Below are 144,179 nucleotides of genomic sequence, written 5' to 3'. Positions count from 1 at the left end.
AACAAAGCGATCATAATAAAAGGTGGGTCCCATATCTTATTAGGATTGCTCTTTTATAGATATCTCAGCCATTTCAAAAACAATTTTAATGATATAAACGTCGAATTCTTCTTGGAATTACATGCTCTTTCACATTTCGTAAGAGGTTTCTCATTATCTCAACAAAAATGTTAGAAACCTGAAATTTAGTCTCAACCAAAATTATACAACCCCTTTAAGGTATTACTACAGGGTATACTAAACAAAAGGATGCGACTTTCCGTAATCTCATAAATGATATAGGTACACCTTTGATGTGCATTTGGTTGCATGCAATGAACATGTTTACCCAGTCGTAGGTTACACCAAACTGTGACTTGAGGCATGCAGACCTGTTATTAGGCAATTCAGAATGATTATGTTGAAGCACAACTTATACATATTGTGAAATGGCAAACATTTTGGATTTGATGTTCATAACTTTCTTTGAAATAGTCCTTAGGGTGATATGAGTGAAATGGTCAGCGGATATAAAGAAAAGGGAAAGAGATGAGGTGATGAAACTGCTGAGCAGGATTAAAGTATTTCACATTGGGAAACTGACAAAAGGCAAGCAAACAAACAAACAAACGAACAAATGAGTCTTTAGATCATTAATACGTGAGTCTTATCATCATTTAAAATATTGTCAATTACAGAATATCACTCCTCCTTAGGATGTATGTATGGCAGATATTAAAACAGGAAGAAAGTTAAACTAAATCAAATCGGACAAAGATGATCAACAGCTTGCAGCGAAAACACTATCATTTCGATTGTAGGTCACTTGGTACGACTGGACACCTTTTCCCTTCTATTTCAGCTTAACTGACATGTAATCCTTGCTTGGAAATTATTCGTAAAAGGATTGACTATAGAAAGTACCATGGCATTGATGTGACACAGTCAACGGTTCGGGTAACCAGTACAAAGCAAAAACCGGGTGGCGCTTCAATTGATGACCTCTTGTTGATACGCAAATAGAAACTGCGTTCATGCAGGCCTCCATATAGATAACGACTCTGCCAGCAAAGGGCTTGGACAAATGACGGCTTGATAGCAGGCCATAGGGGATCATTACAGAGAAGACAAGGATGAATAGGAATATTGTAGGTCAATCAAGGACAGATAAATCTATATTACGTCATTATCACTTCCGTTCCTCGTAGCATTACACCTGCAGCTATTCATCCTTCCCTTTCGTTCTTACCGTGACGTCACAAGAAAGGAACTCTTTAAATCAATTGGGGGGGGGGGGGTGTCACACAACTTTCCGGTTGCTGCTCGCAAGGCAAAAATGTACACAAGTAAAGAAAGTAAGCTTAAAAAAAGAACACGCGGCGAGGAATCTCGACTCTCGGTTGAATTGATTAGCCCCGCAGTGTATGGTAATACGTTATCCATGCCGTGTAACGAGTCGTTACTCAGACCTACATAATGGGGTGTGCATTGATCTTAGCCTAAGGGAATTGGGGGGTTCGGAGATTTGAAGCCCTAGTTGCTTGACCCCTTGTTGCGGTAAGGCACGATGGTGTCAGCTTGACGACATCGAAATTATGATCTTTTTGACAGCGAGACAGCGACTGTGTGTGCTCTTTGCCAAGGAAGAAGATTATCGGAGAGAATCAGAGAGACAGCAATTTTCTTATTGCATGAAAGCCTACCCTAGGTACTTGTAAAAAATTTTGTTTATAATGTGCTTCTTCGCTTTACATTATTAAAATGTCTTTTGTTTGTTAGAGCGAGTACAGGGACCTACTTTTGTAGTAGGTCCATGGTGAACACAAGGGGAATCACCTGAAATTTTATTCCTCCTTCTCACCCCACCCCACTTTTTTTTTCATTTTGCACGATCGATTCATGAGGGGACTACATAGAGTAGACAAGAGTACGTATTGTGCATATTGTGTATGAACACTCTTCATTTTTGCTTGCCTTTGTTTCACATATTGTGTTAGTTGTGCACACGTCATACTCGTGTATCCACAGTTGTGGTTGGCCCTCCATCGCTATACAGTGGGTAAACAATGGCAACGATCGGTGTTAAGAAAGCTGAGCCATTTTATGGCTGTATAGGCCAGTAGAGTATTCATTGAATCAGCTGCCAGCTGAAAACTGTACCACTGTTCATACGGTTATCTGGTTACAATTCGTTATTCCGACTGTTCATTATTCTAAAAGTTCGTTATTCTGAAGGGTCTTTTTTTTCGGAAGGTTCTTTAATCCGCAAATGAAAAAACAAAAAACAAGTTTATGATTCTAAAGGTTCGTTAATTTGAAAACGAAATAAAGTTCGTAATTCCAAAGATTCGTTAGTACGTACACCTTTTCTTCTTGTTTTCTCATTTTCGGTTTAACGAACCTTATTCCATTTTGGATAAACGAATATCTAGGCAAACAAAATTTGTGTGTTTCCAAATAATGAATCTTCTGAATAGTAAACCTTACTAGTATTTTATTTTGAGATCAATGAAACCTCAAAATAAGGAACACCATCCATTCAAACTTCCCTCTTCTGTTCTCAAGACTTTCGCTTTGAAGGTTAATCAGAGTTCATTTTACACTTGGTCTTCGACGTCAAAGTCTCATAACTAATATTGTATTATCATTACAATTACATTACTAATATTACTACTACTACTACTGCTACTACTACTACTACTACTACTACTACTACTACTACTACTACCATCACTATTACTACTATAGTGGACTCCCGTTATAACGAAATCCTCGGGACCGGCAGTTTTCTTTCGTTATATCGAAATGTCGTTATAACCGAACAAGTAAACAATAAAAGATATAAAGCCGATAATTTGCGACCTGGATTTTCATTTCGTTGGAACTGGAATTTCGTTATAACCGTGTTCGTTATAACGGGAGTGCAGTGTATATTGTTACAAATGATAAGAATGGTCGTAATATTTTAGGTAATGAACACTGTGAAATGATAATATCAGCAGTGGTAATAGTACAAAGGATTTCAATAAATAAAAGGGGGCCTCCAATATAAACCTGATCATTCTACTCTCCCCCCTAAAAAGAGTTGTATAGAAAAACTGCTGAAAACTCATTTTTCCCCTTTGTGTTATGATCCCAAACTAAAGAAAAAAATGTAAAAGAAGGATAGCTCTTTCAGAAAATATGAAAAACTCCACCCATTTCACCTGTTTTGAGTCCTCCCGTAAAATCAAAGGGTGCGACTTTTTGTTTGTTTTGTGATGCATGGTCACATAGCTAATTAACACTGTGAAATGACGATATTAACAGTGGTAATTCGTACATATAGCGATTATGACAACGTTGTACGATAATGCAAATATTAACACCATACTCTTTTTTCGTTTAGGTAGGGCTGTCAGGGTAGCCTCCTAGCAATAACACTCCTCATCCAGGGAACCCTGCCTTCACCTAGCATTGACAAGTAGCCGTGCACACGTGTAAAACGAACTTGTTGGTAAAACATCTTGTCAAGGATTGGACCCTAAGCTTATTCTGCGTAAGAAGAGTCTGTAGAACCTCATCCCCACCAATGAGGTATGGCCTTCGGGTTCTTTTTACGCTGCTATAATTACATTTTCTGCTGTGTAACATGAAGAACAAAATAATGATTGTATTTGAATAACAGGACTTCAAATCTGTAGTCACAGGGATGAAGATACTGATATTTTCTGATCTGTTACGAAGTAGATATTTGTGTTCACTTTATTCAGTGGGACAAATTGACGAGAAAACTAAGTATTAAGTACATTCAGTAGGCGTTGTACAATGGTATGAATGTGGTTAGTATCAAGTTCAAACATGGGATGTTTATTGACTGTGCCCTATTGCTAGCGGGCATTTTAAATCCTGATTGATCATGAAGCAAAACAAACAAGGCGAACATTTAGAAATCAAAGCCATCTCATCCATACGAGACAGCCCTATAGATCATGGAAAGGGCGAAGGATGAGAAAGAGAATCCAAGAATTAAAGAAAGTTTGACAAGAATGTGATGTTTGTTGTGATGGAATGTGTCATTGGAGAACCTTCTTTCAACCCTGGATTTGTCTAATCTTGTCACATACACAACTCGCACATTGTCTCTGCTGCATGTTAGTGCATGTTATTACGCAAGTGCCGCTCAACTTGCAGCATTTTATTATTCCGTGGTGAGTGTCTTCTCCTCTTTGTTCCGGCGGAAGTTGAAATATGTGAAAGAATACGCGTTTTTTTATGACTGATGCAATATCGCCAGAGAAACACCTGCTTCGATTCCTGGAAAACCAGCGAGCTAAATACATTCCTTGGTATCACACGCATCGAATGAATTATCGAATACATGGATATAAATAGATTTCCTGGTTTGTAGAAAAAGGGCAGGGATCTGTGACGCATGACCATATCAAAGACTAGCCATACATTATTATACAATTGTATCTTCAGCCACTCCTTCAGCCCTGGACAGCCTCCCAGAGTGCTGACGAGGACTATCAAAAATAATGACCAAAGTGTATTGACAAATGATGACATCGCAGATGAGATTAACTTCGCCGATGTTTACAATGTGGCTGGTTATTCCTTTGATCAGTCTTGATGCTTTGGATATCCGACGTAGAAAACCAGGCTAGCGCTGAAACGGCAGATCAGAAATGTACAATGTTTCCCTCTCGGCTTTTATTTGGGAAGCAAGGGGAAAACAGCATCTCAAAACAAATCAAAATTGATCTTCATCAACCTACACCACGAAGCCTTTGGACATGCTGAACAATCGCGTCTCTGTGTCACAAATTTGGAGCACTGGGTGGAATTTGCAAGACGTTTAAGTCGAAATCTTCTGGAAATTCTGCGAATTAGTCATCCGAAGCCTTTAATTCTGCCCAACCTTTGTCCTTTTCAGCACCAGACACATCAACTTGATTGCGTGACAGCAAATTTCTTTGCGACGTAATCTAGACATGCCGGTTTATATCTTTCGAGTTAAGAAAAACTTCCAAGCTTTCCAGAAGAGAAAGTGCCTCGACGAGTTCTCACATAATTATGTCAATTATAACTTACCTAGGGCCTACTACGAAATAGGTAACTAAGAGATGATTTCAAACTTTTAAGTAACATTCACTTGTCTTCTTATTGGTAATTGCTGGTCATAATTTAGCATTGTTTATACCAGCTGCATTACAGACAGGGAACATGAGGTACGTGCTTGCATTGTCAAAACATATCCCTTACCAATCTTGGTAATTTTTGACACAAATGATAAATCCCACATTCTCCCTTGACATTTGTCTTGACCCTGCAACCTTCTTTTGCTAATCTCACCTACTCTTCGGATATGATCACTCAGGTATATTTTTCATAAGGGAGAGAGAGAGGGAGAGAGAGAGAGAGAGAGAGAGAGGGAGGGATCCAAGAACAGTCTCTTACAAGCGGGCACACGCTTATAAGAGACACTAAATTCGTAGCAAAACATAGTGAAGCAGTCTGAAGACACGTGAAAAAGCCGTTACCTTCACTGGAAGCTGCACACGATGTTCAAGTGACTTAGATGGTACCATCAAATGTCATACAGTGACAGTTTTATTACAATCCAGTTAAAAAAAAAGTATCAGCTATGATTGCAAATGCAACTCAAGTGATTATATTACTGCCTTTAATCTCTAAAGCCCTGGTTTGTTGAAAAGAAAAAGAATATGAAGACTTTTTTTTCTCATTCAAACCGTTCAGGTACAACTCCTCTAAATAAAGAGTCATCGTTGCTGAAGTAGCATTATAGTAGATATGATGTCAAGACATCATCCATTCCTTTTTTTATCTTGACTTCTATAATCCAAGCGGGGTTATGTGTCTAAAATGATCGGAGATTTTATGGGTTAATTAAGTCATCTCCTCGCTGAGATTCCACATCATGGTGTTAACCAATGAAATCTCAGGGTCCAAAAAATGTACATAATTTACGTCTATGTTTGATCTCGGATTACTTTAAATTTCACCGGTGTTCATATATGTATAAAAATGAACACAAACATTGAGATGATATCTCTTGAATTGGAGACAGTGGTAACTTTAAGATCAATTAGAAAGATGATTTCTGTTCGTTGATGGATCAAATTCGGAGCAAGAGAGAGGGTTCGAGTAAATGAGAACGCCGAGATTTTTTTTTTGTTCGAAAGTATGACTAAGTAATGCGTTGTACATTACAATTCATGGCACATAGGTCTGAAGGGAGAAAGGTGTATCATATTCGCAGGATGGGGCGAGTAGGCGTGCAACATACGCCCACTAGCATGTCTGCGGAGTTATGATTGTGATGAATGCGTCTCCTAGCTTCGTGAAATTCCCAGCAGAAAGTTTACACAGTATATGAAGTCATAGTTCTTTGAAATACCAACAACCAGACTGATTCAGATAACTGTTGCACGTAAAGGGGGAGAAATTCAAGCTCTGATAAAAAGAGACGCTGTTTCCTGGGAGATTACTGTATTCTTGTCTTCACATTGCGATCATAAAATACTAAATTTGATTGACCTTTTCGTTAATGTATCGCCCCTTGTGTCCAGACGTGACAAAATGGCCGACACTTGAAAGTACACTTTTGCCCAGTGTTAATGTCCAGCGTAACCCCTGGTCATAACCAACATGGCGTGTAATTCTCTAGCAAAGGGACAAAAAAGGGGATGGAACGTACCAACGTTGATGAGTCCGTGAAAAGACATTTCATGAGCGGTAATTTCGTTTACATTGTTTGTGAACTAACAAGTAACAACTAACAACAACGACTTTGCGATGAGTTTATCGCTGAAATGTAGAGTTTATTCTTTAGACGATATATCTTTTAGGAGAACTGGTAAAACGTTCTCAGGACCCTGCAACAAAGTAACTCTGATACCAGTGGTATGAAATGAGAGAGTTAAAGCGAAGCATACAACCTTACACTGTCATAAACCGGAACATAGACCGTTTACATGCAACGATCAAAGTGAGATCGTAACAAGAGTTAAAAAGGAAATCACTGAACGATGTATCAAATCAATGTTTACCATTGTCTCTCTCCGAGATGCTTGTCGTTGTTGTTTGATTTCATGGTGTGTGTGGGTTTTTTTTTTTAATTCTAAGTGAATATATACGCAAAAACTTGATTATTAAATCTCTTTACCCCTGGCTGATTTGGCAATGTTTCAAATGAATATTCACTATTTTTCTTTATTCATTTTTCCCTTTTTTTCGGATTTGAACCTATTCAGGAAGTTGATCTCTGTAGTCATCGTTCAGTGGGCACAAAGCATCTCGCTTTATGCATGCTAATCTCTGTTCCAGCCAAGAAAATGGAAAACTCGAAACTGGTTGCTCCGGCACTAATGGAAATTCATGTCACTCTCGGATAAAAACAAACTTACAAACACACACGAACACTTGAATTTAAGTTACAGCTGTATAAACTATACAGTCACGTCTCAGATAAAAAACAATCACGAAAGAAAAAATAATTAGATACATTTAGTTTAATACTCAGAATCTTGTCAGAGTTAAAAACTAAAAGTGTCTATGATTATCTTCATTTTTTCTATAGAATACAAAAAAAAAAATGCTTTTCAGTTTGATTGATATAGGGGGAACACACAAAGAAAAGCAGTCTTTCGCGATAACGTGATCAGCATAACGTGTATGCACTCGATTCGTGTGTCCAGAACGCCGTTAATGGAGACGTGTGAAATTTGGGAATTGAATGCACAATTTCACAAATTTAGAAGACCTGGTAAGGAGGGGAAAATTGATTGATAATGTAAAATCGAGAGTGACTAACTGCCAGCTTGTTATCAAACAATTACTTGAAAACGAGCTTGTACGTGTGTATCATATGAGTTGATATTGCCTCCGAAGATCGCGCATTGAAAGGTCATTTATTCATTTCATACACAGAAATACAAACATACACACTTTTATAAGAGGGCTTGTCTGTAAGCTTGAGATACCATGGTTGTCAATAGCAGAGGTTCATGAACGCCCATTTCAGATGGTCCGCGTTTATAATGGAGGAGATTATACATTATTTTTGTCCCAGTGTCATTAATGAAAGCAGTTGTTTAAAGGCCATGCAGACAAAAATGCTCGAGCGTTTGTATACTGGACGAGGGAATGTTTGAAGTCAATAATCTAAGCTGTCTCATAGCCCTCTTCCAAATCTAACACCATCCAGTTCATTTTTCATGTCGGTGGCATGGTAAGACGACATTTGCTCCTACGGCAATTGCTACGATCTTTGATATTTTCTTCAAAGACTTAGTGTTAGGGTTAGAGTTGTGATAGGGTTTTTAGGTCTAGTTTAATGTGAAGATTCGGACTAGGGTTGAGGTTATGTTTGTGAGTGGAATCTATGTTTGGATTAGGGTGCAGATATTTCAAGAGAATTGTCGCAGAAGCAAAATGTCGTGGAACCCAGTGGCACACAATGACCCTGATTATAGCTGTGATAAGTTTGTATAATGAGCTGTGGCGAGGGCTCACACACGCTTGGCCCAAATCGGAACCCAGAGGCCATTATGGCTTGCAGAACATATCTATTCCCACACCTCTTAAGATTTCCTTAAAATTCGAGTTGTTTTTTTTTTTTGAACAGGATAAACGTGGTTCCTCCGAAGCACAAATTGCCACCATTTTTTGAATGAAGAAGATTGTCTCGCTTGTTGTTTCATGTTTTATGTATTCACAGTTTAAAATGAAAATTGAGAACAATGTCTACCATAACGGATGAATGATATCTTAAGATGATAACCACTTACAAAAGATGAATAGGATCACATCATTGCTGGTGATTTCATCATGTTCATACAGGGACCTCTACTAACTTCAACCTTAAAGGAATGCCAGTCATGGGTATTTTCATCACACGTCATTGTCTGTATGTCTGTATAGTGTGGGTGCGTGCGGGCCTATATATGTATGTGTGTGTGCTCGTATGTCTGTTCGCGTGCGTGTGTCTGTAGGGCGCAGGTGTCCCCGGAGGACATGGCTATTAAGAAAAACAATTTACACGTCAGTGAGATACATTAGCGACTTCTTGACTTTTCGAATCCCTCTGCCCCTCTTTTTTTCTATTCTTTTTACCTTTTTATCTTGAAACCTCTTTTACACTTAATGCATGTTTCTTTAGGCAAATGCATCTCTGCAAGTGTGTGTGTGTGTGGGGGGGGGTGTGCGTGTGTGTGCGTGTGTGTGTGTGTGTGTGTGTGTACGTGTTTACCTGTCTTATCTAGATACGCGGCGAGACATCAAACTTCAATGGCTTTTCTAAGGTATGTCAGGACGTGTCAGACAATATTGAAGAGGGCACTGAAATTCCTGTGTGTTTATATTCAATTATTTCTCTAGTTTTTGTTAAACAAAACGACCTGTCCTGAGTTGGGAGTAGCGCACTTCACGGAGTTTCGATTTGTGATTACATAATTGTTATAGCAAAACACATTAGTGCGATAAGCTGAGTGAAAGAATGAAATATAAGACAAATACACACGGGATACCGTTGTGCGAAATGGAATAGACAGGTCACGATGGGATTCTTGGACCGGTGTTCAAACAGAATAAAACACACACAGAGAATGACAGTAATTATGAAATGAAACTCTAAATAAGAATAATATCGTTTCACAAAGTTTCACAAAACAGTGAATGTTTGGTACAAGTAGTAATTGATGTATAATCGTCATTATTATCTACTACTTGACAAAACAGATTCTTATTGGCCTGAACATGATTCACATCCAGTTACAGAGTTACAAAGTCCAGTTACAACGTCCCAACCTTAACTCCGTGGGGGAAAAGGTGTTGCAGTTTCTAAATTGACGACCCAAAAAAAAAAGCATGATTTTCATAATATCACAATCTGTTTTGAGAACAAACGAAAGAGGGAATAGTAAAGGGATAGCCGCATCTCATTTTCTCGTTAGCTTGTAAGGTTATACAGGCTGTGACTAACACTACCATGTGTAAACAGATGAAGCTTTCAATTCACTTTCTTATACGCTACAAACTTTTACCGATGTTAAAACTAAAGATGGATTGATGTTAAGGACCCATCAGAGATCGCTCACGTTTTCAATGAATATCTTATTGATATCGAGTTAGCTTCTAATTCTGATGTTGACGATTTTACTCATTACATTTCTGAACATTTTGAATCATCCATATCCCTCCCATCATGGAAAATTAAATTATCAAAATTGTGCCATCTTTTGAAACCAATAAATCTTGTGGCCATGATAGACTAAGTGTAAACCTGCTTTAAAGGGAACCAAAACCCCATATATTAATTTGAAATTAGTGTAAGTAGCAATATTAGTTGATCATATCAGCTGAAGTTTAAGGAAAATCGGACAGCTGAATAATCATCTCCCCATTGATTAATATGTTCAATCCTTCTTTTATTTTGGGAACATTTCCAGACGCCATGAAAACTGGCGAAGTAATTCCAGCATTCAAAAAGGTTGATCCTGCTTAAGTTGAATATTATCACCCAATCGTCAATTTAAATTGAAAGGATAGGTCTTGAGATTCTTTTTAGATGCATCAATAGAAGGTGCTTGTCGAAGAGATTTTGGAAGGCTATTCCAAAGTTTTGGGCCCATGTATGAGAAGTACGATCCCCCAACTATACTTGATTCGAGGTACCTGTAAGTTTTGTGAGTTCGATGAACGGAGATTTCGTGGGGTTTGGTGAAGATGAAGAGTATTTTGAAGGTAGGCAGGGGCAAATTTATGCAATGTACGGTAGACAAGAAGAAGAATCTTGACGTTAATACCTTTTTTTTCTACAGGAAGCCAGTGTAAGGACCGAAGTATTGGGGTAGTACGTGTATTTTTCTTATAATCGTCTTTACAAATTTCTGGTCGATAACAACCTCTCAACCCAAACCAATTTAGCTTCAAGAAGGACTTTATGTTATAAATCGAGTATGCCATAATGCAGTTAGGCGGATGAAATCATTAACAACTTGTCTGATGAAGATCAAACTATTTGATTTTTTTTTATTTAGACAAAGCTTTTGCTACAACTGATCATACAATCGTAATATATAACTTATCAAAACTAGGCATAAAAGGTATTGTCCTTTCTTGGTTTGAAAACTACCTTTCTAATCGTACACAGTTTTTTAATAAAAAAAATTCTTCCCACAATGATATCACATGTGGTGCGTCCCAGGGTTCTATTCTGAGACCCATCCTTGTTCTCAAATAATGGTGATATAATAAATTCATCACATTTTCTTAATTTCATATTATTTACTGACGACACAAATACATATTCCGTTCACACTAATCCACAAACACTCTCATTAACATTCAGAATACAGAACTGGCAAAAACGCAATAGATTGCCATTGAATGTATAGATACGATCTGTACTAGCATATGCACCAATTCTAAATCATTCACATATTACTTCTATTGAAAGTGTTTCTGTCTATAAAAATAAAGTCTATATATATTTTTTAAACCGTAATCCTTGACCTGACCTGCAAGGAACAAGTTCATGAATATGTACTTCTATTTCAAATAGGATTGGTATTCTTTGGAAGTTTAACCTATATACTAGCTAAGAAATAAGTCCTTTAAATGTGTATAACACTCTTGTTTTCACATGTTTACCATATGTAAATTACTGTGATACTATGTGTGGTATAAACTTTATAAATCTAGAATTGATTCGTGATTTCTATCGCAGGAAAAAGTTATTCGAATTTTTAACGAATTCTGCCGTCAATGTTAAGGTCATAATTATGTATGTCCCTAGCTGTCTTCGTCTGTCTTTATCCTTGTCTGTGTGTCTGTCTGTCCTTTTCCTTATCTCTGTTTTGTATCTCCATCTATCATAATTTCGTTTATCACTACATATCATATTCATTTATGTCAAGGGCCGCCACACTCCACACAAGTTCTTTATTTCTAGACACGCGCCCCCAGCATGTTCAAATTGATCGTATCGTTATTAACTTTCACTCATGTACATCGTTTGCTCGAAACAAATGTCATTGAACTGAACTAAACTGAACTGCCTATTTAGCTCATACCAATCCTTTATTCAAATAACTCACAATCATAGAAGAACACAATCTTTGCCCCGACAAATCTGCTTTTTTTTATTTCCATGTATGCATCAACAAATTACTACCTATTCTTTTTATTCATCTCAAGCTGCAATGTACACTCGTGTCCCACACGCCATCGCAATGACTTTTATTTAACTAACCCAAACTCCTCGCCCTTAGATGTATGCGACACCACGGACCAAATAATTCATTCCCTCCCCGAACAAATGAAATCATGCATATAGTTTTCCCTTTCAAATCCACTATCATAAAGCACAAATCATATCAAATTACGAAGATTAGTTGGTTTCTGACTCCTTTTAGCATAAGTTATTTTGGGTCACTCTCCATGAGTCTTTTCAACATAAAACCATTGAGTAAACACAACTCATGCATTAAAAAAGGCACGTCGTACCGCATGCTAGTTGAGCACCACAACTCACCGCACCTTTTATAGCTAAACTATCTACTGTTATCAGCGCAATAACGCCAGAACAGCGGATAACCTGGCTTCTCTTTCGCTTCATATATACGATATAAATAAGCTTATACTTTTTATCTTTTTCAGATTGACGTCTCTACAAGCTGTTTGCTTATTCAGAGACAGCGTTTTGCATCCCCATCCCACCAAAGCACTCTATTGTAATTCAGTCAGATCACCGTTTGTTCCTCTGTCATGTCTATCCTAAATAGCTCTGAATCAACACAATAGATCTTTTCATTCTGTTATCAGTCTATCGAACACGTAACTTGATCTATGTTTGAATGTACCAACAGTACGTCTCATTGTCTTGAAAATGACTCTGTCTCATTAGGGATATATATTATGTTCAATTCAGAAAACTATGACTAAATGTGAATATGCTCGATTCGAAAACGATAACGCAAACATATACCATGCTGTTACTCTCTCCATCATAGAGTCAATATGATCAATGACGAATTAAGCTTTAAAACATAAGATAAACTCTTTCTTCGTGAAAGTCTCTCTAACTCTATACCCATTATCTATCTATTTATTAATTCCCTGCCTATCATATATCTACTTATATATTCCCTGTCTATCTATTTCTATTCATCTATCCATCCATTCATCCATCTATCCATTACATCTATCTTTCCTTTGTATTGTACACATTTCCATCCGGAATTTTAGTGCTGAATCTAAGGTATTTTGGATCGAAACCAGAAAGTGTATAGTAAGTATTATCCTCCACTTCCTTAAAGATCTCTGATGATAAACACACAACTACTAAAAGCAATAGTCATCATGTAACGTCGTGGTACAAAATGTTTCAAGTGCAGCCAAATCATCCAGGTTGACCAGGTAGACTTGTAAGTTGTGTAATGATTATGAAGCACTGCTGTTTTGCACGATTTTGTTTGACGGATAGCTACCATTGTACATGTTGTATACGTTTGAATTGCATCAAAAGACTCAGATTGCATGGTTACATAAACTAGAGAGTCCGTTCAGTCTATTCATGGTGAAAGTCCATCTTGAAGAATTCCTGGGTATAGACAAAACTATTGTAATTTCATGTTTCTACATCAAAAATATCTCACTGATCAATAGCTATAGCAATTATTCCATGGGTTATAATTTTATATGCATAAAACGCATAATGTGTATATCTGAGCATCTGCTAGTGATGATGATCTCCTTCGTTTCATTTAAATTGTATCTTATCATTGAACCGCATTAACGTGAAATCTCAAATTTTCAATATGCATAAAATGATAATGCTCGATGATGAACAATGCCGCACGCTTATATCAATCATTTTACCTGTTCCCAAGACTATTCCCACTATTACATTCGTTAACTTTGTTCAACTGACTAAATGTTATACATGTATTCATGTATGTAAAGAGGGATAAATGAAATAAGATCAGGTCAAATCAAATATCATTCCACGCAAGAATAAGGAAATAACTCCCACAAAATGATACGAAAAACATCTTGCTAGTAGGAGTAATGCAAGAATGAATCCAATTAGTCATAAAACCAATCTAATTTATAATCTAGAATATAACTGTAGAAACAGAAGGTACACGAACACGCACACACACACACACACATACACACACACATATATTATGTATATATATATATATATATATATACATATATATCTGTATATATGTATATATCAATAGATAAATATATATGTATTTATATATATACTACGTAACTGCATCCATGCCTGCAATTACAGTTAAGACGATAGTAAAGGTTATTATAGACAAGGATTTCCTACACAATATAGGACTGACTTTACACATAAAGTTTCATGACCTCGTTTTACCCCGGTCAGTAGCAATCCTCAATAATTTGCTGCAACTATCAGCACCATGGGAAGACAGTGCTTCTGTTATTCCACCCGGCATCATCGAACACTTTCGCCCAGATCCACGACGACGTCATCATTACCAACATATCTTGCGCCCGCCGAGGATTTTCGACGCAGATCACGATCAGGGTATATTTATCCCGCGCCATGTTCCCTCGTCATTTTTCATTCCAAATCTTCGAAAGCTGAATGGGATAGTTTCCTTTGTTCGCTCCACCCACCACGCACCCGCTACAGCGTCTCGGGGCTCTAACTCTTGCGGGGTATGGAGATAACCATTTGCCAAATGGACAGAGAGAGAAAAAAAAGTCGTATTCATTAATTTCTTCCTCACAAATTCCCTCTAATCGATGCTAAAAGCTAACAGAGACGAGATTTACCTAATAAGAATGAGCTTAAAGGCACGATATTGAGGTCTGTTTCTCATTTTAATGTTTGGATGAATTTAATAGAGATTTATCTGTTATTACGTTATCAGTTGATTTATTCCACTGCCACAACAACAAGTTATAGGATTTTCTTAAATTACGTAGTGTCTACGTTCTAAACGTTTATTGTTGTTGTTGTTGTCGTGTGTGTGTTGGGGGGGGGGTGCGTGTGTGTGTGTTTGCGTGAGGGTGGGAGAGATGGGTAAATGGAAAGTGATGATTGGTATCATCGCAAAGACTAACGGTAAAGATGAATACATAGGTCTATATGTACATTTAGTATAGTAACAATAGCCCTAGGTTGCTTCTTTTCCCAATTAGGCTGATATTCCCTGCAGGGTGAGCATTTGTCATTAGAGGATGGATGAATGAATAGATGGATGAAAGAAATTTTAAATTGCACTGCCTGTCGATTTGACTAATGAGAAAAATTATTGTTCCTTGAACTTTTTGCGAACTGGCAAGAATGCTTACCACATACTACATAATATCATCACGATTGCACAAGGGAGATTATGCAAGGCTGGTGAATCTTATACAATTTCACCGCAGGCAAGTGATGTAATATCCATTGTAAGTGCATAGAAAGTAAATTCTAATTAAAAAAGAAGAATGACAGCTGTAAGAAGTTTGGAGAGTGATGACAATATCTAAATGTAGGTAGCCCCTCCCCCCCCCCCCCACACACACACACAAACAGATACCTTTGTGTGAGAACTATGAAACACTTAACTTACAACGAAGGCGAATATGTCCGTCAATGAACATGAGGAAGCAGACAGTATTGAAGTTACGCATCCTTGGACGTTCCAGGGAGGTGTTAAAGAGATGGTGTGGCAACTCTTCGTAATTCATGCATACACATGTTTGGGTTCAAGGCGTTACAATGGGATGTCTAGCATTCCACTACGCTTCTAAGTCATCCTCGGCACCGCTCTAGTTGCAAGACGAAGTTCGGAGACGAACAACGCATTTCACCTTTCGTTGAATAACAAGCTTTATTTCACCGTAAAACTTTAAATGAAATACTCTAATTGATTTAGAATAGTTTAGGAAAGAATTCAATATCATAAACATGTATTTCTAGTTTCTTCGTAATGCGCAAATCGAAATGAAATGAAAATTAGGCCCTCTTAAAAACCTATCAAGTTTCTATAATGCGCACATTTCCGCATGTTAGTTTTCTATCTTTTAATCTGGGATATTTTGATCTTTCAAATGAAGTACTCCGCTAAAGCGTGTTCCAGCGTGCTTTTAAACTATTTGCTGTTAAAATTGTCAGTTTTACACTGCATCTTGATTTGCTGCTCCAATTCAAGGTACACAAATTCACTGTTGCCATCACATTGAAAGAGAGAGCGAATTGCAGTAGGGGCAAGTATTTCTAGATGTGAAAAAGCTAGTCCCGATTATTGATGCTCTCTTTTGTCAAAGCACATGAGTAACACCTGTAGTTGAACGCATAACTTCTCGACGGTGCCGCGCATGACTGTAAAGGAGAGCGGTAGTTGTCTCTCCTCTAGCACCTCCCTGTCCAGCCTCTACACCATGTACCAGCTGGAGTATCTGTTAACTCGTTCCCTACGGAAACTGGGTGGCCTTTGTATTAAGTCTATGGGTAATTCAGAATTCAGGATGGAATGGGTTAATGACAACGAGAAAGCTTCAAACAGTCATCGTCATCTATAGGCCGCGAGGTGGGGTTGGGATGGGGCGCGAAGGGGAGACTAAGAAATTGTGCCAACGTTACTTTCTACATGCAATCAACGGGTCCTTTAAGAAACACACTTGCCAGTGTGGGGAAAGTGCGATCACACCTTTATTTCTTTACAGCACTTTCCGTTCGCTGAAGTAATTACATTTATAAATAATCGCAGGCATCAGTGATCATAGAGCAAAGAGGCTGTACTAAGACGATTGTGAGATGCAAAACGAAGAAGAGGTAAACATACTCTGCAAAAAATTGAATTCCTATTCGAACGAGCTACTCTCATGACTTGGATGTGATTGAACCTTGCCCACGTGCATCTCACACTCCTCGTAAGTTAAAGGATGATGCGTTGTAAAGTGCCTCATGGGATGGAAGGAGAATGTCACACACCCTCCATGACGACCGGCGTAAGAGTTAGGAGATGCCTCGATTAGTATAGCAACTGATCTCCCAGAGCCAGACTTTACGCCTTCTCGTCTGCATCTCTGTTGGTTTAAACGAGACCTGACCTACTTCGCGAGATTTCCTGGGCTTTTTCTCTTTCTTTTTAAACCATTTAGTACCATGTCCATGTGTCTACGCCTGAGTATGTGCCCATGTGCCCATGTGTGTGAGTGTGTGTGTGTGTGTGTGTGTGTGTGTGTGTCTGTCTGTCTGTCTGTCTGGCTGTCTGTCTGTACAGAAGATCCCCATGCTTGTCTATATAGGGTATAGGGTCCCGTCCTATTTTTCGTGGTAGACTGGTAGATGAAAATTACTTTAACCTGGGTAGGACCCCACAATGCTGTGGGAACCTGCACATTCCAGAACATCTTTACAGAGTGATTAATTTTTAACCTTTCTCCTAGCTGTTACCCCAAGACATCATTTGGATTACTTTCAACAACAACTGTCTTTAACTCGTCATGGGTTTATCAAGACAATGCTATCATTTAAAATTACCTATGAGATAGGATTCGAAGGTACTTTAGAATCGACGAAGCCACATCATAGCTGTTTTAGCGAAACATGGAGTAGGGGATTTCTCAGGCTCAAGTGAGTTCATTGTGCTCCAAGTTTACAGTTTAGCATGATTTCCTCTAATTAACCCATATCGGGCCATCTACGGGATATTCCGTAGTTCGTCCGAACGCCGCAGGGGCCACATACGGAATACCCCGTAGTGAAAAAAATGGCATATGAATGACGTCATTCACTTCCGCTGAGTACTATGACTATACTAGGCATTAAAGGCATCATGTTATATACCATTTTAAAGAGATTGTTTTCCTCTTTCAAATGATATATAACTTGTCTATGTTTTTTTTTTTCATTGCTTGCTAATGAAGAGCGATTGTTTGGAGAGTTGTCTGTCGGCGTGTGTGCGCGAACGGTGCTGGGCTACTTAGGTGTTTGTTTACATAGGCGCGTTGGCCCGATATGGGTTAATATTTTCCAAACGAATCAAATATCAATTATCAATGCATGATAATATCCTAATTCTGTTAGCCGACAATCCTAAAGTTAACGAAATGTCTCGCATAATAAACCTTTTTTCTTTCTTAAAATCACCTAGAATTCTTTGAGATTTTAACCAAACTTTCCGTAGACAGTATTATAGTATTAATTGAGCGTCTTTTTTTTTTCCTCAGACCATTAAGTATCATTCGAGAGTGAAGCTCTAACAGTATCATTCTTAGTAGGTTTCTAAACTGGAATTAATATTTTGAGTTAGATAAGTTCATTCATTGCGTATACTTTGATCCTCATAACTTCGGCAGAGTTCCTGCGTGCTCCTAGTTCTCCTTGAAATGGTGATGAAGACGATGAGGAGGAGAAGGAGATTAAAGGGATGGTACAGTATTGGTGGAGATGAGAATTGGGCTTTTAAATTTTTGCGAGATACCAAGAAAACACTTATGATATAGTACAGAGCATACCATTTTAACAGGAATACAAAGTTTATTTGATGAAAATCGGATTTGGAATGACTGAAACATTTAAAAAAAAGTAAAACAAAGCGATCATAATAAAGTGTGGGTCCCACACTCTATTAGAATCGTTGTTTTTTTTTTTTGGGATATCTAAGCCATTTCAAAACAAATTTTCGTCAAATAAACCTTGAAATCCTCAAAGAATTACATGCTCTTTCACATTTCATAAGAAGTTTCACATTATCTCACCAAAAAAATTTAGAAACTTGAAATTAGGTCTCAACCAAAACTATACAATCCCTTTAAAGCATAAAGAATTGACTTTATAATCTTTATGATACAGACTATAGTGATGATGATGATGATGATGATGATGATGATGATGATGAAAATTTTATAACATCACAAGCATAGTTGTTATCATCGTGAAATTAACGCATTTGCTTCAAGGAGAGATGTATATCATCAATTAAATAATTTGCCGTCCTCGGATTGATATCCGTTTTTTGTTTCGTGCATAGAACAGAACATAGTAGTAGCTGTAAACATAAATTATCCTGTGAAGACGACTAGTGACAATGTGCATGAAATCATCAACAAAGATGTTGAATTTCTTGAATCTGGAAGTAGTAGTGGATGAGTGATTAAGAGATTACCACCTGATGAAACATTCCCACAAAAGAAAAAAAAGTAACAGAGTTGATTTCTCCACCACTCTGCCGTAAGATATCTATTTGATTTAAATGATATCATTTGATGTCTTCCAAAAAACACTCCGGCAATGATAGGAACCATAACATAAACTACGTATTTCAAAAAGAGATCAAAGTAGAACTCATTAATTGCGACAGACTCATTCTTTTCTTTTTCCTGTTTTCCTATGTCAAACTACAAATACAAACCTTCTGGAACCGAATAAAACAACAATAACAAATGACATCACTCATGTTGAGTTCAAATTTTTATGTTGAGAAGTTATCATACTTTGCTGTTATGTTTCTAAATAATTTTTTTTTATATTGCTAAATTGATATGTGATTGTTTTTATATTACAGTCTACGTTTTTAGCATGACACTACTATAATTACTCGTAGTAATTACAATTGCACTTCTATTATATTCGTAAAGCGTTTTGACAATGACACCGAGATGAACAGTGCTATATAAATTCAACATTATCCCTTCGGGAACATTAGGTATGTGCCGTATCAAAATTTTAGATTAAGCTGTCTACGCGTAAGAAAAGATAATCAGGCCTACGTTGTTTGCTTATTACGGCTAAAGCCATAGCATGAGGCTGATAGACATCACTTACCAAGAGCCCGTTTCTGTGAAACCACAACGACTGCAGATTTATATCAGAGAATAATGAATAACGCATATAGATAAGATTCTGTGGTAGTAGATATATGCCTCAGGACACGGGTATAATTTTACAGAGGAATATGAAGAAGGGCTCTTAAAAAGTTCGAGGCCTCGGGGCAGGTTTGGTAGGCAGGAAACAGAATGTAAGAAGGTAACAACGGTTGGAAGCAAGGGCGAATAAAAGAAAGAAAATGACGGGCATGAAATATCCCATCAATATCTAACTTCGGTCGTCAAGACCTAAAGTTATCGTAGTGATGGTCGACGGTTCAGTAAGCATTAACCCTCTTGCTAACCCTTTCTGTTTCAATGGGTCAAATATGCACACATGTCACACACAAACCTATGGACAGGTAACTAATGTGGCATACAAGTGGTTAATTTGAAACATGACTATGAATGACACAAAAAATAAAATACCATGACTTACAACGAACCGTTTATAGCTTTCATTAGAAATTATCCTGAAAACCGTAAAGCATTCTCCTTAACTGATTTTATCAAGGTAAATGACTCGAGATACTCGACTCACATATTGATTGACACATGAACAAAGGAATCATACAGCGCACAATACACAAACTACTGTATCAGTTCAGTGTTTCTGCGAAAAAGGTTACGTACAAAAGAATATCTTTAGATATGACAATAAATACTATCTTACCATCCTGGATAACTTCGGTTGCAACGGTCCTTGTGCAGCAGTCAACGTGCATCCAGGCTCAACCTTCTCAAGTTCTATTCAAACCATCAAAAACGCAGACTCAGAAATGACGATATAACCCTGTAATCAGCGTAAACACAACGGAAAGCTTCGTGCTACGTAGTACCCCTTCAGCGATGCGAAAATCAAATCAGTCCCAGACCAGCTGAACAAGTGTGCAGAGAAACCTTCTTGTAGTGTTTCGGTCTTCTCAGTGTCGAAAATTAAAATAAGACGCAAAATTAGCAGAAATGAGAACTGGCAGTACACAGCGTGTCGTCAAAACATGTTGTCTAACTTTAATTTGTTTCTGAGGCAAGACTTGAGATTCCCGAAGTCAACGAAGCTAACGCCTTGTCCAACCGCAAAGCATCATAATGACAATTGTTTGGTTTCGCCGCTCCATTTAATCACAAATCTGAACGAGTGTAGTGCGCGTGCGTTGGTGGCTCGCAGCGCTCTAGTGAAGAAGACACAACCCCACCCCACCCCCTCCCCCCCCCCCCCAAAAAAAAAAAACACGAGTCACTTTTTCTTTTTTTTATTATTTGAGGGGGTGAGAGAATTGTTTGCTTTGTGTAGATGCATTTTCGCTGTATACGCTACAATCTTCATATCTTTTAATCCTCATTTCTCTTCCACGTCATTTCATATATCGAAGGGTTTATGATAAACGAGATTTGTTTTTCTGCCTATATATTCATCTCATGAAGGATATTCGCATTCTTTAATGCTTTTTTCCCATAAGAATTCGCTATGGTCATAAGAGATGAATTTAATAAGTTTCGAGTACATGAGATCACCAAATAGCAATTGAATTCAGTTTGTGATAGACAGATCACTCTGATCTTGATTGAAAGTGTAGTTGACAGAATATCAGAAGACTGAGTGAGAAAAAAGGACATGAGGAAACAAAACAACGTTAATAATGAACAATGAACGAAGCAACGTAATGTAATTCTCTGCGAAGCATGGCGTGGCAAACTATGAAGGATGAGATGGATTAGCAATACTTTGGTTCATCTGATGCAGAAAGCTCAGAGTCTTAAAGGCTTGAACTTGAGCATACAGTATTGTGTTTTCTTCGTCGCAAACAAATATTGTAATGTTGCACTATAGTCCTGTCAAATCTAGAAAAAGTAGATTAAAGATAATAATTATGTGACTTGCAACAACTATGTAGGGCGTAGAATTATGAATCTAAGGTATATCATGTTCATATGAGTAACTACCTTTTGTTTTGTTTGTTCTATCAGTCCTGCTTATTCAAAAGGTTTCCTGGCTCTTAACACAATTCATGTCATTGTTCTTTTCGCACTATGCACCACTGCGCATTTGTTTTTCCTGTTCGGTCAGTGGTAACTGGATTATCCATGTATTTCATCGTTTTATGTACATTTCTGAAGCCATTATCCTCGTCATGCATATTCTGTTTAAGATAGTGGCCTCCTGTATTTCTATTGCACTTAGATTTAATTGATTTGTCTCTTGAACAGCAGGCCAGACGTGAAATCTTAAAGTTTTGATATGCATTTAATGACACCTGCTTGTCTTCATATTTGCATTATCAAGAAAAACAATGCTCTACATTTAAATAAATCATTTAACTGTTTCCAAGTATTTCCACTGCTAAATACAACTATAACTCAGTAATTTTGTTTAACTAACTTTGTGTTATTCTTGTATGAAAAGGGAACGCAGAAATAAATGTAAATTGAATCAAATCAAATAAAAAAATAGATCTTGTATTCTATGAGTGAAACATTGGAACATGTTACAGCACACGCATACAAACACACACATTTCAGTGACCATCTTCCTCTATCATAAAGGTATCTGCCTTTAAAAAGGACACCGGTAACCTATAGAGAAATCGATTGTGTGTTACGAGAACGGGTCAACTGCGCATTAAGCATATACGAGATTTTATCTGGGAGACAACAGGCTAAATGAAGACGTTATTCCAAGCTCAATTAAGGCGATCAAACCTAGTAAATTAGTTCGGCGGATCTCTGTCAAAGATTGTTGAACTTTGACTCATATAAGGACCACTACTCAAAATATCAATGCACCGCATATTAACCGCGAATAAAAAAAAAGTGATTGCTGACAGTACTGACAACTTTAAGTTCTCAAATCAAGAGTCTCCTGTCTGTATGAGTTCTTAAAGAACGTTTCAAATGACTTTGGGAAATTTTCCTTTCTGAGTTCAACACCCTTAAAATCCCTAGTATATATACCACAATCTTTGTCTCGTGATGCGGTATTGTCAGGACGAGCGTGTTTTTCCCCATTTCATTTTCACTAACCATTGCTAATTCGCAAAGAGAACAAATCGCATGATGGAGCAGAAAAAATAGCAACTTCACTATTCCCGTTTTTAGGATTTCTTTGAAACTGTCAGGACTCTTTTGTATACTGTGTGATTTCTAGTTTTAACAGTTCTTCATCAATAATGAAATAACTAATTGAACAACGAAGTTCAAACCGTTAAATCGGTCGCTCATTCTAGCCGTGCCTTTGTAAGAAAGTAACTCCAAGAAATAACAATTCCCCGTAGATTATAATACGTTTGTTTACTTTAACTTTTGTCATTAGCATAGCCAAAGAGCACATAGGTGACTTGACAGAAAAAGAATGAGGTCATCCCATGATGCCGACACCCACGACTCATGTGGCCCACAATTGACACTGAAAAAAGGTCCATAAGTCATACAGCCCATTAGCACGACACTAGGCAAACGAGACCCATAGGTCCGACAGTAGGCAAATAAGGCCCACGAGTCAGACACTAGGCAAAAAAGGCACATAAACCCTAAACTTCTCAAATAAAGCCCACGAGTTTGACCATAGGAAAAAAAAGAAAGGTCCACGAGTTCGACATTACATCACTTGGCTATAGTGTGTCGGTCTCGTGGGCCTTATTTGCCTGGTGTCAGACTCGTGGGCCCTGTTTGCCTTACTTGCCTTGTGTCCAGCTATAGTGTGCTTTATGACTATATATAAGGCTGTATGACTCGTGGGTGTCGAACTCGTGACGTGAACCCAAAAGAATGTGTATACGACTAAAATGCATACGATTGTACCCTTCATAATCATTGAGTGGTATAAATCAAAGAACAAGTAAACAAACAAACTTTTATAAAAGACGTTTCCTGATACAAACAACTTCCCGTGAGCATAGCACATAACGTACGCAGCACAGCGACACATTGTTTCAGTCTCAACGAAAGAGTGCACTCAGAGGACCAGAAATAAATGAAAAATAATCAACACTGATAAGATACCTGTTGTTCTCTTGCTAAAACGTAGTTTACAACACTGCAGGTAAGGGCTGAAATAATCCCTCAGATACTATGAACTGAACCCAAGAACAGACACTTTCTATAATTATGTCATATGTTTGACTGTTTAGTAAATGATTTAGGGTTTTCGCACGCATGGCTACTCTTCATGTGCAAGTGATGATGACGGTTCCATGACATTTCCTCCTGCGACAATTGCTCCCATGAAAATTCTGTACGCTAAGCCAAACATGAATTCGATCCACAAGCATAACCCTAACCCTAATCCTCACGTCAAACTTAATCTAAAACCCTATCACAACCCTAACCCTATTCCATAAGTCCTTGGAGAAAGTATCAACGGAACAACTGTCGCACGAGCAAATCAGTTCTTCCAGTTTGTTTATTGTTGAAGTCATATATATTTATGAAATGGTATTGCGCATTTGTTTTGACATCTCTGTTAGATGTGAAGATACTAATATGTATTCTGCATACATGAACTAATAATTGAAAATAATTTTGTTTGACTTTTTCAACATAACTTTAAAGTTCACTTCTTAGGATTTTAAGACATGAATAATTTAGAACACATTTGCAGGCATGAAATGTCCAACCCAGCGAGATGAGGTAATATCTAATTGAAATAAAAATCAATGTTGCTTTATTTCCATCCCACAAAAAGTAATACAAATACATTATTAAAGTATACATCAATAACTCAAACAATCATATCAATTTGTAAAAAAATACAAATCACAGAGTTTGATACAAAATATATAAACGAAAGAATATATGACAGAAAAAATGCAATGTAATGATGACAAAAAAAACCCCATAGATGATAAAGACCTAGAAAAAAAAAACAATGCGTAAGAGAGACAGAAATTTTGCATCAAATCAACTAAAAGTTGGCACTAAGGCTTTGTCCTTCCGATGTTAAGCGCCATCACCGATTTACTTGCCTTGACGGTGTTAACGCATTGTCTCCTCTACACAGCGACACATAAACGGTGCGACGCTGCGCCTGCAACCGCTCAACGCCATCGCGTTGGTGAATAGTTTGCCTTGCCGTGAGGCACATGTAACGCGAGCAGTCCAAATGTTCGATTTCTCCCATCTCAGTGGCCCGGTTTGTCCCTCTGGGCTGCCTCCCATTCTGACAATGATTTATTTTCTTCAGGTAATCTATGCTTATTAGATAAGATAAGTCAAATGCGTGACCGTCGACACCGCGGGAATGACACATAAAACGAGGAGCAGCCATTTAGCTGCAGCTATGACGTTACGAAAGTCACAAAATCGTGAAAGTGTTACTGGAAATGCAATCCTAAAATGCATCAACAAATTTATGCTCACCAGAGCGATGCATTTGTGACCATTTTAGAGACTTGCGGCAGACAGATACATTGAAATAAAAGCAGCAATAAAGATGTGAAGAGAGCGCAGATTATGCAAGTTATGAAGATGTTTAGCTTTGTTGAAGACACATAGAAAACATACAACGGCCACGTTACAACACAACATAAATATGGGTCATAAAATATATAGAAGATTGATTAAGAAGTATGAAAAAAAAAGTCGCTTGAAAAGAACAAAACTGACTAGAAGCGGCACTCGTGTAAGGTTTTTTGTTGAAATTATTTTATCAGATAATAAGGTCTTTAATTCGCTTTCGATGCCATTATACGCAATCAAGTGTAACTGCAGTCGCGATGGTTATCCGCACAGAGATCCTACATTCAAATGATAGTCATTACAATCATGACAATGAAAATATTAACAATGATGATACAGTATAGTACTGATTTAGATGCCACGTACTCAGTGGAGGATGGGAGGGGGGCATCGGCCGCCCCCTTTACTTTTGTTAAAATGAAATAAATGACAAGAATAAAATGAAAGGGGGCACGTCCGCTCCACATTCTATTTTTTTTTTTTATTTTGCCCCCCACCCCACCGCCCTTTCCGGAATTCCTGGATCCGCCCCTACTAATACTCTTACTACTATTACTACTGCTACAACAACAACAACAACAACTACTACTACTACTACTACTACTACTACTACTTCTACTACTACTACTACTACTACTACTACTACTACTACTACTTCTACTACTACTACTACTAGTACTACTACTACTTCTTCTTCTTCTACTACTACTACTACCACTAAGCATTGATAATGAAAATGAAAACAACATACCTGTAGTTTATCTATGAAGGGAAGCCACTTTTAGTAAGAAACTTTTTTTTTCAGACAACCGTAACACTCAAAATCATTTCCTCAAGCATTATCCACACATACACCTTGGCCAAAAGGGGCATGTGAAATCTTGTCCAGTGATGTGCGCGCCGGGTAGGCCCTATACAGGACTTGAACTAGGGGTCTTTTACTTGAGCATCGAGAGTCTGATCCACTTTGTACTGACAATATGCACTTGACACACATTAAGCAAGAGTTATATACATCCCCCTGCACAAGCTAGTTGCGTCGAGTTTAAAGTTACGAGTTTTTAGTCAACAATCGAATTGGAATTAACTTGTGTAATATATAATGAATGAATTAATTAATGAATAAATGAACGGATGAATGAATGAATGAATGAATGAATGAAGCACAATCCTTTTAAGGATGATATATATTATGTGATATCGTATGAACTGATTTGCTTTTACTTAGAAATGTGCAGTGTTGTTGTTGTTGTTTTTGTTCATTTCAATATCAAATGACAAACTAGTTGCGCTCAAAAGAATGTGTTGTATGTAATTCATGGTACACTGTAGCACCTTATTCACTTTATCGTTCATCTCGTTCTGTTTCTTAAGATAAAGATCCGACCATGCAGTGGCATGGGATTAGGACTGCAAGATCGATTATACTTCCCCGTCAATCTTTTTGCTTAGTTTGAAGCTACATAATCAAACCAAACGTACACACACACACACACACACACGATCAAACCTGACAACACGATAACATAATTGTAGATACCGCCAAGGATTCAGAAGAGTAAACACTTTCTAATGAGGTCCCCTGTGGGTAACAATTGCTTATTAATAAACACCTTTCGTTATCTACGAACTAATTGGCCGTGTTGCACCAGCTGCAGTTTAATTGGTTGTGAGCAAATTCATTGGGAATACGGTTAGCCAGAAAGAGTCAGATTATCATATCAGCAGCGTGTGACGTCGGAATAATCACATGTCCTGTCGTCATTTTACTTGTGTGGTATCGTGATTGTAGATGTGACACGTTTGTAACATTCCAACAGTGGATTTGAACCCTTTGAGACGTACGTGTATTAGGCACTATATGAATATACAATACAATACAGTACAATACAATACAATACAATACAATATGATACAATCAATTCATGTTTAATATGCTCTTTCCATCGTGAGGCTTAGATCGCTTTCAAAATTTAAGAAATTGAACATCTGCAAACAGAATCCAGAATGATAAATGATAACTATTTTGCCAACTTTCGATTCATCATTTGTACGCTACACAATGGGTCGACAGAGACAATATTCTTTATGTACATACTGTACTTCATATAATCAAGTATACACATGAATTCGCATACACATAAACATATACGTACAGACAGAGCTAGAGATTTAAAAATCATTTAAAATGAACATGTTTATAAAAAGGAGTTCGTGGATAGACATTGCCTAATTATCATGGGGTTATTATTCCACAGCTTTGATTGATGCAGTAACTGCAGAGGACCTGTCGCCAGCTTTGACCAGTTACATTTGTATAACTGATATACAATTATACCAGTTTTATTCGTCCTTCCGACATTCGCTGATTACCATTCCAGCCTTTCAATCATTCATCAATGCACATTGATCTTCATATTTCATAATCTAACGCTGTTCTTGTGAACTAGTTTAGATTCATTCTAAAGAAAGCCGCAAAGTAGACGTAGCATAGACCTCCCAGACACCCGACATAATCTCAGGCGTGTGTAACGTCTCGGAGCCTTGGTATTGACAAAACGTTTATCTTGGCCTCGCGCGATACATTAAACTCGACCTCTTTTCAAAGCTTAATTCGTTCTGAAAAAAGAAAATCAATATGACATTCGGGGTTGAATACAAAGACATATATCATTCCATCATTCTCGACTGTGTATCCATTTAGTGACATTGTACACTGACAGTTGCCGTTGATAAGTTAAGTAAATTAGCAGATATGGTCAGTATATTACGTTATTGTAGATGCGTCCAATTTTGAGGTGGCTTGTCTGTATACATCGACTTGATTACAAAATTTCAAGAACTCTTTGTCATGCGTCTATGTGAGGTTTGAACCATAAAGATGATATTCTTTCTGTAAGTACTATTCTTTTTTGATCTTCTTTTTCTTCACATGCGAACACTTTGCCGAACTGTAATGAGTGAATGAATGAATAGCAGTTTTACGGGTAAACTTGAGACATATTACTATCCATCCGATTTTGATGTAACAGTCCAGTTGCATTCATATTACGTTAGTCGTAGACTACGTACTTGATGAGAAATGGTGAGATTTTCCCCTATTAATGACGTCATCTCCTTTGTCACCCATCGTTTATATTAACATTCATCAAACCAAGAAAGACGAGCAAACGCTCAAGTTTGATGTCATCTCTTACTCATTCTTGCTGACGTACGATATCCAGGGATGATTAACTTTATTTGCCGTGGGAATGAAAATAAAACGAAGATACGATAATGTAAAGTAAACCACATTCATTGCTATGGAGCATTGAACGTTGTTCTGATATAAAGCAAATTCTGTGACGTCATTTCATGCGTCTGAAACGTAACATTCTCCAGTACAAGGAATCCTAAGTAGCAAAGAAGCAACGAAATAAACTGGAGAGGGTTATTCCCCCTTGTGAGGGACAATATGAAATTTCTTGTTCTCTTTCACTCGGCAACATCAAATTTTTACTGCATATCCTATATTGGAGAAAAAGTAAATAGAGCTGAATTTATCAAATTAATCTGAACAAAATTTGAAAGAATGCCAATCTGAGACAAAAGCAATCACTTTCATCTGCTTAAATGTGTTGTCAATTTATGGAGTAGTTACAAATTTGGCAATATGGAGGCCTTTAAAACCTAATTAACGTTGGCTTATGACTATGTTATGAAACATTAACAATGAACTGTACAATTGTATCAAAAAGGTGTAGCTCAAAACCAAGACAATCCCATGAGAAACTTGATGAGGTGTCAAACTTTGTTGTTCCATCAAATACCTTTAAAGTGATTTGAAAGACAAAGAATGCTGTCCCATATGCATACGAATGTCGGATGTACTGACTACTCCAATGAAGGAGATTCTCACTGACGAACCAGTGCGATAATAGTGACCCCCCCCCAAAAAAAAACAAACAAAAACAAAAACAACAACAACAACAAACAAACAAACAAACAAACAAACAAATGAAATAAAAGAGAAGTTGTATATTACAGATATATCCTGCTTGATAGTGAACTCATCCAACCCTCACTCCATTTAAGTAATTATATATATATATATATATATATATATATATATATGAATTGATTGCCACTTCATGGGGTGGAACACCCTTATCAGCAGAGCTGGTTTCCATAGGGGTCCACATACATACATAGGTAATGATAAAAGGCGAAGAATACATACATCTTGAGTAAAAGCAAAAATCATATATACACAACAATACATACAGAACGATACTAAACACATAAAACAAGCACCATAGATTCAAAAGTTAGATACTTACATGTGACACAACTGTAACAACTAATTTGGCATTTATACCTTGAAATAAAAAAAAACCAGTTGGTTCCATTACAATCCCTAAAATAAGTTAAAACACATAATATACTGCACATCATTACAGAAATATGGATATAAAAAGTACATCAAACAACAATTTAAGTAAATGTCACGCAGAGAGTACACAACTGAAAACAAAGTTTAACTTCCAAAAAAAAATACTAAATTGAATTAATGTAAATAGAATAAAACCATATAAAACAAAATGATAGAAACACATTTTAGTTTAACAACGGAGCAGTCATAAAACACAGATACAATGAGTCAAACATGGTTATGAAGCAATAAAACATCTTCAGTCAGTGTATTTACATAACGCTTGAATGCCTCCAATGACATGGACGGAGTAACCGCGCTTTCAATCTTATTCCACAATTAAGTGCCTCTATATGCGAACCTAGGCTTAGAAGATATTGGTTGTGGGTCTAAGAAGCTTCAGCTGGGAATATCCAGAACGTGTATTGTATTACTAGCGTCACGAGGAATAAAGAGTTCTATAGTGCAGTGTAATGTGATCCGTTCAAGTGTACTATGAAAACTATATCATATATATATATATATATATATATATATATATATATATATATATATATATACATGGGATTGGCGGATAAAATGGTCAAATAACAACAATAACTCACAAGCTCACAAGCGTCTGGACCGGTGCAGAAGATCATAATGTTGTGTATGTGCTTGTGTATTGTGTGTGTGTGTGTGTGTGTGTGTGTGTGTGTGTGTGTGTGTGTGCGTGTGCGTGTGTGTGTGTGTGTGTGTGTGTGTTTGTACTGTCCCTCATTAAGCGTTCGTTGTGGAGTAACCAATAATAACTTTTCGGACATTTTTCGTTCAATTTTCGAATGTTGAGCAAATTTGCAAAGTAGCCTACCAGGAAGGTTCCTGATTCTTTTTGCAGATAGTCACAGCTAGGAGAAATGAAATAATCCCTTAAACTCCTTTTAATGTCTTTGGATAATAAAGTTGTTCCCTTTTGTCTGAAACAAATTAGCCGCAATGGTATCTCAGATTGAATATTGTTTCGACTGCATATACTGCATTTTCTTTTGTATTCGTTTCACTCCTAGTCTTACTTCAGTGGCTCCATTCTGTGTTGGCATACCAATTATTTGCAAATGAGGCGTTTACATGCAATATAAATTGATATCGAAACATTGTATTAATAACCTGACTGAAGTGTGCCTTCATTCACACGTTACCCTGATGTTCATTGACGCTTTGTTGATACACGAGGAAAGGGGATTATAGAACGATTTATATCTATATATATACCCAGTAGAAGAGGATCATCTATTACACTTAGTGCAAACGTTTTGGGGGGAAAACATATCCTCGAATGGTTCAATGCTCTTATGTATATTAAATGAAAATGCATGATTATTTACATGAATTGGGTATGATTGTATTCCTTTGAAAAGCGTTATGTCGTCTTGATGAAAAAAAAAACATTTTGCCTATTTGATATGATGCACCTGCGACAATTGTTCCGGTCTTATTTTCTCCAAGGACTTAGGGTTAGGGTTGTGATAGGATTTAAGTTTTAGCTTGATGTGGGGATAAGGATTAGGGTTAGGGTTATGTTTGTCAGTGTTTGTGGGTAGAAATAATCATGTTTAGCTTACCGTGCAGATATCCCTTAGGAGCAATTGTCGCCGGAGCAAATGTCGCGGAACTGCTCTATAATGCAGTGTAATGTGATCCGTTCAAGTGTACTATGAAAACTATATCAAGAAAGAGCGGAAAATTTTGATTTCACGAAAACTAATGTAGGTTCGTATTCAAATGCTCCAGTCCGTAGAAGACAGAGAAGCTATTCAAGCACTTTATCTAACCACTTGTTAGTCATGTATGCGGCCCCAATTCCCTTTTTGTACCATAGATGCCCGCGGCCCGTAACAAGATGGCCACGCGTTGATTCATATTCAACCACTAAGCCGTCACGGTTATATAAAGAAAAGAGCTAGGAGGAACAGTGTGCGCCTACCAAATGCGGTGATATTTCCATCCTGATGGGAGTCTGTGTATTACATACAAAGTTGACAGGAAACTTAAGGAAAATCCCTCGAATACCTGCATCTGAATCGCTGAGTGTGTTTTCCCCCCCAATTCTCACAATTCAAATGAATTCCGAAATATTGATTGTTCCCGCAAAAAAGATCTTGGAACAATCGATACTTCCCTAAGTGTCTGTACGTCTAACGTGAAAGCCTGTCTGTAGAAGAAATCTGCTACGAGCTCAGACATGCGTTTAAGCAATATTAAACTCGGTGACGTAGGTTTTATTTATTCTTTAGTGGGAATAAGAATGTTTTCTGCCTAAAACGCTGCTCCATTTTCGAATCAGATCAAGTAAAAATTACGAAATTGAATGGAAGTGGAAGTAAGCGCTCTCTTTCATTCAAAAATTCTCCTTGTTGTAAAACTAAACACTAAATACATTAGATATTAATGAGGTGTTGAAATTTAGTTGATAGTCCGTCATTCCGAAGGTTTGTTATTTAGAAGGTTCGTCGATCTGAAAATAGAATAATGCTCGTGATTCCGAAGGTTCGTGTTATCGTCAGAAAATGAAATAAGATTCATTATTCCGAAGGTTCGTTAATCCGAAAACGAAATAATGTTCGTAGTATCGAAGGTTCGTCAATATGCACCCTTTTTCGAATCAACGAATCTTATTTCATTTCAGAATTAAGGAATCTTTTGTATGACGAACCTTATTTCATTTTCGGAGTTACATGCCGTCGGGGTAACGAGTATTGCAAATAAAGCCAAAATGTTCGGATTAAGGCACATCTAGTTACAGGCCCTACGGAATATTGCGCAGCAAGCCTGTGTGGCTCTGTGATGGGGGCTACCCAGTTTTTCATGCATGTTAATGACAAGACTGACTACTGACAATGATCATAATGATGATGATGATGATGTCGATGATGATGATGATGATGATGATGATGGTGGTGATGATGATGACAGTGATAATGAAAACAATAGTAATAATGGTAATTGTAATAGCAATGACTTTGACAGCAAAAAGATAAAGGACAAGACATGATTAACTTTTTTGCAAAATTCATAGTGGTTGTCCTTTGTTTGGCGTTTTTTCAACAAATACCGATTGTTATCAACATCCTTTTAAAATCCCCCCTCCCTGGATGTACAGACACTTCACTGGTCTAACAGTGTCTATGATAACTAGTATAAAGTTTCCTGCTGACTGGTTCCAATTCAGACTGGTTCCAAATTCCAAATATAAACATGGCTCAAGCGAAATTATAATAGATCTTTTCTTTACAATGTATTTTGCTTAATTACAAGGCAGAATGTTAATGATGCTCGAATTCACTGAACTTCAAGAAAGCCCAGAGTAGCAGGAAAAATTTTGGAAGAGCTGCTTTTATAATTATCATTATTGTCAGGATAAAACACGAGAAGGAAGGATATGGCGAGGTAGATTTAAATGAACCTTTACAGAACGCATCAAGAGAAGTAAACGAAGCATGAACGGAGAGAAATGAGGAAACAGATGAAAAACTATCAGCGAAGTTACCAACAAAATAAATGAACGCCTCCACTAAGTTTAGTCTGATGAGTGCACGTACACCCGCAGAGGATGCATATTCAATCTTTTCTATGCCAATGAGCAAAACGTGCACTCATTTTACTCACAAAAACTAATGGACAGCTAATCAACATGGCATCAGAAGGTTAACGAGAGCGCAATTGATAATGCTAAACGACATCTTCTGTATGTGACCCTGCATCACAAAACCAAAAAAAAAAAAAAGAGTCGCCAGACATAGGTTTTTACTTCAGGACAGATTTTAAAAGAACAGACTCTAAGCTTTAAAATGATGTATAACTCAATTCAAATGGACTCTCCTAACCTATCTAAATATTGGCAAGAAAGCATACACTTCGGAAAAGTGTAAACTGAGAAAAGGGGCCCTGAAGTACAGGGTCTATTAAAGCCGTGCTAGCAGTGCAATGAATGGGACAAAAAACAGGATGTAAACCACTGGAGCAAAATCAATATAAAGGGATTATCAAATTAAGCTGAAATTGAGCATGCTTTATCAACACATTCTGTCCATGAGTAATGCCAACTTTCAAAGCTGTTGTGTCATCCTTCGTGTACAGGGTTTTTAAGAATTGAAAGGAGACTCTATAAGACACCCCTTATCACACTATTTTACAAAAAGTGTTGGAGAAAAACTGCCAAAAAATGCAATTTCCTGTTCGTTTTATGATCCCAAACTTTAGCATAATGTATAAGAAGACTTGCTCTTTCAGAATATATGAAAAACTCAAGATTGGCTAGGTTGACCCATTTCACCTATTTTTATTCCTCACATAACATCAGCGCATGCGACTTTTTGTTGGTTTTGTGATGCACGGTCACATATGATACAATGCAATTTCAAAATTAATCCGTTTACCTTTCTAACAGCCATGGCATACGGACTGAATGTGCTTACAATCAAAGTTCACCGTCCTGTACCATTCTGGCAAAGTATACGAAGGGGCTGTTCAAAACCATTTTGCCAGGCTGAATGGGTATCATGGGAGAGGTGGAATATTCAAACTTCAAGCTTGGGTGCCGAAAAGGCGTCATGCACTCTAGCACAGAAATGTTGACCTTTTGAATTGCTAGTTCGATTGTGTAGTTTATATTCCTACCTTGATGCCATCTTCCTACAAACAGACGAACACGCACACACACAAGCATACACGCGCACACACACACACACACACACACACGCACACACGCACACACGCTCTACTCGCCCTTACACATACATTTTAATTGCCACGAAAATGAAATAAACGTGCAACATCAATGTTATTAAAATGTTGCTTTATTCTGTCAAAATTATTTGTGCTCGTCATAACGCCTCGTCATCCATAAAGTCAAAAAAAAAAAATCCCAACTCATAGATTAGAATAGAAACAAGTGTCTCTAAAATACGATGTGCCCAATTTCATCTTCAGAGTTGACATTTTTCCTCAGATGACATTATTATCTGACAAAATGTGATTTTCCATGTCTGTCAGTTGTGTAACAAATGATTATGTCATTATGTTTTCTCAATGTGGCTGAATACTCGTCTTTACTCGAATGGAAGTGTTATCCTTCTGTGCTCCCCCAACCCCTCCCTGCCTCCCTTCTCGCCGGAGATCCCCGGCCACTCCGTTCGCTCTTGACCACTTCACTCTGATGGGCCGTTTAGAGGTTTTGGGAGATGGCGTATTTTTGTATCGATCGTTATCTTAACATTTCGAGGAGAAGAAACACGATATGCAAGGAAATTGTTTACGATAGGCACTACTGTTATTATCCCTCACAGTGCATATGGCGGAGAAGTGTAATTCCATGTTTGTGTACCTGCTTACGCACGTGTTATTGTTATTTGAAACCCGATTTCCTTTTTTTTTCGTTCATTTAATCAGCTTTATTATTATCTTCTTGCAAATCATTGTGGCACTTGTTATTACAAGGATGAGAATATCTGACAGATTTGGGGTTGAAAATGAAAACAGACACCATGCATGCGATGACGGCAGTTAGTGTTATATATACGTTTTCAAAACCACAAAAAGATTTAGCTATATTGCTTTCACATTGTCTAAGGTCAAATGTAACAAATTATTGCACTGCTGACCATAAATGTAGATTATAAGAATATTATGATCAAGATTGTATCATTATATATATATATATATATATATATATATATATATATATTGTTACGGTCCCAGAGTTAGGCAAATTGGGACTCCACTTGAAAGTTGGTAGGGCAAGTCTTATGGGCGGACACATTAACTGAGAACATTGTTTGTATCTGTGGTTCTTCCTTTCCCCTTACCACGGACGAGCCCCCTAGAGTTTATCACCCCCAAGTAGACTCCCTGTCCCCAGACCAGACCACAAATGGTCGTTGGTAACGGTCACTGTAGAAGACAGTCATTGTATACAAGAAGGTGATGAATGATGCTTTGATAATGTAAGAAATTAAGAGTGAGTGTTGAGGAGTATATCTTGGGACGCTGACTGGAGTAAAAGGCAGTCTTGGAATGAGCACTGGCGTGTGATAGTTATGTGATCTTGCGAGCTGGAATAAAACACTACTTTTGAGACATGAACCATCGAAATGACTAGTTGCCTGGTTTCTTCTTGTGTCCCTTAGAGTTTAACTCTAACTGTCTTGGGTACCAACTCGGCGGTCCCAACAATGGTGGCAGCGGTAAAGCAGTGATTATTTAATTTCGGACAAGACGCCATAATCGAAGCGACTAGGCAAGTCTGACGGTGATAATTATTTAATTCCAGCCAAGATGCCGAAATCAAAACGTCGTGCCCAGCTTTCTCCAGGCGACAACGATGACATGGACGTCGAAACCAAACCCGACCCCATCCTTTCTACCGCCCAAGTGCCCCTCCCTCGCCAAGCTACGTTTTCTGGTGACTCCTGGGAGTCGTTCATTCAAGTTTTCGTAAACTTAGCTCAGGCTTGCGCGTGGTCGGAGGAGGAGAAGAGGTTGCGACTGTTGTCGTCGCTGAAGGGGGAGGCAGCCGATTACCTCTTCCGCACCCAACCCCCGTCAGTTTTCTCATCCTTCGCCGCGCTCCGTGATGCCCTCGCGACACGGTTCGAGGAGCGGACGACGCCGAACTCATACTTGGCGAAATTAGAGGGGAGGAGGCTCCAGCCAAATGAATCGCTGGCGGAGTATGTCGCTGATCTACAACGATTCACTCTCCGTGGATTTCCTACAGCTGACGGGGCAACTCGTGAGCAGATCGCACTTCGTCAATTTCTTCGCGGCTTGTCGGATCAGAGTATCGCGATGTCGGTGGGAATGCAAGAACCCGCCTCCTTGGCTGAAGCACAGACGCTGGTGGAACGTTATCGAAGCATTCATGCTGAGCACCAACCCCCGACTCGTGTACGGCCCGTCGCGCCCGAGTATGACGTTGACAGCAAGCTTGCCGCGTTGGAGGAGAGGATGGCTGCGACGATCGATGCTAAGATTGACGGTCTTGCGGAGCGCTTGGCAAATGCGAGCATTGCCGGTGGCGGTCCCGGATTTCACTACGGTCAACGCCGTGGCAGAGGTCGTGGTCGCGGTCGCGGGCGCGGTCGCGGTCGAGGACGTGGATCTTGGACGTGCTACAACTGCGGTGAGCAGGGCCACATTCAATATGATTGCCCCTATCCTCCTCCTCCCCCTCCTGCTCCACAGGGAAACTAAATGGGACCGGGTCATCCGGCCAGACGCCGGTCCACATAAATATTCGGACTAGTGATGTTGGCAGTGGATTGTCTGCGTATGTTCCAGCCAAAATTGAAGGGGTTCATGCAAAATTGCTTGTCGACTCTGGTGCAGCGGTCACACTAATTTCACAAGCACTCTACGATAAGATTCCCCATAAGCACAGTCTCCCTCATTGTGATATGAACAATATTGTGTTGAAAGCAGCCGGTGACAGTGTATTGGATGTAAAAGCATGTGTAACTGTCGGGATTAAGATTGATGGGACTACTTATACATGGACAGCGTTTGTGGTACCCATTTCAGATGATGCACTTATCGGTTTTGACTTTCTATATCACTTTAACTGTGTGCTTGAGGCAAGGCGTGGACTAAAGATAGATGGGAGATTTGTGAACTGTGAGCTAGCTGGTAATATCCCCAATGTCATGCGTGTTCACCTTCAATCGGACACGGTTATCCCTGCTCGTTCAGAGGCTATTATTCGCACATATATCCCGGACCTGACGCCCGTGAATGAAGTCATCATCGAGCCCTTATCGGCAGGATTATGTAATGACTCACTGCTAGTGGGAGCCTCCCTTGTGACTTCATCGCCTGTGATGCCGGTTCGCATTATGAACACGTCTTCTGAGGACATAACTATGTACGCTGGAACGGCAGTGGGTCTTGCCCAGGAGGTTGGTGACGTAATCGTGCTCGATGCCGACGATGAAAATCACGGCCACGCTTCAATACGATCTTGTCATGTCGGTAACAGTAACTCGGATGATTCAAGTGTTAATTCACATGAATTACATCCGGTAGTAGATGAACTGTGTCAACGAAATTCTGTTAACTTGAACATTGACGAGAAAAATAAGTTACGCAACTTGCTTGCGCGACATAATGATGTGTTCGCGAAATCGCCCAGCGACCTCGGCCGCACTTCCATCCTTAAGCACGAAATCAAAACCGGCAACGCAAAGCCGATTCGACAGCCTGCTCGACGACCACCTCGGGCATTCGAAGGGGAGGAGGAGAAAATCATATCGGACCAATTACAAGCTGGCATTATCAGCCCATCCAAGTCTCCATGGGCATCTCCCCTCGTATACGTGCGGAAGAAAGACGGCACAACCCGTCCGTGTGTGGACTACCATAAGTTAAATTCAGTCACCGAATTCGACAGTTTCCCCTTCCCCGTATGGATGATTGCCTCGACTGCTTGAGTGGGAGCCAATATTTCTCAACCTTGGACTTACAGTCAGGATACTGGCAAGTTGAAGTAGAGGAGAAAGACAGACCAAAAACAGCATTCAGGACGCGATCCGGGTTGTACGAATATAATGTGATGCCGTTTGGTCTGTCAAATGCGCCGAGCACATTTGAAAGGTGCATGGAACTGGTGCTTAAGGGCCTACAATGGAAAACATTGCTGATATATCTGGACGACGTCATAATATTCAGCCCTGATTTTGACTCACACATCCAACGCTTAGATGAGGTCCTTAATCGCTTAAGTCTGGCCGGGCTTAAGCTCAAACCTACTAAGTGCTCACTTTTTCAGTCGGAAGTGTTGTTTCTCGGACATGTTGTTACACCAGAAGGAGTGAAGGCAAACCCCGACAAGGTGAAGAGCGTGGCTGAGTGGCCAACCCCCCGCAACACCAATGACATTCGTTCATTCTTGGGACTCTGCTCCTATTATAGGAGGTTCATTAAGGGTTTTGCCAGCATAGCACGTCCACTCAACCGCCTTCTCGAGAGTGGGGTAAAATTCACGTGGGACGACAACTGCGAGTCGGCATTTTGCTCACTGAAAAAGTATCTGATTAGCGATAAGGTAATGGCTTATCCCATGGATAATGCCACCTACATTTTGGACACTGACGCATCGAATTATGGGATAGGAGCGACATTGTCCCAACGTCAGTGGGACTCGTCCACGGGGCAGTACCTCGAGCGACCGATCGCCTTCGCAAGCAAAACGTTGACGAAGGCCCAGCGGAGGTATTGCGTGACACGAAGGGAGCTCCTCGCGATCGTCACATTCACCAACCAATTTCGACATCACTTACTTGGCCGTGAGTTTCTCATTAGGACAGATCACAGTGCGCTGCGATGGATAATGTCATTCAAAGAGCCAGCTAACCAAATGGCTAGATGGCTGGAGATCCTCGCGCAATTTAATTTTAAGATGCAACATCGTTCAGGGAGGGGCCATCTCAACGCTGATGCTTTGTCTCGCCTACCCTGCAGCCCTGAGGCATGCGACTGCTACGATGGAAGCGGTATCTTAGACGCGCTTCCATGCGGTGGGTGCACTCGCTGCCAGAAACAACACGCCGCCTGGTCCGAATTCATGGAAGTCGACGACGTAACGCCAGTAATGACGAGGAGAGTAAATAGCGCTAGGGAAGAAGATGAGAGTGAGCAAGGTAGCACAGCGCGTCAGCGGGATGACGGCGCGACACCTTCGGCCGCACTCCATGAAGGCGACGTCAACGACCACGAGAAGGACGCAGAGAGCGAAAGCGTGAAATATGTCTCAGATTTAGGCTTTGCAGTATGGTATGTAATGACATTTCTTCACTTTATTGTGCAGATAGTTTGTACAGGTCTTTCCATGATTGGTAACGGCATCTATTTCTTAAATGAACCACTATGTCTAATTACTTCTTATGTAAGACCAGTAACTACTCGACGCCAAGCACGAGCCACGAACAAATCGGAAAACATTAGTGGAAATAATACTAGTGAATCTAATAAGCCCTGTGTATCAGAAAAATACACCAATGCCGATGATAATATCGGGCAGCAATTGCTGGATTCATTGGGGTTTTCTACTAATAACATTTCGTCCTTACAAAGGCAAGATAAGGATATTTGTACTGTGCTTAACTGGATGAACGAATCTCATACTAGACCATGTCGAGAGAGGGTGCAGGACAAGAGTCCTGGGGTGAGAAATTTGTGGTTGCTTTGGGAACAGTTGGTTCTGATTAATGGGGTTTTATTCAAACGGTGGAATGAAACTCCCACTTGCTCCCATTTAACGCTCGTCACTCCCAAATCGCTTATCAGCACAATAATGGAAGCTAATCATGATGCTGTATTAGCAGGACACTTGGGTTTCAAAAAGTCGTTTAGCCGCATTTGCAAGAAGTACTATTGGTACAAAATGAAAGATGATGTGAGAAATTACATCAGAGCTTGTAATGTTTGCGGCGCCCGTAAAAGACCACAGACATCCCCCAAAGCACCACTTCAAAATTACCAGCAAGGAGCCCCACTCGACAGAGTGTGCATTGACATTTTAGGTCCCTTTCCCGTGTCTGAGGCTGGTAACAAATATATTCTGGTAGTTGGCGATACATTTAGCAAGTGGATAGAAGCCTACCCAATCCCTGATCAGTGTTCTTCCACGGTAGCTGAAAAAGTGGTAAAAGAATTTATATCCAGATTCGGTGCACCTTTTGAGATACACACAGACCAGGGTAGGACATTTGAGTCTTCGCTATTTCAAGAAATGTGTCGCACTTTCAAAATCTACAAAACCAGGACGTCAGGTTACCACCCTCAGTCAAACGGGTTTATCGAGCGATTTAACCAAACTTTGGTTAATATGATCTCTGCTTATGTAAGCAGTCACCAAAAAGACTGGGATGAAAATGTCAGTTTACTGACTGCCGCATATCGCAGCACCGTTCACGATTCAACTGGATATTCTCCCAATTATCTAATGTTAGGCAGAGAGGTAAACACCCCATTAGAGGTTATATTAGGGTTGAGACCCAACTCATTGCCAGTTGACGACTATGTGGTAAAGCTGCAAGAGCAGCTAAGTACGGCATTCGAACTCGCCCGTGATCAAATCGGCAAAACTGCACAAAGGCAGAAAAGGGATCACGATGTTCGAGTATCGTATAACACATTTGCAGTAGGCGACCTTGTCTATTGCCTGAATTCCGCTAGGAAGAAGGGCCTGAGTCCCAAACTAAATCCACAGAAATGGCAAGGACCTTTTGTCGTTGTCAGAAAGATTAATGACCTTCTATTTGTAATTAAACATAATAAGTCCCAGCCGAAAGTGGTCCACCACGATAGATTGAAGCCGTACCTTAGCAATGACTTTCCAGATTGGGTTCCCAAAGTACAAGAGCAAGCAATGTCAGGCAAGAACAAGTCAAGTAGGTCTCGAGGTGTTCAGACCACGATGTAAAGTTTCCAAACTGAAGACAGTTAAGTCCCAAATAATGAACTGCGTAAATGAAAAACATACTGTGAGTAACCGGAAATTGCTTGTATAAGTATGTGTTGCAGCTATCGATATTCCGTTTGTCTATTTTGTTTGTTTGTTTTTCGTTTTTGTTTTTGCGACACATATTATGTGGGACTCCTTGCTAAAGGTAGAGACACTACCCCTCGCACCTTCTCTCCCTTTTTTCCTCCCTCTCTCCCTCATTCTACGCTTGCATTGAGTGATCGCACATGCACCATGGTATACCAGACCTTGAGTGTCGCGTGCCGGCCACGCGTGCAATTCTTTTTCTTTCTATCGCCATCCCTCTGGATGGTCATTTCCCCCACTCTTCTTAGTCTTGGTTAGAGCATGGAGCTACTCTGGTTAGAGTTATGAGTGCATGATAAACATCGCCGGACTCAATAATGTTCACCTCGCGATTATCATATGTGTACAGAGTAATGGTTATTGTTTGTTGTATCTCGTAGTACGGAAAGAGATATACAATCACTGACAATGAAGTGTTGGAAGGTTTCATGTGTGTCATCACGCATGTATCTATCGTTTAAATTGATGTAGTAAGGAAACTTGTTCATGATTTCGCATTCACTTAATTCGTTATACATGTACTGTCTTCTTCTTCTTCTTCTTCCCAGCCATCACCTTCTTTCCTCCCTGATCTTCCTTCTCATTTATTTGTATCCCTTTCTTCTCTCTGTCTCATAATGACCTGTCAACACTCCCGTTACATTGTTTGCGAATCAAAATTACTTGATATGCTTTATCAATATGGCACGTAAAGGTTCGCATATTTCATTTGATTTAAGCTTATATTTGTATGTATACTTGTAAATAGAGTTAAGATTATCAGTCGGCTCTGATAAACAACATTTTAACCTTGTTTAGCTTAGATCATGCCAAAGTACTGCAGAAAGACTATGAGTGATGGAGAACTGTAAGAACTAACACGTTGGTTTTATTGGCTCTCCCTCCCTTCGCCCACTGCACACATTTTTTTTTCTCTCTCAGTCAATGGACTGCAAAGGGTTACAGGGGCCATGGCAAATGTTTTACGATGTTTGGAGGATTTCTTTTTTTTTCTTTCTGCCGCCTCTGTTTGTTGTGACTGGCCATTATCGTTGCGTTATGTGATTGTGGACGCTGTAAGAATGCATTTTCGTTTACTGCTTGATTAATTTCTTTTCGGTGACTAAGATACTGTAGTACATGTAGTATCGTAGTCATGATCGCTGTATGTGTCATGAGAACAGTAAGTCCTGTTCAAAATGTTTGTTGTGTATTTTTTTCATTACCTACAGCCAATAAGCGATGTATAATTCATGAGCCTACAGGAAAACGAACATGCATCCATTTCTTTTTTTTTTGCCTTTGTTGTTGTTGAGGCAGTCTTTTCCCCTCTCTTCCCCCTTCCTCTCCCTTTCTATTTCTACCTCTGTCTCCCCCATTCTCTATGTAAATAGGTATTTCTTCCACTCGCTCATTAGCTGTGCCATTTTTTTCGCATTGTGATTATATGAATGTAATTTGACGTTTTTACCAATGCTGTGTTGTATGTTAAAAGAAATCGTCTTGCCTTTGTTTGATTATCCATCTTGTAAAATGGATGGTACAGGCATTCTAGTTTACAAACCCTGATGGAGGTGCTCCGTATTGTGTATTAGTACAGTCTTTTCTTTTAATTGTTTTTATTGCAAAGACGCTGCTCCCTTCCTTTCCTCGGATTTTTCAATGTATTCTTCACCAATTCATCTCACTCTGTTTGTATTTCTATCTCTCGTTCAGTTCTTCCACTTCTTTGCTCTCTTTGCTGGGGGCCAAAGAAGGAGCGTTCACGTCGCGGTCCCTGTCAGGAATTTCTCCAGCGAATCCTTCTACCACACTACACAACTACTAGTTCATTACAATGGCTACCAACGACCGATCTGTTGATGAGCGCCAGCGTCATAAACATGGGTCCTTATCAGGACCGGCCCTGGGTATCATCTCATCCAACATTGAAGGTCTCACAGGTACCAAGCAGGATCTTCTGGCTAACCTGTGTATAAAGAACAATTGTGACATTCTTTGTCTGCAGGAGACACATCGTGGGTCTTCACGTATTCGTCCACGCATCGATGGCATGACCCTCATAGCGGAAATACCACATGACCAGTATGGCAGCGCAATTTTTGCACGCAATGGCCTGATTGTGGATAAGTTTTCTATGTCAGACACGGACAACATTGAAGTTCTAACCATTGGGCTTATGGGGATTTCTGTAAGCTCCATCTATAAACCTCCAACTCAGACTTTCTGCCTACCTCCAGGAGTCACCGATGGCCGAGTTAATGTGGCTATTGGTGATTTCAACAGTCACAACATCATTTGGGGATATAGAGAAACCAACGAAGACGGCGAACTTGTGGAGAACTGGTCCGATGCAAACCAGTTGTCACTTATTCATGATGCGAAACTTCTCTCCTCCTTCAACAGCTGTAGATGGAGACGTGGCTACAACCCTGATCTGGTGTTTGTATCAAACAACATCGCTCAACAGTGTGAGAAGGTTGTGCTTGATCCTATCCCACATACCCAACATCGACCAATCGGGCTGAAGGTGAATGCAGCTATCACTCCCCGCACAGTTCCCCTTCGCAGACGTTTCAACCTGAGGAAAGCAAACTGGGAACAGTTTGCCGTAGACTTGGATTCATATCTTCAGGACCTGCCTGCCCTTCCTACCCACTACGATACCTTTGTAGAGTTGATCAAGAAATCATCAAGGAAAAATATCCCACGAGGATGCCGTACAAGCTACACACCAGGCTTGACAGATGACTCCAAGGTGCTGTACAACGAATACGTCAGGCACTTTGAGAATGACCCCTTCAGTGCTGACACACTTGAATGTGGGGAAAACTTGACCACTGCCATTATGGATAGCAGACGGAGGAAGTGGCAGGAATTCATTGAATCAACAGATATGACCCACAGCAGCAGGAAAGCTTGGAAAACGATTCGGATCCTTGGGAACGACTTTACGAAATCCCAACCAAGGCCTCAAGTTACTGCTGACCAAGTCGCCCACCAACTCCTTGTGAACAGCCAGGGTAACCCTAACCACCACCCAAGAAGAGCCAAGCTCCCCCAAAATGCTGAGACAGCTTCCCAAGGGCCATCTGACTTTACAAGACCTTTCACCATGAATGATCTGTGTGGTGCTACCAAAGCAATGAAGAGTAATAAGGCAGCTGGATTAGATGATATCCTCTGTGAGCAGATCAAACATCTTGGACCTGTTGCACTCCAGTGGCTGCTTGACATGCTGAACAAATGTCTGAGTGACAACACCTTGCCAAAGCTATGGAGGAAATCCAGAGTAGTCGCCTTACTCAAACCAGGCAAAGACCCAGCCAGCTCAAAGAGTTACAGACCTATCTCCCTGCTCTGCCACACATACAAGCTCTTTGAAAGGCTCTTACTCAACCGTATCGCCCCCTTTATAGATGAGCTCCTCATTCCCGAGCAGGCAGGCTTCAGGCCAGGAAAGTCCTGTACTGGCCAACTGTTGAATCTCACACAGTACATCGAAGATGGGTTTGAGGAAGGGCTGATAACTGGAGCAGCTTTTGTTGACCTCTCTGCGGCCTACGATACAGTGAACCATAGGATTCTTACAAGGAAAGTCTTTGAGATGACCAAGGATGTCAAGCTGACACAATTGATCCAGAACCTGCTTTCAAACCGGCGGTTCTACGTGAATCTGAATGGTACCCGCAGCAGATGGCGGAGACAGAAAAACGGTCTCCCGTAAGGAAGCGTCCTTGCCCCGCTTCTTTTCAACATCTACACGAATGACCAACCAATCCATCCAAGTACAAGGAGCTACCTGTATGCTGATGATCTCTGCATTGCCTCACAGAAGCAATCCTTTGAAGAGGTGGAAAAAGCACTCAGTGATGCTCTGGCAGGTCTAACTCCTTACTATGCCGCAAATCACCTACGTGCAAATCCTGAGAAGACTCAACTTAGCGTCTTCCACCTTAAGAACAGAGATGCTAACCGACAACTGAGGGTCAGATGGTATGGAAAATGGCTTAAACACACCAATAAGCCGATCTACCTAGGTGTCACACTGGATCGTTCCCTTACTTACAAGGAGCACATTGCCAAGACAAAGGCGAAAGCTGGAGCAAGGAACAGCATATTGAAGAAGCTTGCTAATACAAGATGGGGAACAGATGCCAAAACTATCCGCACTACAGCTCTTGCTCTATGCTTCTCCACTGCCGAGTATGCAGCCCCTGTCTGGTGTAGGTCATCCCATGCTGCAAAGATCGACCCAGTCCTGAATGCAGCTTGCAGAGCTATCTCTGGATGTCTGCGACCAACAAGAGTAGATGACCTTTATTTACTGTGTGGTATTGCCCCACCACACATCAGGCGAGAGGTCTCAGCACAGATGGAGAAAACCAAGCAAGAAGTTAACCCTCGCCACCCACTCTACAATCGTGAACCTGCTAAAAAGAGACTCAAATCCAGACGCAGTTTTCTCCACTCAACCGAATCCCTTGATGGCACCGTCCATGGTCGAAGGATTACCCTATGGTCCAACCACCTCCAGTCTGTGACGCATCAGCTCTCCTATGAACCAAGTGAATCACTCCCTCCGGGTTCAAGTGAGGCATGGCCCACCTGGTCATGCCTGAATCGCCTACGGACAGGAACAGGACGATGCAAAGTCCTCATGCAGAAATGGGGCTACAATAGGGATGGAGAAACTGCTTGCGACTGCGGGCAGGATCAGACAATGCAACATCTTTTGGTCTGCCCCCTCCTACCACAGCCATGCACTGTCAATGATCTGGAGACTTTCAACACCAAAGCCAGATCCTGCGCTCTGCACTGGACAGGACTTGTGTAGTGACTCGAGAAGAAGAAGCTCTCTTTGCTGAAAACCATCCTTTTCTTTATTGTAGCAGCACTATTATAATTTGCTGATGTGTTTCATTTTGTTTTAGCTTGGGCACGAGCGTTGTTACAATGTAGAGTTACTCGTTTTGTTGATGTACATACAAACTGTTGTTACTGATGCGCATGACACATGTTGGATACTTGGAGTTTTTATTTCGGAGAAATGGGTTTCCTCTTTAATTTTACCGCTCAGTTCCCTCCGCTTCTCTCCCTTCCTTTCCCCTAGCTCCTCCTCTGTTTCTCTCTCTCCTGTCCCTTTCTCAATGTTTTTCCTCTATTGAGCATTTGATTCGTCCACAAAGGGTGCGTTCACTGACCAATCGGAGTAGCTAATTCCACTCCCCTTGGCATGAGCCTGCACAGGATAGGAGGTTACATGAGGTCAGACTTGAGGCATGTGCCTGCTCCATAAACTTGGGAAAGATAACTCTGAGATGTATTTTGATAATGTCCAGCTACATAATTCCGTCATCTGCATGGTTTGTGCCCGACTTCTGGTCTGAGTAATAGATAAGGAATTCTAGTAGGCGGGTGACCATAGACGGTCGGCACCTGTCTGCACTGTCTATCATGCATTTGGTGTGGTCATTATCATGTTGTTTTTAAAGTGATTTTGTTTCCTGTCTCCAATAGGGGAGATGCAATTCCGTGCCATTTTTTTTTCTTCAGCCGGTGTTAGTGCTCTTTGTTTCATTTTCCAGTTTGTTGTTAAATATCATGAAGTGTGAGTATGTGTAAGCTTATACATGTACGTAGAATAGTTAGTATAGATTTTCGTATCTGTTGTCAGAGTTAGCATAGATTTTTATGAAACATATGTCTCTCTTGTATTGGGGTCATTGTGTCTCGACTTCTTTTCTGTTCCCTTTTTTTCAAAACTTTTTGGAGTAGGTTCGTCAATGTTTAAAAAAAAAAAACATATTTCGTTATGATTTGACATTTATTTACAATTTCATTTAATTGGAAAGTTCTTTGGGGTCAAAAATTTGATGTATCGTTAACACATTTCTCTCTCGCATTCTGGTATTGCGGACAATACCTCTTTTTCAAAGGGGGGAAGAGTGTTACGGTCCCAGAGTTAGGCAAATTGGGACTCCACTTGAAAGTTGGTAGGGCAAGTCTTATGGGCGGACACATTAACTAAGAACATTGTTTGTATCTGTGGTTCTTCCTTTCCCCTTACCACGGACGAGCCCCCTAGAGTTTATCACCCCCAAGTAGACTCCCTGTCCCCAGACCAGACCACAAATGGTCGTTGGTAACGGTCACTGTAGAAGACAGTCATTGTATACAAGAAGGTGATGAATGATGCTTTGATAATGTAAGAAATTAAGAGTGAGTGTTGAGGAGTATATCTTGGGACGCTGACTGGAGTAAAAGGCAGTCTTGGAATGAGCACTGGCGTGTGATAGTTATGTGATCTTGCGAGCTGGAATAAAACACTACTTTTGAGACATGAACCATCGAAATGACTAGTTGCCTGGTTTCTTCTTGTGTCCCTTAGAGTTTAACTCTAACTGTCTTGGGTACCAACTCGGCGGTCCCAACAATATATATATATGTACATATATGTACATATATATATATATATATATATATATATATATATGTACATATATATATATATATATACATATATATATATATATATATATATATATTGTGTGTGTGTGGGTGTGGTCGTGGGTATGTGTGGGAGAGATTACATGTCCCTTTATGTGGATTTCGCGAAACATCGATGTGAACTGTAGCTAGTCGGTCTCTGCCCTCAATCGATGCTAATATATCCTTTCGTCACCCTTGGGCCGCCGTTTACTCGAATCACTTTCACTTAGTCTGAGCAACTGGAGGTTACATGGCAAGTGACATGAAAATTGGCAATTTGACCTTTTTTCTTGATCCTTGCAGTCATCACGACTATTCATGGCCTATAATTTCATCAGTACAAATGATTTTCTAGATGTAATGTGAAATATGCGGTAAATAAAATGATAAAGAAACATTACCGATTTGTAACTCACGATAACGTTTTATAGTATATTATGTTTTAAAAAATAAAGAGAACCGCGGTATACGAGTCTTTTTATGTTTGCATTACTCCTGAGTGGTTTATCGATATCCGACAGATCTGATATCCAAAAAAGAACAGTGATAAAGGAAAAAATTACCTAAGAAAACAACTTAAACTTTGTGTTATAACTAAACGTAAATGTGCGTTACAATTCAAAGTTATATCCTTTTATCAGGCCAGGTGAGCTGAGGTTTAAGCTAAGAAAATATAAGAAAAAAAGAAATATGTACATATCTCGATTTTGCACGTATTCACATTGAATGTTACAAAATCTTTATACACTGTATCAACAAAATATTACTGAAAATGTTTATTAAGTGTTACATTATCCATTGTAACTTTATTCAGTTTGGTTTCGATTTGACAGAAAACAATTGCACGACATTGATACGGTCGTTGGCAATTGGATCGAATAATGATAATAATAACAATAGATAATACATATAACTTATTTTGCGCCAAATCCATTCAGTAAAATTTTCAAGAAATACAGAGTAAATTTAAGACAGACGGAAAATAGCGAATTTTAATTTATTTTTTTAAAGGAGTCACATGTCTAAGAGCATTGATGTCATCAGGAAATCCAGAGCTTGAGTAAATGATCTTCCCCCGCAATTTCGTGACTTTAAAGACAATTTAGAGAACCAGAAGCAGATGACTGTAATAATCTGTGGGGATGTAACTTTGAATTAGAGAGGTATTGCAGCTTGTGCCAGAACCACAAACACAGAGAAAAGCGAGCAACAAAATTGATAAAAAAACAACAACAAACAAACAATATGATCATTACCATGGAGCCAGTGAAGCGACTTCAGAACAGATGCTATGTAGGTGCGTTTGGTGGACAGAGCAACAATGCGAGCTGTTGCATTTTGAAGTCTTTTTTTTTTTAACGTGGACAAAAGAACCTGGGGCAAATTTTACAAGAGAGCGTTTCCAAAGTCAAAACAGGAGATTAACGCGTGCAGTAATTTTTCAGTGTCAGACTTGGACAGCTGTTTCTGAATGAACCGATATTGCGTAATTGATACCTAACTGATATACAAATATTAGAAATTTGATTAGACATAGTCATTTGTGAATCGAAAATAACACCAAGGTTGCGACCAGTTCGAGATGGAGTCATCCCGCGAGACTAACATCCACGAGTCATACGGCCCATGAGACCGACATTGAAAATCGGTCCATGAATCATACAGCCCACGAGTTAAGAACAGCCCATTAGTTCAGTCTCGTGGGCCTTTTTTGCCTTGTGTAGGTCTCGTGGCCCTTTTATGCCTATCACTGCCTATTGTGAGCCTCTTTTTTTCGTAGTGTCTGTTCGTGGTCTTTGTCTAGGTGTTGGTCTCATGGGCCTTTTTTGTGTTTATAGAGTGTAGGTCTCGTGAGCCTTTTTTTTTTGCGAAGTGTCGAGCTCATGGACTTTATTTGCCTATAGGCGTACTCATGGGCTGCAATGTACAACTATAACTTATAGGCTGTATTAATCGTGGGGCTGCATGACTTGTGAGCTGTATAACTCGTGGGCAAAATGACTCGTTGGTCCGTGTCGGCCTCGTAACTTGCACCCGTTTGAGACAGCTGAACAGTGTGACCGGAAAATGAAATGCGATTGATATCAATCCTACTAAGCTGAGCCCTGGAACCAAAAATTAGACATTCGAATTTCTCAATGTTTGTCTGAGTTTAGCTTGAGTGAGTGAGCGCACATCCAATCCTGGACGTCAACCATGCACGAGACAAGGCGATGGACAGTCTTTTACCGCAGCGTGTTGATCCGAATTAAAACAAATCATTAGATGAATATCGTCAGCATAGATATGATAGTCAATGCCATGCTGCACCAAGACTTGTCGCAAACCAACGGAATAAATGGGAAAAGGGGTTGGCCTGCCTACAGCACCATGTAGTACTCCGCAAGAGAGCGAGGCACTGCAAATTATTTGCAACCATTAATACAGTCTGAGAATGATTAGAGACATACGACTGGAACCATTTAAATGCCTTGCCCTTTACACTAAATGAAAGAGTTGTTAACTTCTCTCTATGCATCCCCTGCTTGCAGAATAGTTAGAGACAAACAGGGATTCTACACTTTGATTTGGCTTATAAGTTGACTAGAATGGATTAAACAAATCACTGGCCAGACAACAATCAAAAAGACAAGAAAACACAGCCCCTTCCAATAGTTTGAACAAAAACAGTAAGTTTAAAACTGATCGATTGTTTTGGACAGAATTTTGGGCAAGAGATGGTTTCTTCAACAAGGGAGTACTGTTAAGCTATTTTCAATGAGGAAGGAACGTGTGCATAGTCTAAGCTCATATTAGCGAGGTAAGAAAGAATCGGGGAGAGTGTGGAAGAATAATCCTTTACTAATCGGGTTGGAAGAGGGCAAGCTGGCATGACTTATGGGGGAATTTCTGTAAGAGTGACAAGTCGTAATCTCGTTAGATGTTTGTACGTTGAGGAGTATGTCAGAAAGAAGGAGTGACGGGGTTAGGTGGTGTTCCGTCAGTATCAAAGATGACATTGGCCTTCCCTTGGAAAACATCTCTGTCGATCTAAATACTGCCATTGGACGGTCATTTTCTTCCGAGCTTTCTACGTATCCTCTTCTAAATACGGACCTTAACGTTGTACCAAGGACATTCAACATGATTCCGAACTTTCCTTGATTTAGGTGGAGCATAGATGTCAGGAAGTTTCTCAAGTTCAAAAGTGTTGTGATGAACAACCGCGTCGATACTTTCGACAATCTCAGTCACAGGAGCAGTGATGTTACATTCAGCAACATTTAGAAGGAAAGTCTTCCTGTCGATGTCCTTGATGTTACGACAGGTATACCCCGACTTGGTGTGACGAGGCCTGGCAGAGCTGAGCTGCCAGATGATGGCAGAGTGATCTGAGATGGCTGGAATGACCTGGGGTTTAGAGCATATAGATTCATCATCAGGGTTCTGCAACACGTTAGGAGTTAAGACATCGAGGATGAGGTCCTTGTCATGAATTGCAGATGTGACAAGCTGAGAAATGGCACCGCAGCTGAGAAGGTCGTTGAACTTCCCAGTGTTCAGTGCGATTGTGTTGTCCAGATGAATGTTCAACTCGCTAGTAAGTACAAAGGGTAGAGTTCTGTACATTCGACTATCTAGGATGTCTGAGAATTCCTCTGGAAAACGAGAGAAGCTCTGATCACCATGTGGTCTGTAGATAACTGCGATGTCTAAACAGCTGGATTCGTTAGGAGATAGTTGCTGACAAACATGATGAAGCAGAAAACAAAAAGCCATTACAACAAAGGAAAATATTTACGACCATGACAGTTCTCGTTTCAGTTTTCGATATCCGACTTAAAGAAAAGTTATATGAAGATGAGAAAATGCTGATTCAACCGTGGATGAATGACTAAAGGATTCTTTTTTTCATTATGGCTCTGTTTTGTATTCATAACCAAAGGATCAACTACTTGAAAAAAAATGTATGAAAAGGAATATGTAATGTTACCCACATATATTATGACACGTCGGTCAAGAATTCTACCGATGCAATGGGCGTTGTTTAGGAAGCCTATACGCTCATTCATTTTCTGTCATTGAATAAGAAGGTATACCTATTGATGATTTAAAAAAATATGCATAAGGATTCCAACACCGAGTGTTTACTTTCCGCTCTAACGTATCGGCCTAGAGTATTAAGTCAAAATAATCTCGAACCTGAACATTTTTGGATAACAAGCTAATTTTTTCAGGAGAGGTCCAGAAATGTATCTAGAATAGCATATTCAAAGTCCTCATAAAATCCTTCTTGGGCATTTTCCGCAGTCCATCATGGAGTGCACAATGACCTCAATTTCACTTCTTTGTTTTTACATAGCTTTGCAAGTAAGTATCACCAATACACACTTTTAATGTTTATATGACTGTGACGAGAAACCAAGTAAAAACACTTTTCAGTGATTTTAAAGCCCAAAAGCACCAATAAAAGCACTCGGACTCCACCTGAACTCTAGAATGGCCGTCATTTTTTTCTCATAACTTTGTTTTGTTTGTTTGTTTTGTTTGTTCATTTCCATCTGAGAAGATGGCTGGATAGCCCATATTCAGCTACGTTACGCTGGTCTTCCATGGGGTCCAGTCGGATATAAGGTGGGACCACTTCTCCGGGTTAAGCACCCTGCTCTTTGCGATGAATGAATGAAGCGGGATCTTTTACGTGCATGAGTTGTGACTCTCTCATACACGGAACCTCCATTTTATGTCCTATCCGAGGGACAGTGTGTTTTGCCTCTTGCTATGATTACACACAACATTGCTCAGTCCAGACTCGGGCTCGAACCCGGGTCCTTAGGATCGTGAGGCAGACGCGCTACCGACTGAGCCAACTCACCGCCCTAAACTTTGCAAGTAGGTAACCCCTATACAATTTCTGACTGTCTGACTATGGGTTTGAAACGTACGAAACTCAATAAGATATGTATTAACAAATTTCGAAACACACGAATCAATAAAACCGCATGAACTCTTCCATAAATCCAGAATAGCGGCCATAACGGCCAAAAAATTACCACCATTTTCGGTTTTTCATATCTTTTCAAGAAGGTAGCCCCAATGCACACTGTAAATATCTAAAGTATACGATTTGATACACATGGAACCCAACAAAACACTCTTCCTAATTCTTATATACCTACTCATATACTATTAGCAAAGCACGTAATATCTTCCCGAAATCTAAACTGCCTCCTAAAATGACTGCCATTTCCTGTTTTTCACATAACTTTACAAGTAGGTATCACCAATACGCACCTTCAATGTCTATATTTTTATGTTTTGAGAGACGAGGAACCCCAAAAATATTTTTCAGAGATTTTGAAAAAAGAAGTACACAAAAAGACACTTGGGTGCTTCTTGAAATCCAAAATGGGTTCCAAAGTTGCTGCTGTTTTCTGTTTCTCTCAAAACTATACAAGTAGGTCACCCCAATGCAATATCTAAAATGTTTGAACACAGATGAATATATGATTATTTGAACCTTAGAGAACTCCATAGAATACATATTGAGAAAATTGAAAAAATTCAAAAACTTATGAAACCGCTTAATCTCTTTACGAAATCGAAAATGGTGCCCAAAATGACTGCCATTTACGCTGTAAACAAAATCTCGTCGTACTCTGATAAATAATTCGTCCTGCTGACTAATTTACTTCGTCCTGCTATTTTTGACAGGCTGGACAAATAGAACCAAAGGCCTAGCCATGTTATACGAAAAAATATTGGTCAAGCAAGTACAAACAATTCGTCCTGCAGTCGATACCACGAAATATTGATAGCTGGACGAATAAAACTCGTCGAACGTCACCCTCCCGCTCGATCTGAGCGTGCGCGGTCGATCTGATATGCAAATGTCAGGCGCACGTATTTGCGAATTCTGACATTAATACCCTCATCTCACTACACGGCGATTCCGCTACGATCATCAAAAATCGACAAAGCGCGGCGGATAGTGGCTTGATCGCTTTAAATATTCTCCATCGTATCTTGAGCGGTTCAGAAGCGCGGAGGGTTGCCACCATCGCCATGGTCGGCGACCTACGGAAGTTTTGAACATGTCCAAAACTTCCGAGGTCGCCGTGGTTTTAGAGGGTATCATAATCGCCTCACGAGCGCATTAAAAGCGCCACATTCGTAACTATGACAGGGAAGCAACGCGTTAGGCGTAACTCAAGCGCATCGAAAGCGGCCCCCATCGCCCATGAAAATTACCACTTTTACAGTACTACGTAACAGGAACCAACCATGAACGAAAGAAAGGGTTGCATCGACCACGAAGGTGGACGTGGAGGAAAGCGTACAAAATTCATTTTTCCACGTACACTCAGTACGAATCTACTTCATTGCAAGTCAGTGAAAGTAAATTAAGTTGTAATCTTTTCAGATATATCTTCATAAAATTGTCTCATTGTAGGATACGATTTGTAGTTTGCTCGTAAGCCGGTTCTTTAATATTATATACACATTTTACCCTTTTAATTGAATGGATAACTTAACTGATAGTGAATAATAATAATTTCACATCAGGTTCTAACTGGTGTGTTCTAGAATGCTAAGATGTAAGGGTAAAACTATATTCCGCATATCCATGTTGGTTTGACACTGACATGTGCCTGAAGAAATTCAATCATGAAACCCATTTTATACTCTGATCGCTTGAGATCGTAGCATGAGCCCGTCGTAAACGTATCACTGTCGCTCCGATCGTATCACTGTTGTAGCGACGTCTTGATAAGCGTACGAATATTGCAATACGATCGCTTTGATTGCAGAAGCAGCGCGTCTCGTCGGCTTGGAAAAGCTGCAAAAACGTGGCAGCGTCGTAGCATCATCGTGGCACTATCGCCTACAGCGCAGGTTGAGCGTAGAGAAACCGTAGTGTAATCGCGTCGGAGGCCAAAAATGGAGACGGACGGCGATCACGCCATGATTTGTTAAATCGTCACAGATCTCCATGGTCGCCATGGTCACCTTCATGGGAGTGTTGAACAATCATAACAACAATTCAATTCGATTCAGTTCTATTCAATTCAATTAATTTTGTAGATGTGCAATCCATTTGGATTTCGAGAAGAACTCAAGCACTTGTCATTGCTTCTGGTTACGTTTCAAATTCTCTAAATAAGTATTTTATCGGATTCCGTGTCTTAAGATATATATTTAGACATTTAAAGCGTACATTGGGGTTACCTACTTGCAAAGTTATGAGAGAAACAGGAAATGACAGCCATTTTGGACGCCATCTTTAATGGCAGAAAACGCCCACAGAATATTAAAGACTTTTAGTATGTTAATCTACACATATTCCAGGACCATATTCCAGGACTAATTCTGAAAAAAAAAATCAGCTTGTTACCAGAATGTCCACCGTAAAGCTAATGCTCCTTTCATAGTAACAACAAGAATAGTTGTTCTTTTTATATAAAATGCATACTCACACACGCACACGCACACACACATACCAACAAATATACACACACACAATATTTCCCTGGGGGTCCTCTACGCACTCATGGGATTAACTTACTTTAATGTTTCGAAATGCAATGTTCCACCTTCAATACATGTTTAAGCAGCAGTTAATAAAACATTATGCGTATTCGTGAGACCAAGAGGCTATGGCTTAAACCGTATCGCAGCAGCAACAGCTTGATAGCCGCGAAACTGCTTCTGGCGATGGAAACGAACGAAGTAGCCAGGAGGAAACCCACTACCACCTTGGATGTACTCCCGCGTCGGTACCCCACGCACAATTCGTCCCCCTTCCTTTATTAAGTTGGAATTGAGAGTGAAAGTTTTTGATTGCTAGGAAAAATGACTTCCGCTAATGGATGTGGATTGTGGTCATTGCGAAATACGAGACGTTCGCATAGCCCGGAGTACTGGCATTTGGTTGTCTTCCCTCTAGCACAGACTAATCAATAGATGAAACAGGAAAATCATAATTTGCCGTATTATTTTTTTTCAGTGGAAGGAAGCAGGATCAAGAATGGGATGCATACATTCCGACGGAATTCAGAGGTCATTCGGAGGGCTTCGCGGATTCTTTGTTTCTTTTCCGAAACGTTAGAAATTTGTCGGCCGATGAGCTTTTGGTTTTGCAAAGAAGTATGAATGTTCTGTGGAAGAAGAATGATGTGTTTTGTTTGTGTATCTTGTTTCTGTCTCCGGATGCAAATCTTATGAAGTGCATTGTATGTCCATACTCTTTTCAAATTTCAGTTTCGACTAAATCTAGTCTGTGTCAAACTTCGTTTTTAATTCTTCCCGAATGGAAATGCATTTTCGCATTTAAAGGCTGATTAACGCTTGGAAATTCTTTAGATGTAAGTTCCACGTGATCGAAGGTGGCGGAGAAAGTTGAGTGATGAAATGAATGTCTACATCGAGTTTGAACTTAAACACACCCACACACACACCCACACCCACACACACACACACACACACACAAACAAACACGTACATACACTTATAAACGCTTTTTTCTGAAATATTGATAATACAGGCTTGCGTTCTTTTCTTCACGTTAACGCAGTTTCTCATCTGGAAGAATTCATTTGCGTCACTTCATCTCCTCCCCCTCCTCATCCTCCTCCTCCTCTACTTCTCTTGCTCCTGCTCTTGCTCCTTCCTCCGAAATTCCTGGATCCGCCCCTCTATTGTGTGTGTGTATCCATTCTAAATCAATATTTCATTAACTAAAACAGAAAGTGGCTACTGCAGGGAGTCCTTTGTTAAATTACAACTTTTACGTTGTATCACCTGTATAGTTTCAAAAATAAAGGAAGATAAGGAAAATCGACACTTACAAGCCCACAAATGTGCGGATTTATTTCCGCTTATATCTCAACCCGTTTAAAACGTACATAATTACTACAAGTGACCTTCCTTTTGTTTCGATTGCAAGCCTAAGTTCAACAGATTCGCTAGCCGCCATTCAGTTGTTCAGTCAGCACGGTGAATGACGAGGGAATTTCGAGGTAACCTTGCGCAAAATACGAGTGGCCGCAATGGGAGGTTAGCTGGTTAGGCGCGCAGGAACAGCCTCCGGGACTCCCACCCGCACCGGATCCCCCCTGCCTACCTTGAAGAGCGCCTGATAGGTCAAGGTACTTGTGGCCACTCGACCAGGACTCATCTTATGATCCGCCACGCAGCTCATCCAAAATGGCCGATGGGGGTTGGAAGGTGTCGCGCGGCGCGCTTGCAGTAGAGCACGTGCGTTCGTGTTCTGAGATGGGGAAGGAGGAGCATCTTCACCGGTTGACACAATGCATGATTATACCCACTACCTCATGGTAGGAATGTAGAAGGGTCCAATATTTACAATATTGTGTACTTACTGTTCCTATCAGACCAGAAGGCGGCATTACAGCAGTGTGTAGGGTGAATAACCTGCGTTCTTTCTCTAACTTTAATTCTCCTTTTTTATCTCACTCTAAGTGTGTCTGTCTCAAACGTAAATGTGTAGCTCCCAAAAACACAACAAGAACAACAACAACAATAACAAAAACAGCACAAACAAAGAAACACAGACAAACACAAAGACTTAATAATACCCCACTACAAACAGAGATAGTTGTGTATGCCTGCATGACCAGTATAGACTTATATGATTATAGCATAGAAACACGTGATTTATGACATTATTTAGTGTTCAAAAGTTGTGGGTTATTGCTTTTGATTGCATTTGAAATATGGGTAACATTGACTTCTTGTGCAGCCGGAGCGGAAGACAACTGCCTCTGTTTTACAGCATAGGGTATGATGCCAAATGTTACATCACTTTTTTTTTGTCTATTCTCCGACGAACTGGGGTTTTTTAAAGCAGCTAAGAAATCACATTTCAAGTAACTACGTGTGTTTTCATCTCTTTGTGTACACTGACTCTCATCATACGTTGCATTGAAAGCAATTAGAATTATAGTTTAAGCAAGGTTAAAATAATTTGCTTGAAACGTCAAGGCACATTCAACCGTCTGCTAATAAAAAACCAAACTCTTATGGACGAACAATAATGATGTAGTATCAAATGCTGGTTACTAATTCCAATCGTTTTTTTTTTGTTTTTTTTTAGTCAAGTCTTCCTGGGTATTACTAATGACGCTTAGAATAAAATTGAACGAATTTGAAGAATATCAAAATATCAACAACAAAATGCGTTGGTCGTGGGGAGAGAGAGAGAGAGAGAGAGGTAAGACCTCTGATTTAAGCTATGCGTTTTGTATTGACGGGAAGTTTCCTTTTGTTGAAATTAAATCGTTCTTAAATTGAAATGGCGTATTCTAGAAGCGTAATGGTTGAATGGGAAAAGGCACTGCGTAAAGACCTGTAGACTTGCTCAAAGTTCGGTTTACTCATTTCAACGACTATGTGTGCACATACTATTTATACAGCAATATTTATTCACTGCAGGTTCTTTCAACGATGAATGAGGGCAGAATCGTACGATGATAACAACTTTCCGACATCTTTGCTACATCTTATCTTGGTTTTTGTTGTTTGTTTGTTTGTTTAAAATTTCCTCCCCCCCCATCCTCTTTTTCTCTCGCTTCCTCTTTCTTTCTATATCTCTCTCCCTTTCAATCTGTTTTTCTCTCTCTCTTCCTTTCTCTCTCAATCTCTGTCTATTAGCTGGACTTCAAGAAGAGAAGGGTGTTTTAGCGACCACTTTGGTAGTCATCATGTAACACAGTGTAATAAACAGGTGGTACGATGGTGACACCACGGCACTACTTTGTAACACGTACTCTTTGTCTGTCTTTCTCTCTAAGCCACCTCTTCCTCCAAATCATGATATCGCCGTATTTGCTTTAGGTTTGTTATTCTAGCTCCGGTCGGATCAGCTGTCACTTGATGGACTCCCTGCATTCGCATATCATCCTCAAAATGCGTCTCACCAATTAACCGGAAGGAGAAATATGGCGGATGTAATCCTCATGTTTCCCATTGTCCTTCAAGTGTACTGTTCTCCTTTTCTTGTCCTCCGTTCGTGTGGAACTCCGACTTTTCGTTTCGTTCGTTTTTCAATAGGGCTTTTGAAGTTATGCTTCACTTCTATGTGTACCATAGTTTTTTTCATGTTTTTTTTTTTTGGAGGGGGGGGGGCATTTTCTCTATTTCCGTCGCATATTTACAACTTGCAGGTATTTCTTCTCGTGACAAGAATCTTTCTATACTCCCACGGCAGCCTAATGCACTTCGATTGAAATAAACACCGATTTACTTCAAATGTGATATTCGATACACAACCATAAATCAACTCCTGAAAAAGAGAAATCAATTTAGATGACCTGTCGCGGTAACCTCTATTGAATATTAATTCAGTTACACCAAGCTTCTGCTTGACAACATGTCCCTTTGGCTTTCATTTTCCCTCAAACAACAATACCCCTTTCCGTATTTACCTTTGTCGTTCAATTTGAAACACCCTGTAAACGTCTGATTGATTTGTTGTTGTTGTTGGGTTTTTTTTCTGATTTGTTTGTTGTTGTTGTTGTTGACGCTGATAATCGCTCTTGATCAACCACGAGCGATACTCCAAACATGTCACGTTTACCAAGAATGTATTCCTAACTAACATTTCAAACGCTTTGCCCTTTAAGTTTAAAAATGATAATGCGGCCGGTGCTCTTTATCTTTTCAACTCCCATTTTTCCCTGGCATCGTGCTCTACAGAGATATTCATGTATTTTTTTAATGGATTCGGAAGCCATCGTGCCTGAAAGTTATTCGTCTGTTTTTCTTCCTTCGCTGTTTACATTATGTGGCGGTAATTGATCGCAATTGGTACCTGCCATCACGCCTATGATCACGGCTCTATGATGAGGCAACTCTCAACCGAACGATGTCGTAATTTGTTTCAACAAATTCATGGGCTCCCCGCCGTTGCTGCAACCTTTGGACCCCACAATTTTGTTTTATTTTCCTTGAAAGGGGGGAAACGAGCAATTTATTTTCCGGGCAACTCGGATTTCATACGTTATTGATTTTCGTTCTACGTCAAATCCATTACAATTAATGGTATTTGTTTGACCAGCCGGTTGTTCACAAACCTGAAACACAATGATACATAATTTATTGATTCCAATTCGTCTCGTCACCACCCTGTCAAGGGTGTGTTAGATTATCTCAGCGGTAATCTTTTCTCGCCACTCTTCACTGGCTTTACTAGCTTTCAACGCCTAGTCAAACTCGAAACAATGTGATAAACATCACGGTTCAATACGCGATATAACCCTTAAAAGTTTATACATCGAAAATAAGGTGAATACTAAAGTTACTAAAAGAATAAGGGAGGGGGGGCCGAGTCTTCAACGATACTACTAGTTAAACCAAACCAGAGTCTTCATTATTGCTTACTTGGCTGTTGTCGTTAACTTAAAAGTCTTGTAGCTATGACAACTGTATGTGACTTTGTTTTAATCAATGAATGACTTTGTTATATTGTTGTCCACTGCACAATAGAACACCCCGAAATCTCATTGCCAAACAACTGCCAAAATGTATCCTCAAAATGTCATGCGTTTTCAATAGGTTCCGACTTTGGCCTCACCTACTTTCCTCGTCACCCTCATGCATGCCTTAAAGGGGAAATCCAGTCCAAATATAAGTTAATCTAATAAGAACGAATAGAGTATTACGAGTTCAATGGAATAATTTCGATTGAAATCGGGTGAAAAATGAGTTTCTATAGGTGTTATATGACATTTTGAAGTTTCGCTAATTTTTCAGGAAACAGTTCTTGAACGGTCAATATGAATTTGCAAATGGTAAAGTGAGCATGTCATACCGTAACAACTTGCCATACAGTTTGTACATAAAGTTATGAAATTTCCAGTTTTTCATTCAAACTTGCTTTAGACTTCAATGACAGAAACAATGAATTTTCGTCATTTTTTTTTGTACACGATCAATGGAAAATTGTGAGGTTATTACATGGTCAGCTCACTCATTGGCATATTCATATCCACTGTAAAAGAACTGTTTTGCAGAAATAAGCAAAACTTCAAAATTTCATAGCTTCCTAATTTTCCATCCGAGTTCAGTCATTTTTTACCATTGAATGCATAAGATTTTACTCTTTTTTTTAATTAGACTAACTTGTTTTTGGACCGGATTTCTCCTTTAAAGAATTAGTGTGGCGCCCATTTTCTTTGTATGTATACCTAAAGATAGATATGCATTTCTCTTCTCTTTTTTTTTTCTCCACCCACGAGCAACGAGTGATGGTTTGGGGATGTAATTGGTCAGCGTTTTAGAACATTGATGAATAGATGTGGAAATTGCAATCAAGTTTCCAATCGATTCGCACAAATTACACCCCGCTGGACAAACGCGATAAGGAAGGATCAACTAACACTTCAGTGTCAGGGTGCGTCATCCATCTTGGTGTTCACAGTGTGCCACTAAGTGTCTGTATCGCTCATGTGTCTGTGCACACTCTCACCCCGCATGTCAGGACGGTGCATGTTTTTGGTGCGTTTTTACGAATGAAAATAGTCGAATGTCTCTTTCTCAATTACGATCAAACTCACCATGTTTTGATGGCTTCGGATGAAATATTATATTTCCAAAGAGGATTGTATGATGCATCAGGTTGCTTTGGGTTTCATCAAAAGAATGCGAGAAGTCTTATGAGCCAAAAACCGAAGAAGTAAAGTAAGTCACCATCATCAGTCTTTCTCTTTTGGTAGCTACCGGAACATAACGAGACACGAATACATGCGACTCAAAATCAGTGATTTAAAGAAGAATCTACATAGTGTAACGTTGTATATCTATTACGAGTATCTTAACGATAGATGATGATGAACATCACAAAAAGCTGGTTTTTGGTCAATTCATATCAATATCTAATATGAAACGGAATACACAACATATATCAAACCAAATGGAACTACAAAGGGAAGTTAGCAATATTTGCATTATACTTATATACCGGGTGTCATATTGATGTCTCTCGATCCGCATAAGTTTTCTGTAACTTTTTTTAATGGAAAAGAGCTAGAATTTACAGTGAAGTGACTCTCTCTTTCCTCCTGTCCCTTTTATTTGTAAGTTTTACCACTTTTTACATACCCTATTATAGCTAGGATTATACGGGTTTATTTATGGGTTTCTTTTCCGGTTTATGGTTTTTCTTTTACGGTTTTCTTATCACGGCCACGCCATTTTTTTTTTTTTTTCGTGAAAGAAGTGGGACCATATTGTCGGCCCTGCTGCATTAAAAGAAAAGACATGTACATGTATGTAAGCATATTATACAAGATGATAAGGCAGAGAGAGAGAGGAAGAGAACATTATTTCATTTGAATTTCCATGGATACAGAGACGATTTCTGATAATTAAAACCTTATGACGTAAGAAAATGCTGGTCTATTAAAAGTGTTGTGTACCAACATATTTCTGACCCGGAAATCTTGCAATTACTTGGTGATGCGGGCTCTTTGCGATATATGCACTCTTCAACTCGTGCCCGAGTGACTCCTCGTGCCATTGATTCCGTCAGTCAATATCGTTGATTAAATTCCACAGTATTGACCGAATCATAATAGGGTTTGGATGGCTTGCGCCGCAGAGACGTGAAATAGAGCAGACTGTTGGAGGTACAATCTCCGTTTAGTGACACTTTCGCCATACCACGCAGCCGGCGCACACTCCTCCCCCTCACTCTCTCCCTCTCTTTCTTTCTCGTAGATCTTCACTTTCTCTTCCGCATTCTTTCATTATTTTCCCCGAGAGCCTACATTTGGTCTACCATTCATTTCACTCTCTTCATATCAAATATCTTTGTGTTTTGATGGACTCGTCCTTTCCGGAGGAAAAAAAAATCCTCTTTTTTTGTGCGTGTGTGTGTGTAAGAATGGACTAAGCTGATATATTGCAAGTCTAGCCCCTGATTAAATCATTGCGATCTTCAGTGGTTGCTATCTTTTATATAAAAATATCCGAGTGATACGCCATCTGTCGACATATTGCAGACATTAACGTGTTGTTTGTGGCGGAATCAATACTTCGTAAAACAAAACAAAACAAAACAAAAGAAACTGAAACGAAACAAAACAGAAGAAGAAAACACCACCTGTTGGCATTAATGATCTTTAAAAATGCAATGATTTAACAAGAAATATCGTACTTATTAAGCATCCACGATGAATTGTGCCCTGCAATATGACTCGAAGTGTATTGATATTGCAGGCCACATCTCCATTGGGCAAAGCCAACCAGAATTTCTTGTTGTTGTGGTGGTTGTTGTTGTTGATGACAAATTTTAAAACACTTATATATATATATACATATATACATAATGAAACGATGAGATTCTGAAAAAATATGTCATCAAGTCACTGTTTCCAAGCCTGTTAGGTGGTTGAACGAAGCTGTATTCAAATACAACCCTCGGGAAGCACACAATAACTTAAAGGAAGAAATACACCAAAAAAGTTTTATGCAAGTTGAGATAACTGTGTAGAGAAGGGGGAGGACGAGGGGAGAAGGTAGGGAGAAGAGGGGCTGAAGAGGAGGGGTGGATCGAGATTACCTGGGCAACACGCTGACAAGCAAGATTTAAAAAAAAATTCTGTCCAGATACAGCATATGTTGTCTTTTCAAAAAAGCAATTGCACGCGATATGTTCATTGAATAATTTGCTTCCATTTTAGAACTGGAGGAAAAACATCCATATAATTTGTTTGGATATTTATAGAGAAGCATGTCTTTTCATGAAATTGTGTCGTATCTTCATTTTTACTTGTATGAAAGGCTTTCACAATTAAAAGGAGCCAACAAATGATGAATTCCAGTAAATCATGTAATTAAAATTTCCTTTGTTGTTGTTGTTGTTGTTGTTGTTACTGTTTTATCGTGACTCGGGCAATTCCTATGAGCTGATATATCACTGTTACTCTGACTAATAGGTAAGAAAGAAAAACATAAAAATGAAATAATTCAATAAAGCATTACGATAATAATGAACAGTGAGAATTATGTGGCTTGGCCACACCCACAACCAATGACTAGCCAGACTTTAATTGCCATATCATACAGCATCATAGCATAAATGGCTATGTACATGAAAATTGGTAAGCTCTTGAGCTAGGCTGACCACCCCCCCCCCCCCCAACCCCACCTTCCGGACTGTGAGTAGACAGTACAGCGACTGAATGAGTTCAATATCTGCGGATGACCCGAAGTTGTGAAGGTTATACAGAGTTGATGTATAAAACAAATGATATGTTGGGAAACATTAACAACGCTGAATCGAAAACAACGTCACGTTTTGTACGAGTATCTGATGGAGAGATGGTAACGTCATCAACTCTTGATGATGGCGTACTAATTTTTCCCTTTGCTTTTGAATAATGCATACAATTTGATGCACTCATCACTGACGTTTAAAGGTACTGTTTACCATTGGGAGGCGTGATTTAGAAAATGTTCGAGTTATCACATTTGATGCAGATTGTGTAAGTCAGTTGTATCGCAAAACATCCTACCATATAAAAGTTTTGCAATAAAGCCTAAAATATAAGGAGATCTCATTATTCAATTCGATAGCGTATTCATTTCTTTAAAAAAAATACAAAGCGGTACATGTGTCGATTTGACATTCATCCAGCTGGGATGGACAGATCAATATAAAGTATAGGCACGAATGGTATTATAGCAAAGAACAAAAAACGAAACACGAACAATGCACACTTTGCTTTGGTAACAAAAAAGAAGAAGTGATCATAAAATTTGCTCAATAAACCATAACTGTCTATGGTTTATTCTAGAAACAATTTAATGTTAACTATTGTTCACATATTGTATATTTTACAATACTTAACACTCATTATACTGATTGACATTTTTACATTGTTTTTTTTACTCACATTTTAGAACTATTCGAAGCACTAAAGCTGGGTTTTTGTTTCATCTGCAAATGGTAAATATATAATGCCTGCAAAGAATTTGGGTTCATCAAATATTTGGCATGCCATCAATAACACACAGGTTTCTAACTTACGAATAGTCTTAAAACAAAGTGAATAGATTTGTACGTCTATGTGTCTGGTCGTTTGTTCGATTTTTTTTTTAATTTATTGCTGTTATGCTTCTTTAGTGTTCTGTAAAACTGTGTTTAAATAGATACATAGCTGAATCATACGTAAAAGATTCAAAACAGTTATGTTTTCAAGTTTACAAGTTGTTTTGTATATAGATAATCAGATGTTCTATAGCGAAGCTTGATCTTATTCATGGGATTGACATATCAATAATCATATTCACTTAAAATTAAAGCAAATTGTTTTCCCCCTTGTCACATTTTTTTTGGATACAATTTCTTAGTAAGGAAAACAATATAACAGTACAATATACATTTATGAAACTATTTATTTAAAATCATTGTATGGTTTGAAAACAAAGGCCGAATTAACGTAGAGATGTGGGCCACTCAATAAAGTAAATTTACGAGAGGAAAGAAAATAAGGAATGTAACAGTCCTTAGATATTAACTTGTTGCGCTGATTTGTAATCAATTCAGTTCAATTCAAATCAGTTCAATTTAGTTTAATCTATGTCGTATTTCTCCATGACAAATACATTAATTGAATCTTAGCCACACTGGTATGCCCTTCTGTAGTTTGACGTTAAAGAAGTATAGGCCTCTGTCACCATCCGTATATTATCTCTTGTGTATTAAACGACTCTTTACGTCAAAAGTGCCCCATGCTGTACCCTTAGTATTGCAATGGCATGTTCATGACGCATACGTCTAGTTTCCTCCACTCCCAAACCTCAGAAGACATTTGAAGAAAAAAAAAAGAAGGAAAGTTGCAAATACGTCAGCAGCCAGAAATCAAGAAAAGTAGGATACTAGTATGTTGACGTGTAATTAAATTCAAATCATTGTCTGTGAGATGACTGCGATAGTAGTATGTGAGTACATGAAGAAGGAAAAAAATCCAAAAGGGAACAAAATGAGAAAAGAATTTTATCTTATTCGGGCGCACTAATGGTTAACGTTTCCACAATGCACTGGGCTTCACGATCAAGGATTAAAATCGTTGCAAGGAATTCAATCTAAATTGTAACACCAAAAGTGCGCACTTCTGGGGTGAATGTCATCTTCATGCCAATATGACCCACTTTCCTCGGATAAAAATACAATGACTATTGGTAGATTAATCTTCTAACGACAAAGACACCAGAGAAGAAAGAGTCGATGCATTTAATTTCCCTACCTGCTCCCTTCGTCCTATCAAGTATCCATAAGATGCGGACACATTCACGAAACTGATCCCGATGGATGTCTGTTAATGAGAGCTCATGAGACGTAAAGAACCATCACAAAGAGATATATAAAACCCCGACTTTCACGTGTCTGACGTCACAGGTATATCCAAATTTGTTAATTGTACTGTGGCCGTGCTTCGTACACAAACATGTGGGGCCCCTTGTGCTCATTAACAGAAATTGATGACACCGAAGTCCGCAACTTGACGCAGAACAGCCTATTAGTCACCCTTGTTTATAGATTCCCGCCAAACTGTGAAAAACAGGAATCCAGTCCGGTGTCAAGATCCATTTTTGCTCAACCAACCAGAAATCCCAAATTGCTACAAAAGTCTATACGACAGCCATCAGCTCCTCTTCATTGATATAAGCGAGGATACCTGATGCTAGTGTGTATAACATTTGTCACGTGATTGAATTTTGTGTGTGAAATGATAGGCTAACTTAGCTGTTGATAAGTTTATTCCATGCATTTGTGAGTCTCGAACCGCATCAATCATTATGCAATAACAGAAATAGTTGAAAAGGAACTTTGGAAGTTCTTTGCCGCAACCAACAAAGCAGAAATTGGTAAAAATATATCGTACGTCATGAAAAATCAGCAAAATAGATGACATTTGCCATACGAGGAGGCATCATAGTGTGTAAGTGTATTACACTACCCCAGCTATCTATTTTGATCTAATTTCATCGGCTCTGTTTTTATGTACCTTATAAACGGTAGCTAAAGGAGTAAAAAACTATTTGTGATTAGCACGTCATATGTACGAAGTAGGTCAGGATTTACAACGATCGATTTGGTGAATAGGCCTTCCAGCGTTTTACACGTCAGCGTATTTTTTCAAATCATTTCCCCATTTTTGAAATAACAACTTGGAAAAACAAACAGGCATGGTTGCTCCTCGTAAAGAGAAATGACTTTTGAAACTTGTCACTTTAATTGCAATCGATTGGTTTCGGCCTGCTCACAGCAATTCGCAGAGGCGTTTTTTTTTTTTTTTTTTCATCACTGGTCAGGTAGCAGGTGCTACTATCAGCTTGGGTGGACAAAGTGAAAACGCTTTGCCTTCTCACTGACAAGCCGCTAGGCGGCGCATTACTTCATGTTGCACGCAGCAAGCTGATGATCTGATAAATCTCGAGTGTACAGTATACACATTGAACAGTTAAAGGTCATATATCCCTTTTGCAAATGTCACGAAATTGTGAATGGTGGAAGAATAATGTCTCATATCGTGAGTTGGTTTTGATTTTGTTTTTTAAAGAAATGATTAACTTTTCCCCATGTCACTCGACAAGGACTTTCCCCATTTTGTGCCGAGAATAGTGTGTGTGGATTTTGTGTGTGTGTGTGTGTGTGCGTGTGTGTGTGTGTGTGTTGTGTGTTGTTTTGCCGAGTCCAAATAGATTCACTGGAAATCTATAATCTTTATTCCCCTTCCCCGCTCATAAAGAAATTTCCAAGTTTTATTATTCTGAAGAAAGGTCTGAATTACCTACCTATACAATCTACCAGTTTATGAAATGAATCTAATTCTCAGGGTTACAAAAGAGACCCTTTTTAAAGGAACTAGCAAATGCATGCTGACTTGTGTTGAGTCATGATACCCTCAACATCACTTATGTGGCCAAATGAATAGCTGAAAGCGTACCATGTGTTTTATGATAAATTGTCTACTATTTTCCTTTAGATTACTTTAATAAGCAAAAAAAATTATTGCTGTCAATCATTACTAAATTACTAAATTTGATTAACAAAGGACATTTCAGGGAAAAACATGTACGTCCAAGTTTTGCTCGGTTCACGGGAAGGTGCATTCCGAAATCTCTTGTTCTTCATTATACTTTATATTTGGAAGGTGTTTTGTGGGCGTATAAAGCAATCTGAAGACACATAGTAAGATAGTAGAAATACAATTGCATCAATGACGAAATACAGGACACATATTTAGATATTCTTTTCGCTGCACATAAGTGGTGATCAGGGTATTATGAGTTGATACAAGTCAAAATGCATTTCTTTAAATAAAAAAGAAGAAGATAGAAATAGGGGTTTCGACAGCTGTTTCTGCTTTTGAGGCCACTGATTTTAATTTTGATGATCTATACAATGTTTGACTGTACTGCATGACCTTGGTTAGATTAGTTTTTCTTCTTGTTGTTCTCTCACTTACATTTCCTGAAATGCAACAACTTCAACATGTCATAACTATGTAATCTGTGTTCGTTTACAGCATGTTCAGATGATGGTAGAGACTCTCAAGACACACCTTGCAGTGGTTCGTTTAAAAAGATAACGATTATAGTAATAACGTGATTATAGTAATAATGATGAAGATTATAATGATAACAAACAGGATAAATCAGACGTCTGCTGATTTACGACATAGAAATACGTCTTACTCACCTAATTGTTGTAGAATGAGAGAGAGGGAGAGAGGGGGAGAGAGAGTTGTGTGTGTGTGTGTGTGTGTGTGTGTGTGTGTGTGTGTGTGTGAAAGAGAGAGAGCGTTGTAAGTGACTTCATCACTGCATGGGTTCCAAAACTGCAGTATTAAATGCACAAAATACGCAATTCAAATCAAAGGTTAGACATAATTTTTCAGTAAGCAACAGCAATATCCCGTAATATTACCGGTTTACACCATGCTTTGAAAATTATTATAGCATCTTTGTTCTTTGAAAGTCGTTCTCAGCACTAATTTCGGCTAAAATCTAATAATAAGCCTTCTTCACTATAAGAATGAAGACAAACATGCTAATTTTGTCATGCCGGAAATAACTAATGATTTTCTTTAGAAAAAATATTGTTAAAACCTTCATACAACATACATACATGCTCACACACTCCGAACTTACAGAATGAATTGTTTACAAAAGAAAAAAATAAATGTGTCCTCTAGTTAGGCTGCAAACGTTCATCGCCCAATCTCCAGTTCGCAAGAAAGCTGCCGTCACTAGCTCTCCACGATTCCCCACCCCCACGCACACGCATCCACACCCGTTTCTGTTCATGAGGCAAATTATGACGAAAACCGGAAATTTGCGATCGAATATCATGCGGCAATAATAACGCCAGAATATGATTTTTCCCCGCCCTTTCACTGTGTGAAAACAGCGAAGAGGCGGGGATGGCGTCGTATTTCAATCCACGATAATTGTCTAATCTGCGTTACAAAGGGGCAATTGAACATCAATCTGTCCACTTCAAAAGTATGAGTATGTTCGGCTGCGATGCTGAAATTAGATCAGTCTGTATTTCTCTCTAGCCGGTATCAAATGACGCGGGGCTCTGGCTTCCTCTGGAGCAATAGACTCTTGACGATACGTCGCTATATGACGAGTGGTCAGGTTCCCGAGGCAGGAAAGAGGAAGTAGTATCATGGTTCGAGACAGCCTTAGGAACAAGGTCATGCTTATTTCTCTATGGGTTTTTCCAGTTTTGCGCTCGTCTGAATCTCCCCAGATTTCCGTCCACGTCTTCTCGCTGGGACCAACGCCACTGAAGCACGCCTCCACACCGCCAAGTTCATCACCACTACATCCATCACAATCACTAGCACATCTTCTCTCTATACTATCCGTCTACCACCCGATCTGCTACTTCTACTTCTGTAATGAAATGCTAGATTTAAAGACGTGTCACACAAGTTGTGCAAGTTTACTTCTCTTGATGCTGTATAATTATGCAGTCTTAAATTCATATTGCAGTTTTTTTCCTTGTTAACGTTTATATGTCTCCAACTTAATACCAAAAACTGTTACAGAATTTCTTTTTGATCTGAAAATTCTAATAGTAATATGACAATGCTCATTGCATCAGTAAAATTTTGTAAATCTATCTCTCAAGCTCTTTCTCTCTCTTTCTCTTTCTAGGGATCTTTCTTTCTTCCCTCCCTAAAGCATTCTTCACCATAGGCAAGCCACTTATATACATTACATAATGCGTAAAGAACTGTACAGTCGTATAACCTGACTTTTCGTATGTTTCATCAATCGCAAGCACTATGTCTTAATACAACTGCATAAAAATTTCGAGATGTGAATTCAATATCAAATTTATTCGACTTGCAAAATCATGTCATTGAATGATTCGTTTTTCTTATTCACTTGTAAAGTCACATAACTTAATCCTATTACTTCCGAGCTTCTGTTTATAGAAAAATACAGAAGAAGAAAATATTTGGCAAATACTCTGGCTCTAGATGTGTATCTAAATTGTCTAAACCATGTACTCAAAATCTCACGAACTGTCACGTTGCTATTGGAGATGCCGATGTCTGCACAACTCAGACGACGAATCTCAAACACAGATGACTCGTGGCCCCCTATAGCGAGGAGGTCAGGATGCAGGGGCGGATCCAGGAATTATGTTAAAGGGGGGTTGGCGCCTTTACAAAATTAGAGGGAGCGCACGCCCCCTCCCCCATTTTTTCTATTTCTTTTGTTTTAACAAAAATTAAACGGGGCGCGCCCAGTGGATCCGCCACTGCGATGTGAACAAATTGAATGTTGCCAAGTCCGCTCTCCCCTCAAGCTTGATCACAAGTTTTAGAACGACATGGAAACGTATCAGATTGAAAGGTACTGAATGAAAGAAAAAACCCGGAAACATTAATAGATGGTTCTAACTCTTATTATAATGTTTGCTTTGTCATGGCATCTTCAGATGATGAAACACAGACCACGAAAAAGTCTATTAGAACGCCAACAATGCATACGCAATCCACCACTGGTAGAGTGTCTCCCATTCAAATCGTCCGTATTATTCATTCACTCTCAAATGTTTCTTACTGCATATTAGTAAGCGTGTCCAATTCTAATGCCCGAATTATTCGTTCATTATCAAATGTGTCCTACTGCATAGAATATATTGAGACAGAATAGTGATATTGCGCCCATATGTCCCATATGAAGGTGAAACGGCATGTACTATATCCCTTCCGGAAACAGTGCCAGCAAAATGCTATGGGCTTTGAAATAAACAGGGTTTATGTGACTGTACTATTAAATGCTGGACTTTCAACGGAATCCAAACAGAACCATTATATATGCTTTAACTATATTGTTTATTTTACTTAATGTGTTTTGCAGGTCTTTTTCTCATTGACTATACAGCATTTTGTCGGGAATTAATACCTACGATGTACACTGCATGTCAAAGTTTTTCACACAAAAGTAAGACATGTCGATATGTTCTGATATTGAACTTTTAGGGCTGCAAAAAGCCATGCTTATACCATGTCTACTCGCGGAGAATACGAAAAAGTATGAATTGAAGACCATGCATCATAGTTTGTTTGTTTTTTCCCTTTAATAAAACGATATTCGTAAGAGTTCTGTTTCGCCACGGGCGCGCCACTCTCGCGTGTCACGCACGACGCGTGGCCGAATATGGCCTCCCGGCAGCGCCGGGAGGGAGTGCAAGAAAAGACAGCTAGTTTGTATACAAATGATATCACTGTCAGACAGAGTGTGGGTGAGTGTAACGGCAGAAGTCAGACAACCATCACTTTCTAACAAAAGACTGCTCGACTGCGACGATCGTGACCGTCCATGAGGATTAGATCAACGGAACTGAAATCTAGCTTTAGTTTCTCCTCTCATTCCTTCTTTTCATCCAGATACTAACAGTTTTCCTTCTCCAAAATCATCCCTAGCTAGCTAGCTCATATTCTTCATTTCAAAGGCAGCCTAACTCGTGACTAAGATCTGCTGTTGTCTGTTAGTTTTGTCATCAATTTACATCTGATATTATTTTTTTTTTTTGCGAGTTACGTGTCAAGGTTTATCACACAAAATCACCGCATATCTGTAAATGATGATATGCCTACCAATACATTCATCTAAAACTAATACAAACGATATGTTTACTTACTCGTACACTCTTTAAGATTGATTTGTATACTGTGATATGACGGATTAACTTGATTATGATATACACGCATTTATAGATAGCGACAAACAATTTGGAGAGGGATTACCGATTACACTGATACACAGAGAAAGTTAAAAAAAGCAAAAAAAAAAAACAACAACAACAACAACAAACAACAAACAAACAAACAAACAAACAAACATCATTGACAGTCCGTGTAAAACAGGTACGGTGTGGCATGATTCCGGCGTCCACCGCAGTACAGTAGCTGCAACGAACTATCTTGAAGATATTCGGTGATTCTGTCTTTCCTGTGTCTTCTTTCTGGACCTGATCGTTCGGCTGCCTGGTTATTCATCTGTGAGTTGGCAACATCTGAGGAGATATAAGGGGACAAGAGTTGAGGAGTGAAAGGCTGGTGTGATGAGGTGACAACAAAAGCAAAGTAGACAACCAGCATTTAGTGATAACAAATCTGCAATGGTTTCTATTCATTTCCGTTTTAGAATAGGTCATAAACGTTGACGTACATGTTAGAATTAGAAATCTGCCCATTCCTAACCTTTGATTTTCATTTACAACGGTATGATAGTGCAGTGATACGACTGAAAGTATTGCATATCGGGATATTTCAGTGATGTCCTCTCTCTATCTATCTCTCTTTCGCGATGTGAGGCTCCAAAATACATGAAATAAACCACAGTAGCAACAGCAGTGACAAAGATACGACCATTATCCTTGCTACTCCACCCACGATGAGAGACTGCACTTATAGATACTTGGTCTCTATCAGCATATTATAAAAACCGTCGCCTCGGATCGGCCGGGCCCCTCCGAGGGTGCGGCTGAGACACGGCATTTGATGAGGCACGGTCTAGCTTGTTGTGTTAATAGCTAGCTTCGTTGGCGGCTCTTTGCGGATGTTAGCTAATGTATATAGTCAGAGTCAGGCAGACGTGATGACGACGCGATTGAATGCAAGCGTTTAAAAGAAAAAAAAAGTGGCATAATTCATACCTTCATTCATGTTATTCATTCAAACGTTAGCTTAAAGATGAAGTTTCCTTTGGTTTGTTTTTTTTTTCAATACTGCGGTAACAGCATGAATTAACGGACGATTTAAAGTAATTATTATAGTGATAAAAACTTTTCGGCATGATTGTTGACCAGGTTCACATGGTCTCATTTTCAACTCTTTTTCTTTCATATTCTTTTCTCTCGCAGCTGTTCAGGCACCTTCATTGCTTTCTACTTGATACTTATCTGTCCCTATGTCTTGTTGGTGTTTTTTTTCCTTCTTCTTTTTCATTCTTTTGTCTTTGTTGTTGTTGTTGTTGTGTGTGTGTGTGTGTGTGTGTGTGTGTGTGTGCATGTATGCTTGTCCAGGTGCACTTGCGTGCGTGCAGTGTGTGTGCATGAGTGTAACTGATTGTGTTTTACGTTTTTTTCTGGGGTCCTACCCCCATAAGCATCTGCTTCTGTGTAGGTTCCCTCTCACAAAATCGTAATCATCCAATATGAATGTAACGTACTTTAGACTGATTTGACTTCATTTTGTGTCTTGTGATATTATTATGGTCGTAATAATATACTGAATTTACAAAATATGTGTTACTTTTCATTGTCATGACTGTACGTGACATAATACTGTACGTATGATTTGTGTGGAAACTTGATAAATGAAATTAAATGTAATAAAATGTTAATGTTTCGAAACCGCAATTTGCGGTTACTTCTATATACATGCCACAAAACAGCCTCATGATAAAGATTCACTAGGTTCTTTTTTTTTTTTTTTTTTTGGGGGGGGGGGGGGAGTTTTCAAACAGCTGTAAGGTTCTGACGGGAAAAACGACTTTTCAGTTTCCCAAATAAGCCTGACATTGCTAACAAAGCGGTACCATCTCACACATCTACATTACAGTATATCTAACTATCATGTGTGTAACATAAAATGATTATACTAACAAGAAATCGCGAAATTGGATTGGATATTTTCTTCAGAGAATTAACTACTGCATCGTGGTTTTTTCGCATTTTTCGTCCGAGCATAAGGGTTCCAAATAGGTACATAATTGCAGGACTTTGTACCAATTAAGATGTGCAGTGTCATTGAAGCGATAAACTCTCAAAGCTAAACGCAGGTGTGTGTCCTTTCTCATTCCGCTGCCACTGCCCCCTCATCCCCTCCACCTCCTCCTCACCAATCATATTTTATGTTCTACACGAAAAAAAAAATACTGACGTTAATTGATGTGGGACATTGTGTGTGTGTGTGTGTGTGTGTGTGTGTGTACGTGTTTTTTTCTCCCCTCCACCCCCCCCCCCTCCTCTCTCTCTCTCTGCTTGGCACCTCTGTTGAAACTTGGTCATAACGTTGGCCAGCGGGGATACCGAGAAATGTACGTCTACCAAGCCGCCGGTAATCGCCTGACACTGACGTACAGTCTCCGGAAAGGGGGACTGACGGTTTGCTTCAGCCTTTGCACGTTTTCTGTTTGACTTGTCAGAACTTGTTATGCCACGGGTAAATTCATAACCCGATGCCCTCCTTCCACGGAAAAGACATTCACGGCTTTGCTCAGATTACGTCACAATATTAAATTGAATGTCCATATTTGCTGACAGTAAATCATGCAGATAATTTTGTGAAGCTATGTCTTTATCAAATGGCTTGTGCAATAGTTTTGTTTTCGTTTTTTTTTTCTCGGGAGCAGTTGTCCCGCAACATGTAGTAGAGTGTGAGAGTTATACAAAGTATATACGTATGAAATACATAATTGATGTATGTGCGTGTGAGTGGGGGATGTTTGCAGATGTATTTTTTCAATCTGGACAAAATGAGACTGAACAAAATCAAGTATACCAAACAAGTTGAATACCTGATAATTTGAGTTTAGACTGAACACACTGACAAAAAATAGTTCTTTATTCCCAGCTAACCCGTCTACCAATAATTATGATATGAGATGGATGCTGCAAAACGTGACTTTTAAAGTCTTTCGTGATAAACAGGGATTTTCAAACGGAGAAGTAAAAAAAATTACAAACTGGCCTCTCAAACGCGTATTTTAGACATAAAAGAGGGGAGGAAAGTAAGGGGAGGGGGTGTCCGAGACAATGATTAACGTGTGAGTTTCTCAGTTCTCCTGAGCTCATATTCTATAAATTTACCGAACAGCGATTTTCTTAATAGAAAAAGAGGCAAAAAAAAAAATCATCACATTACACACAACCGTGGTCACTTCCTTTAGATGCGGCAAGAAGTGCGTCGAGGAAGATCCAACACGTCATGGGAGTATGGGGGAGATTAAAAAGTTACGTGATTCTGAAAGTTTTTACACTTCACCTGAACTTTCTGCGTTTGGAACAAGTGTTGAATCTAACGGAATCACCATTTTTAGCCCGGTATTTGTTTGTTTGTTTGTTTGTTTGTTTGTTTTTGTCAGTTTTACTAAATGTCTGCGACATCGAACAGGAAAAAACAGACACAGTAAATTGGGATATGTATGTATATATATATATATATATATATATATATATATATATATATACATGTGTGTGTGTGTGTGTGATGCCTCATTGAAATGTGTAATAATATTTACTAAACTTTGCAGTTGGACGACATAGGATAGCAAGTGTCATCTTTGAAATACTTTAAAGCGAATAAAGTACAATACTTGTATCCGGAGTGGAGATGATAATGACCGCATTAAAAAAGAAAAAAAAGTCAGACAATGATGCCATGACGTCACCATTTGAATGCCAAATAGTGCAGTTGAGCAGTATGGGAAGTACGTCATTAACATGACGTCACACAGACCTGTCTAGGCTGCGTCGTCAATATTTCTCCCGGCTCGAATTTCTGAGATCAGATTGTGGCAGCGCTCACTTTAACTGCACCGATATCTGACGCCCAGCAATTTTCAAGACCCCAAATTTAGGAAGTATAATTTGAAATTTCATACAGGCATTTCGAGTACGTTCGTAGCCATGGCACACAGTCCCTATTTCGTCGTCGAAATTCGATGTCGAATTTCCTTTTCATTTCGAGTGACGGGACGCTTCCCCTACACAAATCGATAAGTGTGGGGCAAACGTTTGCATTCTACAATGATTATTGACGGATTATTTGCTCAGCACAGTTCGATGACTTGCTAAAATATGACGTGATAAAATGGGGGAAAGTTTGATAGACTTTTTTTTTCATTTTCACTTCATTTTCCGAGCAGATTTATAATTTGGGGTTCAGCTTGTCGCTGAAAATGCGTCTACGAATAATGATAGGCACCCTAAATCATGGCAGGTCATTTTATACATTCACCGTCATACAGAATGGAAATCTTGTTGATAGCCAATGCCCACAGAGGGGTGTTAATTCATCTAATTGTCGTACTTTAAGTGTCGTAAATCTTGTGCAGTTGTAATCCAATAACTTTAGCAAATTTACCATACATGCTTTCCATCAGATTTGAGAATTTTACTATTTTTCGTTCAGGATGCCTTTGCTTAAATCTGACTTCATCTCTCTCTTTTGCTCATTATCTAATTTGCAAATCAATCTTGTCCAACATTGCTTTCGTTCAAAAGAGGGCGAAACCTGAAGCAGGGAAAACGCTACGAAAAAGCGAGGAAGTTGCAGACGTCTGAAACTTTATGATGAAATTATCCTTACAACACACGTCTGAAATAATTATCATACTAATCTAATAGGCTGCATGCCACTTAGCAAATCGACGTTGTCCTTTTCGCCAATTTTCCCACATTTTAAAGAGATTCAGTTATTAACTGACCTACTTCTATTTTTGTTGAATGTAGAATAACAGATATGTTAAAATCATGCTTCTATCGACGTTGGCCCTACAATTATGTGAGTGCATCGAAATACTTTATGGACATGGCCGATTTCATCTCTGGCTTTTCTGCTTTATTAGTATCAGTGCTCTGCATGTTTAGAATCAGCTCGACATTACCTGAATGCACTCTTCATGGCTTTTAACCACAACCTGTCAGATAATGCACTATACGTAGTACAACAATGCAAAGGATCAATAACAAGATTTACGATTTTTTTTTCACAAATGGCTTTGCAGATATATTTTCATTGTTCATTGAAACAGACACTTCTCTACCAATTGTCTACTGATGGTAGAATCGTAGAGATTTGACATACAAGTCATTAGGATTATCGCAGACATATCATGAGACGCAATGTCTTAAATGATATGCTTGACACTCACAAAAACATACGACTTTCAGTTCTAAACTCACCTCAGGTAGGCCTCCTTGCACTCGGCCGCCATCTCCTCAGCCACTAGTCCAGCGTAGGTTGTCGAGGACTCCTCGCAAGTTGTTGTCAAAATCGACCCGATGAGGGTGCTACTCGCCTTCCCAGCTGTGCAACAAGCTAGTCTGACCAGCTGACCTACACAAGATAGAGCAATTCAGAAGAAGTATCGTCACAAACGTGGCTTGCGACAATAGCGGTAATGTTTTTACACAAGCAAAATGAACAAAATTAATACTGCTTGTCTTCCTTTTGGTTTTGTTTGAAATTAGAAGCAGGTCACAGGCCTCGTTAATAGACACCTAGCGTTTAAACGCAACAAACGCAAGTGTCTCACATCACGAGCAAATTTGAGTTGAACGCAAGTCGAGTTTCCAGCAGCTGGGCCATGATCTTCCGTTTGGTATTATGTCATATCACAAATTATCTTACAGATCTTACAGATAGCCCTGTAGCCAATTACCACATCATGCTTCAAATTATGGATTTACAGGCACTGCGTCTATTACTGTATTCCTTCATAGCAATAAACACGTTTGCCTTTCGGCTTGGAATTATCAGTGATAATATTGTGGGACTACTCAGTGATGACATGAATAGTGCACATTTCATTACGCTAAGGGGTCGCAAGAAGGTTTTTATAATGCTTACCGTGTGTACAGTTAGGTGAATTCAGAGACCGACTGAATTTGTTTACGCGAGGGAGAAATCTACAGCACTATACTATCTACTTGGCCAGGGGTCCGTTTCATGAGAGTCTTATGAGAGTATTTTATCTCATAAGACACACTTATGAGAGACTTCATGAAATGGATTTTGTGAAGTCTCTCATAGCTACATATGAGCGACTTTGGGCATTCTGAGGTTTATGTAAAGATCTTTTTGTGACGACCTCATGGAACGGACCTCATCAGGGTTTTATCTTACCTCGAACGTCGGTAGATGCCTCGACCTCGGCCTCCGGTGCGTCAGTGGGTTCAACGGTCTCCTCGTCGACGCCCTGATCTGTTTCTTCATCGTCGATCGCGGCCATAAACCTGATGATAGAAGGAAATACAATTAAGATTAATTCAGAAGGTAGCTTAGTTGCTGTATATTTTGAACCGTTCTTAAATTTTCTTGATATCTTTATACATTTAATGCGGCTTGGTGATAGCATTGTGATTGAGACGATGAGGATCATCATGCAACATCAAAACTCATACTCGAATAACTAAGCTTTCTATAGCGCAGTCGGTAGAGCACCGGGCTAGCAATGCGGACGTCTCGGGTTCGAATCCGGATGGAATCCCATTTTCTTTGCTCATTTTTCCAATAATAAATTGTATTCATTTCTGGTCAGTTTTCTTCTGTTTGCGTTTGTTACTACAGATTACATACGAATCATTACTAGAGTGGACGTAACAATTTCTTGCCAGTATACAAGGTGTACAAACGTTGGCTGGTGCCTCCAAACAGAGAATAAAGTTGATTAACTCACTTGCCGACGGCCTTACTGAACCATCCAAACCAACCAAACGACTGCGTGGTTCCATTGGTCTCATGTTCTTCCTGCAGGGAGAAGACAACGATAACACTTGTAGGTGTTGCAATCACGGTCATTTCTCTTTATTTTTATCCTTATTCTATATAGGAGTAGAATAATCATTGCAAAAGCTTTAATATTATCTACTTGACTTCATTTGATTTGAATTTATTTTCTACTTTGTGTTCACAAACAAACATAACTGAGTTAGAATGATTTTACTCTGCAATACTAGTTTGTCTTTTTGACGCACAAAAGTAATCTAAACGTATATTCTAATATCATATACATAACTTGCAATAAATGATAAATACGTAGTAGTCATTGAAACCAAAGGGGGGAGGGCTAAATCAATAGCGCAGCTTGCATTACTTAGGCCCTCGAAAATTAAATCACATCATAGTGACACAATTCAACACATAACAGAGTATGATACAAAAATGGCATCTAAACTAAAACTGAAGCTCCGGATTATGAGAAAGAGAAGGGAAGAGAGGAAATAGTTCTCACACCTTTTTCTCTTTGTTTTTAGATTATGCTTCACGTTGAGAATTTGATAAAAGGTTGCAAAAGTACTGAGCAAAACGCATCCAGTAAAGATCCTGCAATCAATCTAAGATAACTTAAGAATAGATTACATATCAAAGGTGTTTATTTCCATTCACAGATACCTGGCCATCTAGTAATGGAGTTGAAAAGAAATCGTCAAAGCATGAATATCGCTCTTCGTCGGCTTGGCCGCAGCACTGGAGAAATTGTCTCTTCTTCCTCCTTGCGTTTTCCTTTTGTGGGCCTTGACTAGTCAATACAAGAAATGAAATCAAAGTATGTATGCATTTAAGTGGAGTTCGTGATCCATCGTGCATGTTTAGGTTAACTTCGATAATTTAGCTAAACAAATTAAAAAGATAAAAGCGTCGCCAAAATCTGTAATGAAATACTGGAATTACCTGTTATTCTTTTCGCGAAACAGCTAAACTAGTCATAACTGTTTGCCATCGTTTGCGTCATAAAATGGACAGATGGGAGTGACACTCATAGAAACGTACGCAATAAAAGCGAAGTTTGAGTGCACAAAATAAAGTACCATTATATCAAGAAGCACCACTCTAAATGTACATAAATTTATACATTTATATTTCATCGAGTGTAAGAGTGAGTTGCTTTCAATTGCCAAGGTACATGACTGTGGTATGTGTGATTAAAGCTAATTTCTTTGCTGCAAAGTTTTTAAGTACGGTTATGCATCGACATGTATTGTCTTAAATTTATTCCTTGCGATCATATAAACTATAATATTTTGTGGCTTATATTGTCCAGAGAAAAAAACCTACCTCGAAGATGTTTGTACATCACAGATGCCGTCAATAAGAGTCTCTTTGATCTCAGTGACGCAATAAACCCTTCCCTCTGTTTCGTTGAGGGCGCAGCATTTCGTCATTTCAGGGATAAGGTTTTCATAGTTCCCCGAAGTCTCATTACGACGCTTACTTTTCGATGTCTTTCCCTTCGAGTCCATGCCGTAGTTTGCAAGCGACTTGATTACGTCGATCATTTCCGGAAGTCCATCGGCCTCAGCCAGATGTGTGCATGTTTTGTTGAATACGTCATCCTTTATCAAGGCTTTCAAAATATACATCAGAAAATAACTTTCTTTTTGACGTTTCTTCCCTCGATTACCTCTGTGGTCTCCTCGTTCGTAATTTTTTGTTTTCCTCCATGGGGAATGCACATTAGGTTTGGCAGACAGTTCCTGGTCATCATCTTCGTCGAGCCCCTCAATGAGCTTAGCTGCTGCCCATATGTCTCTCTTTCGCCTACGATCATCTTCCTCCTCCTCTTCTTCTTCTTCCTCGTTACCCCACCAGTTGAAGAAAGGAAATCCTCCGCTTTGTGCTTCACTTTCGGATCCTTGGCTTTGTCCCTGAGGTGTCTGACCATTGCTGTTTTCACTCTCAGATTCTTCTTCCTCTGTGTCTGGACTTTCAGAATCACTTTGCAAATCTGAACCTTCAGTCTGACTTTCCATCTGTTCTTCAGGGTCATTTCCTTCACTCTCTGATTCTAATTCCTCCTCCTCCCCAGCCATGTCTTGGCCTTCAGACTCACTCTCCATCTGTCCTTGAGGATCATTTCCACCTAACCCTTCGCTCTCGGATTCTTCTTCTTCCTCCTCTCCATCCATGTCTTGATTTTCAGACTCACTCTCCATCTGTTCTTGAGGATCATTTCCACCTAACCCTTCGCTCTCGGATTCTTCTTCTTCCTCCTCTCCATCCATGTCTTGATTTTCAGACTCACTCTCCATCTGTTCTTGAGGATCATTTCCACCTAACCCTTCGCTCTCGGATTCTTCTTCCTCCTCTCCATCCATGTCTTGACTTTCAGACTCACTTTCCATCTGTCCCTGAGGGCCATTTCCACCTAACCCTTCGCTCTCGGATTCTTCCTCCTCCTCCTCCTCCCCATCCATGTCTTGACCTTCAGACTCACTTTCCATCTGTCCTTGAGGATCATTTCCACCTAACCCTTCGCTCTCGGATTCTTCTTCCTCCTCTCCATCCATGTCTTGGCCTTCAGACTCACTTTCAATTAGTCCTTGAGGGTCATTTCCGCCTAACCCTTCGCTCTCTGATTCTTCCCCCTCCTCCTCCTCATCCATGTCTTGACCTTCAGACTCACTTTCCATCTGTCCCTGAGGGCCATTTCCACCTAACCCTTCGCTCTCTGATTCTTCTTCCTCCTCCTCCCCATCCATGTCTTGGTCTTCAGACTCACTTTCCATCTGTTCTTGGGGATCATTTCCGCCTAACCCTTCGCTCTCTGATTCTCCTTCTTCCTCCTCCTCCCCAGCCATGTCTTGACCTTCAGACTCACTTCCCATTTGTCCTTGAGGACCATTTCCACCTAGCCCTTCGCTCTCGGATTCTTCTTCCTCCCCCTCCCCATCCATGTCTTGACCTTCAGACTCACTTTCCATCTGTTCTTGGGGATCATTTCCGTCTAACCCTTCGCTCTCTGATTCTTCTTCTTCCTCCCCATCCATATCCTGGCCTTCGGAGTCACTTTCCATTTGCTCGTTAGGTTCCTGATTCACTGACCCATCAACCTCTTCTGCATTTGCTCCTTGATTTTTTTTCGTGATATCTACTAATCCAGCCGGTCCTCCCCCTTCGGATTCGATGTCTTCTTCTTCTTCTTCTTCCATATCCAGATCCACATCTTCTGCTTCGCTTTCTTCCAGCTCCTCTGGCTCTCCATTTTCTGAATCTTCACTTTCATTGTCACTCTCTGATCCCTCACTGTTGTATGGATTTCTTGAGCTGTCTTGCTGAGATCCTTCACTAGCAGCCGAAGAGTCTGTTTGTGAACTTGGGGCGCTGGGGCTGTAATGATTTTGGAAACAATACTCCTGCTCAGAACCTGACATCGAGCAACATCTCCTAAAACGTTCTTCATCACGTTCTTCTTCCCCTGTCTGCGAATCTGTTTCTGATACGGTCTGCTCTTGCACTCCAGTATCTGCTCGCAACGGTGCAGGTGCCAGGAACATATTAGCACTTTGGCTGTTAGTAGATGTGGATTCAAAAGTAGATTGGAGCTGCGATTGTGATTCGGATTCGGATTCAGATGGTGTTGGTAAATCAGGTAAAGATAAACATGTTTTCCTGAGCTCACTAAGCCATAAATTTGTCATGCATGTCTGTCTTTCTGCTTCAGTTTCCAAATCACAACAGGCTAACAACCCATCTATCCCATAGATGCTCCCAGTAGCTTGCTTCACCTTGAGTTCGGTTGGTCGTTTGACTGATCGTCTTCGCCTCCGACGGTCATCGTCATCCTCCTCCTCCTCTTCTTCTTCTTCTTCTTCCTCTTCTGCTTCTTGCCCCTCACTATTTTGTAGCTCGGCCGTGTCTTCTTCAGCATCTGTGATCTCCTCGTCAAGCTCATCCTGTATATCCTGTAATGCAGATTCTATCAGGACTGGTTGATCCAATTCCACGTCTAATCCATCTTCAAGATTGTCATAGAAATATTGAAAATCATACGCGGCTGCGCACACAGAGGTCTGATGGTCATAGGCAAACCTTGACTGTGCGGGCATGACCTGAAAGAACTCAGCAAACGGCTTTGTGTTCAATTCGGGAACACGCAGTGTTAGTACAGCGTAGCTTACATCCTTAATACAATCATATCGCATTTCCCCACTCAATCGGCAACAGGGATGTGTCGAGTCAAGAACAGGACCACTGTATTCAGGGCTAATGAATTCACCGTAAAATCCAATCGGGAAATAGATTCTTTGTCTTGGTCCGTCGCATGATTGGTCGGCTAACTTCTTTCCCTCTGCGAGGATGCACGTGTATCGGCGATAGTTCCTGTAGCGGCAGCATTTTTTGACGGGCCATCTTCCCCTAAGTTCAAACCTTGTTGCGGTCTCAAGGTCTTCGCAAACTCTGTCTACGCGATTTAACTCTGCAACTCCCAGGAGCTCTGTCCGGAGGGCGTCCATCTCGGACACAATGGGAGGACTGTATGCCAGCATAGCTACATGTCTCTCAATTCGAGAAAAACATGCGGCCCTGATGTCAGCATTTGGTCTCACACAGCACCTGTGAGTGCTGTCAACTTGATCCTCGGTTGCCAAGATGGTCGTGAATATGGCGATCTGATCGTCATTTCTATCTTTACATAAAGAAGTAAAATGACTTCTTCTTAGACCAGCCAGACAGTTCCGTCTATCCTCGGGGTCTACTCCGCAGCAAGACACCAGTCGCACATCTGCGATAGCAAGGTTGTTGTTAACCATATCGCAAATGGCCTCATTCTGTCTGCTCTCTTCCTTCATCCACTTCTGTCCTGTCCTATCAGAAGTACCGTCCTCACTCACTTCCTGCGTGGCATCGCCAACGTAAGACTCGGTCCTCGTGGCTTGAAGACCTCTAATGCATCGTCGGCGCTCTTCTCCTTCAATCATGCAGCATTCGTGTTCGGGATTAAGCTCTATTCTCAGGATACTGTATTCCATTGCCGCATTAACAGAGTGCGCAATTTCTTTGGACCGACCATTGCATTGCCTCGAGACGTATTTTGCTTTCATTTCGTCGAAACATTTCTTCTTCATGAGAACCTTGTTTTTTCGGCAACACGATCTGACTTCGGTATTATTCGACTGACTACACAATCTGTCCATTCTTGTGGGTCGACCGATAAGTGAAAACCTTCGCTCGCTCATGTTTGATGGAAGGGTCACGTTCCCGTCATTGGGGTCGATTCTTTTCTGTGGTTGTCTCCGTTCAAAACATTTGTACCTATTTACGTTGTTCTGGCCACAACATGGATGCAGGTTTCCTCTTTGTGCCCTACCACGCCCACGTGCCGTTCTTGAGCAGAGACGATCAAAGCTGTCTTCTTGAGTCTCCTTGAAACACATCAGAGCCTCGTCAATGCTCTCCACCTCGCAGCATGTCTCGTAGTTTCGGTTCCTTGCAGAGGGGAGCGTGCTGCGCTCGACAAAGTTGCAGATGCGTTCCAGCCGAGTCTCGAGAAGGGCTCTCATCCTCTGTCGCTGCCGTTCCTCTCTTCGTTTCTGCGGCATGTTGAAATTGCGTCTTTCGAAGCACGAGTAACGATCCTCTCCCTCTCTGTGGCAGCATGTCTTGCCTTGCCTCCCGTCTGTCATATTTCTTTCAGTCATCTTTATGGCACATATTTCGTTGTAGTGCGCCATCTTTTCTTCCGTTATACATGTCAGGCGCTCCACGTCCCCTGCTATCTCGCAGCATCGACGGACAGTTACGGCGGAGGCAAGAAGAGGATGCTCATCGAAGAAATTGCCCACCATTCTGCTGCAGAACTTTCCTAGACGATGGAGATCATCTTCTGCGCTAGGAATTTTCTGTGTGAGGCAAATTCGCCGCTGATGAACTGAAAGAAGAATATAAAAAAGACGAGAACAAACACTTAAGCATTATCAACTCCCTAATAGAAAAACGCTACATCTTTAAAGGGGTATTCCGGACGATTTTCATAATTCAACATCATGTAGTACATAAATCAACAGCTCCATATATAGATTCGTGTAAATTATTGTTGCCCTTGAACAGAGAAACCAATAAAATTAAAATCTTAAACAAATTACACTGAACAGTGTTGACATCAGAGCCTCACATATTTCAGAAATGTAGCAATGTAATTTCATTACAATACCCCCTGCTTAACAAGTACACCTGTGAAGAATCTATGCATACTTTCTTCTTTTGTTCTGCTTCCTTGCGCCCCAACTCATGCATTCTTATGGTGAGGCTGCCATGTCATCATCCTTGTTCACTGCAATTTGTTATAAATTTTGGAAACATTCTCATTTCTCATCCCAATCACTATGAATTCAGAAACTCTGTACACGGTTTCACTAATTTATAGTTGTTCATGTGTAAAAGTCTGAAAATCATCCGGAGGTCCCCTTTAAGTCATAAAATTGTCGACGCTGTTTACTTAACAATGTTTCTCAACTATTTAAACAGCGAATACTTTTCTTTGGCCGCAAGCTTAATCTAGAGTATGTTATTTAAACAAATGATTAGAAACCATCGATCCATCAAATGATCTTCATAAAACTCACATATCCATTTTCAATAACGTATAAACATTTGTTATGTCAAACTTCTAGTATTCAATAATTCACGAAATGGATTATGAAGATCAGTTGGCACTATACTCACAGTAAGCTGTATCTTCAACACTATGCAGCTATGACTAGCTGGACAATAGAGAAAATGACAGTCAAACTTATGTAAGGGAGAAGAGGTGCCGTTTATTTTGAATCATATTAGTAGTCAGCACTCTTGAGTCTGAAAGAGGGTATTTTGACTGACATGATTTATTCAAAGATGGAGTATGTCTGATGTGCGCGAATGTTAGATGGGCATGTACATATTGGTACTATACTTCATCCAAGTAAAATTGCTCACCTCTATATTAGTGTAGGGTAAAAGTTTTATCCTTTGTGGATCTGATTTCTTAGTTGGGCACCGGACTGCTGACATTTAAGAAATTGCTGAAACATAACAAAAATGTTCTAGATAGTCTTTTACCTGTACATCTGTTAAAATCGAATTAAGAAAGCTAACTCCTTGCCAAAATACAAATATCTGTTGTCAAATGATCACAGTGTGTCATCTAAACTTTTCAGTCACTTTAAGACAATAATGCTTAAGTTTGGTTTACCAGCTAGCTCACAGCATTCTTGAACGATGGCCGCATTTTTGGGTCCTCTCTGCTGCCCTTCCTCACAAAAGCGCTCAATTGTCTCGTAGATGTCACCATTGTGGAGCGGCCCTTCCATCGCGTCTTGCTCCTCTTCTTCAGCAGCGGGCTCCCTTGAATCTTCAGTCACTGAGGAACAAAAGTTGTACTTTTTGAATAATTGTTTGTTGGCCTCCTGATTGCGTGCAACCCCCAGGCTCGTTGAATAACTATTAGATCTTATATTTCTTCACAGGAGACAATTGTGATATATCATGGTTCGAAGTCTAGATATTCATGCCAATACAGTATTTTCTGCGAATAGCACAGGAATGCAAGTTTTTGACCGTGAATCTGTCCATGAAGGAACAGTAAGAATAAAAAGTTTCGTTTTACTATATAATCCCGATTAAAATCGACACTGCAAAACCCCTAGTATCAAAAAGTTAGAAATTGCCATGAGAATCATACCAGTGCTGTCCTAACAATTGTGTTCGTGCCATTTGATCTGACGAGAGAAACTTAAAAGTTCACCTTTTCGCTTTGACTTGTAAGCAAGTCAATAAATGTGAGTTATTCCTATTCAAGTACGAATGTATGTCACTACCTGACTAGTTACATGAAGAGTGATCATCCATTCGTAGGACCTACATGTAAGCAAATCAATAAATATGACGTATTCCTAAGTGCGAATGTGTATTTTTACTAAGACGAGTAATCAATGACTGATGTATATACCTGCCATGCAGACTTGTTTCGTCATGAACCCTCTCCCTTTCTCTGACTCATAAAAGGTGTGTCCATTAGTTTTGATGGTGGCCCTGCAATGAAGAACACCAACAAAAAAGGCAATATTTGTATTTATTCGTTTACTCATTCCTTACCGACGACCTTACCAACTAGGTACCTAGCACTGGGGTTACATAGTTAAATGAAGAGGTAAAGAAGCAAAAAGGCTAACTGTCATACTATCCAGGTAAATAACTAGTATTACATGCAATGCGTTACCCACCCCCACCCCCCCCCCCCCCAAAAAAAAAGAGTGGACGTCCAATAAAATTAAGAGGCTCGTTGCAGGAGTGGGTCTGAAAGGTCAAGTTGTGCTACTGTTTCTTCGGTAATAGTGACCTCTGCTGTTGTGAGAGATTCACGAATATACAGTGTATTAGATTTTTGCACGCTGCAATTCCGATGTCTCCGTTGAACATTGTTATCTTGTTTCCTTCACTTCTCGATTCATTACCACATTACTGTGCCACACCCCATCTCACTACAAGTCGCCACAGATGATAATAATATGCACACTCATGCTATTAGATAGTACACATAAGCCCTGCAGCGAAAAAGATCTTGGCACAGCAATATTCTCGAACTGTTCGCTTGGTAATAGGCCATGGGGTGAGCTGGTTTTTTCGCTTGTTTCGTTCCGACAACTGCGGCACTAAAATTTCTCCACAGCTACGTGTAAACAAATAACCAAAAAGGCTACAGGAAAAAGTTCGACACAAACCCTCCTGTAGTATTTTGGTAATTTAGGGGGAAACAGTGAACTTTTTTGTCACTGAGGAGCTGAATATGTACACTTTGCCGTGTACGATATTCATTCGCGAACGATCATGTGATGTATGTTATCCAATCCGAATCGAGAATTATCGTTTACGAGTCAAAATGGCCGCCCCCTGTGAGCCTGTCGACGCGTCTACGTCGTCTGCTCTGCCGAAACTTTTAAGATGCGTTATTATGCATGTAACATCGATGAAGTTTGAAAATTTCACGACCATGACAAACCTAAGATAGACGAAACCTATTTTGTGTGCCAAAGAGTGGATCAAATTGAGTGGGGGAGACCGTGAAATCGCAGACCAGAACGAAGTGATTCAGCTGCTCGGGGGACTGACTGCAACCTACGTAGGATAATTTACAGGTCAGTTTACGTGCGTACAGTCTTAGCAGTCGACACTGCAGTGCAGTCTCTCTCATGTTATATGCGTAATGTTAATGACCATGATGACTACAAGTACAACGTTAGCTATGTTATGAACGTTGCTTGTGTATGTTATAATGGGCGCTAATGCAGTAGCTTAGCCATTAGCGTGTCTGTTTTAGATAAATTATCTTGAATTTCACCTTGGCATGGCATAGCGCCGTTATAATGTAGCCTAAATGTAATTTTACATGTTGTTCTATGTACAGCCCAGGTTAGGTTGATGTGGCTGATCGGTGATATTGTTTTGTAAAAATCTTGACACACAGGACTGGATTGAAAAAGGTCTAAACTGCATGTAAATTTATATTTTCATAATCATGGCCATGGAGTATTAATATTAAAAATCCATCCTGTTTCTCTCACCCCGAAATTGGCGAATCCCCCCTCAAAACACACATTTAGCATCTCATTAAATTAACTTATTGATATTTGATATAAATAGGTCTAAAAAAACCAACAATGACAAGAACATAATTTCAACAATTAAACTCCCTAAAACATATGATTACCATTATGTTGTGCCAAACTATAAAGCAGTGGGTGGTGGCGATAGTGAAAGGCCAAGGATACTAGTATTAATGATGATAAAGCAGTTGTATTCATAATTATGATAATTGATATTGCATGTGATCAGGTGCTGAAAGCTGTAGATGTAATTTAAAATCAGTAATTGGACTGCAAGTACAAGTTGAAGTAGTTGATGATGACAATGATCATGAGGTGTTAATGATTACCTGGCATAGTACTAGGGCCTGTTGGTAATTACAAGATTCAAATATTGGCAGTCAATAGTCTACCGTACATTTAATGATATATTGAGTGTAATGTTCAACCCCTCCCTCTAGCGTTTAGCCTTTTTTTCCCCCTAACAAAATCCAACGGCTAATCATTGCTGTTCATTTCTCCATTGTATTGAATAGGATTCCATGAAACGTGCTACAAGAGGTTTATAGATAGCAAACGCCTGAATCTCGCTAGGAAACGAAAGCTGAAGGAGGAGCCTGGTCCGTCAGCAGGAGCATCTGTTTCCTCCCCTAAGACGCTCACATGAAGATCAAGATTTTCTTCTGGAAGCTCTTCAGGTTCTGCTGTGTTGCCTGTAAAATGCATCATTTGCAACAGAGTCAACCTGCTCATTACTTGCCAAGGGAAATAGGTTAATATGATTGATATTGAAGCATGAAAACATTGTCATGTTACTATAAGTTGTCCTTGATAAAATGGAGCAATATACACCTCTGAAACATTCACACACATACACAAAGAACTTCAGTGCAAAGTTCAGAAACAACAGAATGTACTGTATATGCACCAGTGCTTTGGTCAATGTGATTGATATTCAAGAATTGACATCTTACCAAAGTTGTGCAGATTGCTTCCTGTATTTTGAATGCCTATGTTTATAGGGCTTTTTACACTTGTAAATTTTTGCTTAGCCCCGGACCAACGGTGGGGCTAAGGGGGGCCTTAGCCCCACCGTTGGTACGGGACTATCCTTAGCCCACTTTCTGTTTACACTCGTTTTTGCCAAAGTGGGCTAGCCCCACCGATAGTATGGTACTATCTGGCCCTGCAAAATAGCAGGGGTTAGCACCGCAATTGCGGTGCCAAGCAAGTGAGTGTAAACAGAACGAAAAAATAATCCTGGGCTAAGCGACGGAGACGATCATGGTACGAAGTCCGACCCTCACTGACCAATCAGAAACGAGGTAATCAAGTGCTGCCGGTGCGTGCGTGTACGTGTACAGTACACAGCGTAATTATGAATATTCATGTGGTTTGGAAAGTCCGGGGCTAAGAAATACGAGTGTAAAAAGGTCAGTTTTCTCCTTAGCCCCGGACAAGAGATAGTACGGGACTAATTGGCGAGTGTAAAAAGCTGAAAAAATTGGTACGGGACTAACGATAGTCCTGGGTCAGAGAAAGTCCGGGGTTAAGAAACACAAGTGTAAAAAGCCCTTATGCAACATGTTTTGACTCCTTGCCTCAGTATGTGATTGTTCGCCCTTTAGCAAACATTTCTGCCCACTATGATGATTTGATTAGGGTTGAATTATTCTAAGAACAAAGATGTTTTCCTAAGTGTGGTTTTTTTCATAAAACTGAATGACTACAATTAAAATTTGTTTCTCCCACTCTGGGAAAAAGAATATGTAAATACTATTAATACTGAAACAGAATGTTCATGTAGAAAGGCCAGTACAATGTAGGTGTGAGTACAAAATCAGTTTGCTAAAACTAATACACACCAGCCAAATGAAAATTGTGCATAAGTTTAGTCAGGTTTGCACAGATCCTCTGATATTGGAAGTTAATTGCAATGTTATCATAATTTTTAATGCCAAACCTGTTTTATTCTCTCCAAGATTTTCAGGTACACATTGCCTCCAATACAGAATCCAACAGTTTTCACTCATGAATGGGTAAACTATAATTTTGCCTTTATTTTATATATTGGCATTTTTCAAAACTTTTACACCCTTTCAAGGATATTTGGACCATGGAATGTTCCAGGAAATTTATTAAAACTAGAAAATTTGACTGATTATCATTTTGAGCTATCTTACATGAAAGGAGGTAGTGTCCCACCATGCTGTAACCTAATGATAGCAATGAAAACTTCAAGAAATTTTATGAAGATTAAATTTTCTAAAGTACTGTATAATATTTCATGAACAACGTGATTGCTATGTGATCTAAGTATATTAAAGCTTCTTAAGAAGAAGAAGAAGAAGAAAAGAAAAACATGTTTACTGATAAACAATATGATCTGTTTAATAGTAATGTCTCATGTGTGTAAATGAGTTTGTATGTGTGCGTGTGAGTGTATATAATATGTCAGCGTTTTTATGCACCATGTGTATGTGTAATGCACTGATCAATACATGTATTATATCATTGTGTGTGTTCATGTTTATGATCATCTTTTTTATGATGCTGATGTGATAAATGGCCAAGGCATGTAGAATAATATTTTAATACACTTGGGTATATTAAATCTTCATAACTATGTGTGTGCGTATGAGTGTGTGCATGTGAGGGTGTGTGTGTGTGTGTGTACAAGAAGATTCTCCCACATGCACGCGGACACACACACAAACAAACGCACTGAATTTTTTCTCCTTTTTTTTGCCTTGAATGATTAGTCATTTGATTAATAACATGTCTTTGAACAGAATATAAGGCATTTGCCTTGACCACTGACGGTCAGTCAGTGCTCTCTCTCTTATGGTCTCGAACCATTTTGCTCTTGTCTTCCTTTGCATAGCCAGCATCAGGAAAAGCTGAAACATGAGATATAATGCAACTATTAAACCAAAACTTCACTTTTTTTTCTAGGTATATGGCAAAAAGCAGTGCTTTACAAATGTGTATATGTATTTCAGCTTAGAAACACCATGGGAACTATACTGCGGCTAGCAGCCCCATACGCATAACTGCGGCCAGCAGCCCCATACGCATAGCGTCATGGGGCTGTGAACTGTAGCATACAGGATCATGACGGAAGTTTTATCGCGGGCAAATACCAACTTAAAATCGGGAAAAAATCTTCAATTTGAAGACTTGTTAATAAATTTGAAGTATTGATAACAGAGTTCGTGCAAGGGTTGCTTCTGCAAATAGTTCCTTTCTGTTCAAATTGATGACTAAATGTGACTCGGTCGAGAGGAAACTGGGAGAACTACACTGAATTGACGGCCAGCGCATGCACACACAGACAGCTTAATATCCAGTCAATGGATTCGAAATTTGTGCGCAATGATGTGTGCGCCTGCGCTGACCGTCAATTCAGCGTAGTTCTCCCAGTTTCCTCTCGACCGAGTCACATTTAGTCATCAATTTGAACAGAAAGGAACTATTTGCAGAAGCAAACCTTGCACGAACTCTGTTATCAATACTTCAAATTTATTAATAAGTCTTCAAATTGAAGATTTTTTCCCGATTTTAAGTTGATATTTGTCCGCGATAAAACTTCCTTCATGATCCTGTATGCTACAGTTCACAGCCCCATTACGATATGTGTATTGGGCTGCTGGTCGCAGTTTATAAAATATGAATTTTCGCAAAAACTACAGGATATTTCGAGGAGAACTTTTTACAGTATATTTAGGATGTACAAAACATCACATTTCCGCATTCAGAAAGTAGTGCCAGTGTTGCTGGAACGAAACCCATTTTCTAAGCCTCTTTTTCAGCTTCACCCCATGGCCTATAATATTACAGCGTAACATTCCAAGAATCATCATAAATTCAGACTATATGTTTTTATGCTGTTAATGATAACTATACACAAGTAGCGAACTTATTTTAACACAGGATGGAAAAAAAAAACCGCAGAGATAAAGACAAGTGAGCGAAAAAGCTCCGGAAAAACCTTTTGCTTAACATGTCATGTCCTGATCATTTCCTTCTTCATAACTTGGCTGTGAAAACTGAACGTGAGTGTCTCAATCCTGCCAAGAGATACAATGAACTTGCAATATCAATACCCTCTGATAGTATTTTGTAATTAAAATTCTCTCCCGAAGATATACTCTTCCAGGCACTCATTTCTCTATTGCTTTCCTCTAGCCAACCTCCCACAAGCATACTTGATTACGTAATCATCCAAGTGTATCTAACAAACAGCATTCTTTGTTCTTACCAGTCAATTTGTGAAACAACGAATGACACTCAGAGGGGTGTCACAATACATTACGTATTAGCAATATGGTATTATGTGCGTCGCCCTCAAAAGAGTGGGCGCATATTTACCATATGAATATACAGAACGTACTCATACTGGATTCCAGTTGGTGTTTCTTAATAATCTAAAGAAACGTTTTGAAATGTTATCAAACGAACTTGTCGAACTTGTGCTATGCTGTGTTTCAGGTTTATAAACTTGACTAACTGCTATGAACTTGACTACCCGTTTCTTGCCCAGGCAAACTTCTAATGGACAGCACACAATAGATTAGTGTACTGACCCTCTAAAAATCTGTCAGCCCAACGTTTTCATACTCATGATCGGTTGACATGTGACCTGTTAAAACATAATAATTCTTGCCAACACGGCCATCATGCCTTTCATCTACTGTGACTAACCATCCTTCACAGATAATGCCGAGCAATTTTCGTTTAATTTTGAGCAAGGATGTATTCACATTAAAAATGAATGGTCATGTACATCATCACAATCCAGGCGAAAAAAAAAATACCTCTGAAATGCGTGACGGCGATAAACTAGACATGACTATGACTGAGTGGTGTAATGCCAGATGTCATAAGATTCTAAAACCATTCTGTATCTGTTATATTTGCCTTTCGACAAGGCGACATAAAATCATGATATTCATGTGATGGTTTATCAATGCTTTTTTTTTATTTGCTTTGCCCACGATTTTCAGAATTTACACTAATATCTTGGTGCATATTTTGGTAAATACTGTTATACGCGTGTTGTGTTTGTTACGTTTATTATCAGAACTAAAGGGGACTGTCTAGCAATAGGAACAGAAGTATGGTTTGTTTGAATTTTTTTCCTGATGTTGGTAAATCTTTCTGAGCATAAAAGCAAATCCGTATTCTGTTTAGTGTTGTGTCACCATGTCGTTTGTTGGTAGCCTTAATTGCCTAAATTGTCGAGGGTTTGTGAAGTGATTGGTGAGAGTTGAAGCCTTTTCTGCTGAGATTCTGAATTCCTCATGATCTCTGCACAGAAATCTTCAGGTTCCTATACATGATAGGTTCAAAGACTAAAATTTGTAGTTTGCTATTTACCTGAACGTCACGCAGCCGCACTGCGGTGCTACCCAGCCGAGTGTCACCTTCTGCATATCGGTGGGGGCGCTGTGTTTGACCATGTGCGGACATGTTCGGTTTGTCTCGGCCACGCCGTATCTGTCAATGAGCTCACCATGCTCACAATGGCTGTCGGTGTTCTCTGCCGTGACTACGAACTCCTGGAATGGGTTCCCATTACCTTTTGTGATCACTGAGAGAACGAAAGAAAACAGAAGGACAGCAATCAACGGTAATAAGAAAGTACAAAGGTAACTTTGTGTGTCGATCAAACAATGCAAACAAAATCTTGTTCAAATAGAATTCATTCTATAATCGCAGAGGGTGTGGCAAACCGAGTGCAAGAAAGACACAGTAAATCCCAGAATATCTGAAACAGGGCAAAAGAAAAAATGAATTGATGAAGATGAGGAAGAATGAAAAAGATATGAAAAGGAGAAGATGAAAAGAGAGATAAAGAGGGAGGTGTCATCACCACCCTACATGAGTGATTGATATTTGCACTTGAAAAAAAAGGCTAACGAAGACTATACGAGTGAACACTACACATTTCTTATATGATTGATGTCTTGCTATTCTTCATCATATTCTTACTAAATTAGCTGAGTAATAGGTCAATGACGTATTCATAGAGGTATGTAACATAAGTGACAGACTGTTCGGTGATGATTTTCTAAATCCTGTAGATCACTAAGGCAAAACTATAGTACATGATTGTGTATAGTTATTTTTGAAGTCGAGTTTTACTTTTTTTTTTGCAGTCAAAAATCTTAAGAACGCGCTGTTAAATTGTAATCATTATCATCAAGGAACCAGAACACCATGAGGAGTTGTTGACTTATGTTTCTTATCATCCCATTCAAATTGATATAAGACGTGATCAGGAAGCCCGTAGAAATCATTACAATAGTTATTGTAGAGCATACGTTGGTCTAGTGCTCTGTCTTTCTCTGGGCCGACAGTTCAATCAGTTGTCAGTGAGATTAGTCACATTACGCCCTCTGTCGTCAGAACGATTGATTGAGCGCTGTACCGATTCAGTTTTTGTGTGTGCTGCGAGTGTTTGGTACACTAGTGACGCCATAAAGGTGCATTCGATTGTAGAACGGCGAGGAAGGATATAGGACTTTGTTATATATCTATTGTAATCCCTCTTTATCTCAAAGTTGTTGTTTCAGTCCATCGAAACGACTTAACTCCGAGAGTACAAGGAATCTTTGTTTCCTTTGATAGAGAGCCGACTTGTTTTGTTATTTCCAATGATGAGTTGAGTAACGATGGTAGAGTGCTACTTTTCTTCTGATAGAGGTCGATAAACCCTTTGCTCTCAAGATCGCGAATAAAACCAAGAACACTATGTTCTAAGATAACTCTTACGCAATGTGTTAGTCAGCCCACATAGCGTGCCTAAACAAGGAGTCTCTGAAATTGTTTAAACTGCCTTTGATGCCGTAGATGACAATGTTTAAATGTCTTTCTGTCTTTGAAATCAGAAGAGTCGCGCATGCTGTTTTCTTGTCTTACTTTTTACGGGTAATGTATCTGGTTCTGTACTAAACATATAGAGCCAGACAAGCAACTTCGTTTAAAATGAACGCTACACTCCTGCAGTCATAGTCTAAAATCGAATTTGCAATGATGATTATAACAGCTAGGCTATGTCATTCGCCATGAATTTGCGTTTTTGAACTAGAGAAATAAACAACAAAACACATTAAAACATATGCTGGGTACAAGATCTGATTATTTCCACATGCGAATGAAACACATAGTGAGCATGATAATGATATTTGTAAGGTATTCACAAATTGACTTCGTGTCATTCGTTTTTTTTTTGCATTATTTCAGTTGCATGCCGCTCAAACACGCCCCATCCTTTCTTTAACGAGGGTAAACGTAATCAGCTTCCACGACCTTTGAAGTGTCAACTGTATGGCAAGTAACCTTTACAGAGAATGTAAAATGCCATTGGCTGTTACGGTACCTAGTGACTTAGCAACTCCTCTTAGAATGCCAGATAATCTAATCATCATCGCGGGAACGAAAAAAAAAATAATTTTGATTAATGTTCCATCAAATTAGAGCTGTTTGCCATCGAGGAGGTTAATGTACCAGCCCAATACCACATACAGAATCCTCCTCCATTACTGTAATACAACGAACTGCATATATATCATATTTAAAGGTTACGCGCATGACACTACTCGAGTTGGGGTCTTGCCGCCAAATTGCGATTAAGTTGTTAAAGTAAGGCTGCCCAGCAAGTTCGTGCCCACATTTTTTTTTTCATAAAGCTTATAACATAATTATTTGTTTTGATACAGTTGTGTGTAGTCAAATACCATTGGCTGTCAGGGGACTTATCATAAAGAAGTGTGGTTGGGATTTAAAACGGCAAATGACATATGACCGCCTATGAATGAGTAATAAATAATGATCTCAGTACTGTTGTAGAATGTAAGGAAATCGACTGACGTGGGCACATATTCCGATGCTCAAGGCGCATCACAATATCTCGTATATTAAAGCAAAGCATAATATAATGTGGCATAATGTAGTGCAGTATAGAGCGATTAAGTTAAGTATGATAACGTATTATACTGTATAATTGTATATGATAAGATTTGATTTAAATTTGAATATGTTATTTTCATTTTTGCCCCAAATCAACGCCAATGCCTAAAAAAAAAGTTTATGCGTTTCAGGTTTGTACTTGGATAAACCAATACAAATTATCGTAAAGGATCGTAAAGGGCATCGACGCGAAAGAATGTCAAAACATGAACAAAGACCTATCGAGATCAGGATATATACTTACTAGTATGTTCAGGTATATGGCACTAGCTGTGATCAGACAAATAAGCCATTAGACATGGAACTAAACTATTTTCACCAAAATTTCAAACTAAAACATTTCAGTTGCCCGATGGCGTCACCTGAGGAAAAAAAAAGTAATGCTAGTGTCTAGCCCTGCTTACAGGCATATCAAGCAAACGTTAGAGATTACTTCTCATCAGTAACTCTGTTAATTTGCTTTTTAGACGAAATAATGTTTTCATTTGAAGAAATTGAACTCTAATCGATAACGAGTGTTAAGTCAGTCTACATTTTCAATGAAGCGGGAAATCAGTATCAGTACAATTTTCAAAATTCTTTACATTTTGTCTTCAGTATAGAGAAAGATAATAGATAAGAAGTACATTACAACCAAAGCACGAAAATGTAATATTTTGTTACGCACGTTTGCCTTTCCAGAAGAAAACAAGAAGAAAGATTTCTGCTATACTGCAACATTCCCTGGTAGCCCTACCCAAAGCAAGATAACAGATCTGAAAAGCTTTAATAAGTCTTTAAATCGTTATGATGCACAAAAAAAACCCAACCATACTAATAATGGGATAATTCGCGCCTAACGGAAATAGTCAGTAACACCTACTATTCATCATTCGTAAGATGCCTTTTGGCATGGAGCTATAAACGCATGGTCATAAATTGTGTTGATAACTTTGAGTGAATGATGTTGTCATGACAACATCAACCTTCCTCACGGAGATGCAATAAGGATCAGAACTTCCCCCAGAAAGTGACATTAAACACTATTCATGATATGCAAAAGATAAGTCCTAGGGCGGCCTCTAAGGTGAAGGTGAGAACGCTATGGGGTATACTCTTCCAGTTTTCGACAGGCAAGCTGAATAAGCAAGCTTTTTGTCAAATCAATAAAAATATTTCTTGGTTAGGCGGTGAGAACAAAAAGAGAATATTTGCTGAAGTTGCTTTCTATTTGGAGTATCAAATGCCAACATGTTCACGTCGTATCTCCGGTGATTCGAGTACAAAAAAAAAAATGTCATCTTTCTTCAGGTTCTCAAGATTGCCAATGTGTGTGCGCAGAATTTTTCGAGTCTCTTATACCCTTCTGTACGTACGATTGCTGCCACTAATCGACCCACCCTTCTTCTCCATAATATATCAGATTATGTCGTACTTTGATTAGTGGCGAACTTTGACTGTTGTTGCACCCACTGCCTGTGCTGGTTTACAGGTGGGAATAATTCAGAGATTTAAAGGCCCCCGCGTCAACTTACCGGGTGAGGTGGATGCTACGATAAAAGTTTAAATGCGTAATGTAATCATCTGCCCCATGGCGTGGCAAGCACGACCAGGGTATAATAGTCAAAGGACACACACATGCACACACACACAATCACACACACATTGTGTACACATACACATACACTCGCACTTAGCGTGCTGCTATTGCTTCTTTGTCATTTTTGTTCTCTTTGCTCTCTCCAAGATCAGTGAAAGCAAAGAATTAAACACATAGAAGCAGTGCAGATGCTCTTTTACACCTTTGAAATAGACTGTACAAAACGTAAAAACAAAACAAAACAAAGCAAAACATAAAGGCAGCTAGCAGATCGGGGCAAACTCTTATAATCTACAATCCACTGATGTAAAACTGAATTGAACTGCCCCGATGAATTGGCAATTGTTTAATCAACCTTGATATCCATGTTATGGTGGCGATGCGATTTACTTAGCACTGACACAACCTGTCTTTTTTTTTTCACTTACTGGACGATCTTACTATCAGACCTACTCTGCAAAAGTGAAATTATATGATTCCTTCCGTATTCGTACTTCCCACTTTGGTGTATTGCTACATTTTCTATTTCGTATAGGTGAAAAAAAAAAAGAAAAAAAATCACTCTTTGCAATATTCGATCAGGAATGCAAACTCACCATCGTATTCGACCTCGGGAAGGAATCCGTCGTCGAGATCGCTCAGTACAAGTTCGAAGTGGTTGGCGGAGATCGCATTCTCGTCGATCGTACCGAGAGTCGGTGAGCCAAGTTGGGCATGGAGGCGTACGATATCACAGGCCTTGTCTTCAAAAATGATGACAGGATGACAAACAAAGCAAAACGATGATTATTTGACCTTAGACATAAGTTCGGTATAATCTGTCCCTTCTGTCAATATTGCTACGAGATACTTACTTCCGCCAGGGAGAGTTTTTCCGATGTTTGTTTGTCTGTCTGTAAATTTTAATACAAAACGTATTAAAGGAGACCTCCGGATGATTTTCAGATTTTGACATTTGAACAACTATGAATTAGTTATACTGAGGACAGAGTTTCAGAATTTGTGATAATTGGGATGAAGAACAAGGATATTTTCAAAATTTAAAACAAATTGTAATGAAAAAGGATGATGATATGGCAGAGTCACCATAAGAATGCATGAGTTGGGGCTCAAGGAAGCAGAACAAAAGAAGAAGACATGCATAGATTATACACAGGTGAACTCGCAAGCAAGCAGTATTGTAATGGAATGTGTGTACACTGCTACATTTCTGAAATATGTGAACCCCCTATGTCATCATCCTTGTACAGTGTAATTTTTTTAAGATTGTTCAAAGTATTGTTTCTCTGCTCAAGAACCACAATAAATTCCACAAATCTATACATGGAGTTGTCGATTTATGTGCTACATGATGTGAAATTATGAAAATCGTCTGATATATAATGTCCCTTTAATGGATCTAGTGAAATTTTCTAAAACGTATGAATGGATCTCAATGAAATTTTGGGGATATGGATATAGGTCCATTGTGGTAAAAGTAAAAATTAATTAGTTATTGGTAGTGATTGGGATCATGATCTAGGCCCAGGATGTGTTTGTTGTTGTTGGTTTTTTTTTTTTTTAAAGGATGCACAATTCTACGGCGCACGTCAGTCACCCAGTGATCATGGTTGGGGTTTGCGCTTAGTCTCCTTAAGTGCTTCGTTTTCACTTGTTATGTCTCTATGGCGTCAAAGGTTAAAATGCAATAACTAATGCTTGCAGCATTGCCTAAATTAAAACGTATAAAACTAATTCGTCTCGTAAAACACACTTACGCGTGACAATCTTTGTTTAGAGAATTGTCATGGAGGTTTCGAACCACAGTGGAGTAGATAGAGATGAAGATGAGAAGTGGACATGTCAGAACATTTTCTTCTATAGACCAATCTATCTGTTATACACATAGTTTCCTGATAATGCCTCGAACTTTGCACGCGAAAGGACACACGAGGAATAATTCAGACATTTTTTTCCATTCTTCACACCCAACTAATTATGATTTAAAGCATAAATGAGAAATAATACTTTGATACCAACCTCTCATTGCACCTCTGGTATAATCTTTGTTGGAAATTGATATAGGAATTTTGGTCAGAAGAGAAAGGCATATATCGGTTTTTCTAACTGTAATTATTTTCTTTCTTCTTATTTTCATTCGTCATCTTTTTTTCTATTTCTCATGCACATTCTATGAAAATATGTTGGACATTGTTGGTGTTGACCAACGTTCTGTGTTCAATGTATTCTATTGCGTCGGGTATAATGTGTATGGTACTATAATCAAAGTACATGAGAGATTTCCGCCATAGTAAGCCTCAAGTCTTTGTCATCACAGCAAACACATATAAATAATAATAATAATAATAATAATAATAATAATAATAATAATAATAATAATAATAATAATGATAATGATAATAATAACAATAATAATAATAATAATAATAATAATAATAATAGTAATAATAATGATAATGATAATAATAACAATAATAATAATAATAATAATAATAATAATAATGATAATGATAGTGATGATAATGATAATAACAATAATAATGATAATAACAATAATAATAATAATAATAATAATAACAATAATAACAATAATATGAAATATTTATACAGCGCTTGATATATACAAACATGTTTTGAAACATGTTTTAAGTATCTTGTCTTCTTTGGTTTTTTCTTAACAATCATCATGACGCCATCATATTATGTACTGGAAAATACTGACCTTCTGCTGTAGACATTTATGATTGCGGAAAGAGAATTTCATTTAAAGGATGGCTTCTTCGGAGAGAAATACGTCAGTAGTCAGTACCAGAATGGAAACATTGCCTCCCAATCTATTGTTGGTCCTGAAGTCATACAAACGATAGGCCAACATGATGGATTTTGTTCAGAATATCTTCTGAATATCAATGCTTAAAGGGGAAATCCAGTCCAAAAATAAGTTAGTCTGATAAAAAAAGAGTAAAATCCTACGAATTCAACGGTAAAAAAATTTGGCCAAAATCGGATGAAAAATAAGGAGGTTATGAAATTTTGAAGTTTTGCTTATTTCTGCAAAACAGTTCTTGTGCAGTGGATATGAATATGCAAATGAGTGAGCTGACCATGTCATAACCTAACAAATTTCCATTACCCTTGTACAAAAAATGATGAAAATTCAATGTTTCTGTCATTGAAGTCTGAAACATGATGTTATTCCTGGTTGAATAACTTCAGAATAGTGCTCAGTTAGATATATCAGGGTTTGAGCCGGGGGCATAATTGCGTTTGACTGAAAAACTGGAAATTCCAAAATTTTGTGTACAAACTATATGACAAGTTGTGAGGGTATGCTATGCTCACTTTGCCATTTGCATATTCATATTGACCGTTCAAGAACTGTTTCCTGAAAAATTAGCAAAACTTCAAAATGTCATAACTTCCTTATTTTTCACCCGATTTCGATCAAAATTGTACCGTTGAACTCGTAATATTTTATTCTTTCTTATCAGACTGACTTATTTGGACTGAATTTCCCCTTTAAGCCAGGACACTGCAAATTGAGCTCATTAACGATAAAGATACACCAACCGTTTCAGGTTTCGAACGACGTAATGGATGTCTATTTTAGACTAAAACAGCACAAAACAACATGACTTTTTTTTCACTGCTCAAATACCAATGTTGCAGATACAAGGTATTGAAGGCACTATTCCCAATATGTTTCCTTCCTTCTTTCCGTCCCCTTATGTCTGCCTCAAAAGTAACAGAACCATCAAACTAACTTACCCGTCGGTAGGCCCAACGCCACGCCAAACACGCTGAGCGTCAGCAGTAACAACTTCATCTTCCAATCGACCCAGACTGATTTCTGACCGAAATTTGACCGATAAACCCGTCTTTAAATCTATCGAGATAGTCATGATGTCGTATAACTCACGGAGAGGAGTGAGGGAATCAGCAAAAATCCGTACGTCAAACATCATAAACCCTGCAAAATGTGTGATTTCTTAGATGACGTAACCTGGGACTATCATCTTGATCCCCCTATTCAATGATCTAATGGCCACTCTATGGGAGCTAAATGTCGAGATAACATCTGACGCATCAAGTCTTATTGTTCATTTGAGCTGTTGTCGAGCGCGATTAAATCTCAGCTTGAATCTTGAGTCTGGTAATCAGCAAACTTGGTGATTAACCCATGAGCAGTCCTAACCCCATCTTTAATGTAAACATAAACAATTTAGTAAACACAAGGTTGCAATGACAAGTCAGAATTGGGAAGTAAACACACAGGGGTGATTAGAAAGAAACGAGCTGAAGTTCATGGAACGAGGTCAAACATCGTAAAATTTGAGAATTCATTGGCGCGACCGCTTTAATCACCAAACAAAGGGTGAGTGTGATAACCTTGAAAGACCAAGCGATGTATAGACTTAACATTCTCAATGAGCGTGCTACTGACTTTGAATCTCAACTTCTTGACCACCGTGTGACGTACACGTACGCGATCAGTTCTTCATGCCCTGTACGATTACAAGGAATCCAAATTCTGCAATCGGAAAACTGATCACAACGAGGTTCAAACGTTGGCAGTACGTTTGCACATTTTCTCTGTCGCCTTGATACCAAAATAAAACGCCAAATGTAAGAAATACTTTCCTAAACGCTCCTAAACACGAAGGTAGAGCCGATTGCCATACAAAACCTCACCTCCCCTTTTCCAGTGATATGATGAATAGTTATTTCAATTGTCACGTCGTTGGTATTGGTCTTGACATTATGTTGTGAGGCTTTACCTTTACTTTCACCTCCGTAATTGTGTAATGTCTACTCTCATCCAACTGGATGATTCAAGCCTAAAGATAAAAGGAACAGAGAGAAATGCAATTTTCCTATCTCTTCAGAAACGTGTATTCAGTCTTAAGACCCCGACGAGATTTTCGGAGTCCATAACTCGTCGTGCTGTAACATATACCTCTAGAGCATTCATCACGGGACCAGCAGCAGGTTGTACGGGCCTAGAAATTTTATAGCATTTACCGTTCTAAGATATTGTCATATTGAAGTCGTTACGTTAACTTTTCAAATCGTACTTGGTATGCGTATGTAAACTAGCTGACACAATTATATGCACTAAGAGTACTCATGTGTTCTTCGTAAATGAAATGTGAACTACAGTGACAATCCATTGTCTTCATTAGCCATTGAATTTTAAATGCATTTTGTGTTTTGAAAACATAATGTATATAAGGACGGTGAGTTGGCTCAGTCGGTAGCGCGTATGCCTCACGATCCTAAGGACCCGGGTTCGAACCCGAGTCTGGACTGAGCAATGTTGTGTGTAAACATACCGTTCCCTCTAGCAAGAGGCAAAACACTCTGTCTCTGGGATAGGACATAAGATGGAGGTCCCGTGTATGAGAGAGTAACAACTCATGCACGTAAAAGATCCCGCTTTCTATAGAGTATCATATTTGATTTCATTATGTATTGAATAGGAAGCAGATTGAAACTGAGCACGTATTCTACATTTGATGCAAAATTCCATCAAATATTGGTAGTTATATACATAGGTTGCAGAGTGGGCAAAAAAAAAAATCACAATGAAACAAAAAGTTATTTCGTATGCTTTGCCAGTCTATATAACAGCTTAATAAATCAAGCCCATATTTACCATACCCCATCTTTAGCAAGTGCACAATGGAATGTTCATCCCAGTGTGCAGAGTCCGTTAAAATGCAATATAGCTGTTTTTATTGGGGGTTTTTAGTAGCCCCGTGCACAATATAATATGTGGAATCGTCCGAGTGTGTGAACAAAAAGGAGACAGTGGGATTATAAACATTGGGATATTGGAGGAATTAGAGAAAAGTCGTGAAAATACGTAGCAGTTGTATATTGATGTCCCACTTCCATAACTTTATATGGGTGAAACATTTTGTATTTGTAAACTTTCACAAGAGGGCAGTGAATGAATTGTATACTATCTACATTTATTTTGCTCATGAGTTTGAGCTATTAGTATTGCAGTGATGATGATGATGACATCAATAATGATGATAAAAATAATACTAATGATAATATTAATAATAATAACAATAATAATGATAATAATAGCAATGATAATAATAATGATAATAATAGTAATGATAATAATAATAATAGCAATGATAATAATAATGATAATGATAATAATAAATAATAATAATAATAATAATAATATAATAATAATAATAATAATTATGATTATAACAATAACAATAATAACGGCAATCACACTGTTGTCGTCTTTTGCAAGATTGAAGTGAAATAGCTGTAAGTATAAGCATGATAGCTGTGTATGTTGTATACATCATGGATGTGAAAAGGACTGAAACGATCTTTTTCAACTATATTCAAAACAAAAGTATCCAAAAGAAAGGAATTGTTCTCATCATCCGAATGATATTTCTGAGGATCAAAGCGAGTGTGAAGGACGCGCTCGAGAATCGATCATAAACTCCGTCATGTTGGAACGTATGAGCATTATAGTATTACAAACACGTTTATAGCGTAGGAAATCAATTCAAGATTAAATGGAATGCCATCTTAATCATGTGAAATCCTTGTGATATCCCATCAATCTGGACCGGGGCGTGTGCGTCGGGAGGGATAACCAGCAGAACACAGATCAAAATACTCCCTAACATCGGATATAGATATACATATATCATTTCAGGTGTTCTTCTATTTTCCAGTAGCTAGGATGTGTATAAGTAATCCATCTAATGCAAATGTATTACACGAAGCGTTGTATAACCCATCACCACTAATGACTAAACGCTCTAAATTAAGCTCACTTAGTGACAAATCAAACAATATTGTTTCTAATGCTATGTTGTTTAGATTACATGATATATGTGTAATGAATTATGTGCATGTTATATATTCTATAAAATCAAAACGAGATTTAGCAGGATGTTCAATCAACAAGCTGCATGTGTTTTTTCTTGTATTACACTAGCATACAGTAGAAATGATTGTAATAATGTCGTCCTTGGCGTCGTTATCAAAGGATGTTAAGAGATTTTGACATCAAGCTGCTAAATTAAGTCACTCCCGAAGAGGAGGGTTCAATGTAGTGTCATTCCAACCCCCACCCCCTTCTCCAAGTTATTGCTCTTGTTTTAGCTAGTGATACTGGTTGTTGTTTCGTTATAGTTGCATGAGCATTTTGAAATGAGTGGATTGGTATCAGGGTGGATCTCTTGCTTGATGATTTATATAAAACTATCTGGCTATTGATTAAAATGATGTACGTAGGAATGAGTTTGCATGAGTGCTCATTGATTATTGTCTCTCTTTCCGAATGGCATAAAGCTTATTTAACGTTATTATTGACGTGTTAGATTAGTTAGGCGTCGTACCTCTATAGATTCATGATTAAGGCCAGGTTTATCAAACAGGATCCAAGAAGATGAAATCGACTGGCTAAATTGATGCGATAGCTACGGTACATGGTGAGAACGAAAATGATAGAATAGATTATGTCTTACGACGTACCATAGCATGCTAATGACCATTAATTTTAGTACTGGTAAAGTGCCGGTAAAGTAATGCCTCGTTTCATGAACCCTGTAGGAAAGAACACAGTGTCCCACAATGTGAAACATAATGTGAGCAGTGTGAACACATTGTACACACATTTTGACATGGCGTGAAATCTCTTCACGGATCACATTCTGAATCATTAATTTAGTGTAAAACAGAACATTACTATGTGAATATCCTGTGAAGAACCACGCCACAGTGTAAAATAATCTTCACACTGTTAATTTCAAGCATTTTCACAGTCTACTATGTGAACGATATGAACACACAGTGGGACACTGTGTTCTTTCAAGTGGGGAATGGCTGTTTATTCATCTTTATAGTTGAATATAAGAACAGTACTTTCTAAAGAGAAGAAAAAAAGTTATCGCGATATACTTATGAACTCTGAGGAAAAATTAAAGCGTCATGGTTATATCTTTACCTTCCACAGATCAATGCGTCGGCGTTTTCACGAACCGACGCTATTTCGTTTTTGAGCGAAAATGCAGTTCTGAGAAAATCGCGTTTAAAGATCTCACAAGTTTTAGACAACGTTTTCAATGACTTTTCCTGTCTTGTGTGTGAAAATTTTGACAGGGTGATGAGAGTGGAAGTTGTTCTTCCTATCCATAGTGTAATTTTAGTGTGAATTCAAAAAATTTACGATATTTCTGTCTTCAAACTCACTGCGTCGGTTCGTAAATCCATCGTTTCTTGCGCGCACCATAGGTTATGTACTTAAGCGCGGGTCTCACGAACCGACGTAAGTTGTATTACGCCGGTTCGTGAGACCCGCGCTGTAGGGCCTGTACAATAGGTGACGTGCAATACGCGTGTATTTACGAACCGTCGCTATTTCATTTTCGTATGTGTTTACATACAAATACTATTAGGGCTATACCTGCTTATCAACAATAACCTTATTAATTGAAATTAATTGTCATGTAATGATTGTTGTGATGATTACAATACATTTAGTGATAATTAAGATGATAATACAAGCCAGTTTCTCTTAATTGTTCTAAAAAGAGCCTGTTGTCATTGTTTTCATCTTCATTTAGTACACGCATGTATTGTTATTATAGCTGTGGTTGATCGTTCCAAAGATTTCTTTGCCCCCCCTTTTTTGTGGATATATTATTATTTAACACTTTTGCATTTGGACATCTATCATTTGGTAATACATGTATTCGGTATACTGTGTTTCATATTTTTTTACTTTTTACTGTTTTTTTTACTTAATTAACTTACTTTTTCATTTTTTTCACATTATTTTTAATTCAAATTCAGTTCACTTCTTTCATAATAATTATGAATGTTTGTTCTAAGATGAAGGATACCGCTAAATCTTGGGAAAAAGACGTGCCAGTCAGTAATAATTACTTGTATTTACTCATCTTTCATACTCATGCATGCACTCTGTTATTTCTTTCTCTGAAATAATATATTAATTTCTTTATTTCTTATTATTCCACATATTTGTGACATTTACTTTGTCACAATTTTTATCAGTGTCATTATTGTCATTTGGCTCGCATGCGAATTCACTCATAATTCCTCATTTTCCATCTTTCTCTTTCCTGCTCAACAGATTCTATGATAGCTGCACCTGATCATATAAAAACATAAACTCATCCTGCATGCACTCTTCGAAACTGATAAACTCCTAAAAATACATGAATATCAACACTATCAGAGTTTCAAGCTTCATTTTAAATATATAATAATGGTCATGTTTTATTATGCCTTTTGCAGCAATATATTGAAGAGGTACATTATGTAATCGAAAAAACATAGGTCCTCAATAAAATATCAAATTTGAATTATTCAGAGATGAGTACTGACAATGGGAAGGATAACAATTGTGGAAGAGCTCCATAAATCAATACATATCTAATGGCAAATGGAGATGGAATCAAGATTCAAGAATATGTGTAATTCAAGTTCATTATTATATCAGTTCTTGTGTGTTCACAAAAAGAGGAACACAGTTCGAACATGCACACCAAATCTTACATCGTACATTTACATCTATAGAGTGCGGACGGAACATATACAAGAAAAAGAATAACATTCTCAAATTAATATATCAAGCATAACTACATGTATGTATATGACCACACAAAGATGTTGCTGCATATGCATGAAGCTTGAGAGTGCTGCAACACCCATATGCTCAGATAAAAACTTGATGTGTATCATACAAAAGAGAAGAGGTACTGCATGTACATGTAGTTACACTATTCACAGGACAGTAGAGAAAAAGCACGAGAGAGGGAAATGGGTGTCTAAAATAGGTCGATGTAAGGAGTGCCAAGCCAATTAAGTCTCTAATAGAAGTCATACATATATAAGGAAATAAATTAATCACAACATAATTGATCATGCTCATGTTAACCTTAATTAGCATCTAAAAATGTGTGTAGAAAGCCCATAATATCAGCCTTTCGCCCCGAAGGCTTGTTACATATGAGAAAAGAGAAATTTTGGCCGACCCCCCCCCCCCCCCTCCCTGTGAATCCTTAATCCACCAGTACTATAAACACATTCTGAGAATGTGTTTTAGTACATGTACTAGCAAATTCACAAGAGGGGTGGGAAAATTCAGCCAAAATTGTGTGTGGCTAAAATAATTAAAAAGAAAGGTCATCAGCAAAACTACGGGGTGGATGCAGACGAATTTTCATGTGATGACTAAAAAAAAATGCAGCTAAAGGAAAAAAAAAAAGACGGCGGAGAGGGGCCAAGGCTAATTTGACTCCCCTCCCCCCCCCCCACCAAAAAACAAACAAACAAACAAACACCACTGTTTTACAGTACCTTTAAAGGACTCTTAATTTTTTGTTTGTTAAAAACAAACGTCTCGAAGTAAAGAATTCCATATTGTAGGCGAAATGTAGACCGATACAGTGTATAAAGTGTACATCCCAAGCTATTAAAGAAAAAAAAAAACAGATTATGAATATCATTTAAAGTAAGAATTTCAGTGTGTTTAATCATCTTTAGTTGAGTTGCAAATGACATGTACATATTTAATAAGAGCAGTAAACTTCGAAGCGCCCCCAAGCCCTTCTATACTTAATTATTCATGTGTAAAGGTAGCGCCAGGGCACTCCGGTGGTCTAGTGGTTATGACGCTGGTCTAGTAATCCAGAGGTCGTGGGTTCGAATCCTGCTTGGGCTGCCTGTGATTTTTTTTTTTCACAGCAGCCTACAAACTGCACACTGCAGTTGCGTGCGTTACTACGGATGGAGACAAATGAATAATCTATTATTTTAATATACAATGTTTGACATCCTTATTGCAATCACTTTCTTTAATTGTAAATTTAGAGACATAATGAATTATTATTAAAAGAAATCAAATTTCTGTATTTTGTTGTGAGTTTGCATGGGAACATACACGTATCATAATTTACAATTTTAGTTAGATAAAGAACATCTTATAACAGAACTGTCTAGTGATGGTTGAATAATTATGTCAATTTGTTACAAGTCCTATCATTTACATGGAGTGCATGTTCCCATGTTTATAAGAATCATACGTGACACATTCAAAGTGAATTGAAGACAACAAAATAATAAATAAAAGAATAAAGGAGAATAGAACTTAATCTGATTACAGCATCATCTAAATATTGCCAATGTGCACTTAGAAATCTATCAAGATTTATCACAAGGTTATGATTACCACACAAAACCTTCAAGATTTATTATCATGAAATACATACCAATGAACACTTAAAAAAATCTAACATTCCATATCCACATGAAGCTTTCCTTGATATAAATGTCTCTCTGTAGTGTTATTAAAGTGTAGCAAAATTGTAATTACGACATCACAGAATGGAATGCATTGTTTTCACCTTCAATCTTGGGATCTCCTTTCATGTTTCCACTTTACAATCACATTTCACTGTAGATATACCGTCCTTATGTTGTCGCCCTTCATCCCAATTTCTCCCTTCTATCCTATCTGTAGATTGTCTTCTTTCCTAAGCCATTGTATTCACATTCCTTGATGATCAGCACGATGCTGTACTTTTTTCTTCTTCTCTGAAACAGTCCAGCTCTTCGCTACTGCATGTCATCAGTCATCTGAAAGAAAAGACAGAAATTAAGAACTTTCGATTAAAATCAAACATCATGATACAAGATACAACTTTCATTTTGAGAAAAAGAAATCAGCCAACTAAACTGTAGTTGAAATTATTTTGCTCTATTTATATTAAACATAAAACAAAACGGTATACAGGATCAAAGAATGTCAAAAAAATACTGCTGTTTTTGATGCATATTCAAATTGTCTCGCCTTTTACATATTTTAATGATGCAAGATCTTATGTCTAGCACTTAGTAAGTCTCATGTAGAATTTAAATTATTATTCACATGAATAAATCTGCATGTCCTTGTAAACAAGGCATTGCTTTGAAAAAGCTGAATATTACTAATTGCATTTGGGAAAGAGTCTATGACAATCAAACTTGTTTATTATCAGAGACTTTAACATCTAAATTAGACCTAGACTCTACATTACCATTGTATTCACATCCGTTGGTGATGTACACGACCCTGTACTTTTCCTTTTCTTTTCTGAGACAGTCCAGTTCTTCGCTACTACATGGCACCAGTCATCTGAAAGAAAAGAAAGAAATTAAGAACTTTTGATTAAAATCAAACATCATGGCACAAGATACAACTTTAATTTTGAGAAGAAAAAAAAATCAGCCAACAAAACTGAAGTTGAAATTATTTTGCTCTATTTATATTAAACATAAAACAAAATGGTAGGCCTATGCAGGATCAAAGAATGTCAAAAAATGCTGCTGTTCGTATTTGATGCATATTCAAATTGTCTCTTCATTTACACATTTTACTGATGCAAGATATTATGTTTAGCACTTGGTATGTCTCATGTAGAAATTGAATTATCATTCACATGAATATAAATCTACATGTATTTGTAAACAAGGCATTGCATTGAAATAGCTGAATATTACTACATGTACCTGCATTTGGGAAACAGTCTATGACAATCAAACCTGTTTCCTATCAGAGCCTGTAACATTTTAATTAGACCTAGACTCTACATTATCATTCAGCTTTTAAAGGTATTAACCATTCACCTATAAAACACTGGCATTGTCATGTGCATCATATTTCTTTGATACTGCACATATTTTCATGAAGTCTGCACAAGAATGCAAATGAAACACGTCTGCTGTTTGGTATTTATGAAAAAAAAAAATCACTAACCCGGAAGTCCTTGGCCTTAGGAATAACACGTGGCGAGTTAGTAGGAATTGACGTTAAAATAGAATAAGAATAGATCTACTAAATAGGCCTTTGCCTCATGAATGTCTGGTCTAATTATAGACTAAGTGAAGTCTAGACCTTTCACTTTTAAGTTACCAGTGGTTCACAAAATTTATATTATAGATCTAGACTACATCTAGATCTAGACATCTAACAGGAACGGCCCAGTGTTTTCAAAAGTGTGGGGGCCTACTTCCGGGTTTCATGAGCTAACAAGTGATGACACCTTATGTATTCCTTTGTATGGTGCACAAAAAGTGTGGGGGCCCGAGCCCCCACGGCCCCCAAGGCTGCGCCGGCCCTGTCTAATACTATTAGATCTTGGCAACTTTTGTCTTTGTGACACGAAATTAACACGTCACGGATGATATTGCGGCGATATCCAACAGGATGACAGTACCACTATTACTCACTCAGTAAGTTGACATAGATAACTAACATCAACTTGTTAACGTACGTTAGAGATGGCACCATATACAATAACCGGTGACACTGACACTGACAGATCTAACGACTACGTTTAGACTAACGTTAAAGAGTTAGACTCGCCATCTCAGTAAGTCGGCCAAAGACAAAGTCAATACAGGGCTAAGTCAGTGTTACTGTTATGTTAGGCCTAACAAATGTTAACGGTTACTCGGTTAGGTTAGGTTTACCAGGACTCAAGAGTCCTGGTTAAATCAGTCGAGGGACATTTCTTAGAAGTCCTTCGATTCCAAGAATAAAAAGGGTGAAAGAACAAAGGGAAAAAAGGAAAGAAGAAAGGACAAAAGATTATGTATGGATGCTGTGGAAATCGACAGCGCTACTGTATCACTATCAATCACGCATGAATATGTAAACGCCATTTGGTTGGGCCGCATTCACAAGTTTTAGGGAAAAAAAGCCCCACCGCTGTGCTTCAAAGGTACTCCACTCGAACTAACGTTAGACATAATGTCACATATCTACACACAGTACGGTACTAGGGCTGAATTCACAAGTATACTATAACACTGCACTGTACAGGAAAGCCACCTAACCTGTAGAGTACTACTCGTAGTGTTTATGTAGTATCACGAGACCACATACTGTCATAGATGACATCTACACCAACGCTGCACACTGGCACTGGTCCGACGGTCCCTGACCAGGAAAAATTACTGTTGGACACTGACCAGTAACTTTTTCAGGAATGGACCAGTAAAAATTGCGGGAAAAATGGGTGGACTCTACCTACTATTACCACTAGTCTAGATGTAGATCTAGAGCTAGACTATAGACTCTGTGTTAATTTGACTTGGTCTTAGACTTCAGCTGATCTTAGTTTTAGTAACTGGCATTACAAGTAAAGTCTTAACTTAGACTTAATAGTTAAACTTGAAAGTTAAAGTCTAACATGTCTAACTTTATTCTTTACTCTTCCTTTGAGTTTTACTTTTAGACTTTTTACTTGTTTTTTTAGTTTAGTAGGCCTACTTTGTCAATCTCATGATTTCATTTTCAACTCAAGTCAAGGCATAGCCATGAGTGTCTTCGAGACTTTGACATCTTGCATGTCTTGCACACAGACGTTACGACTACGTCTACAGTACTCAGTAGTCTCAGAAGTAACGACATAAGTTGAAAAGAAACTATAAATAATATGATTTGGGATCTAATTTGAAATTGGATGGCGTTTACAGACTAGGCTTCATAAGCATCACGCGATTGAATACATGGGACTACACTCTACCGCAATTAATGGTTATGGTAGTCCAACTGAAACTGTTATTTTGAGCATGATTTTAATAGGATTATAGCTTACCATTCACTTCACTCGTGGACAGTGGGCTGGCTTAGGTCGTCATTCATCTTTCAGATGGTTTGGTTCTCACTCTGAGATCTGGATTAGGGCCAAAACCTAATTCTAGGCCAGTAAGTTGAACAAAGCTCAAAATAATGCAACTGCGACGGTTCGTAAAACCCGCATTGCTCTTCACCCTAGCAATTCGGGTTTCACGAACCGGCGTATCTTTACTGCGTCGGTTCGTGAAACCCCTTTTTCTCAATTTCTCGATATTTCGAGTACCGTCGTTTTTTTCTTTCTTTGATAAAATCAAGAATAATTAATTTTGTGATCTAAAATTTTGGGATTTGGTAGAGTTTTGAAAGCACTTTCATTTGGTACCAATATCTCGATTTTGAAAATTTTGACCAAAATCGAAATAGCGTCGGTTCGTGAAAACGCCGACGATATGCAGCTTGTCTCGAAAAAATTATCAAATTAACTAAGGTTATTGTTCAAAACGTGATATCCGAGTGAGATATTACATTTTTCGGATTTCGACAGAAAGCAATCTAAAACACCTAAAAAGCAAGTTTTGTCTTAGAACTAATCGAGTTTTTGTCGAATTGATCGGCATTGATTACAATGTTCTTACCAATCCTTTCCGTTATCTCAGTTATAAAACAATACCTATGCTCATTGCTGTTGTTATTTCTACAATAGGAGATATCAATCGTGTTAGTTTGGTCTATTTCATGCAGTACTTTTTTAAAGATTGAAATGACGCTTGTAATCTTTTAGAGATTTTCTTTATCTATGAACAAGAAGTTTTCCTAAGGTTTGGATATCTTAAAGGTGTTGTTTACCATTGGGCGCAGTGATTTAGAAGAAAATGTTCGAGTTGTCATATTTTGATGCATATGTTTAGGTCTGTTGTACCATAAAACATCCCATCATATAAAAGAAATTGCAATAAAGCCTAAAATATAAGGAGATATCACTATATTTTTCAAAACATAACTGCAGACGGTTGATTCTAGAAACAATTCTATCATAGTATAACTATTGTTCACATTTTGTAGATTATCAATACTTAGCATTGATTATCTGATTAAAATTTTACATTGGTTGTTTCTACCCTTATTTCACATTTTTAACTATTTTGAAGCACTGAAGTTGGGCTTTTGTTTCATTTGCAAATGGTAAATGATGCCTTTAACCGCTCCATATCGATCTTGGGTCACTGCACTCAAATGTTTCAAGGTCCTGAATAGTGACACTTAGCCAATGAATGGTTGATGAATCCCAACAGTGACTGGTGAAAAGACACTTGGGGGACCCCCTTTCTTTCTTTCTTTCTTTCTTTTTTCTCTTTTTCTCTACATCTTTGGTTTACTAGGTCTTCTGCTCATTCAGGCCTAGTCATGAGTACGTGTTCAATGACTTGGAGTCTTATGGGCTTTACACACCGCGCAGAATGCACTAGACATCCTGATGCCGGATTGAACATAATTTGTTGATATACAGAGACATCGTGAGTCAAGTCAAGGATATCAGAGGGATTACTGTATTTTTGTGTCACAAAATATATCTTTATGTATATGTATCTCCATAATTTTTGACAAATCAAACGCACATAACATATTGTTAAAAAAATTTTAAAAAATTAAACAAGGCATATTGCACATGGTGACCACATGTCTTTATTTGGTCATATTCCATAGTCAAGATATACGGGAAATGCTGAATATACTGTAGCTTGAATATGAAAATGATGAAGATACAGTGAGAAATTTTTATATTCTTAAGGACACTAGTCCTGACACGCCACGTGAACGCCATGCAACATTTTAATTTTTTTAATTAGATTTCTTCATTCTCCACTCATCAAATGCTCATGGGAAGGATTGCCTTTTCATCCACAGTTAGGGCTGATTTTCAAACGGTCTACGTGGCACAAAACGAAAGAACGCACCATTTATTAATTTGAATACCGGTAGTAAAAACTCTTTTTGATAAATGGGGGCGGGGGGGGGTGGTAACATTGCGCCTGTCATTTCGTGTGTTTTTTCTGAGGACTGTACAGCTTTCTTTGCTGAACATGAACCCTTGTCATGTTTATGGAATTTGATATTGAACATATTGAAAGGGAAACTGGCTGTTATATAAGTAAATGTTTGTGATACCCTGTCCTTATACACACATTTAAATCCATATTTGATTTTGTTGTGTCTTTGATATCCTGTGATTCTCAGTTGTAATAATCCCATTCTGAATGTCAATGTTTGTAGCAATCTTTCAAATGCGCTGTGAAAAATTGTATAAAGTGCTATAAATATTATTGCTATTATCATTATTATTGTCGTTATTATTGTTATCATGATTAATACTAATGTTTTCGTCTGGAATCATGTACAAGCACAGGTTTAATATCCACATTAACCTTTCAAAAATGATAAAATGAACTAACAATAAAAAAGGATTGACCACAACCGCTTTACAGGGAAATGTCAAACAAATGATTTTTCGACATTCTTTTTACGTTGACGGGGCGCAAGACGGTGATTTCATGTTGTATGTCGCATTCGGGAGTGTGATCGATATCTTAATGTAGTTCAGTGTACTTTGAAATTCCTTGGATTAAAATGGCATTGCCTCACTAATCTCCTTTGTAACGGTTGGCTTTATTGTAAGTACATCATAGGCAGAGCCCGCCAAATTAGCTGTGCTTAAACAATAGAACGTGAGACTGTGGTTTGTCGACCGCCTTGGGAAGAAAGCAGGCGGGCTAGCCGCACATTCCGTTGGCCGATTCTCAACTATATGTCGGAATGCGTGAATTCGAACAGTTGTTGAGGTTCACTCGGGATGAAGAGGGATATTGATCAGAAGGAATTCCCATGATGATTAGAAATCCTCTCTTGTGTTTCGGTTACTCTCATTCTGTAGACTCACCCTAACCCACATCCAAACATATAAACCTCTGTCATAATTGTGTCTGCATTAGAAATTCTAGAGTGTATTTTGTGTCTGCCTTTAAGAAAATAAAGATTTTTGAACAAATATGTATAAGAATCTTAGACAAATTCAGCAACTCTCCTGAGGGAATATGCTGGATTATAGCTGCATGATTAATGAACCTGATAAACTGCATACACACTGACGGCAGAATAAGAAGAAAATATCCGCATAGTCGGTAGATATCAATTCTGTTACTGACATTGAAACGTATGAAGCCTTATTATTCTCCGCTTCCTAGGTGTCTCTGAAAAGCCCTCGATCATGGACGACCTTGAAAAATGTGGCAGAAGTTGAACAAAAAGAAGCTATATATGAAATTCTCAACATTGTCTACAGGTCCAGGTAAAGCATTTAGAAGATGATCAAGGAACAGTCTGTATGGCAACAACAAGACAAGGGACTGTTGGGTGTGCGTCAGCTGGATACCGGTAAACGACTCAAATCAGCATAGTGTTGGTATAATGGAAAAGAAGAATTACATGGCTAACATCGTTGATACCTGGAGAAAGGACCTTTTTTCCTCAATAAAGATGTTCAGTTGATTTCTTAAGAGATGTGGCAAATACATAAGATATTTTTTGGGAAATATTTTCAAAGGAGAGCCTATGTATCCACATCAAGGGTTGTCGGGAGAAGAAGAAACTGCATCTTCATCAGTCATGTGAATAGCGACAACATTGATTTCAGTGTCAGTTGGAGGGCACGTGAAGCAACTCACTGCACTGCGGGCGAGGACACGATCAATATATAGAAAGTGCTGTTTAAAGGACCAAGTGAACCACAAGAACCTTGAGCTTTTATATATATTGCTATTGGTATGTACCAATAAAAAATAGAGAAGCAAATGTTGTTGTTGCTTCTTAAAATCTTCATGTCTTTACGACCCTGACTTTGCCCCCAGGTTTGTTAAAGATTATGCACATTTTGAATCCTGAGTTGTAGCTCCGTGCTTGAATGTATTTATCGTGTGTGTTTTGCCCGCTCGCTTGTATTATAAGCCATTGGGATCGCCGAGGTGTTTTCCTCGTGTCTGCAAAACTTCAGAAGTTATTCTCGTATCAGAAACATTATTACAACGATATCTAAAATGTTTTGCTTTATCTCACTTTTTTTTTGCCATGGAGTCTAAGTGTTTTCGAGGATCTATGTAGTCCAGGATAGTGACTTGGAAAGCAATTCCCGGGCAATTAGTGACCGTCGGTAGCAGTCATATAGGCCTGGAATTTAATTGAAGTGAACTGGATAGTTATCCATGATGGCGTTCTGTTGTAGCTCCATGGTTCAACTATGGAGCAACAACGTGTAGCATTATGGTACAACGTCATGCTACCTCAGCCACATTTTATTGTTCGACTCTTTAGCCGAGAACAATTGCTACAGGGCCACGTATTCGACCGAGAATGTTTCCTTTAAATAGCCGTAGAGAAGCGTTTAACCCCATAATCTTTTGACTTTAAAAAAGACTGGGTGGGTATCACAATATTCTGATTGGTTACTTACAAAAAAGGACACAATGTACGTGTACATGGCAAAAGATTTTGTGGCTAGCTATTTCTCCTGAGGCAACCCCCTTTAAAATAAAAAGAAACAGCAAAATATAGAATGTCAACGTCTCTATCTTTTGTTTGATAATGACTAAATTGTTCAAATGAAAAAAAAAAAAACCACCAAAGCTATTCTTCAGTTATTACAGGAAGATAAACAAATACTATGAAATGTCAGAGACAATCACTGGCACCTATTCTCTCTAAATTTCTCACGAACAAAACTTGATATTGGTCCTTTCTGACCAGGATAAATTCAAAATGAACTCAGATTCTCATGTGACAAAGCATCAGACTTTTGCGGACTTCAAGCCACTGTACCCAATATTGTTCGATGTTGAAATTTTAAAGTAACACGGTTGCCTCATCGCAGATTTGCCTGCTTTTCGGTGCAGTTTAAGCTCCGAGGGTCATATATTTAGTCAGCACAAACTTCGTTATCTCCTCCTGCTTTGTTACTGGCTACTCACGGAGTGCTTGTTTACCCCTCTCAAACGTCTTTCGCTTGACTTTGTCGTTACACAAAAACACGGAGCCAATTAAGTCGCCGTTACCCAAAAACAGGTCTTGTCCTCTACCATCTCTTGTATGGATTCTTGGTTATTACGTTCGTTGACATTTACTCATGTGTTGTTTAAAATAATGCAATACCTTGTGGAGACTGACACGTAATTCACGCACATGAAGTGATATAGGTACACTAATTGCAGTTGCGTATTTATTTCAGATGATTTGCTTGTTGTCAATACTTTCTTTTTATTCCAACATCCCTTGAAAAACACTTCTCACTCTATTGCCCCTTTCCATTTTATCATTTTCCCTATTCATTCCTTATCAGTCCTTTTGTGTCCTGCAACGAATTTTTCAGTATTCAGTATCCTTCAATAGTGCTAAATGTGTTAATGTCCCTGAATGATAAAATCGTCAGCTGTCTTAATTTCATGAATTAAAAAAATAAACCGAACGCTGAAAATGCAACGCTATAATATCTTTATCAGACTAATTTCATTGTCAGGCCAGTATTTTAGAACTATCAATCCTACACCTTTTTGCTAATCGGAGAACTATCAAAATGTTACCGTTTGTTATTCAGGAGGTTCGTTGTTCCACGGCTTCAGTATTCCGAAGTTTCGTAATTCCAAAACTGAAACATGGTTTGTAATTCTGAAATGAAACAAAGTTCGTTCTGAAGGTTTGTTAATCCTAAAATTAAAAAAAAATAGTTCGCACATCCCGGGGTTCGCTAATCTGAAAACGAAATAAAGTTCGTAATTCCGAAGACTCGTTATCAGAAAACACTTAACTTTTTTATTTTTGGACTTATTACCTCCAGAATAGCTAGTCCTTTTCCATTCGGATTAACGAAAAATTGATTGAATTTTTTCATTTTCGGACTAACGATTCTTCGAAATAACGAATTTTCAGAATACTACCACAAATGTTCGAATTAACGAACCCTGTTCCATTTTCAGATTAATGAACATCTAGGTATACGGAATTTGTGTGTTTCGAAATAAGCAGCTTTATTTCATTTTCGGATTAACGAACCTTCGGAAAAACGAACGCCACCACTGTTATACAAGAGCAGAATCGTAGAAATCCCACACCTATCTGAACTTATGTGATTTAACCTGCTATTTGAAAGTTACGGAATTTTAAAGTTCGAGATGTTTTCTACAGAATAGTCATTTTGGTTGCAACCAAATCAACATAATTCCTGAAATGATGGTGTCTTCAACTCCCAACTCAAACATTGGCTTTAGTAATAAAAAAGAATCACACAATGTTTTTAGTTTATATTTCTTTTAGTGGAAAAGATGATGTTCATTTTTCCACTGATAAATCATATTCATTTCTGGTCAGTTCCCATCTGTTACGTTTGTTATATACTCAAAAAGCTGCATCACTTCGGTGATCCCTCGCATCTATCCTCAAGTTGAATTATCCTTCTGGTTTATGTCAGGTTTAAGTGTGTGCGTGTGTCACACACACACACACACACACACACACACACACACACACACACACACACTGCTATAGCTTCTGACCACACGAGCATTGAGAATTAAGGATTTCTGGGACTGGGTCAGTTTCCTTCTGTTTAGTTTATTTTTCAGTTTCCATACTACAATTTCTCCTTCCCCCAAAAGAAAAATTCTGAAAGAAAGAAAAAATTCTGCCGACCAATTTGGTCGACCAAAGGATTTTGATGCAGCAAACCTCAAAACCGCGAAATCCTCTACAGCCAGCAAAAACTGGTCACCGACCGGTCGCCGAACTACTGGAAAACCTAACGCTGAACAAGCTATTAAATGCAAACCGAACGCCTGCATTGCTCTGATTATGTTCCGAATCTTGATATCTAAATACACGTATTGTAGCCACACATTTTGTATTCAAAAAGTTACATTCTTCGAATGTGAAAGGCTCGTCATTATGTTGAATCATCAGAAACAAAAATCTTTCATCATCTTTCTGCCTTATAACCGTTTTAGTTCGTTTAATGACTTCAGTATCCAAATCTGCATCAAGTTTTTCAACGTTGTTGTTATTGTTGTTGTTTTTAATCGTTTCGAGGTCATTTTCTCCTGAATCATTGAAATTTAGCTACTTTACGATATAAACGGATGAGCGTGATTTTATTCTACTACATGACCTAAGCTGCACACACATGTCACACTCGGCATGGAATATACACTTTCCAAGCGCAGGCGACCCCTCACAATTTCTATGGCAGTCGTCAAATGGCTTTTCCCGCATCGGAAGTCACATGCCCTTCTTACTTTAGATCATCGCCAGCTTATGTCGCAATTTGGGTCTATTATGCAAGTGCGCACCAGACCACACTCCGAATTTCGATGCTCGGGCACACTCGCTGAACTGGAGAAAATTGAGGCGCCATGAGATGATAAAAGCCATTCTTATCCTCGAGAATGGGCTCCTTTCCAACATCTTCCGGTCGGGGAACCATGCACGCTACTCTTGACTTGTAAATGATAGAGAGGACTGTTTTATCTTTTGACATTTATCAGTTCATTCAAAGCTCATCTTTTCACGTGCAAAGTGGGACACTGACCCAATTTCTACTGTGTAGTATACCGGTAGTTTCATCGTTGCCTTTAAGAAAGCATGGCTATCTACAAATGTTTTAAAGACATAACTGTCAAGAAAAACAGAATCACCTATATAAAAGGTCATTGAAAGGTCGACACTCTCAGCCCGTAACGGACTCTGAATTGAAATAAAACCGATGTGCACATGGTTTCGCATTAGACTGCCTGAATTGGAACGCGTGACATACGAGCAACAGAAACTTAAATGTTATTGCGAAAGTCCAAAACACCACTGGCGTTTGGGACTGATGCAGATTGATATTCTGTGATCTTTCGACTGCATGAGAAGAAGGACATAAATTCGTCTTGTCTGATCTCTAACTAACCTTTGATCATTAGATTTACCTCATGATGCGGTCCTCATCAACAGGTTTAATCTCAGCAATATGCCGTTTTGTTGAAAACACTTGGGGTGAAATATAGACCGAAAGCTTAGTAACAGTCTCCTCCACCCACTCTCTAGAAACACATCGCGAAGAAAGAAAAAAGCTGGAGGGAAAAAAAAAGGGAGAGAGAGAGAGAACAAGAGAGAGAGAGAGGGAAAGAGGCATTGAGAGGGAGAATTTATCAAATTGAAAAACAACAAATAATCCGCATTCACGATTTCTTGCGTTCCCCTTTCGAATTCGTTAAAGTTGTTATCGTTATTTCAGAATTTCATTTTATGGTAAGCAGTGTCCATAGCTCCTATAGTTCTTGCAGGTATTGTGTATTACCCTACATTAACAAGTTTGCGATCACAGTTTGTCGTTGTTCTTGCTGTTTTCTAGCATCGGTTCCATGGCTTTCTTTAAAAATCAAAGTGTGGGCGTTGCTTTGAGGGTTTGCAGCAGTTGGTGAGAGGTCTGCGACACCCAGCAAAAAATGGGGAATAATGAAATGCCAGGCGCATATCTCTCCCAGGTACTTTGAATGGTGAATGCTTGCACCCACTCACTCACCCATCCATATCGCTCTCCCGAGACACAAGAGCCCGGGTTAGTACAAAAATGTCTGCGCTATTTTCAGATCCCCCGGTTGAGAGGGCAGACATGATTCTCTGCGCTGGAGCTCGACATTAGTTCACCTGTTGCGGCGCCTAGCATCATACACGCTTACGTACTTGCTAGACTACTTTAGCGGGAGTTTTAAGATAGCATATCCCTTATTTTGCATATCAATACTCCTGCATTTTTCTACCCTGGCCTTTTCTGGACGAAGGCCTTGTGACGTTATTTGCTTCATGAAATCAGAGTGCAAAATATACGTCACAATTATTGAGTATTAAATGAGTTGCACTTGTAATTTGGATACCGTCACGTTGTCCTGTTTCGAAGCATCCCACATAATGAACAAACGAATTATTGAATGCTTTTTATAGAATGATAGATAGAAGATGATATTAATTCAATCCACTTTTGCTTGTTAACGACAAAGAGAAAAAAAAAGAGAACGAGAGAGAGAGGGGGGAAGGGACTGGTGAGCAGGAGGAAAAACCCGCTTCTTTGAAATACATAATATAAGACCCTTTCTTAAAGATGCAAGTGCGTGGGATGAAAAAAAAAAGAGGAACGCCGAGTAGCGATGAGAAATTAACAGCACACAAAATATCGCAAAATGTCGCGTAATTAGCACTAAATAGGAGGCAGTCCATTAGCGAGCAGTCGGTATGAGTGAGCAACACATTCACACAATACACAAACACAAACAGTACACACACAGCATACACACGTGCGCACAATGAAATTGATTTGTTGTTGCAGTAAACTTGTTTCGGCATTTTCAACAATCTAATTTCTGCATCGCCTCAAGAATCAATTTTCCAAGCGCAACGGCTATAAAACACTCCATCATATACCAGAACACTTATTGTGTTCATCATTAGGACCTTATAAGAAAACCTTTTTCAGAGATGAGCGCACCGGGAGGTGGGTAGCGAAAGTGGTCAGCGATGCTTGCCTTGTCTTTTTCTCGCTCCATCCCCCCCCTCCTCTCTGTCTCTGTCTCTGTCTGTCTCTCTCTCTCTCTGTCTGACTGTCTTTCTATCTTTCTCTCCCTTTCTCTATTTCTTTTCTTTGGGAAGGAGATAAAGCAACGCGGAAACTAGGTAAACAGAACACGAAGCAAATTAGTGAATTTTGTAATGTTTTAGAAACATAGTGTTTTATAGTTTAGACAAGTTCAAATTAATGCTAAAAAATCACCTATTTAGGGAATCGTAATATTTTCTTGTCATATACATATTACAATAAATTACTCGTCATCATATTCTGTAATTCATTCAATTTCAGCATCATTGTGCTTAGAACGTACGTTCATATTAGTGTTATTTATCATCATTATTGTCATTATCTTTATCATCATCATTATTATAAACAACGCAACAGTCCAGTATTTGCTACCACTACCATTATAACAATTATCACTATATTACTGTTATTACTATCACTATTATCATTATTATTATCATTATTATTATTGTTATTATTATTATTATTATTATTATTATTATTATTATTATTATTATCATTATTATTATTATTATCACCGTCATCATCAGCATATAAACAACGCAACGGAACCGTTATATGGCCATCTGAAACGCAAAAGAAAGAAGGAATATCATATGTTGAAAGCTAGTCTGACAAGAAAGAATAAAATTTTACAAGCATATAACAGTGAAAATTTAATCAAAATCGAATCAAAAGTAAGGCTATTTCATAGAATCCTTAATGAAAAAAGTGCGCGAACACTTGATTTGAATACGCAAAAATGGGTGAACTGATAATGTCATCACAATACAGTTTCCATTGATCCTGCCCCCCCCCAAAAAAAAAAAATGAATGAAGATTCAAATCTTGTGCTTATGGGTTTAAACCAAAATGTTATTTCTTCCTGGATAGCTAAAAAGTAATGATCAGTCATATATATGATGATTTGAGACTCGAGAATCTTAAAAGTTCTCAATTTCGAAATGTACAAATTATTTTGCAAGTTGTGAGGAAATAATATCATCAATTCACTATTTGCATTATCATATTGACTGTTTAAGAACTGTATATCGAAAATCAACACAATTTCACAATTTCATGATATGGCAAATATTCATTCAAATTTGATCAAATTTTCCATGTTGTAACTACTTTCAAATTTCACTCTCGGCTAACATTTGACTGGTCTGGAAATTCCCCATTAAAGTTTAAGAAAAGTTGCTGCCTCAACGAAATCTATCACTGATTGAATAGAGTAAAATTTTGATGTCTATGAAATCAAAATAATTAAGGGGAACGCAAACCCAAAGAGCAATGTGGATTGAGTGAAAGCAGCAATATTGGTAGAACATATCAGTGAAAGTTTGAGGAAAATCGGACAATCGATGCAAACGTTATGACTTTTAAAGTTTTGGTGTTGGAACCGCTGGATGAGGAGACGACTAGATGTTATGACGTATGAGTGGACAACAATACAAAGAAAATATACAGGAAATTCAACAAAAATTCACTTTTCTAGCATTATGAAAGAGCACTCGGCTAATCGCTTTCAGAAAGCAGGGGGAATAATTGCTACCCTTAACATATGTCAGTATCAAGTTGATCGAATTTGTAATTTTCATGAAAAATGATTTTTTTTTTCTTGTGGAATTTTCTTTATATTTTCTTTATATTGTTGTCCACTCATACGTCATGTCCTTTAGTAGTCTCCTCATCCAGCGGTTCCAACACCAAAACTTAAAAAATTCATAACTTTTGCATCGATTGTCCGATTTTCTTCAAACTTTCACTGATGTGTTCTACTAATGTTGCTGCTTTCACTCAATCCACATTGCTATTTGGGTTTGCGTTTCCTTTAACTACAACATTTCCTTGGGGCTACTTTGTACCTACATCTACCTCCACTTCTGTCAGTTAGTTAGTTTGTTAATTAGTTAGTTAGTTATATTATTTGTTCTTTAAACCATTAATTTGTTTGCGACTTAACAGTTTGAGCGTCGATCCATGGTCCATGGTCGGTCACAGTGTTGGGAAGCTTTTTTCTCTCTCTCTCCCTGTTTTTGTTAGTCATGTCAGTCAAGTACCGAGGTTCGCTATAGCTTCGTCTGATTAAATGCTTCCGCTCTTATACTGAAACGCGAAAATCGGAGCAGTACTTTCTGGGAATTAGAAAACATCCCATAATGAACCAGACGTTACGTAACAAAGCTCCCTGACCGAGGATTCTACAGCAACTTGAAGTTGGTTTTGAAGTGTATGACTCTTTGCTTCTCGGGCGACCATTAATTTGTACACCAACTGAAAGACAATCTTGCCATTCATCAGTTGGCAAGCCATTACTGCAGTGTAATACATCTGTCTCTGTATATCTTGAATGTTGGTGACCTAATACTTGCGTCAGTCCGGGGAGCATCAGGGGAGAGAAGGTTTGTAACACTAGAGGTCAATCGCCTCACCTGGAGATTTGGGAGGAATGTTATCCCAAAAAGAGAGTGAGTCAAAAAAAAAAAAAGAAGAGATCCAGCAGAGAGACATATATGGCAAAGCAACAATAATGGTTGGAAAGACAAACATGTAATAAAACAACCAAATATCATTTTGTCATATAATCATTAGAATTAATTCATTTTTGTGTCCTAAGGTCACACTAAGAGACCTCTCCTTCCTATCACGTGACTATGACGTCACGCAATATCACGTGACAAAGAATGCAATCATTTCAAACGTAGGTAAGGAGGAATCATCTTTGTGTGTCTGGGAAGATGAGTTACAACAGATCATTATGCATGTCATGGAGGAACATTCGTTTCGTTCGAAAACGTGAACATACCTATTGAGAAATTGGACTATATAGACATTATGATGACATGACCGTTAGCAAAGGAACCTGTGTGAGATACCTTGATGACGTGATACTTGATAACTTATCAGTGCACACGTTATGATATTTTTATGTTAATCAGATTCTATCATGAATTTTAGCTGTTCTGTTGGAGACGTTTGGCCGTAATGTATATTCTTCTATGTAAGCTATCATCGATTGGTTGTGGAAATGTGGAAATGAAATTGTAAAAATTATTATAATTGCAGTAAAATTCACGTGTAGTTCTCCCTTCTATTTTCCTGCAGTATAGAATATATTATGGATTCTTTTCAACCACGTTGTACAACGATCCACAGAGCAACGATAATCCAGTGCACGGCAACTTTCTCTTGGAAGTACAAATCTTTAACAAGTCATGTATTTCAAAATGTTTTGTCTTGTTCATATCGCAACGTAATGATGTAGAGATATTCTAATGAATACACAATCGAAAGCCCTGTGGTATATACATTTTGTGTTTTCACCGCTTCTTTTTAGTTCTGATGTCTTACGTCGATTATCAATGTCACCAATATCAGCATATTATGTAACCTTCCGTTTGCAGTTTTTATGCAAGGCGAGATGAGTAGGGCCTATATATAAGCAAAGACTAATAACTAGTAAATGAACCAACCAAACGTATCAGTCGATTAGCTGATATTCCCTAGTATAGAGCATAATCAGAACAGCATTAATTGAAGTTACACCAATGCATCAGTATGCCTATATGTTCCAATTTTCTTTTGCGGCTCGTTAAATGATCATTCTGTGAAGGGGGCAAAGTTACCGCTGTTCAATAATTGTTCTGTCTGCACAATCTTACTTCAAATTCTATACATCGACTGAACTGCATTGTCGGACAATGGACAATTAACTGCGCTGCGGTTCGGCTTTCTGAAACATAAATGCATGACTGATTTCATTTATTAAAAGTATATAGGGCCTACAGTGATTACGTTTCGACATAGCACCATTTTCAAAAGCAGAATCCTACTTTATATGTACTATTTTGCACTGTGACCTCAACCCCATATTAGTGTAAGTAATCTATCTATCTAGTGCTAGACTTGTATCGACGAGCATTATTTAGGAAATGAAGCGATGATCCTTCCAAACGAGTGTACCCATTACCGCATTTGTATTAGTCAATCAGTCTCTGTGATTGTTTGATCAAACAAAACACCCTGTTCACACCATATTACAAAAAAAGTACGGGTTTGACCGGGGTAGTCGTCAACAAATTGATCAAAACAGGAGCGCGATCACTAATAGTTTATTGCATATAGCCCATAGTAAGTAGTTCATCAAGAGTTCATCTCGAGAACATCAATCATTACATCTCAACAAGTGTATGCAAACCTTAATTATACGAGATAAGGACTGGTAATGACTGTCCGATTCTAATAATTATATGACATGAAGCTGTATTTCTGCCTCTTAATCTAAATTCCTCTTAAGTAATGAAAGTTTGATACATGATAAGCACACGAGGTGTGTTGCTGAAATCGGAAAAGAGGGTCAATAAATGCATCAACAAATGGAATTCGTGAATCTAGATTCATGCCTGTAAATATTCAAGTTTTGCGGTGAGACTGTGGATATCACATTGACGATAGGTGTCATTAACCGCACGTAATGTCTGCATACATCCATCGCAGCTCATCTCTCCTGTTTTGTTACGAAGGAGGTGTCCGGACGAGGAATGAACGGAGATATCCCGACAGGAAGTGGTTTTGGTCAGTGTAACGAGCACCACATAATGTACGTCTGTGATTAGACTTTTGTCCGAGAGATTCAAACCACACGGGTCGGACATGTGGACAGACAGAGTGTCCTTCCCTGACCACCCGAACATAAGTTCCAATGACGGTCTTAAAAAAACAAACACTTTGGTTAGAATTCCTTTGAATGTTGTGTAACATGAGTTCTTTTTCCGGGGCGGTCACCTGTTGCATCCCGTGTCCTAAAACCCTAGTCAAACGGACAAACGGTCAAGAGATAATGGCCTCAAAGGTATTGTCATTGGAAGACTATTATCATCTACAGAAACTGATGGATGCTGTTATGGATTATTCTCATGCCAAGAATTCAAGACATCTTGGCAGTTTGCGCTTTCGTCATTAATGGCATTACAACTATCTTCAATGGGTTCGCTGCCGCATGTAAACATGAATTCATAGGTCTTTCCTTCCCTGTGTTATACGCGATGATGTATATGCGTGCCATTATTACTAACTATAAAGAGATCAATTTGAACAGAGATCAAAGGACGTAATGGCTTCTACATGGGAGGCTCTTCCTTCTTTATGCATCCTCTGTTATTCTTGTTTTCTTCGTTTTGTTTTAACTGTTTCATATCTATTTGCAAATACAATATGCCGTCAAAAGGGTTTTAAGATGTAACGATAAAACAATTTGGACAAGAGAACATCTTTGATATGGTACCATGAAGGATACTGAGGGGGACATGATTCCCAAACTATAGGGATAAATATCAGGGACACAGAATGGTGAAATGAAAATGCGGAGAATATGTGAAACCATACGAAATTGTCTAGAAGTGCAATCCATCCACGCTATTCGCAGTTAGAAAAACGAAGAACAATCAAAGCAATTTGAGTTTAAGTATGGTGATTGGATTTCATCTACATAGAAGGCCTCAGATTTTCATGTCAGACATGCGGAAGCCGCACAATAGTAGTATATTTACAACGTTAACTGCCTCTGAAGTCGTCCCTTATTCATCATGCTTGTTAGGTCAACATGAGAAAATTATTGTGCCATACTCCGGAAATCTCGCATCCGGCTTCTAATTTTCTTGGAATGTCTTTGGCGATATTTTTGTCAACGTATATATATTTCAAACGCAAGCGAATAACATTACCTTTAAGCGAATCCCAGATGGGTTGATGAGTAACGCGGAAAACTTCGCCAGAAAGGGAAAGCGGAAGTGATTTTGCATCAGCCCTCTCGCCCTTTTCTACGGAATAGGCTCCTTGGAACGTAGACAGCATCAGCATATTCACAATTAATTGAACTTATCAAGAGGTCATTAGTGTCTATTACTCAGTCGCCTCACCACTGTGATGCAGCCACATCAGCTTGGAGACGACTGCGCTTTGTTCTTCATATCTAAATCTGGTATTTTTATTTTTGTTAAGTATGAAGGTGGGTGTTTTGTAGGTCATAATGATTTCATCGTATTGGAAAAATAGCAGCGTTCATTGAAAGCAACTGACTTGCATATGAGTGAGTTATTTTTTTTTTCTGGGAATATGTCTTTATTTCAGTGGTCAAATCTCAGATCGAGTTTGGTCTCATACTTGACCAAGTGGAGAAAATGTCCTGAATCGGATAATATTGCATTGAGCGGGACAGATGATTGCTATACGCAGACATTTATTATGAAAAAATCTTGCATTGATGTCTGAATCTTCTATTTGTATGCTTGCTGATGCGGTAATAGTTCCTTCTCCTCATGGCACCTGCCAGCTCATTCTCAGTGAGATACCTTTATGATAAATCTGCCCGCTGTGATATGTCAGATACCATGCCGCTAGTATATATGAGACACGACTTCACTCGCTCATTTTGAAAAACGGAAATATACAAAGTTATACATTTTTATAGCCATATATAGAAATATAGATATTACGTGTACATATATATATATATATATATATATATATATATATATATACATATAGATAGATATAGATATGAATGTAGATAAAATATAGATATAAATAGCTAAAAATATGAATATAGATATAAATATACATAGATACAATTGTAGATATACAACTATACCACACTTGGCTTCCAAAACAGCATCCGCATTACATTTACAATGTCTGAAATATATCATGATGCTATATTCGTGGCATCTCCGGAAAGGAAGTTACGTTTGAATGAGTGGGTGTGAAAATGGGAAACCATACATCAATAAGTAATTTGAAATCAAATATCGGAAGTGTCGGAACAAATCATTTATCGGCTTTCAGTTAAAAAATCGTGAACATGAGAGTCCTGATTTTTCTCTGTCCCTTACATAGAACTTACTTCAAAGCATTTTTTTTTTTTGGGGGGGGGGGAGGTATGTGGACTTATTGATGATGCTCGCATAATATCTATCTTAACAGCAAACGGCTTTCCGTTATAAGGAAAGGGGAAGAGCGTTAAATTGAATAGGAACAATGATAATATCATAGCGTATATGAATATGTGACTTGAATTTTCAAAGTAATGACAGGGTTCTGAAATATGGCTACCAGTGTTTCATTATCAGTACAAGTATTCGCACACACACGAGGTCGCGCTCACACAATATCATTAAATCAGTTAATAAGCACACACCAGGTCCTATGCACACACCTTCCTTTTACCACATGCGTAAATGCGAAAACCATCGAATGGTTCAAAAGTTATGTTTTGTTTTGCTTCCATGCCAGCTATGTTATATTCACCACAGTTTATGAAAGCAAATGTAACATGAATGTTTGTTGCAGATGTTAGCATGGAGGTTCGTATTTGTGAAGCCAGTTTTTCAGCCCAAATTTTATCCGCGTATATCAGTATTTTTGTTGCTCACTGCACGGATAGATATAGCCCAATGTTATTCAAACTTTGGACAGTTGTTGGACATAATACGACATTGTGTGGTGTCAAACCCTTTTGTTGAGTTGCGCAATGTATGCTGGATCAGATATCAATGAATAGGTAAGACGTTTCTTATCTGCAAAAAAGAATCATGAATCAAAAAGAAAAGAAAAAATGAAAGGTTATCAAAAAGATAACTTATGACCTTATTTTCTTGTAGTTACTGATGTTTAGGTAATGATTTTTCTTATCTTTTTGATAATCACTTCATTGATGCCAATCTTTTGTGAATAGCATTCTAAGTTTAATCAAACACTGCGTACACATTTGGGTTCTAAAATGTGTTTTTATGTGACATGATATGCGCAAACAGGTTATTTCTCGCTTGTTTGGGAAAGTGTTTCGTATGTATAACTATTTAAAAAAGATAGAAGAAAAAAAAAAGATGCTCGAGGAAACTAACCTGGTTGAGGTTTATGCCCCTGATTTGATCTAGTGAGAAACTCATCAACCTTACTAAATATTATACATATTGGTATACGAAATTGCGTTTTTGACCATTTCCTCAGATTATGGCGAACCTGATGAAGATGCAGAGTTGTGTCCTTCATTATCTTAATTGTATAGCATATCCTAATACTGGTTAAGTCGTATTCAGCACGTGATTTATAATTAGACAAATTGCCGTTTCTCCCTGATTTCGATTTCTTCCACGTCCACGCCTACGTTTTTCGCAAAAACATTTACTTGAGAGTTCCGTCGCAAGATGAAAGCGGATCAACCGCTTCCATACCCCTGCTTTACCACTGGGTGAAGAAGTTGCTCCTTCGTGACGTCATGAATGCGGCTGGGCCACCTGTTCGCTGGTTGCTGAACGCGCGAGACTGATTGAAGGAAAGTTGGCGCTTCACCCTGCCCACTTGCACGTATCAAAAGATGATGTATTCGAAAGGTCTAGACAGTCCCTTATTCTGCTGACGTCCAATGCCCCGGAGACAAATGAAAAGCATATTGTTAACTATAAGGTAGAAAGTAGATACTTACAGGCTTCCTCTCTCCCTCCCTCTCTCTCTCTCTCTCTCTCTCTCTCTCTCTCTCTCTCTCTCTCTTTATCTTTATCTATTATTGCATGTTTAAATCTCTTTGTCATAAAAAAGTATGGGGAATTGCAAACAATGCAGCTTGCAAGCTTTAGTGTGTGTGTGTTTTAAATCATTTCCATAATCTTATATGAATCAATTGAAGGATTATTTTGTTCCAGAAATATTTTGATTTAAAATGAAAACAAGCACAGCAATAGAACTGTTATCAGAATCGCATTCAGAATAAGGAAGTTCTAAAATGTTAAAGATTCGCTACATTTTGCAAAACAGTTTACAAGTAATTATTATGCATGTGCAAATGAATGACCTGAAGATTTCATTCCCTCACAATTTTCAGTTGATCGTGCCCCCTCCCCCCAAAAAAAGAATAAAAAACGAAAATTTAATTCTTCTGATGTAAAGGTGTAAGGTAACTTTACTCACAGCTGAATATTCAGAAGAGATGATCAGTCAAATATATCAGGATCTGAGAGTGGAGCATAATTGCGTTTAACAATAAAAAAGGGGAAATTTCACGGTTTGTGTACAAACTATAATTATAGAAAGTTGTGAGGCGATCACATCGTCAACTCACTCATTTGCATATTCATATTGACTGTTCAAGCATTGTTTTGTGAAACTTAGCGAAACTTCAAAATTTCATAAACTTCCCAAGTTTTATTCGATTTGATTATTGTATAGCTATTCATCGTTGTTCACCTAAATTCGTACTATTTCTTACTAACTTTTAATTTGTCAGAAATTGTTGTTTGCTGTCCTCTACGATTATTTTTATGAAATGCAAAGTGCATTTTGCAGGCCTGTAGTGGAAAACATAACGTGCTTAATACCATAATCAAGCCGAGAGTATGCTAGACAAGTTCCAGACTATCTATCTATTCCGATGGCAACAGAACATCTTTAAAAATGCTATCACAACCTATGTTGAAATGAACTTCACCTTATCGCCTTATAGACACTGGTGTTGTTTGAGGCAAAAGTGCTTGCTCTCTCATGTTCGAGGTAAAATGCCTAGTCTCAGTTCAAGCTAAAATCATTTACTTGATTAAATTAAACAATTAAACTACATATATTATTTCCAAATCTAAATATGATTATGTTTTATCCTCCTTCTCAGAAAACGCCCGGGTGACTTGGGTTGATAAGTACTGCTTTGTAGATTTCCTAACTTCACTGCTTGATCTAAATGTTAATTTCATATTTTGAAATGTAGCTGTGTCCTCAATTCGTCATCAGCCTACTAAGCCACGCCCATAACACCCGAAGATCTTTCTCCGCCCCTTCAAACGTTCATTCAGCCACCAGTGATTACATAGGCTGTCATGTTCATTTGTACACCTTTTCATGAGTCGTTACCCTCTATGAGAATCCAACGATGAATAGCACTTCGAAACCCTCCAATCACATGATTTCACGGTGCGTCAGAAATATTTTCAAAGCCAAGAAAAATGAGAGCCACTAGATGGCAGTACACAAAAGAAAATAAAAAGCAGTATTGTCGTAGGCCAGTGCCGTGTAGAAAAATTAAGTGAGTTATGAAAAGGTACCTACATAACAGTGTGCATTGCTCTATTTTTTCCGACTGATAAATGATGTCAACGGACTTTATGGATGATTTTGAGCTGTGTAGCAGCAGATAGTTTGTTAATCCTTTTAAACCTCATAGGTTGGCACAAAGTCTATGTCAATTTGAAAAGGTAAACATGCCATCCTTTGAAATTAGAGACATGGGAGAGGATGATGAAATATAATAATGTCTTCCTCGCATTCCCGGATTAGAATTCAAAGATACTTTCCAAAACTAAATCATCATTGATCATCGGTGTGATTATAATCGTGGTTAGAATCAATGCTTCTTCATGTTAATACTACTTAACAACAACAACAATTACAGTGATAAGAATGATACTTCTACTAGTTGTATCACTAACCCTACTACTACTACTACTACTACACTAATAATAATAATGATAATAATAATGATAATGATAATATAGTGATTATTATTATAGTAGTAGTAGTAGTAGTAGTAGCAAAAATTATGATACCATTATAATGAGAGCATTACCATATCATCATTACAATATCTTAAACGAAAAGACATATTTTAATAGGCCTATCAATATTCCTATATTTCGCCTTTTATCTCTCTCTCTCTTTTATGAACACTTACACGCACACACAATTATACTGGTACACAAACGCGTATAAGAGATAGATCGATCTATATTGACTTAGATATGGATATTTTCACTAAGCTCGATGCAATGTAAGACTCACTTATAATATTGTATGAGACTCTCAGAAATCACCCACTTAGTTTTCATATCTTTCTTTCTTTTTTTTTAAGTGTGGGAATCAACAACAAGACTTGTACAACCTGTGCTATAAATTTTCATCAACACCCGAAGCAATGCACAGCATCACCTATCTGAATTAAGACTAGTTGAACGTTCTCTTGGCGTACTACGATGAAACGACCACTTGCTCCATCAGTTGTTCGCGTCGTGGCAGCGACAGACAAAGCCCAACAGACGGATGCGTTAAAACGCCACTGCTATTGGCTATCTCGACGCACGCATTGTTGGCTTGCAACCAGGATAACCGAAGTGAAGTGGGAGAAAAAAAATAAGAGTGAAACGTACCAATGACAGACAACCATCCAAGGAACGCAGTTGTTAGTCATGGAGCCTGTTTGATATAAATCGCAGCTAGCGCAACTAGTCAAAAATTGTTCATATACCGCTTTGAAGTGAGCATGAGCACAAATTTGAGGGAGCCATAGTACGCTCTTGGTGCATTGCCTAAACAAACTCCCCTTTCATTATCAGCAATCAGCTTCGACCGGTGATCAGTGCGATTCCTCATTTATTGCCGCCTACGGAAAGTGGAAACTTACGCGGCGCTTATAGCTTTGAATACGACGCGTCTTGTTTTGTGTGCAGAAGACACAACTTTCTTTATGCGAGACGACTGCTCTACAACGACTTCCTCAGATTAAAAGCTTACTCCTCTAGAATAATCCATCTATCCCTGGTCTACCCCCTATCTTAAAAAGAGGATTGGAACATTTTGCACCTATTTGTTTTTCCCCTTTTGAGGACTGTGTGGAAAGGAAATGTCAACGTAAGGATTAGCTTTTCTATCTCTCTCACCGTCTCTCTTTTACTCACCGTCTTTCTCTCTCATACAAACTCACTGGATTCAAATCTAGATCCTATTGTCAATAGCCATGGACCAAAAGTATTCCATTGATAATTAGTTGTCTTAGCAATTACATCTCGCTTGTTCCTTCGCTAACTGGACAGGGCCCGGTACCAGAATCAGTACGAGTGGACCTTTTAGGGGCATTGAACGCGCCGATTCGAGGAGACTGCAAGGACCGGGTAGATTGTGTATACACCTCGCGTCTTCTCAAACTTTGGCAACAGTTGCGGAGGAAGGAGAGAGTGGAAAGGGATTGTCTTCTGTGCGCGACTTTTCGTTCGAAGTGCATGTCCACACGCACACACACATACACACACGCACACTTGTTGCTTCACAATAGTATTATCTGTCACACAATCTCGTTGTCAGTCTGAAGTGAGAGTCCACCAGGCGGAAAGAAACACCGTTTCCACGTTTTGTTTTCGAAGTGAATGTTCCCACACAGTTGAGTAAAGCTGCTAAAAGTCTGTTTTCCACACCGGGAGGAGGTAACGGATACACGGTACGGAGGATAATTTCCTTGGTTACGGAACCGGCGAGGAGACGCCTACTTGGCATCTCATCCGCTCCACCCACCGACGCGCTCCTTGCTTTGCCGCAGAGATCTCAGCTCTTCAGGCAGCAAACAGAGATATTCTTCTCTCACCTCTCGCACAGACATGATGGAAGGCGTTAGTTCGACATGGAACACGAGGTGGTGGTCGAGCCTTCTAAAGATTGCCATCTTGTATCTGTGCCTCCATAGCCGATATTGTCAAGGACTGGATGATCAACTCATCGCCCAGCTAGACAGCAGGTATGTTGAAAGAACAAAAGGGAGGCGTTGAGGCTGAAGTAAGTTTAAGGTCTCATGGGATAATTGACCTTCTCAGATATGTCAATCCGATGTTCTCTATTTTTGCCAACAAATCAGTCTTATTGTCTTCACACAAAGAACTACCACCACCACGCCATAACGGCTCACTGCACAATCCTATGCTTCATTATTGCATCACAGGAACAAAGCTTACCATGTAGTATTTTCTCTGTTGGAGGAGAGCTTATAGGTTTACAGACACGATGCAACCTTTCCAGGCCGTGATATGTGCAAGTGGTTTCGTTATTTCAGAGAAATACATGCATATAGTTGGTTGTACTACGCGAACGCTTATGGCAGTTCGTGAAATCCTCGAAGTCAAGTCTAGATGGTGTCTATTTTGTCTCCCCCCCCCCCCCCCCAGTTGACACAAAACCATAAAAATGGGTGAAAATCACCACTGTTACTGTTTGTTCGGTGCCAGTGAAGGTCTAGACATGGCACTTTGGCAGAAAGTATGCCGTACTCCCTGGGGCCTAAATTATAAGTGGTTGCATGATATGGTTAGTCGACAATAGTGACTTGTCAGCTGCGTATATACTGGCGTACAAGACTAGTCATTAACAAACACTTCTTTTGTTTATAGAGAAGAACGTCGACTTACGGTAACCTATTATGTCATACTCTAATATCAAAATATTGATTTTTTTTCCTTACCATTCCTGCTTTGCATGTTTTTTGTTGTTTTTTGGGGGGATGATCGTAATGAAATCAATCTCTCTAAACTGAAAAGAAATGACGTTCTGATGCAATTTGAAAACTCTCTCTCACCCTTCCTCCAACCTTTCTTTATATATATCTCTCAGTCCCCTTTCTCTCTCTTTCTCTACCTCTATTTCTTCTTTTTGCTCTTTTATTTTCTTTACCGATCTGTATGCTTTAGTCTTCTCATCATCGTCTACATTATTAGTAATGTGTCCATAACATGCACTCATGCGATAGCTACATCCCCGATGAATAAAAAGCAACGCATCAATTCTGCTTAGACTTACGAGTGCAAGCGATCAAAGATTACAAGGGAGTTTTCATTGGGGGAGGGGGTTAGTGAGGAGATCAAAATCCCCTCCCTGTTTGCTAGTTTGAGAGGAAGAGCGTATGGAACTGGCTAGCGAGCCTGTCAAATCCACACGCACACTTCCTATCTATAATTGCTAGAATTTAAGCGCGACAGGAAAGACAAAAAACAAACAAACAAACAAGCAACAACAACTTCATCAACCTTGATTAACTCTCAAGATTTGCAGAAAGAACGACCCCACCCCCCCCCCCCCCCATCAAAGGCGTAAACTCATGGGCGATACCATGAAGACAAGTCAGATTGATTAACATCTTTACGAAAAATCAAAGTGTCATCACCCTCAGTTAAAGTCACATTACACCCTGATATTCGTCCAATAAAATGGTTGTATTTCTATTCTTCTCTTGGAGTCGTTATCAAAAGATGGAACATAAAACCTTGGGCAGCCCCACGATATCTCCCCCCCCCCCCCCCCTGTAGCATGTGTCCAATCACTTCACAATTTCGTGTCCGGTCGTCTGGCTGCTCAATGAATGCATCCCCTACACACAGCTTTAGTGCGTGGAAAAGCATTCAATGTTCTTATTTAGATAATTATGTAACAGTGCGACGATGATGCAGCAATTTTCTTATTTACTTAGAAAGTTAGGATGTTTCGTTTCAATTGACTGTAACACGACTGCCGTCTGAACGTAACTAACGTTGCGATTATTGGTTTTAGACGGATTTAAAAAAAAAGAAAAAAGAAAAACTGGCGTTCTCCGACTATTCTTTTCAAATTAGGAGCAGAATCGTTGACAATCTGCTTGCCTGGGCACCAGGGGCCTTTGTTTTGCAGTCCTGTGCTTTGTTTAGTTCTGGAATACTCTAATCAGGACATCGTGTGAGTTGGTCTTTGATGTTATATCCTTGAAAATAATAACGCGGTTGTCCTGGTGATGGCTAATGATGTTGAATGCTTGCTGGGACTGTAAGACAAAATGTGATGAGGAAGGATGTCTTGGGGACCAAATAGACTCGTTAAAGCCTAGAATGAACGAAATAACATTAGAAGACACACCACAACATTATTTGAGTCACTATCATTTTGCTTTTAGTGACACGTAAAAAGTTAGAAACCATAATTGGGTGCAGGCGGCTGGAAAAAATTCTTTGTGTGTTTTGAGGACGAGGGCAATTGACATACCATTTCGGTTTTCATTGCAAATGAAAACAATTTGTTAGATATGACAAAAACACGTGCTCTTAGCTTGACAGCTCTTGTGTCGAGATGAAATCTGGCGGAAACTGAAGTGGTTTGTTACAGAGCGTGTCGCCGTTAAAAATGCCACAGACAAGGTCACTAACTAAAGCGAGAAGATCGCATGAATTACATCATGTTACATTGACCAGGGAGCTCCATGTTATGACGAGCAATTGCTTGTTGTGAAACTCTACTCCTGTTTGTCTCTGTTTTATGTTTCGTCTTTCATAACCATTTTCCTTCTTAATTGTTTTTTTTTGTTTGCGACATGATCGTAGTCACATCTCCACATTCCCCTGTCGTCTTATTACAGATCGCTTCGTCATTTCAGGAAAAAAGGCTCTAATGGAACTGCAACGATCGCACATTTTCATTCAGACGCGTTATGAAATTTGTTCAGTCTTTGTCTCTCTCACTGCCTTCTGCCTTTCAAACAATTTCGTTCGCTCTTCAAGAGAAAGAAGCTTCCAACAGCATAATGTTCAACAGTTTTACCAAATGCACATATCTCTTCTTCTTCTTCTTCTTCTTCTTCTTCTTCTTCTTCTTCTTCTTCTTCTTCTTCTTCTTCTTCTTCTTATAATTTTTAATGGGAAGTGACGCAAAGCACCCACGTCTTTCACGTATCATACCAGTACCTTAGTATTCGCGGCAGCATAATTCATTTTACAACAGCAATCAAGGACTGTTTTTTTTTTTTTGTGTGTGTGTGTGTGTGTGTGTGTGTGTGTGTGTGTGTGTGTGTGTGTGTGTGTGTGTGTGTGTGCTTTCTATACGATGAGGCGTAACAGAGCAGTGGATGCAACGGGCCTCTCATTCGGTCTTTAGGGTGCAGAGGGCGGACGGGGAGAATGTTTCGGGAAGTAATTTCAGGCTGATGCTTAATGGATGTCAACTGAAATAACGATCTGTGACTTCGAGAGGGTGGCCTAGATTTCTCTGCCAACTTTTTTTTTCCTTTGGCAGTGCCAATCATGACACCTGGGCATAGAGTGATGAAGAGACGTGGCAGTGATTCTATCATTTGAAAGAATGTTTCAGAGTGACCCCCCCCCCCCACTCTATCTATCTTTGTTTTGCAGTCTTCAGAATCGTTCTGTAAAATCTGTAGAATATCACATCCACAGAAAATTCTCAAGGACCATCACAATACAAGAAAAAGAGCAGCTTAGCTATACGGACAGAAATATTCCCCTCGTGTGCCTTAGACATTATTTTTTGCCCAGAACTGCTGTTCACATACAGCTGTCTCCCTTACCGTCAACTTTTCTCCGACTTGAGTCTCCAGGGTTTCTTTTAAATCCCTATACCATAGAAACAGACAGCTGTGTAATACAATAGCTCATAGTGCTGAATTCTGAGCCGGCATTTTTTTTTGGTTCGCATTTGCTGAAAGAACTAGATACGAATTCTGCAAAATTGAAAGGAATCCTTGACTTTGCAACAAAAAAAAATAAAAAAATAAGAGTATATATCTAGAGAGCTGCCATAGATTATGTATCATGCCGCAGTTAACTCTTCTTTGCGCCAAGGCTACATAACGTATAGAGAATATATGGCTAAACCATGGTACTAAGTAGCTCCATGGTTAAACACTGCAGAGATTGGGAAGAAAAAGGGGAATAGAAGAGAAAGCTCTTGATAGAGAAGCCACCTATGCGAGTTTTCCTGTAACCCTAACTCCGATTTCACATGAGGCCATATACATGTTCGTGGACGGTCAAGATTTAGGTTACGTAAATCAGTTATCCACCCTATTTCCATATTCATCTGTCCGATCGTTTTCAGCATCATCACGCAGAGTGCCAACAAACTATTCTGCGACATGCTTGCTTTGGTCATTACCATGGGCAACATGACTGTACACAATCTAGGACACTTCAAACTGGTGGTCTTGATTTTAAACTGACCGTGATTCTCGTGACATCCAAAGCTATACGTCCCTAATCAAAATATATTCATTCTTTACTATGAAAATGAAGTCGTATGAATCTCTCTTTGTCCTCGCGCTGAAGGGTCATGTGTAAAAGCATGATTAACTGTTCTCTAAATCAGAGCAGAGAGGGTGGCTATCTTGTGCTCCTGTCTACAAAAATGGGAACCCATTTTATAAATATCTTCATGCACTTTTAAGAATCATAACTTAATCATACACTTGAAAGTCACAAGATTTTCGTCTAATCATCCGTAATCGTTATAATCATCGTGTACAATCATTTATAATATGATATATCTATTCATTCTATCTGAGTGTGCTGACTCTTACTTTGGTTCTGACTTAAATTGTATGGAAGTTTGTTTAAATTCTAGCGCATCATCTTTTGAATGTTATTGATTCCAGTGAGTCTGAGGTCACTGTCTATTCAAGAGCTAGCTTTTTTTTTTCTAAGCGTTTTTGTATCTCCAGAGAGCAACAATAATCGAGAGATCTCTATATGACATCTATTATGCATGGCCGTTTGCTATAGGGTCGCTCTTTTGGCCTTGGGAGAGACAATATTACCACTAATCCTCTTAAAGAATTCTCCTTCATAGCACTGACCCATATTATTCATCTTCAAATTGGCAATAATAATGATATCTTTGTGTAGAATGACCATTCCCATCATATTCTTCTCTCAATGCATTCCCCTGCACATTATGCCATGACCACAACGAATACTTTGCACTGAAGTTCATCGAGGAAAACGGAACGCCAATATTTGATACGGAGAAGACAGAACGCAGATGCAGTCATTCATAAACAATGCATGGTGTACATCAGAATATTGTCATTGATGTTAACTGCAGTTTGTTCAAAGCACAGGGGGTATATGCATATCAATCGTCAGCAAATGAACCGTGCATACGTAGTGAAGTGTACATGATTGTGTGTGTGAGTGCGTGTGCGTAAATATCAAACGGTTTGATATGTTTCAGCTTTGTATGTAATTGTGTTCGTGTGTGCGTTTGCAAGTGTGTGTTTGTTTGTAAGCATCGAAAACCTTTTGTCTTAATTCGACCAAAGAGCGAGAGACATCGTACATTAAATGCATTATCATTAAGACATTTTCTGCATGTCAGCTTCAAACGGAGAATACCTTGCTGTACCAGAATTTCTTGAATAATCTCTGCGTGATTTCACTCGTATTTTTTTTTACTAATCTTTTTAAATAACGATGTTTGTATCAAAATGGACGAATGGACGAACAAAAATGGATTAGACTATAAGGGTCAGCACTTTTTATTCTTACTGGTAAACTCCTCTGCATTCACTAATCAACATCGCGACGTTTGAAATGAAATTCCATCCGTTATGAAGGCAGGTGCCAATTCGGTTACTTCAGATAGGTCATATTTATTGGCAGCTCTGTTTTAGTATCCTTCTATTTGATAGGTTTTGAAAACCCACCTTAGTTTCCATAAAGGTCGGTGAACTTCTTTCTATGCTGACTCGACTGTATATAATTAAACTACTGGTCATATTATGCTAGAATATATATTTTAAGTACAGAGCAGACAAAACGCAAGCGGCAGAAAGGTAAAAGTCACGCAAAAGCAGTGTTGTCATATTATGTCGAGGATAGCCCATATCGTAATGGGAAATTTGATTAGCGTTGTGTGCACATCGAAAATGATGTGACGTCAACGAGGTTGATATTCATAATTATCACTGGTTGTTGGCTCTTGACATTAAGGAATAAATCCGTGTGACTATATGCCCATTGTGCCGGCATTTGGCCGTGAAGGCAGGATATTTTGAAAATAACATCAATAAATTAAGAAACCATGACATAATATACTCACTGATTGGAAATTTGCATGCCCGAGCAAAACCATATAGAAGAATGTTTCTACCAAAGCGGCGGTCTCACTCTCAATGTTCAACTGATGACTTTTTTTTCCTATCAAGGTCCCGTCTACTAGTATGCATGTGTTCAATGTAAGCTAGCTGACTGATGGTGGTGTGAATATCTATCACAAGTCGTTAGTTACCAAACACCCGAGCGTAAAAAGCGAGTTGTAAAAGTGAATGCTATAGGTACAGATTTCTATTTGGAGAGTGCAGTATACATTACACAACATTGAAGTATTGGAAGCATATCTATTGTATTTCTTTTATTATTATCATTATTATATTCATGGTTGCTGATGTTGGATCTTCTATGCAGTGATTATCGTTTATCCCAGGCTCCGTCAAATTCCAGGCGTATTGTATTCCATCTGTGAAGATAGGGAATGAACGTAATTGCGTCCTTAAACCGCCGTGCAGTATTCTCATTGTGTCGGGGATTTCATTTTCTGTGGCTATTAAGGTCAGAATGAAAACAAGGGATGTCCCACGTCTTCGGCCCGCAGAGGGTTGCCTTCCTCGGCCAAGTTTTCCTATTCATCCTCTTGGTGTGACCTTTCTTGAAGGCACGCTATATGTGAAGTAAATCTATTTCAATCCAAATCCCTGGAATACGCCGACACCTTTGCGAGTGTTTTTCTCTTCTTCCGTTTTTCTATTTTCACCTTTTCAGATCGAGTTCCAGTTTCAATTTGTCAATGATTTTCCCCACTCAGAAACTGGTCGTGCTTTAGAGATGGCGTCAAAACACACCACTCCACTTTCTGCGACCGGCCACGCCCACGAGATAATTGAGAGGAGATTTATTTTATATGAACAGCAATCAAACGAAATTGTTTAATTTCCTGGCGTGGATATTTCCTGCAACTCCAGATGGATAAATCTATAAAAAAGCATAATCAAAGAAAAAAATCTATAAAAATAATGATCAACGAAGAAATCTACAAATAGTATAATCAAAGAGATAAATGGCAGTTGTCAGGATGATCTGAATGTAAAACGGGTAATATTTCTTCGAACACCTGCGTTTTTACCTGAAATCTGGAATTATTTTCCTCCCCTTTTCTTCTTTTTTAGATTCCAATCTGTTAACAAGTTGATGTCACGTTCAGACTAAAAGGATGTGACACTTTGTCTTATTCTTCCCACAAGTGTCCCATCACTCCGTAAATATTGAAGTAAGATACCAATTATTGTATGGAGGGTTTTTTTTTTACCTCGTCTTTCTAACATATTAGATTTACTATAGTCCAAATGTGGTCATACACTATTATCTTTATATTTCATGCTTAACGAGGCTTTCGCTATTTTTTTTTTTTTTTTTGCAATCGCTTTTGTCACCCTCGATAGAAGTAGAAGTAGTGGAAAGAAAAGTAAAGGGCGTGATATAGGCACCCAGTGCAATAAATATTGGCACTAGTTAAATTCTTACCCCCCCCCCCAAAAAAAAAAAAAAAAAAAATCGTTTCCGTGTTCACCTTGCACAGGGTCAGCAATAAGTCAGGGTAGGTTTTGTGAGTGTTGATAGAATGTTAATGACATATGAAAAAAGAAATAAGTTAAGGCATATGACTTTAAAAAAGAGGAAACTTTAAATGAAAAAACGTTAAGACCAGAGTTTTTTTCAGGTCAATGTTCTCTGCTGAAGTACTTTACATGTCAGTCTGACCACGGTAATTTCTGACGATAACGCCGTCTCCTTTGGTCACACGATGTCGTCATTCGGCTAATAGGTCCCATTACGGCCCGTGAACGAGCATAAATTGGTCCTATATGTTCATTAAAATCCATTAGTGTTTCCTTTGAGAAGCTGAATCCTCCTGGGAGGAAAAAAAAAATGATTTCTTGGGAGGAAGAAAAAAATGATTTCTTCAAAAGCATGAAATAATCCATGGGCGTGCGACAGGTACAAGAAGCAAGTTCACCAAACAGTCAAAGTGAGATTTGTTTCAAAATGTGAAACACATCTTTTTTGACTGTGTTTGGCTTTTTTTTAATCAAAGAGGAACAATATATCATTCTCTCTCTCCCTCCCTCCCTCCCTCTCTCTCTCTCTCTCTCTCTCTTGTTTCTCAACCCTACCTACTGCTTTCTCGTAATTAAAAGTCGTCAGTTTGAATATTTGGCGTGGGACAAACATGCAATGATATCCGCCGCTGATAATTTGAAAACATCTTTTGCAAAATTGATTTATTGCGTCTGTTCTTAATCATGTTAATATTTGCCGGTGAAACTTCAGACTTTTTCATTGAGCATAAAGATAATTAATAGATGGTATAATAAACACCTGTCCCTGATAACATTTCCAGTACAGGAGAAATACTGTTTTAGATTTGACATAATGTGCCGGCACATCAGTACGTATACCTTTAAAGTATGAGTGACAGACATAAGCGAGAGAACAGATCAATGCGCTATTGGGCGTTCACTAAAGAAATCGAGAGATGGTAGCAAAACTCCCGAGGATAGAAAAAAAAGTAGACAGGCAGCGCATGCGGCAGCTATCATCATGCTTGTGCAATGAATTTTGCCCCCTTTCACAATAAGAATTGAACGCGCAACATCATCATGATTCGATTAGAAAATCCGCGTTCAGTTAACGCTTTCGACAGTCATTTTGGATGATATAGCCTTGCAGCTTCCCAACGCTCTTCTTGTACAAACTCTCTCCCTCAATTCGTGCACAGCAGAATAGCCTGATTCATTTATTATTGCCGTAATCATTCAAACTCCTTCTTTCACGCACAGATTCAGGAGCAGACGAGCATCAAAATTGCTGTTTTCCATGTCTCCTGCCAAGTAAACTGGGTTTGCCTGAAAAATTGACATCTCTCTAGCACAACAGAGTTAAGGAAAAACCATAGTTATTATCTCAGTCATTGTCTTTGCTACTTTACAGAGCTTAATTTGAAGACGCACCGGGTTCATGTGTGAACTACAGCATTAGTATGCTTACGATTCTTTGTTTGCCAAGAAATATTTGACCTGCAGAGCCCTTGAGGATTGCAAGATGCGTTCTAGCCAACTAATGCGCACTCTGTGCAAAGAATGACATTTTTCTGTCGGACAATACATTTCCATTTTTCTTTTATTTTCTTTCTTTCTTTCTTTCCTTCTTTCTTTTTATAGCAAACTGCAGTGATTGGTGGGAGTAAAGACCCTAGGAATTGCGGAAGACATTGTATGCTTTTGTTCTACGACTTCTAAAGATTCTCTCTCTCTCTCTATCTCTCTCTCTCCATATACACGCACACGGGAAAAAAACAACAAC

The 144,179-nt window shown here is 38.8% G+C and overlaps 2 protein-coding genes across 2 annotated transcripts in view; both read right to left on the bottom strand.

Annotated features, from left to right (window-relative positions):
* The window catches only part of LOC139735338 (uncharacterized), a 28,885-nt gene extending 7,977 nt beyond the window's left edge, over positions 1-20,908 (bottom strand). The window contains exon 1 of the mRNA XM_071646085.1: positions 20,513-20,908. Coding sequence (XP_071502186.1) covers positions 20,513-20,515 — 3 coding nt within the window. The 5' untranslated portion in view covers positions 20,516-20,908. The remainder of the gene's footprint in view (positions 1-20,512) is intronic.
* A 25,520-nt stretch (positions 20,909-46,428) lies between these two features.
* LOC139735356 (uncharacterized) lies at positions 46,429-101,747 on the bottom strand. The gene is made up of 12 exons (XM_071646102.1): positions 101,690-101,747; positions 98,518-98,664; positions 93,748-93,961; positions 86,736-86,818; positions 85,980-86,147; positions 80,087-84,680; positions 79,424-79,550; positions 78,708-78,778; positions 78,155-78,264; positions 77,212-77,365; positions 50,895-51,459; positions 46,429-46,509 (listed from the first exon to the last, which is right to left on the bottom strand). The coding sequence occupies exons 1-12, from the start codon at positions 101,745-101,747 to the stop codon at positions 46,429-46,431; spliced, it is 6,372 nt and encodes a 2,123-aa protein (XP_071502203.1).
* Positions 101,748-144,179: the final 42,432 nt, after the last annotated feature.

This window comes from Diadema antillarum, unplaced genomic scaffold (assembly GCF_040938485.1).
Source record: "Diadema antillarum isolate AM-2024a unplaced genomic scaffold, OU_Dant_1.0 seq00000570_RagTag, whole genome shotgun sequence".
NCBI lineage: Eukaryota > Metazoa > Echinodermata > Echinoidea > Diadematoida > Diadematidae > Diadema > Diadema antillarum.
The sequence above is the reverse complement of the archived record's forward strand: the minus strand, read 5'-3'. Positions and strand labels throughout refer to the sequence as shown.

Excerpts from the sequence above, each read along its gene's own strand:
- LOC139735356 (XM_071646102.1), bottom strand. The coding sequence starts at position 101,747 with ATGAAGTTGTTACTGCTGACGCTCAGCGTGTTTGGCGTGGCGTTGGGC. Across the intron at positions 86,148-86,735 it reads GAAACAAGTCTGCATGGCAG|TGACTGAAGATTCAAGGGAG; the intron begins GTATATACATCA and ends TTTGTTCCTCAG. Across the intron at positions 77,366-78,154 it reads GGCATCTACCGACGTTCGAG|GTCAGCTGGTCAGACTAGCT; the intron begins GTAAGATAAAAC and ends TATCTTGTGTAG.